The sequence below is a fragment of the Eucalyptus grandis genome, chromosome 3, assembly GCF_016545825.1.
Source record: "Eucalyptus grandis isolate ANBG69807.140 chromosome 3, ASM1654582v1, whole genome shotgun sequence".
In the NCBI taxonomy this organism is placed as follows: Eukaryota; Viridiplantae; Streptophyta; class Magnoliopsida; order Myrtales; family Myrtaceae; genus Eucalyptus; species Eucalyptus grandis.
This window is the reverse complement of record NC_052614.1, coordinates 68,454,588-68,567,539: the sequence shown is the minus strand read 5'-3', so window position 1 is coordinate 68,567,539 and position 112,952 is coordinate 68,454,588. Positions and strand designations below refer to the sequence as shown.

Below are 112,952 nucleotides of genomic sequence, written 5' to 3'. Positions count from 1 at the left end.
CTGATCACCACCAGTTCCGCCACTATTTCAAAGTCCTCGCTGCCGAAGCACACACTCTTTGTCTCATCCTCCCTTTGACGGTCCTAGGTCCCGGCGTTACTGTCCATTACGATCTCTCTCCTTTGGGTGATCATTAGTCTCGACCGGTGACGTCTCTGGCAACCTATCCCTCTCCCATGCTCTGTTTTGGTTTCAGCCGCGCATGTTTCAGTGCTCCTCCGATTCATCGATCTTGTCTCTGACAATGTTTAAATGAACACCTCACTTTATACTGCTCACCAATTTGTTGAATTTTCTGTCCCGAGCACTCGAATTTCATGTTCAGAAGGTGTTCGATGAGTGACTTCCAGTATTGATTTGCTTTTGTTATCAGTCAATCTGAGAGCATTCTAGTGTGATTTGCATGGTTATTAGTTGATGGATCGACCCTAAGATATGATTACTGATTTGTTACTTGCTGGTCGAGAACCATCATGCATGAGGCCAGCCCAATCTCGGCCATTCTTTAATTGGTGTTAAGCTTTCATTGTCTGCTTGCTCCTGTACATTTTAAGATCTAGCCTCTTGCCTTGAGTTTATGTACACTAGATTTGTTTTGCCAGAGAGAGAAGGTGAATGCGAAGTGAAGCACTCGAGAGAGTTGGGATCGAGGCTTTCCTGGTTCGTTGTTTCGAAAGAGCATATGTCGTTAAACAACCTTGTTTGAGTTCTCTACTGTTCTTTTGGTGGGGGATGCTTTTATCTTTTGTGTGTTTAGTATTGTGATTGTGAGCCGACAGTTCTAGGCAAACAAAGGATGTTGTCTCTCGTGTTATACTGTCAATCTTTCGAGAGTCCACCATCAATGCATGTCTCGGTCAATGCCGCTTAAATTTATTCCAATGGAGTGGTCGGGATAGTATGGTGTTTGCACAATCATGTATATATACGCGGAATTTGGTTCTGTGTGGTAGCGTGTTGTTGTACCATTTGCCACACAGATCCTCATTAGTTTGATTAAAATATCCGATTTATTAAACATGGTATAGGGAAAAAATATTTAATTTAGATAGGTGGAAGGCAAATCCAATCTATTTATTGATCCTATTCGCTTGGATCTTGAAACAAGGCACCACAAATACAAAAAAAAATCCAACTCTGACTTTGCAAATTTGGATCATATTGAACTACTAAGGTCATTCTGGAATTTCTCTCAGTAATCCTCCCCCTTCGGAAGGATGAAATGCTACTAACATTGCTCAGTCCACATGGATCAAGTTCTGAAAAGGTTTACTCAAGATGAGTTTGTGAGATCTTTCGGATTGGGTCATACTTACGTACTCTTCAATAATATCTCTTCCAATTCCAAGTACCAATCCATGTAAGAATTTTCTTTAAGCAATAATTCTAAGTTATTGGACTAGAAATAGGATACAAAGTTATGGCCTTATCGATTGCGAAATGAATCGGGCAAATTATCCGTTATGATAAACACATGGGCAGAGTAAAAATCACAAAAATAGGTACAATACCAGGTATGGGTAGCAGCATGATGTTTATCTTAACATCCCTTACCTGTCATTAGTTTTCACGATCGAGACATGCATCAGTTAGCAATGCACACACAATTAACATCCGGGGACATAACCGGGCTTCATTAGGCTCAATTCATTTTGATTACGAATCATGCAATTTAAATTTGGACTGCAAGTGTTTATGATTATTTCTACACAATTCCATGATGAAATTCACAACAAAAACCGAAATTCAAAGACTCCAATTAACGTCGTAGATCAAGTCTGATGATTCGCTTTTATAAACAATTACCAGAAAGTGACGAGCAATGCAATAACACCATGACATCACATGCAAGCCCAAGGAGTAATTAATCGCACTAGTATAGAACTTCTTATGAGCAGGCCTAGCTCCAAGACCTCAAGTGAACCTAATAAATTGCAGATAATCAAGAAACTACGAGAAAGATTATTTCCCCAAATTTGCTACCAAATATTAGTTCAGATACCGAATGGAGTATAGCTCAAGTCCAACGAGGATTATATCAAGAGACGGATGGAGAATGAGTCGATGGAGATAGAGCTTGTATGTTGATGGAGCAATGAAGAAGAGCTACAGATGATAGAACCAAGATCTCCAGAAAAATGGTTTTCCAAACGAGCTAAAGAGAGGAGAGGGCTCGGCTTCGTTTTCTCAAAAATCTGGACCAGATTCATCCAAATGAGAGAAGATAGTCTCCATTCCGTTCAACAAGTCAAATGCTACTATTTGACAAACTCTAGCCAGAGACATGGAAATAGAGCATAAGAGAGGAGAATAAGGCTGAGGCGGTGCTCTTGGTGAACTGGAGGTGAGCTTCCGGTTATGAGCTGAGCAGGGATTTCGAACTGGAGGAGGAACGTCGGCGGAGGGAGGAAGAAGCCGAGCTCCTCCCGCTAGCTACAGTTTTGGCCGAATGGAATGCAGAAGGTGAGGTGCGCTGCCGAGAGAGAGAGAGAGAGAGAGAGAGAGAGAAGAGAGAGGTCTGATGGCGTTCGTTGAGGAGGAAGAGAGGAATCCGTTGGAATCTGTCAGTCAAAATTTCGAGGGAAAAATACTAAAATAGTCCTAAACCTTTTGCACTGGTACTAATTCAGTCCTAAACTTTTAATAGGACCAATTTAATCCTAAACCTTTTTATATTAGTACCAATTCAGTTCATCCGGCTAATTTGAGCTGGAAATTGCTGGCGTGCCGGCGGTCTTATGTGGCGCTACGTGGACAAATTTTATAATTTTTTAATACTTTTTTAGATTTTTAAATTATTTATTTTTTCTTATTTTTTCTCCTTTTTTTCTTTTTCTTTTATCCTTATCCCTTGGTCAGCAAGGTCACCGGCCACCAGGCTAGCTAGGGCGAGGGGCCCCGTGCCGTCGCTGGCCACTGGCGAGGGTCGCCACACCCTCATCGGCCACAAGCGAGGGCTACGACCCCCGCCCAGATCCAGGTGAGGGCCACCGCGCCCTCGCCCGTGGCTGACGAGGCCACACTCGCCCGTTGGCTAGCGAGGGCCTCTGCGCCCTCATTGGCCATAGGCAAGGGCACAACGACCCTCACCCAAATCCAGGCGAGGGCATGACGCCCTTGCCCGCCACGAGCGAGGCCGTCATGGCCCTCGCTTGGATCTAGGCGAGGGCCTGAAGCACTCGTTCATGGCGGGTGAGGGCATCACTCGCTTGGATCTGGGCGAGGGCCGCCACGCCCTCACCTGTGGCTGACGAGGGCGCAGAGGCCCTCACCGGTTGGTCGGCGAGGGTTTTGGCCCTCGCCTGGATCTAGGTGGGGGCTGACGCCCTCACTTGTGGCCGGCGAGGGCGCGGCGGCCTCACCAATGGTTGGCGAGGGGTGGGGCCCCTCGCCCACCAGCCGGTGGCCGGCAATGGTCGGCCGGCGGCAACCTTGCCGGCCAAACGATATGGAGAAAAGAAAAAAAAAGAAAAAAAGGAAAAAGGAAAAAAAAAATTAAAAATCTGAATATATATATATATATATATATAATTTATCCACGTGGCGCCACATAAGACCATCGGCGTCCACGTCAACAATTTCAGGCTTAAATTAACCGGATGGACTAAATTGATACCAATGTAAAAAAGGTTTAGAATTGAATTGGTCCAATTGAAAAGTTTAGAACTAAATTGGTACCAATACTAAAGGTTTAGGATTATTTTGGTACTTTTCCCAAATTTCGATTGACGGGCTCGAGGTTCAACATTGTAATGTTCCTAATTCATGAATTAATTTTATTTATATCTTGCATTTTGAAATGGTCGGCGAAATTCGAACGTTAGCAATGCAGAGTTAAGATAGAACTCTTCAATCGTGAAGTTCATTAATCAAAACACTCCAGCCCTTAAGAAAGGTTTAGTGGGGTTTAAATAGATTCAACTTAGAGCAACCTTTCGAGCTCAGGCAAATTACAAGATCCGCAACCTTTACTGTTCCAAGACAAGGACTAATAATTTCTAGACAAGATATAAATAACAGCATTGACTCCTGACCTAAATGACTTTAAAAACGAAGTACAATGCATAGGACTCAACGAACACATAAAAACATTCGGACTCAATCGTGGATTTTGTTACCACCTCTCGGTGTTTTGGGACTTACTTCATCTAGAAAACTCCAAATTGTTTAAATTCGACTTATTTAAAAATAGATACATAAAGCTTTCAAACCAAATATTACCATATTGGAAATGAAATATTCATCAAAATGTGGAAGAAAGTGATCATCAAAATTTTGGGAAAAATGATACCACAAGCGTCAACTTTCGTACGGCTTTAATTTGAGCGCCATAATTTTTATTTTATTTTTTATCATTTGAGTAACATAACTTTCGTATGTCCCTTGCTTGAGTGTCATAACTTTTTTCTTTTTCGAATCAATTGTGTGTCATATAACTTTTCAATTAATCACTTGAGTATCATAATTTTTAAAAACATTTACCATAAGTGCCATGTGAGGTTGGAATTCTGATGCTTGTGTCACGATTCGTGATTCACCCGTACTCGTGAACCCTTGGGAGTAAAGTTTGGGGTTTTTGAGTGAAAAGTGAGGATGCAGAGAGGAAGAACACAATTGGTCTGTGGGAGGGGCGCCAGAATGGTTAGTGTTAAGTGTTCTGGGATAGAAGAATTTACTTAGGAACTCTAAAGGCGGGGTTGACCTATCGTGTACAAACTGGTCGGGAACTGATACCGCTCTCCTAATGAGGCTATAGGAGGCCGAAACCAGTTGTCGAGCCTAAAGAGGGCTACTATCTCGCTCGATTGACTAGACACCTAAGCAAAATTGGGTGTGGTATGATCTCATATAAAAGAGAAATTTTCCGTATTGCTCACTAGAACAACTATAGAAGGAAGGCTGATCTAGCAAATTCCGATCGTCAGGCGCCGCACTGGTTATTTCATGGCCAAGGAACTATCAACCCGTGACAAATGGTATCAGAGCGGGAATCCCTCTAATAGGTGGGTGATTCGGGAAAAAGCCTGCGGTCTTTTTAGTCCTATGAGGGCGGAGAGTGATTGCCTGGGTTGGAGAGGGCTTGGACAACATGTGACTCTGGTCTAGCTTCTAGGATGGCAATAAGGGCATAGGAAGGAACAAAATTGCTCGCTAAATGGAGATAATGCTCCTGAATCAATGGGCGAATCTTAAGAAGAGGTCTACGATCACGTTTCCCCAACAGGGACCCTCTGTTGGCTTGCAGAGATCAGGTGGAGCTTAGTAGGCGAAAGAAGGTGTTGTTACTAGGGTGCAGTTGGCTAGGGGTGCCACACTTGTCTAAGCACAAGTGACTGGAGATTCGCGAACCGCTTTGATCGGGAGAAGCAAGCAATGGAGTAGAGTGACTTGTTTTGTTGGGCGAGTGTTGCCATTTGTGTAAGTCCAATGGAGTGGCATTGATGGTTAGGGAAACGTAGGGAAGCGACAGAACAACTTGCAATGCGGAATTGAGTTGGGGAATTTGTCACGGTCTATGATTCTCCTGTCCCTATGAATCCTTGGGAGTGAAACTTGGGGTTATCTAGTTAAGAGTGAGAACGCAGAGAGAATGAACACAACCGATCTGTGGGAATGTCGTTAGGACAGTTGGTGCTAGGAGTACTAGGATAAAAGGATTATATTACTTAGAAGCTCTAAAGGCGGGGTTGGCCTCTTGTGCACAAATTTGTCAAAAGCTGATGCCACTCTCTTGATGAGGCCATGAGAGGCCGAAACCAATTGTTGAGCCTAAAGAGGGCTGCTATCTCGCTCGATGGACTAGACGCCTAAGCAAAGCTGGGCGTGGTACAATCTCGTATAAAAAAGCTATTTACCGTATTGTTCACTGGAATAACTATAGAAGGAAGGCTAACCTGGCGAATTTCAATCACTAGGCTCCACACGGGTTATTCTGTGACCAAGGAACTATCGACCTATGACACTTAGGTGAACCTTTTATAAACGTTATGGCATTCAAATGATCGATTAAAATTTATTACACTCAAGTAAGTATTTTTTAAAGGTAATAGCCCTCAATTAATAAAAAAGAAGAAGTTATGATCCTCATGTGAGCACTATACAAAAATTATGACATTTATAATATCATTATCCAAAAATTTTTGCCAATAGAGTAGAACTTATCCTCCAAACAATTTTGCATTAAATGTTGGACAAGGCTTAATTCTCTTGAGATAATTTGTCATCAAGCAATGAGCTAAAAAGATGGAACTCAAGTTGCAAAGCAGTTGTCCAGCAGTCCATGCTTTTATCGTCAATTGAGCAATTCCCACCACTTAATCCTTTATTTGTTAGTAGGATTTATGAGACGCTAATACCTGGTTGGTTTGATGTTACTAGTCATAGAGAGCAGAATTTGTGCGACATTTAGAAAATTGTTGAATGCTAGTATCTGTCAATTTTGAAACAAATTAAAAAAAAATCCTAATATTCACATTAGTAGCACAAGGAATCCAACGAACGCTCTAGGAGTCAACCATTCAAAAATACAGTCAAGACTCAAATGCTTAAAATCCTATTAAACAAAGGTTCTCCACTATTTCATCATATTTGTCTATCATAACATGATTAGAAGAATAATCTCTATTTAGGGAAACGATGGTATAAGCTTACGAACAAGCTCAAACAAAACGTACTGATAATATGAGTTTAGGTAGAGAAAAAGAACCACCCCAAGGAACGCTACCACATATGACCCTGCAAAACTCCATAAGAAGACTTCTCTCCAAAAGTCATCCTCCCTGGTATGATTAAAAGATTGCGGTGTCCCTTGTCTCGGATTTGGGCCATCACAACTTGTTAATGGTGGTCCACAAAGAAGAGGATCACCTTCATAACTTTCTTCACCAAAAGTTCCAAATTGATATTTTAGATCCGGTGTCCTGCCTGACAAGTTGTTCTAAGCCACTCTAAAAGTTGACAGGGTGTAGAGCTCTATTAGTTGTGGAGGGATGGGACCGTTTAAGTTGTTGTAGGACAAGTCCAAGCTCTCTACTTCCTTTAAATTGGAAAACGTTTTTGGGATTGGTCCCGTCAAATGATTGTGTGATAAGTTCAAGGCTTGAAGTTCACTCAAGTTGCTGAAATTTGAAGGAATAAAGCCTATCAAATTGTTCCACGAGAGATCCATTCCTGACATGAGTTTTAGAATGTAACCCTTATACAATTCCATCCTTCTCTTTGTCATGAATTTTACTTCTTCAAATTCAAACGCAAAAGCAATCATATCATGTGTAAGAGCTATAGGCCCAGGGTACAAGACATCACACATCATACATGACTCAACTTGATGAAATCTCAACTTGTTCAAACAAGAAGGGATTTGTCCAGAAATATTATTATGGGAGAGATCTAATATGCTCATTTTTTCCAGCAAACATAGATCCCGAGGGATTAAACCTTCAAAATTGTTTCTTTGTAGTAGAAGAAACTGCAAATTTCGAAGCGTACTAATCCAGCTGGGGATCTCACCTGATAATGCATTGTGTCTTAGATCCAATGTGACAATCCATGAAGCTCCCAGAAGAAACTTAGGAAAATGCCCCACGAGCATGTCATTTGTTAAATGCAAGAACCTCAAATATGTAACACTGGCACATAAGGGTGTACTTGGCCCAAGGTTGTTACTTGAAAGGTCTAAAAAAGAGTTCTTGTATGTTGTAGAAACTCGATGGTAAAGGACCTCTAAATAAATTACTCGACAATATTAGCACTTGCAAGCGTAAATCTCCAATCCAATGGGGAAGTGTTCCAGATAGGAAATTATTACTTACATCCAAAACTTTCAAGGAGCTATTCAATATATCAGGCGATAAGTCCCCTGTGAAACGATTGCTCACCAGATCCAAAATTCTCAAATTTTCCAAGCTAGAATTCCTCGGTAGCATTTGGCCTTGCAAAATGTTGTCTGACAGTTTCAATATAGAAAGTGCAGTGCAATTTTTAGTCGGTGTCTCTGGTATCTCTCCTATGAACCCATTATTCGACAAGTCCAATGAAGACAATTGGTTCATATTGCCCATTGAGGAAGGGATTTCACCTTTCAGATGGTTGTTTGACATGTTGAAACCTATTAGATTCCGGAAGATAAAACCAATCTGAGATGGAAGCTCTCTGTCAATGATATTAGCAGACACGTCTAACCACCACATGCTACTAGGATTCAAATTGGAAGGCAAATAAAAAGCACCTGACAAATTGTTGCCTCTGAGTTCCAACCATTCTAGGTTTACATTGTTGTCCAATAGCCATTTTGGGAAATTTCCTGTCATTCCATTGTGGTTGAGTTGAACAAATCTCAAGTTATACTGTTCTTTTAGAAAGCTAGGAATTACGCCATTTGCGTCTTTGTTGAGTACACAATTTGATAACATAAACACCTTCAACCGAAATGAAGGAAACCAAGTGGGGTCTTCTGTATTTACTTCCAAACGATTCTGATTGTCGATGTGGCTGAATGTCTCAAGTTTAGAGTTATTGGCTAGGGAAGCAAGCGAAAGTGAGCCTTCAAAAGCATTTCCAGAAAAGTTAATAAATTCAAGTGACTTGAGATTAGAGAGGATAGACAAAGGAATGGCCTCGCTAAAACCGTTATCTTCAACATTAAGCACACGAAGTGAGGTCATATTGCAAAAGCATGACGGAAGAGGACCCCAAAGTTCATTACGGCTAATATCCAGCTCTTCAAGGTTCCTCAATCTGCACAAGCCTGTTAAAGTGGACGTTGCAACTATGAGTATTATCACTGAACAAATTTTTTTGATAAGATGGAGCTTTGTAGCTAAGTCACATCAACACAATGCTTCATTTCTACTATTCTTTACACAACATTAATAGAATGAAAAAGAAGAAGAAGAAGAAGAAGAAGAAGAAGAAGAAGCTTCCTTACTTCTAGAGTTTGACAAATTTCCATTAGATGGAAAATGAAGTCCAAAGTTGATATTAATCCTACATTTAAGGCTTAATTGCATGGGCAGCCTCTAAACTTTACTTGGTGTTCATTATAGTTTCTGAAACCTTTTTGCTAAAACGATGTGATGTGATCCTCCATTAAGTGCAGCGTGAGATCACATGCTTTTGTTTTGTTTTGTTTTTTTTTTTTCCAATCTGCTCTTAACCTTTTTCATTGCATGTACTTTTTGTTTTTTCATTTTCCCTTCTTCTTCTCTACCCTTGCACTTCCATGTCCTCCGCAGCAACTCATCACCGCCACCTGCCGTCCTCCACCACCATCTGCACCATCATCCTAGCTCACTATCCATACCGCCAGCTCACTACCTCTCCATCCCCCCTAACCACCCCCTCCCCTATATGTGAGGCACGTGACCTTAGTTCTAAGGCATCGCAGCCTCGCTTTGAGGCCACACTTCAAATTTGAAGTCATAGTGGCTCACACCGAAGGTCGTGTGTGGTCTTATTGCAATGGTGATTTTGACTCTAGTGGTGCTAATAGTGACTAAGCTTAGGGGTGAGTATGGTTTTAAGGTAGAACTTGGAACTTGAGAATTGAACCGATGAGAACTTATAGATTTCAAGTTCCAATGAATGTATGGTAGGTTTCAGGTTCCAAAAAATGAGAAACTTGTTTCAACGGGTAGGTTTCAGGTTCTTAGTTAGAGGAACTTGGAACCTGGAACCTGTAACTTGTAACCTAAAATCTAAAACAAGTTTTAATGTTTTTATTGATCTATGTCTCCGTGCGATCCTCCGGTATTCCATACCTTTTGATGATGAGTGTATAATTTAAAAGCACTAGTCCGAGTTTCTATTTTATGACTAAGAATTTTACTTTATTAACATTCATATTTTTCATGTGTCTAAATGTAAGTTATGGCTAATGAATTATAATCATTCAAATAATAATATAGGTGGAACTTGAGTAAACCTAGAACCAACCCTAGAACTTGTGACACGATAGGTTTTAGGTTTTAGAGTATGCAAGTAGGTTTCGGATTCCAAAAAATGAATCGATAAACAAGTAAGAGACGGAACGTAGAATTTATATTTCCAAAGTCTGAGCAAATTTCGATCATACACTTATCTCTTGTGAACTTAGATGTTTGTGATCGTGAGAGAAATACTAAAATAGTGACTTAGTGAGATAGTGTGATCTACCAGTAAGTGTTTGCACTTAAAGTTGTAATCTTTTATTGATCACATAGTGAAATCCAACTAGAAAGCTATTAGCGTGGGAGAGTGGACGTAAGCTTGATCTAAGCTGAACTACTATAAATTTTGTGTGCAACCATATCTTCCCTTGTGCGATCCAAGTTCCAACTAGAATCTATATGAAACTTGGAACCGTTCATCTCTACTTTTATCTAGTTGAGTTCCTTGCCAATGATTCATTTTCCTTTACTGATAGTTTTAATTGTTTTGTATTCTCTTTGATGAATGACAAGTTTGTTTATTATTATTTTATTCATTTTTGTTTTGTTTAACTAAAAATGAAAAAAATTTAAAGAAAAAGAACTTGTTGGACCCCAAAACTAACCCTAGAACCAAAGTGACAAAGTAGGTTCCAAGTTCCAAAAAATGATGAACCCGTACTCAATGGTAGGTTCCAAGTTTCAAGCGAAACCTAAAACTGCTTATCCCTAACTGAGCTTCATGGTGTCATGATGGGTCTGAGTGCCACAATATGCGGAGGCAGCAATGGGTTGTGGTATCGAAGAGGCCAAATTTTTCTCGACCTTAGTTATCCTAAAATTATGGAGTTGTAACCGTGAAAGTGTCCGATGGTAATTTGGGGAGTGGACACCAATATTTAAAAGATGGCTTTATGTGTACATTACATATTTGTAATTAAATGTAATTTATTGATTACACTATTATAAATTGTTCTGTACACAAAAATTGGACATATAAGACATGGAAGAAAAGTTTAACCCAAAAATCGTAACTAAATAGACGTACAACAAAGTAATTCTAACAGCAATAGCTTCTTTGCAAATTCATTTTAATGTTTATGATAGATTATGTGGATTTCCTTATTACCATCGTATACTTTAAATGTGATTGTCATTCGACTAAATAAAAACTTGAGATCATTTTCTCCTTATCCATTAGTTATATTTGTTTTGAATTGTACCATTTAAAAAAAAAAAATTGAGTGCAACTTATGAAATAAGTTATCTTCAGATAAGTGAATTTCAAAGTAAGCGAAACTAAATAAACTGTAAATATGCATGTGTGAAATAAGTTAAATTTCCTAAATGTTTGAGAAATCAATGTTATTGTAATATTTCAACCCAGAGAATATTCAGTAAAATGAGAGATAAAATAAGCTGCTATTCAAATCATTTTAATTTAATTTTAAAAAACTAGATAAAATATGTATTTATGATTGCACTGAAATAGGTATATTTCAAAATATGAATATTACAGATTTACTCAGATATATTTCTCTTTTTTAATTTAAATTTTAGATTATATGAATAAGTTATATTATAGATATTTTATCTTTATCTACAATGTGCATACTTATCCTAAAGAGTTAAAATTTCAAATTAAAAAATCGATAATTTAGAACTTAATAGCCAAATGCATCCCATGAGGCAAAGTTTTGCCGCAATTTATGCCACATGGCAATTACATATATGAGTTAAGTTACACATGTGGAGTAAACTTTCAGACGGTTAAATTACACATTTCAAGGTACATTTTCTTTATTCCCTTTTTTTTTTCAAAGTTACAATCAAGGGGTAATAGAAGTGGAAAAAGATAAGTGTCGGAAAATTTTTCAAGGTACTTTCTCTTTTACTTATATTTAACTCAAAAAAGATTAAAGCTTGTTGATGATAAATCAATAAGCCAATGCTTCTAAGTTGAAGTGAAGTACCACATGATGAGTGTAGGAGCGAACATAGCTCCAACTTTAATCATGTATATAAAATTGATAGATAAGTGAAAGCCTACTTATTAATTGAAAATTATCCAAATAAGAGATAATATCTTCAGTGAAAAACCAAAAAGATAAAAACTTATTTACTAAGTATTAATCATGTGATGAAATAATCTAAGTTTGAAATGATAAATAGAATATATTTAAACAATATACGTTCTAGGATTAATTTCAAATTGAATAAATTTCATGAATAATTATTAGAAATTTTCTTTTTTGATAGACAATTTATATGGCCGCTTGAGCGGCTATGGTGGTGATTTTGGATTTTTATTTTTATTTTATTTTGCAATTTTTGTCCTTTTTCAATTTTTTTTGCCATTTAAAAAAATCCATTTTTTTCTTTATATGGAGCTTAGTGGGCACTACATTAGTACTATGTGTGTTAAGAAAGTTATAAAATGAAACCATGTGAGCTTGTCCAATTAGCCAAATCACATTACATCAATTTGACAAGTTTTAGAATTTGATTACATTATTTAAAAATTTTAAAACTTGATTGTGCTTTCATTGTAAATTTTAAAATTTATGGTGCACTTATCCCTTTTGAGAAAGGCCCCTCTATCGCCGCCTAATCCTATTACCCTCGCTCCAGGAGCTAGTAGTCACTTATGAAATAACGTCTTGTTATCATATTTTACATGCAGCAAATTCTCTCTCACAAAGTTTATTACTTTACAGCAACACTATTATTAAGAAAAACATAATATGAGTCTCATAAGTTAATTACCATTCGATTGCAATAGTTTATTGACTCTCTGTGAACTCACAACTTAAGTATATTGACTCGCATATTGCACTTTCATTTATACAGATAATTTAATCAAGAAGTATTACCATAGACAACAGATGATGTGAGTCTTTTTTTTTCTTTGCTTTGTGAAAAGTAATTTGTTTTTTACTATACTGTCAAAATCTAAAATATAACTTATTTTAAAAACAATATAAAAATGTCTCCACAGTTGTGTATGTTGTGGGTGTTTCGAAATTGAAAAAAAAAAAAAGGTCAAAGTGAAGATATGCAACATTTTGAATAAGCAAAAAGAATAAAGTATAAATCAATCTAAACATGTACGTTCATTAAGGTTGCTTTGTTTGAGCTTTAGTGTCATTTAATTTCCTAGGCTTCATGGCTTAGTTGAATATATTGACACTTGCAATCCCTGAAGTTTGTCGACCATTGTAGTTTAATATGTAAAATTTAAATATTGTTTGATTTTGATTTCTAATTAACTTTTGCATATAATGTGGTTATGATTCCTATACAATATTTGAACTCCTCTAATATGTTGTAATTTCGGACTATTTAATCTTCTTAGGTATGGCTCCTTGAATCTGTTATCACACTATTATTCAGATTGGCCCGTAAAAAATGTTGCACAAAACTAAAAGCATGGGGACCAAACTTCAATATTCAAAGATCAGGGATAAAGTTGAAAAAAAAAAACATACATTTGAGTATCACCAACATCATAACACATTAAAGCATGACATTGATTTATTTATGGTCAAACAACTGTATGTGCTTCTATGATAAGTTATTAATAATATTAAATGAAGACCTTTCCACAAAAGTACCTTCCAATAACTTCGAATATGCATCTAGTCCACAATGACTGATGTTTAGGGCCTTTGGAGATGTTATCCTCGTAATGTCCACAAGGGCATCATTCACCAAAAAATTATACGAAAGATCTAGCTCCTCGAGATTCATACTTGTGATTGACAAAAAATTCTCAACATCAAACTTTACATAACAAAGCAAGGTCTTTCATTTTATATGTACCTTCAAGCTGACTAGAAGCCAAATTTTGGGCCTCCACTGATGTTTGCTTGTATAATGAGGGGACTCGTTGTAGATCATTGTCAGATAGATCTAGCCTTTTCAATTTCTTCAAGTGTAGCGTTCCGTTTAAATCTGGTTATAGAAAAATTCATGCATGCATTATGGTTAATAAATTATCTATTGATATTGGATATCTTATATAATGAGAATAACTATATGCTCATGATGAAGAGAATTGATAGACATAAACTAGTTAGTCCGACATATTCAAGCATCAAAAAGTCCGTGTCACATGACTTTGTAAACCAACTTCACAAACAAGTAGCTCGTGCCTTTAATAGTATTTATTATATTTAGTTAACTAGTAAATTAATGCTAGAAATTTCTGACATGATATCTAGTCTTCAATGACCATCCTACATGACACGACCAGCGATCCAACATGTGCAATTCTTGATGAAATGACATCATTTTGAATGTTTTTCTGATTTTTCTGTTTTTGGCCTGTTCTTGTATTCCTTTGTTCTTTTCTTTCCTTTTATGCGCTAATGTTCATCTTCTTCCTTAGAGATCTCATATTCATCGTTCATGGTGGCAGACTGTTTCGGCTGGGGAAAAATGGGCTTGGCTGGGGTTGTTGGCATCCAAGGGCTCCAATCTTTGGGCTATTTAAAATTAGCGACATTCTTATCATTTTCGGCACTTCTTGTTCTCAACTTGTGGCAATGAGAAAAATGTGAAAGCAATTAAAGATCCATCTAAAATTTAGAACAAGCAAAAGAAAAATAAGAAAACCAAAGCTCTCATAAGGGTGCATTTGTGAGTCAAGAAAGTCATGTACCAAACTTTCACCACTCGCTAAACAAAGGAATTCAACAAAAGAAGAAGAAACAATGAAGAACAATGTTGAAGGACAAGGCGCTTGCATTAGCTGAAGGGGTAAGGAAAAGATAAACTTTTCAGGCGCCAAAAAAGTCGGAGCAAAAATAGCAATATTCTTCAAAGCAGAGAGGGAGGAGTTTCGCGTTCTCAAGCTAAAGGGTCGAAGAAAATACAAAATTTGGGAATGGAGAGAGACAGAGCGTCTGAGACACAGAGCGTACAAAAATTGGGACCCATTTTAATTATTTGAGTATGGATATAATCTGAAAGCGAGGGAGGTCACCAGGGATAACATGATCCAAACACTAATGTAGAGGGTGCAAAACAAAAGAGAGAGTGGAAAAAGCATTGATCTCACCTGAGAGAAAATTGTGATGTAAATTCAACAATTGAAGTTCTTCCAGAGGAAGGAATAAAGAAGCGTGAATAGATAAAGGCCTAGCTGGTTTCCTATCGTTATAGAGCCCTTCCACTTTCCAACCGCTAAGATTTAGTTGTATCACCCGCGAAGTGGTGTTATCACACTTCACGCCTGTCCAGCCGCAACAATCACCATGGCCGTTACTCCAATCATAAAAAGAATACCCATATCCGGTTTGGATGGCCGCCTTAATCTTGAAAAGTGCATTCCTCTCTTCTCCCAAGCACCCCCCAATGCTTCTTCCACTTCCCATCAAAACCAGCAACACCCAAGTCCACGTACACAGTAAAAGGCACTTCATGTTTATAATGTTGTCTGTTTCTTCTGCTTCACCGTGTGCAAACATACGAGGGTCATCTCCTTAATTTATACGTGCAGAGTCTTTTCCTTTTGAATGATGATCACGGTTGGGCCAACTCCACGAAACACGTTATTGTCGTCGTTGACTTGACCTAGGACTTGTCCAAAAGAGAAAGGTCAAGATTATAAAATGATAAATAAACATTACTAGAAAATCAATGAAAAAAAGTGCATAGGAATTACTTCGCAGAAAAGGAGATGAAAAGGAAACAAATAAATTGGTATTTGTTTGGACTCATTGAAGGAAAAATAAGGCAATTATGATCAATTTGATAAAGCGACCAAGACAACACTGGTCAAAATTAAGTATATTTTATAATTAACTTGAAGTATTAATGAATGCAAAATTGATAAACAGGCCATTAAAAAAAAACATAGTCTTAAGTTCGTTCAACTCACGGATACCTTACTAGTATTAAGTGAAAATATTTGTACCCATCGTGCCAAGACAGAAGCAAAACCATCGATACCAACCACACCCACGTCCACAAACACAATAAAAGACACTTCATATTTTTGTGTTGTATTGTGTGTAATATGTCTCACTGCTTCACGTTGTGCAGACTTACCAGGGTCATGTACTCTTTATTTATATATGCAGAGTTTACTTTCAAGTGACCATCACGGTTGGGCCAACTTCACGAAACAATTATGGGTGAAGTCTAGTCTGCTGGAGCCAATTCTAGGGAACCCATAAACATCGCCGTTGACTTGACCCAAGACTTCTCTAAAATAAAATACCCAATATTATAAAATTAACATCGCAAAAAATGATAAAAAATTATTATTAGCAATCAACCAAAGAAAATATAATCAGCGATAGCACCATTATAAAAAGAAAAATATGCGGGCAGATATAGCTTCACAAAAAAGGATGAGATTAATAACTAAGACTTGATTTTGTTAATTTTCAATACAGGTATTTTCTTTGGCAAGAAATATCAATTAAAGGGGTATTTCGATCAATTTGATAAAGTGATCAAGACAACACCAATCAATATTCTAAATAACTTATTATTAATTTGACGTATCAATGACTACAAAATCCGTGAACTCCCAATATTTAGAATAATGCGAAAAATATAGTCTTAAATTCGTGCAGCAATGCACAGATATAATGCTAGTATTGAATACATATCTTTTTAACCGTTGCGCCATGACAGAAGAAAACCCATTTGGGTTGTTTAAGGCGGATTTCACCTTGAGCAGGGCATTCCTCTCTAGTCTTTGCTTCCAAGCACCCTATCAGCTTCCATTTCCCCCCAATATCGACACCACCCAAACTCCACATGCACTTATTTAAAAAAGAAAAAAGAAAAAAAGAAAATCCTCATGCACAGGTACAATACAAATGAAGTTGTTCATATAGTAGATTGAATACAAACCATTGACAAATAGTGAATTTCACGAAATTTAATTATTCAAATTTAGTTTAATATATGCACTAGGTTTACGAAATACTTTTTCATGGTCGTGGCTTATACGTTTCTGCCGAGGACCTTTTCAACTCAAAGATGCGACACGTCTTATCTTTTCCGTGTGGTCCTTAGAGCTTCCCGTGACCCATAAATTTTCCAAGGAAAAGTATGCAAACCATTTTAATTCTATTGACGATGAAGGACATGAAAAAGATAGAGAAGAAGGCAGGCACCAAAATTGATTTTTCAATCACTGAAATTAAACTAATCAAGTTCTTTGCGGAAATTAACTGTTCAACAGTAGCGTAATTGTAAAAGTACAATTGGTGAAAAATTTCTTCTTTTCTAATTCAATCTTAATATTTTCAATTGAAATAAAGTAATTTTAAACCTTTGAGAAAAAATACAATCAAATCCCCCGGCCACAATTCTCCAGTGACGGTACGGTCTAATTATCGCCGGCTGGTTTAGGTGTCACAGCCGGTGATTTGATGTAGACAATTCTAAACAGGAGGACGCTGTTCTTTTTTCTTTTGGTTTTTTTTTTTTTTGCATTTTTAATTTAATCTATTATCGTCCCCTTTCACTATGGATGCGGCATGTAATCTACAAGTACATGCACTTAAAAATTGTTCAATGCGGTGATATTCCTCAAGGCAAGGAAGTCTATGTTCATACCGATTAATTTTTTAAAATTAACTGATCAACCCACATGCCATCACTCCCCAGTTACATGCAATGAAACAAATACAACGAGAATAGCATTTTACTTTTTTCTTTTCTTTTTTCTCTTTTCTTTTTCAATCAATTAATTTCTCAAAAATCGATGAAAAGAGTAGAATCTCTTGGCAATTTATCTTGACGCGGACTCATGTGGTGCAATGTACTAACTACTTCTGTGTATACTTGTCGCTCGGAAGTTGTTATATGCATATATGCGAAACAATTATTACCCGTCAGGCAGGCTTTTTCATTAAAAGAAGAATCATATATGTTTGTAGATAAAATTCCAACTATATTTCAAGTGTTGCACTGCAATTTTGAGTAATCGATTTAGTAGAGGCTAGTAAGAAAAGTATGCGTGGCTTAAGTCCACAATACTAGTTTGGTTCCTCATGTCAATACGTGTGGATAGTCTCATATTTGGGCCACATGTAAGGATTTTATCTCGTTTCTTACTTTGATCGCAATATAAGCAGATCTTGTTGCCGGAGTTTACATTAGATAAGCAGACTTTCTATCATAAAGAACATCGATTACTTCGTGAATCATTTGTTTCTCAAAAGTGAAAAGTAATACAAATGAGCAAACTGCTGGTGAAGTCCAAAGGCGTTATCTATGTTAAATATCAACATCATTTAACTTGCTTTTTTTTTTCCTGTATGTATTTTGTGTTAATGCGGTAGTGCTTTAGTGAGTACTAAGGCATAATTAATCACTCGTGAGCAAATGTTATTTTCAGCCATGGCATCAGGAAGGGGCAAACAGGTCGCAACCAAAAGATGCGACCCAACTTTTTCTTCCGTGTGGTTCTTAAAGCTTGCCGTGACCCAGAAGTTGTCCAAGAAATAGGATGCAAATCATTTCAATTATGTCGAGGAAGAAGGACATGAAAATGATAGACAAGAAGGCAGGCACCATAGTTGTTTCGATTAATTAGATAAAAAGCTCAATTACTTACTTAACATTGATATTCCTACGAAAACATATTTTGATCAATTAATTTATGTAATATGTGAAGAGGCCATTTGCTAATTCATATATAAATATATATGTTGAATAATAACTAATTATTTAATTATATATGTTCACCAATAAAAAATGCAATCTTTTAATATTGAAGATGAAGAAACATGGTCTAATGCATCGATTAAAAGGTTTGCAATATGTATTATCTTCTATATCTGCAAAAAAAAGGTTTGCAATATATTAAGTTTGGAACATATAGTCTCTATAATTATATATAAGAGAGTTTATATATTATTAGGCTGATACTGAGCTTTTCTAAAATAATTTAAATATTAATAGATGTCTATATAGAAGGTTGTCATGTGTTAATGATGTGCAATTGCTTTTAGAGTAGTTTCTTTGGTACAAATTTAGATTTTCGTAATTTAGTAATTCATCCATTGAATGAATTGGGCATTACTGTCCTTTTGAGAGTCACCGAATGATTCTTCCCCTCTTTGGCGGTCATTCTATGACTTGATGGAAAGAAAAACGAGAGATATGGTTGGAAGTTTCTTTCCATCCTTTTTCTTTCATTTTTTTTTTTTTTTGGGGGGGTGGGGGTTTGTAAATTCACTTCTCATTTCCTTGAAGGTCTAAATTGAGTTGATGGGAAGAGAGATATGATGAAGTTCTTGTTCCTTCCACTTGTTGTAAAGATGCGACCCATCTTTTTCTTCCTTATGGTTCTTAAAGCTTGCCGTGGCCCAGAAGTTTTCCAAGGAAAAGTACGCAAATCATTTCAATCATGCCGGGAGTGAACGACATGAAAATAACAGACAAGAAGGCAGGCACCATATTAGTTTCGATCACTAAAATGGAACCAATCAAGTTCTGGAAATTGAATGTTGAATAACAACCGTGGATGCCAAAACGTACTTGAAAATCTACTATTTTTATTGAGTGGTCTTTGAATCACATGTTCTCAACGGGGAAATTCCAATCTGCCGGACCACTGGCCACGAAAACTGTAAATATCACCATTGACCTGACTCAGAACTTTTCTAATATAGAAAAATCAAGATTATACAATTAATATTGCAAAAAGTGATAAAAAAAATGATTAATAATCACTGATTTCACCATTACAAAAAAGAAAAGTACGGTTGCAGATATCGCTTTGCAAAAATAGATGAGAAAAATAACTAAAACTTGATTTTGTTAATTTTCAGTACAGGTATTTTTTTGGCAAGAAATATCAATTAAAGGGATATTTGTTTGGACTCATTGAAAGGAAAATAAGAGCCAACACAACGATCATCACTCTTCTAGCTTAATCAGTACAAACCATTTCAGACTATACGTGTCAATCGGAAGTTCTTATATGCAATGTAAGCGACATAGTTATTATCTATTTAGGTGGGCTTATTAAAAGAAGAATCATATATTTGTAAATAGCATTCTAACTATTTTTCAAATATTCACCTGCAATTTTGAGTAATGGGTCTATTAGTGGTTAAGTAAGATAAATATGAGTGATTTAGATGCACAATACTAGTTTGTGGAACGTATAATCTCTATAATCACATATATAAGAGATTTTATACATCATTAAGCCAATACCGAGTTTTCCAAAATAATTTGAATACTGATAGATGTCTATGTAGGAAGGTTGTCATGCATTAATGATGTGCAATTACTTTCAGAGCAATTTCTGTTTTATAAAATGGTTTTCGTAATTTAGTAATTCATCCATTAATTTAATTGGTATTAACATTACTGTCCTTTCAAGAGTCACCGAATGATTCTTCCCTTTTTGGCAGTCATCCTATGAGTGTATGGAAATAGAGCGGCAGGAATTTTCCTTCCTTCCTTATTTTTTGGGGCCAATTCACGTCTAATTTCCTTCAAGTTCTAAACTGAGTTGATGGAAAGAGAGACACGATGGAGTGCTTGTTCCTTCCAATTTTTGTAAAGATGTGACATATCTTAAGTTTTGCCATGACCCCGAAGTTTTTCCTAGAAAAAGTATGCAAATCATTTCAATTATGTTGACAATGGAGGACATGAAGATGACAGAGATGAAGGCAAGGACCACAGTCGATTCAATCACTATTATAGGACCAATCAAATTCTTTGTGGAAATTAAATGTCCAATAATCACCGTGGAAAAGTACTTACTGCATTGTATTCAAATCACATGCTCTCAATGGATGTAATTTGTTACATTGTGCAAGTCATATGTGGACTCACCCAATTTTATTTTTTTGGCCAAAGGACTCACTCGATTTATTAGTAAAAAATATTGTTTTGCATATTGTAGGTTAATGTGCAAAAAAATGTTGGTGAAAAATTGCATTTTCAGTTCTAAACCTATTATATAAATTTGAATTCAATCTTAATATTTTCAATCGAATTCAATGTAATTTAAACCTTTGAGTGAAAATGTAATCATGTTCTCTAGAGCAACTCTTGCTTGAAGATGCCAACATAGCAATTCGATCATCATTGGCCCAACCATCATGAGTGCCAATGCTGGATTTGCTATGGACAATTTTAAACAAAAGGAAAACATTATTATTTTTCTTCTTTTTCAAGTTTTTATTTTAGTCTATCGGCCTTTCACTATGGACGCGGCATGTGCTCTACAAGTATATACTCTTCACATATGTTCAATGCGGTGATATTCCTCCGGTAAGGAAGTCTATGTTCAGTGGATGCACCAATTAAAGTTTTCAAAATTGAGTGATCGACCAACATACGATCGTTCCCCAGTTTCATGAAATGCAACAATTACAATGTAAATAATATTTGAATTATGATTTGTTTTTCTCTTTTCCTTTTCCATTCAAAAACCGTTGCGATGAAACAAGTACAATCCAAATAACATCTTGACAGCGGACTTGACAGCGTATATGATAAGGGCTCATGTGATCATAGTTCACAACCTAAATATATCACAGAAAATTATCACTCTTGTAGCTCCATTATTATTATCAAGGTTAATATCACCAAAAATTTCAAACTAATATATTTGTGTCACATTTATCCTAAATTAATTTTCATGTCATAGAAAATCTCAAACTAGTAAACTCATGCTACATACACTCCAAAAATCCCAAATTGATCACGATTTGTGGTAAATACAGTATGAGTGTACCATTTTGAGGTAAATGTGATATGAGTGTAACAATCTAGGGTTTTTGATGATGCAAATATTAATTTAGGGTGAATATGGCACAAGTATAACAGTTTGAAATTTTTTGTTATACGAAAATTAGTTTAGGCTAAATGTGGCATGGATACTATTAGCCCTTAATACTAACCATTTGTAATTGTACTTGTCAGAAGTTGTTATATGCAATGTAAGCAACGTAGTTTTTATCTGGGGTTCTTCATTAAAAGAAGAATAAGATATGTTTGTAGATGAAATTCTAAGTATTTTTTTCCCCAACTTTACACTGCAATCTTGAGTGATGGGTCTAGCAGTAATTAAGTAGCAAATATATGTGTGATTTAGGTACATTATACTGGCCCGATTCCCTATGTCAGCACATGTAAACAATCTAATGTTCAGGTCACGTGTAAGGATTTTTTAGCTTGTTTTTTCCTAGTTGACAAGATTAGTAGAGTTTTTTTGCCAGAGTTTACTTTAGATAAGTGAATTATCGAACTTTAAAGAAATCGATGTCTTCATGACCCATCTATTTCTCCGAAGTGAGAAGTATGAGCAAACAATTGGGGAAGTCCTAAGGCATGAAAGGCGAGACTTAGTGAAGCATCGTCACTCCTTTCTTTTTTTCTTTTCATTTTTAAATATCGACATTATATAATACACATGTATTATGTTTAATGTGATAGTGTTTAAGTGAATACTAACACATAATTAATTGCTCATGAACACGTCATTTCCAACCATGGAGTCGGGAAGGGGACTACAAGGGCTTTCACCCCACCTTTGGGCCCTCGCTGCTCTAAACTTTCCTCTTCAGTTTGAAACAAAAAGAAAATCTAATGCTCATATTCAAATTTATAGGATAATAGAAAATTTGGATGAACGGAGTTTTGTGGCTGGGAGTCATGTCGTCCCAAAACTCAGTTCACTTCCATTTCCTTTCGTTCTACTTACAAAACATCAACTTTTACATTAGTTAAATAAAAAATCTGAATTACTTATTTAAGATTGATATTCCTAAAAACGTATTTTACAAGTGAGATTCAACTTATAGTAAAGACTCCATGTTTCTTTATCTTCAATATTAAAAGAAACTATATTACAAAGCCAACAATCCACCCGAGGTGAACTCAGGGGATACACAGATTTTTTATTAGTGTTAATAGGAATCTTTTTAAACAACTTCCAATTTAGCTTCCACTTTCCTCCGACTTCAACATTGCCCGAGTCCACACGCACATGTTCAGTACTAACGGAGGACACTTGATTTTCTGGTGGGGACCTTTTCAAGTCAATGATGTCACACATCTTTTCCTCCCACGCGGTCATTCAATCTTGTCATGACCCAAAAAATTTTCAAGAAAAGTATGCAAACCATTCTTCAAGTTAGTTGAGAATTTAAGACTTGATGTGATAGAGAAGAAGGCAAGCACCATAGCTGATTCAATCACCGTGACGCAAAATCAATCAAGTTTTTCATGAAAATTGAATGTTGAATAACGATGGACACAAGAGCATATTTGGAAATCTATTTAGTTTTTTTTTTTTGTCGGTTCTATTCTATTCCTATTCTAACTCTCACTCTCAGACTTTTGCCCGCCTCCTTACAGGGCGTGGGAGTCGAAAATCACACTTAAAACTAATTCATTCCCACCCTAACCCCCCCTAAGAAGGTGGGGATTCGAACTCCCCACCTCCCCCTTCCATGTTGGAAGGGTGGCTACTGGGGTTAAGGGTGAGTATGGTCCGGGTTGGGCCGATCCACCCCTAAACCTTTTGACCAAGCCGTATAGTGTTGGTCCTCAATTTTTTTGACCGAGGACCGACCCTATTGAGCTTGGGACCAAGGACCGGATTGACCTAATGGGTTTGGTTTGGTTTCAGGGTCAACCCGGACCAACTGATAATTTTTTATTTCATTTTTTGTACTCCTTAAAAAAGTGATTAAGGACCGGACTGACCCAATAAATTCCATTTGGTTTCAAGGTCAACCTAGGATTAATCAATAATTTTTTATTCCATTTTTTTTACTCCTTGAAAGGGCAATTGAGGACTGTATTGATCCAATAGATTTGATAATGACTAAGGTCAGCTAAGAAAGGCAAGCGGTGAGGGTCAAGTAGGGTGAGCGTCGAACAGAATGAGCATTGAATGTTGAGTGGGGAGCAACAAGCCAAGTAAGCATCGAGTGGCGAGCGGCACGAGTGACCCAAAGCAAGCGAGGCGAGTGGCGAGCAGAGAAGTTGTTTTTTTCGATGTTAGCAAATTGAAGACTAAGATGACAAAGAAGACAAAAGGGAACGAATATTAGAAGAGGATGCCATAAGGTGCATTTTTGGACGTTGTGATGACTCCTCACAAAAACATTTTCATTCTTCGTAAATTATGACTATTGATGCCGTAAAAGATATTAAAAACCTAAGTTATTAAAGAATAATGTAAAATTACTTGAACTCCTCACTAAAGAGCTGTTCAATATTGTTGACCCGTTTATTTTAAGATTTTCTCTACATAAAAAAATTATATTTTATTTATGAAAAATGCTCTCATGACATTTTTTTTTTCTATTACTTTATTAAGGAAATTTGGCGTCCACCAAGCACCACATCAAGAAAAAAATTTAAAAATTTAAAAAGAAAAAGGAGTGCTACTCTAATTTCGTGGCGTCCACCACGGCAAGGCAAAACCTTGCCTCGCGAGTTTCATCAAGCTTGGCCATGACCACCAACAGGCTTTTTCAAGATTTTGGCCATGGCTGCTCTAATTTCGTCGACCTTGCAGCCATTGCCACTTCAGCTTCGAGGCTTCATTGAGCTTGCTAGCCACGGGTAGTAGCTGCTTGAGTTTTGTCCTAAAGAGAAAGGTGAATATTATAAGACAAATATTATAAATTGATAATAAAAAAATTAGTATTAGCAAATGGACCGAAAAAAATATAAGTTATCAGTCTGAAGTTATAAAGGGGAAAAAAAAAACAGTTCCAGGTATCATCTCTCAAGAAAATGAGATAAATAACTAAGATTTGATGTTATTAAGTTTTAGTATAGGTGTTGTCTTGCCAAGAAATATCACATAAATTGGTATTTGTGTGGACTCATTGAAGAAACACGACAACTTCGTTCAATTTGATAATGTTGATCCACACAATACCAATCAACATTCAATATATCTTATATTTCACTTAAAATACCAATGAATAAAGAATCGGTTAACTATCACTATTTACAATAATATAAAAAAAACATAGACTTTAACTTGTGCGATACACAGATAGTTTGTTAGTGTTATAAGAATCTTTTTAAACGACTTTTGCTTCAACTTCCACTTCCCTCCAACATCGACACCGCCCAAGTCCACACTCACATGTTTGGTACTAATGGAGGACACTTTAATTTCCTGCCAAGAACCTCGTCAAGTCAAAGACGCGACATATCTTATCCTCCCACGCGGTCACTAAATCTTGTCATGACGCAGAAATTTTCCAAGTATGCAAACCATTCAAGTTAGCCGAGAATTAAGGACATGGAAATGATAGAGAAGAAGGCGGGCACCATGCTTCATTCGACCACTTTTACCTAAAACCAATCAAGTTCTTTGTGGAAATTGAATGTCCAATAATAACGGCGGATGCAATAGCACATGTGAAAATCTATGTAGTTTATTGCGTGGGGCGCGGATCACTTGTGCTCAGTGGATGTGATATGTTACATTGTGCGGGTCCTATATTGAACCATTTGTTTCATCAATTGGAAGGCATTGATTTTGTATGTTATGGATCCATGTGCAAAAGTTATTGGAAATCTAATCCACAAATAGAAGTAAGTACACTAAGAGTCTTAAACTCAATGTAAAAGTGCAATTGAGTTTTTAAAAATTTCAAAAAAATGCAATCAAATCTTAAAATTTGTCGCATTGGTGTAATCAAATCCCTCAGTTCAATCCATCTCATTTCACTAACGAAAAATACCGACTTTGACTTTTTTTCTATTATTTTTCTAAGAAAACGTGACATCCATCAAATGCCACATTAGGAAAAAAATTAAAAACTTTAAAAAGAAAAAGGGATAACAAGATTTAAAAAGAATAATAAAATAGGATAAAGGAAAAAAGTACAAGCATTGAAACAAATGAAAAAGCCACATATATACATATACATATATATATATATATATATATATATATATATATATGCTTTAACTTGTGTGATTCACGGATATTTTGGTAGTGTTATAAGAATCTTTTTAAACAACTTCCACTTCCCTCCAACATCGACATTGCCCTAGTCCACACGCACATGTTCAATACTAATGGAGGACACTTAATTTTCTGCTGGGGACCTCTTCAAGTCAAAGACACGACACATCTTTTACTCCCACGCAGTCATTAAATCTTGTCATGACCCAGAAATTTTCCAAGTATGCAAACCATTCTTCAAGTTAGTTGAGAATTGAAGACATGGAAATGATGGAGAGAAAGGCGGGCACCACAGCTGATTCAACAACTTTGACATAAAACCAATCAAGTTCTTTGTGGAAATTGAATGTTCAATAATAATGGAGGACGCAAGAGCGTATGTGGAAATCTATTTTGTTTATTGCGTGGTCCGCGGATCACTTGCACTCAATGAATGTGATATGTTACATTATGTAGTTACTTGTTTTATCAGTCTTTCTTTTTTTTGTTAGTATTTTTATCAGTTGAAAGCATTGATTTTACATGTTCCAAATTCATGTGAAAAGTAATTGGAAATCTAATTTATAAATAGGAATAAGTGCACTAAGAGTCTTGAATTTATTGCAAAAGTACAATTAAGTTTTATACTTTCAAAAAATGCAATCAAGTCTTAAAATTTGTTAAATTGGTGTAGTTAAATCCCTTAGTTAACTCTATCTCATTTCACTAGTGAAAAATACCGATGTGATTTTTTTCAATTACTTTCCTAAGAAAATGCAGTGTCCACCGTGCACCACATCATGAAAAAAAAAATGAATTTTAAAAAGAAAAAGAATAACAAGATTATTTTAAAAAGAAGAAAAATAGGATAAAGGAAAAAATACGAGCATTAAAATAAATAAAAAAAGCTAGAAACTTTTGTGGAAGAGAGAGAGAGAGAGAGAGAGAGAGAGAGAGAGAGGCAAGACCTTGCCTCACGAGTTTCTTCAAGCTTGACCATGACCACCATCTTCCAGGCTTCTCGAGATTTGGGCCATTGCTGCTCTTAAGTTCGTCAGCTTGCATCCATTGCCACTTCATCTTCCAGGCTTCTTTAAGCTCATAGCCCACAATTTGAGCTTGCGGCCATGGCTGCTCGAGATTGGTCTAGCTTCTGGCCATGGACCGTAGCTGTGCTCGAATTTCGTTAAGCTCAGCCATGAGCACTCTAGCTTCCAAAATTCTTCAAGCTTGCAGTCACAGCCAATCCAATTTCATCGAGCTTAACCATGGCTGGGAAAGCTTCATCTAGCTCGATTATTGAGATAATTTTTAAAGCTAAACTGAAGATGAAGAACTTAATATTAATTATACGTTGGTTTGATTTTTTTAGCTAAACGTAATTCATGTATTCCCTCCAATTTTCAGGAAAAACAAAACATGATACTATTACTATGCCATTCTAATTCTCTGTCTTTCAATGCTTTCACTGCTTCTCGTGTTTGATTGAAGCACGCTCGATTATTACAAGAGTCATAAGTTCTCTTTTTGCTTTTTGAATTATCAAAATCAAGAAGTTGGGTAAAGTGTTGGGACCTTTTGATTGGCTGTGGAATTACTTCCTCCTCTGTCTCTTGTCGTTGTTGTTCTTCTTTTTGTCAATAAAAATACGAATTAAATTCAACCATCATTTAAATTATTTATGCAATTGTATTCTATTATTAATTTTCATTCTTTAAATTTTCGTATTAGGGAATGTAACAGTGATCTTATCACGTCAAGTCTTTAAGAGAGTTTCTTTCTATTTATTTTATCCAATCATCTCATTATGTGAATATGAAAAATAACTGATGAGAAAGAGTTTGGCAATGATATGCAAAATAAAAATGAAAGCTTTATGAATATTAATTGTCTTAAATAGTTGTTGATGTTCAACTTTTATTTGTATTTTTCTTCACAATCAATTCATAAATTTGCTCGACAATGTGAAAAAGAAGTAGGTTTTCTAGAAAATTCTCTCTTCGAGAAAGCTAATATGTACAGTGGAAAATTTAAAAAGAAAAATTTAGTGCTTTTTAAATATGCTTCGTAATATCCACTTAAAATTTTTAAGAAAACATATACGTGATATTCTTAATTTTGGCAACTTGTTCCAACATAGAAATAGAAAAAATAAAGAAAAAGGAGGAAAGTGAATAACTTTAGGTCCACCACTTTATACTTTAGTGAGATGACTAAGGGCAATTTTATCTCTTTTTTAAGGCATGTGAAAAGTTGAGAGGACATGATACCTCCATAATAACTTTTAGGGTTAATACCTTGAAAAATCCAAAATTGGTAAACATGTAATAAATTTATCTTGAATTAATTTTATGACCATAAAAAACTTTAAACTTGTATATCTTTCACAAATTTATCTCAAACAGGTACACTTTTGACAAATTTACCCATTATTTATTACCAAATTGCTAAGTTTGATGATACGTAATAGTTGATTAATGTACCGGTTTGAGATTTTACTCTTTTTTTTTTTTTTTTTTTTGGTAAAGGTAAGAATAAATAGATAGCTTTAACCAAATATACAAAAGAACGGCAAGAAAAACTTGCACTCAAGAAGACAAAAAGTTAGGATGAGTGAAAGGGAGCCAAAGTAAAATACAAGGAATAGAAAGAACAACAACAACCACAACAAACTACAACTAGCACACCAACCAGCAGAACCAACTAGAGCCAACTCCCGAACCTCGACCAACCTTCCACGAAGCGGGACAAAGAATGGAAAGAAAAGGCACAAGTGAGAAGCACGGAGAAGGCAAAACCAACAATGACAGCACTACTAAGCATGAGGAGAAGGACCAAAGAAGATGGAAGGGTCAAAGCCCCAACTTCTCTGAAGTCTCCTGTTTCTGGGTATGTCTGGGACGCTGCTGAAGGTAAGCACCTTATCCTTTATAACCTTAATGAATGATATATTTATCATAAATGTACCATTCTTGGATTTTTGGTAGTCGGACAAATTAGTTTTGAGTAAATTTGTCATATATATATATATATATATATATATATATATATATCAATTTGAAATTTTTTATTATCAAAAATTAGTTTTTAGTAAATTTGTCATATGTATACTGATTTTGGGTTCTTCAAAGTATTAACTCTAAATTTTATTGAATCTGAATTATTTAAATTAGAAAAAAAATCCAATAGCGGCTATTGCTTTGATGTGCCATGGATTCTGATTTAAGTGGGGTTATGAAGCCTATGATGACCTCAAATGAAGAAGCCACAGCCGTTATTTTTTACCCAAAAAACTTCACTTCTTTCCTGGGCTTAGGGCTGTTTTCAGAACACTCCTCAAAGCCCATTAGCTGTAGATTTAATTATTTATGCACTCTATGTTAAGGCTCAAACCCCCTCTTGGACTTGCTATGGTTCTGTGAGTACTTATTCCTTAAGCTTTTCTTACAACAAACACTTGAGAGAATTTTAAAATAGGGCCTGGACATGGAACGCCTATGGCACGTAAACATTCTTAGAGGTGTTAATTTTGCCATTAACATGTTCAGTTCACAAAAAAAATGGCATAATCCTAGAGTATATAATAATAATATCCTACACAACATATTAATCTGAAAACTTATTTTTACAAATTCAAGTTTCCATCTTTTGTAAATAATTATGCTAATAAGCAATAAAAGAATATAAAAAACAAAAGCTCTGCAAAACTTATTTTTAATATATAATCATTCAAATGGTTATTTGATATATAATATAAACTAGTACTTGCATAATGCTAAAAATCTCTCTTGCAAGTACCAACTTCACTTCTTCCCATTCATCCACCCAAGCAATACGAAAATACCCATCATTATATTCAAAATGTCATAGTGAATTTGATACTATAGAATTATGGTAGTCAATCTTCTTCTGTCTTAAATTACAGTATCAAATGCACTTTTGAACATCCCATGACTTCCGAATGTCAACTTTGTCGAACAACATGGGATTTTTTTTTTTTTGAACTTCAAAAAAACAAATTTGTTTCGTTTTAGAAGAACCATATAATAAAAAAAGAAAGGAAATAATAAAAAAAGGCTCCAATTCGGTCGTAATTGAAAGGGCCTTGTCTAATTTGCACAGCCCAGACCTGATCCATAATAACGGCCTAGGCCATACGTATGCTTCTCATGGTGATTTCCCTCTCCATAGCCCTCAGGCCATCGGTAGCCACCGTCACTCGTCCATCACGGGTCACCGACGCACGCTGTCGTCGCAGAGAGCACATACCCCAATAACATATTAGGGGCACAAGGGGAGCTCGGGAGGAAAAGTTCTCTCTCATAAAGTCGGTTTTCGGAGGATTCTCCATATTCATTCCCTCCAGTCATGTCAATTACAACCATCGGTAGCTCCCTCATCGCCACCAGTTCCACCATCGTGAAGAGGCTCTGTTCGCCCTCAATTCAGGCCGAAGTACACGATCTTCGTCTCTTCCTCCCTTTGACGGTTCTAGGTCTCGGCATTACTGTCCATTACGATCTTTGTCCTTCGGGCGATCATCAATCTCAACCAGCGACGGCTCTGGCAATGTATCCCTCTCCTATGCTCTGTTTTGGCTTAGCCGAGCATATTTCAGTGCATGCCTGTCCTCCGATTCGTCGATTTTGTCTCTGATAATGTTTGAAATGAACACCTCACTCTACACTCCTCATCGATGATTTGTTAAGTGTTCTGTCCCGAGCACTTCAAATTTCATGTTCATCAGGTGTTCGATGTTTTGCTCAAGTGACTTCCAGTATCGATTTGCTTCTATTATTAGTCAATCTGAGAGTATTCCAGTGCGATTTGCATGGTTATTAATTGACGCTTCGACCCTAAGGTATGATTACTGATTTGTTACTTGCTGGTCGAGAACCGTCATGCATGAGGCCAGTCCAATCTCGGTCATTTTGTAATTGGCGTCAAAGCTTTGATTGTCTGGTTGCTTCTGTACATGTTGAGATCTTGGCTCTTGCCTTGAGTTTTTGTACACCGGATTTTTTTTCTGAGAGAGAAGGCAAATGCGAATCGGATTATTCAAGAGAATTCGAATTTGGCTTTTTTGGTTCGTTGTTCCAAAAGAGCATATGTCGATGATTAACCAGCCTTCTTTGACTTCCTTACTTTGAAATTCTAGTGTGTCTGAAAGAGGAAGGATCTGTCTGAACAGGAATTGATTAGGATATGAGGGATTTGTCAGCTTTTCTGATTGTGCGGATGGAGTTGAATGATGTTGGAACTAGAATGTTTTGGATATTATGGGAATGGAAATATGCTGGAGGTGTCGAAGACTACTCTGTTGCATCTCTTCTTCGTGGCTGTTTGGTGGACAAATCTTGCTTGATTGGTCTTTTCGATGTGTGAACTTGGGCTAAAAGCTGGCCAAAAAAAAAAAAAAAAAAAAAACTTGGGCTAAAAGATTCGACTGATTAATGTCTGTGAGTGCTTGTTTTGATGTTTTGGCCTGACGACATTGCTTGCTCGACTTCAAATGCACAATTGAATTTAGTCTTACTCAATCAATGCTACGGTGGTGCTGAATTCTCTCCCGTTTTAAAAAAATTAATATTAAATATAAAAGGATAAGAAAATGGGTATTTATATTTAGGGACTATAATTATGCAGGCCTTCTTTTTTTTTTTTTTTTTTTTTTTTGAGTTTTACTTGGTGATTGTTTTTTAATAAGTAGTTTTCTTTAGCTAAAAATAGATTTTGACTCGGTCTTTGAAACTAGATTAAAACTTCATGTTCTTCTGTTGTTGTATCGAAATAGTAAGTGCCAAAAAAATGAATTACTTGAATTTATGGCATTAATTGCAGGCATGTCAAATTAAACTCGGAAAATTTATTTCGTTGGAGTATACAAGGGTCTTGCTTGCCATTTTCATTGCTGCTAAATTTTAGGAGCCGTAGCTTGACAGTCAAATGGATAGCAAAGTTCATCTATGATTGGATAGCATGATGGGTCAAAGCATTAATAGAAATTACCTTTCTTTTTTAATAGAAATTAAATGAAATGAAAGGTTTCTTTCGACAAAAATAAAATAGAAATTAAAGATCTAATCCATCGGAAAACCTTCGTCTCTGTTTCTAGTAGTACAACATGGATTCAGTCCAATGTAAACAAATACTCGTTTTTCAACATAAGTAGCTCCGTCTATCTTAAGAAAGAAAAAGTTCACAAACTAATATAGATGCTCTGAAAGTTGATTGCTGCTAAGATTTTCTGAATGAAATTAAAGTGGTAAATGGATTTTATAATGAAGAGTCGCATATTAGGTGTCAAATTGAATTCGAAATATGTCAACTTAACCAAGCGAGATAGTTGTTCAATTAAGGCTTTGCCCATTCACTTTTACCATTTTGGCCTACTCTTTTCCTTTGGCAAACATGATTGAACCATTTTCTAAAAATTATGATCCAAAGATTTCATAGTTTTTGTCTATTTATTAATGTAGTCTGGATAAAGGGCTAGTTATTTGGTTTCGTAAAAATAAAGTAGAACTCCCGTATAAGTTCAGGACGAGCTGGAGTAGTTAATGGAAAGTGATTTACGAAATTTGATGCGTGGGAAGAGGCTTTGGACTTAGTTTGTTCTACGCTCTCTACTAGCACACAAAGACCTATTTATATAGGCCACAGGCCACTTCCACCGTTATGGTGCATCCGAATGTCTTTGCTTCATAAGGGATCTTTTCTTTTTCTTTGGCTCTGGGCCACACACTTTTTTTTTTGTTTTTGGTCAAAAGCGATATTTGCATTCATGAAATACGATAACTACAAGAGTTCGATGGGTGGTATTCAGCACATATAATTTCCGATAGTGCAAGAGGAGGTGCGAATCGCCAATTGGGAGGAAGGGATTGTGTTCTGTGGAGCTTCGCAATGAGATCTGCCGCGTTGTTGGCGTCCCGCATACAGTAGGTAAGCGACGTCCCTTTGGCTGTGAGGAGAAGACTTCTGCATTTGTCTACTATGGGCTTCACATTCGATGGAGGTTCGGCCCAACCCATTATACTTTCTTGTGCTGTTAAACTATCAGTTTCACATTCCACTTCAACTGGATGTACTTGCACGAACTCTTCTGTGCCCACGTTCAGTTGCTGTCTTGACTTCAAAAACTCCAACCCACTCAATATAGCTAGGGTTTCGATCTGTATGGGGGAGGATGCTCGTACCTTTTGCGCGAAGCCATCAATGAAGTTCCCCTCTTCATCCCGCAAGACCCCCGCTACCGATCCTGCCGATTCGCCGTTCACCCAGGAGCCGTCGACGTTTAATTTCATCTTCCCATCCTTCGGCGGTCTCCACTTTCTTTGTAAGATCTGGTTTTTGGCTTCTCCATCCTTTGTTTTTTGTTGCCATCTACTGAAGTTCTGGAGAAATGCTTGCGCGAGGTCCACTATGGTGTTCGGATTCGGCTTCTGTGTGGGCCACACACTTCACCAACCACAAATAGACTAAATTCTTACGGACATTGCTAGAGGGTCCTAGATTTTTTTAATAAAAAAATTGATTGGATTTTGACTGATTTATTGATTATAAAGATAGGAGGTTTATTAAAATGTAGGTATCGATTGATTCGATGACATAATTTTATTTAGACATTTCGTGATTTTCATTAAGGTAGCTGTTCAAAATCTTAATCGTCACCGTCAATTAGCAAATCTATCTTATTAAAAAAAAATTAGCTTAGCTGACATTATCCTGAAATGTATAAGTAAATAGATTTTGTCTAGATAATAAGAATTAAGAATCTCAATTTCTTTTTGGTTAAATCTAGTGAAAAACATTTCGATTTAGCATGACACTTTCGAATTTTTTATTATCTGATTTCTTAATAAATTCCCAATAAAACTTGCAAAAATCCTTTTTTCACAAAACAAAAAAAATCTTAAGTCTTAATCTTGAAAAAGATATATCAAGAGATGCAAAGGGGACGCTGATATTGGGCCAAACGAGGCCTCCGCGATTTCTTCATCTACTTCTCCGATCGGCCTACCAACAAAAGCAAAAGGCCTCCTCCTCTGAGTTCTCCACAGAAAGGGAAAAGGCCACATCGAGATAGAGCGAAGGAGGAGAGGAAGAAGACCAACAAATTCTGCAGAAATCGATGAGGAAGCGACCAGCGAAAGAGCAGTAGGAGGAGATGGAGAAGGGGAAAAGGAGGGATGGCAATGGGGGAATACGATGGGCCATTGATTCTCACCGACACTTTTACTTCTAATGCCACTCGCACTGCTTGAACATCCAGCTGCTGCGGATGGACGACGTCGGCATCACGGTACGCGCTGGCGTCGTTCCGGCAGCTGCCGGAGCACGTGAAGGACAACAAGTTCATCCTCGGCCACTACCAGCGCCAGTTGGCCGCTCGCCGAGGCCGCCCTCAGCTTCCTCCGTCGGCCCAACGAGACGCTCAACGTCGGGACGTACGGATGAATGATGTGTTTTTAGTTCGACTTGTTTTTTTCATGCGAGGCCATCTTTGTTCATATTTTCTTCTCGAGTTCATTTTTATCTTCTTTTCTTTTTTGGTGATTTGTGACGATCTCCTTTGCGTCCTGTGTGTGATGGCGAGCAGGCATTTGATTGGGATTGACGGTGGCCAATTTTGTGGGGGTGCCTCAGGTGGCAGAACTTCTCGGCCTATTCTCAAGGTGCGTTTTGTGTCATTCAATCCTATACTTGCGTGGACATTTTAGTGAGTCTAGACGATATCAAATGGAACGCACAATTTCTGTCGGAGTGGGAATCAAAGCTATACATTTATAGTGAGGAATTTGTCAGTAGCAGCTTGATCTGTGTTGATTGTCATAGCTCGATTTCACCGTCTCAAGTGTAATCTGAGATGAGGCTTGTAGGTGCAAGCTATAGCTCACTAAAGAGCTTGCTGAATTGCTCATTTGGTGAGGATGTTTGAATTACCCTGTTTTGATCAAATCCTTCATAACCAGCTTAAAATCGTCAAATTTCACAGTCACATTCGCTTAGATATTAACTACCTGTTTATTGGCAGGAAGGCGCTCTTGGTATGTACAAGTCAACGTAGTATTGTGATATTCGTGGCTTGTTACCATACTGAGCAACCAGCCATTTCCATGAGCCGGCCTTTCTTGCAACTGGCCACCAAAATTGCCATTAACCTTCATTTTCTTCTGGTGCTGTATCGAAATTGCAGGTGCCATAGATGAATAACTCAAGTTTGTGAAATTAAGTGCAGGCACATAAAATTAATCTCCGAAAGTTTGTTTCACAGGAATATGCAAGGGTCGTGCTTGCCAATCACTGCTAAATTTCAGGAGTAGTAGCCTGACAATCAACACAGTCTTTGTTCAAACAGCAAGTACAAAATTAAGATGGATAGCAAGGGTCATCTGTGATTAGTTACCATGATGGAATCAAAGTATTAATAGAAATTTCTGTTCTTTTCAAACAGAAATTAAAGATCCAATCCATTTGAAAATCTCTCTGTTCCTGTTAATACAACATGGATTCAGTCCACCGTCAATGGATAATCATTTTCCATGCAAGTAGCACAGTGCGTGTCAAGAAAAAGTTCACACATGGTGGACCTTGTAATAAACTATTGCAGAATGCTCCGGAAGTTGACTGCTGCTGAGATTATCTGAACTTAATTATAGTGGTAAATGGCTTTTATAGTGAAGAGTAGTTTACTGATTGTCAAATTGAATTTGAAAGTATCAGCTTAAGCAAGCTAGATAGTTATTCAGTTAGTGCGCTGCCCATTCACTTTCACCATTTTGGCCTCATCTCTCCCTCTAGCAGATTCATAGATTATGCAATGCTTGATGTGCAAATCCACTTGTGCAGGTCAAGCCCTACTAGTGCAGGACCAATATCTCTTACTCAAAGGAATTGCTTTTGGTGAGTGGCACGCCAACAATGTTTCATTTGACTTACGAAAAGAATGCTGTCTTTTGAAGTCTACAGATGCATCTAACACAATGTAGTTTTCAGGGTACAAATTCTTTGGTGAACTTGAATCAGATATCAGATGAAGAAATGAAGATCGGTTCACTCCAATCAGCTGCAACACCGTGGCCGTTCTTCGTCTTCTTAGGCAGATCCATGTTCTGCCTCCTCTCGAGCAGCATTTGCCACCTTTTCTCATGCCACTCACACTACTTGAACATCCAACTGCTACGGATGGACTATGTTGGCATCATGGTCATGATCATCATCTCATTCTTCCCCCCAATCTACTGTATTTTCCAGTGCGAGCCCCATTGGCAACTGATTTTCCTTGGCGGAATAACGGCAATGGGGTTGCGTTGTTGGTGTGTGTACGCCCCAAATCAAGAAGCATTTATAAAAGATGCCTCCATTTATAAAAAAGTGGAATGCTCATTGTATTTGTTATATTTTTTGCATTTTCCATGGATGATTTGATTTAGAATATGATCATATGTGGGTAATAATATTTTCTGCTTTCATCTTATTTTGAGCTGTTTGTAAGATTGTTGCTCCATAATTTTAGTTCTTCTATTATTAATTTTCCTTTTTCGCTAAAGAGGACTGCTGCTACCACGACGACCATGAGAATAGTCTGTTAACCGCTATATTGTCCTCGGTACGAAAGCAAAAAGCTAGAGTAGGAGGATAATAAATTATTTTGTACTTTTTGTGTGAAATTTTAAGAAGTTACGCCATGGACCAATACAATATATAGATATACTAGGAGTCTACCTAATAGGGTTTCGGAAAAAGCAACTGATGTAAACAGATAGAATTTGCAGATGGAACTTCCTTTAGCTCATTTGTAGTCTCTGCATCAATGAGAGCTCTGCGATAAGAAAAAATGTTTGAAAGAAACGTGAGCTGTCAAGGACTTGGAAGTCCAAGAAGGAGCTGTTGTTCGTAAGAAAAGAAAGATAATCTGATTTGCACCTTCAGCGAAGCTTCATTCTGGCAATCATGCTGCTTAAATCTTAAAGAAAGAATTAGCTACGTTTGGCAAAAACAGTTAACAGGTGATCTGGCTTCGCAAAATCAGCCACTTCAATGGTACTTCGGTGTTCCATATGACATTATAGAAATTGAAAGGCTTTGAGGATGAATTGGTCATCTTGCAAAAGATTTATGATTTTTCGAACAATTTTTCTTAATATTTTAATTAAAAAATATTTTCTTTATTTCATAATGAAACCTATGTCCCAATAAAAAAAGTTGTGCACTTCCCTCCATCTAATTTAAGAGTTTTAATGGAACATTTTGAATGGTTGAAATAGAGCAACATTAACAAAATCATTTAAAGAAAATTCTCAACAAACGTCGCTTTGAACACTATCTTATCCATTAATTGACGTATGATTTATAATTATGGATGATAATCCACCACGTGATTTCTCTTATTTCATAAAAAATAAAAATAAAAAGTCATCTCACGTTACATAATCACCTCCATTCTTTCACCAAAATATATTCACTTTAGGTGCAATTTTTTTCTTAAGCAATCACGTCACAAAGCTTGACGACCCTCGTCCCATATTTTATTGACATGGCAGTAACTGGAATTCACATTGAACAAATATATATTGCGCGACGTTCTCACTGTGCCCCACTCCTATTGTCCCCCACCATTTCATTCATCCACATGGATTTCGTTACTTCCTCTGTGTTTCCCTTTCGTTCAAGCAATCCACCATTAGCGTCCTAATTAAATCAACGAGACCGTTCTGTCTGCTAAAAAGGACAAGAGAATAGACCGCAGACCTCCTCTCTCCCTTCCCTCCACGCCAAACCCTCCCCTCCACGCCAAACCAAACTCCTCCTCCTTCTCATCCTTCTTTAAATGCTTCCACCCCTACTTGGGTCGATTCTGCAGTCGCTCTTTCTCTCTGAAGCACGCTCAAGAAACCCTTCCTTCTTGCTCGTTTCTTGATCCTTGCTTCGTGGGGTTGTCGCCCGTCGCTTCTATATCGTCGTTGGGGCGGCGGTTCATGGCAGACAATGAGTGCTGGCGAAGGAGAGACGGTCTGGAGGAGGAAGCCAGGAGAGAAGCTGGGGATCGGAAGAGGCTCGACGCCATGTGCTGCTCTTCTTCTAATGATGGTGGTGGCTGTGCGGCCGCCAAGAAGAGAGGGAAGGCTCGTGAGAGCCCAAAGAAGGCGAGGCGGTATGCGCTGGTGTCGTTCCGGGAGCTGCCGGAGTACATGAAGGACAACGACTTCATCCTTGGCCACTACCGTGCCAACTGGCTGCTTGCCGAGGCCGCCCGCAGGCTGCGGGCCGCAGCTTGTTCCATTGGCACAATGAGACGCTCAACGTCTGGACGTAAGGATGAATGATGTGTTTTTAGTTCGACTTGTTTTTTTCATGCGAGGCCATCTTTGTTCATTTTTATCTTCTTTTCTTTTTTGGTGATTTGTGGCGATCTCCTTTGCGTCCTATGTGTGATGGCGAGCAGGCATTTGATTGGGATTGACGGTGGCCAATTTTGTGGAGGTGCCTCAGGTGGCGGAACTTCTCGGCCTATTCTCAAGGTGCATTTCGTGTCATTCAGTCCTATACTTGCGTGGACATTTTAGTGAGTCTCGATGATATTGAATGGAACACATAATTTCTGTCGGTGTGGGAATCATAGCTGTACATATATAGTGGGGAATTTGTCAATAGCAGCTCGATCTGTATTTGAATGTCATAGCTCGATTTCACCGTCTCAAGTGTAATCTGAGATGAGGCTTGTAGTTGCAAGTTATAGCTCACTAGAGAGGTTGCTGAATTGCTCATTTCGTGAGGATGTTTGAATTACCCTGTTTTGATCAAATCCTCCATAACCAGCTTTAAATGGTCAAATTTCAGTCACATTCGCTTAGATATTAACTACCTGTTTATTGGCAGAAAGTTGCTCTTGGTATGTACAAGTCAATGTAGTATTGTGATATTCGTGGCTCGTTACCATACTGAGCAACCAGCCATTTTCATGAGCCGGCCTTTCTTGCAACTGGCCACCAAAATTGCCATTAACCTTCATTTTCTTCTGGTGCTGTATCGAAATTGCAGGTGCCATAGATGAATAACAAAAGTTTGTGAAATTAAGTTCAGGCACATAAAATTAAACTCCGAAAGTTTCTTTCACAGGAATATGCAAGGGTCGTGTTCGCCATTCACTGCTAAATTTCAGGAGTAGTAGCCTGACAGTCAAGAGAGTCTTTGTTCAAACAGCAAGTGCAAAATTAAGATGGATAGCGAGGGTCATCTGTGATTAGTTACCATGATGGAACCAAAGTATTAATAGAAATTTCTATTCTTTTCAAACAGAAATCAAAGATCCAATCCATTTGAAAATCTCTGTGTTCCTGTTAATACAACATGGATTCAGTCCACCGTCAATTAATAATCATTTTCTGTGCAAGTAGCACAGTGCGTGTCAAGAAAAAGTTCACACATGGTGGACCTTGTAATAATTCTGGAAGTTGACTGCTGCTGAGATTATCTGAACTTAATTATAGTGGTAAATAGCTTTTATAGTGAAGAGTCGTTTACTGATTGTCAAATTGAATTTGAAAGTATCAGCTTAAGCAAGCTAGATAGTTATTCAGTTAGTGCTCTGCCCATTCACTTTCACCATTTTGGCCTCATCTCTCCCTCTGAACCATTTTCTATAAAGATTCTGAAGATTAGATTATGCTTTCCATGATTGAATGGCTTGATATGCAAATCCACTTGTGCAGGTCAAACTCTTACCAGTGCAGGAACCAATATCTCTTATTCAAAGGAATTGCTTTTGGTGAGTGGGATGCCAACAATGTTTCATTTGACTTACGAAAAGAATGCTGTCTTTTGAAGTCTACAGATGCATCTAACACAATGTAGTTTTCAGGGTACAAATTCTTTGGTGAACTTGAATAGGATATCAGATGAAGAAATGAAGATCGGTTCACTCCAATCAGCTGCGACACGGTGGCCGTTCTTCGTCTTCTTAGGCCGATCCATGTTCTGCCTCCTCTCGAGTAGCATTTGCCACCTTTTCTCATGCCACGCACACAACTTGAACATCCAACTGCTACGGATGGACTATGTTGGCATCATGGTCATGATCATCACCTCATTCTTCCCCCCAATCTGCTGTATTTTTGAGTGCGAGCACCATTGGCAACTGATCTACCCTGGCGGAATAACGGTGATGGGGATGTTCACCGTCGTGACACTGCTTGTCCCTTCTCTTTCTTCTGGGAAATTCTGGGTATTTTGGGCAATGATCTTCTCGTCCATGGGGTTTTTCAGTATCGTACCTGCGATCCATGCCTGTACTGTGAATTGGAGCAATCCCCAACACCCAATCATGCTTGCTTATGAGTCAGCTATGGCACTATCTTACATTACAGGTACTTTGTTTTATGTTAGCAGGATTCCTGAGAGGCTAAAACCAGGTTGGTTCGACCTTGCTAGTCACAGCATATTTCACATCTTCGTGATCATGGGCGTGTTAGCTCATTATGGCGCTACTTTGTTGCTCTTACAGTGGCAAGATAAGAGTCGGGTGCGATAGAACTGTATAACAATACTAAAATTTGTCAAAATTCAATTCATTTTGATTGAAGAGAGTGTGAGCTATTTGCTGGGGTTTTCATGACGTTACGTTGTTGGTGTGTGTACGCCCCAAATCAAGAAGCCTCAAGAAGAGATGGCGCTCCATGACAGAGGAGATGCCTCCATTTATAAAGAAGTGGAATGCTCATTGTATTTGTTATATACTTCTCATTATCCGTGGATAATTTGATTTTACAATGTGATCATATGCGGGTAATAATCTTTTCTGGTTTCATGTTAGTTTGAGTTGTTTGCAAGATTGGTGCTCCATAATTTTATTTCTTCTACTATTACTTGTCCTTTTTCCCTGAAGAGTACTGCTACCGCTGCCGCCGCCACCACCATGATAATAGTTTTTTTAACCGGTGTATCATCCTCTGTACACAAGAAAAAAAGCTAGAGCAGGAGGATGGTGAATTATTTTGTACTTTTTGTGTGGTGACTGTTAAGAAGATAAATTATGAACCAATACAACATATATAAGTACTAAGAGTCTGCCTAACAGGGTTCAGGAAAGAGCAACAGATGTACATAGATAGAATCTGCAGGCTTGGAACTTTTTTTTTTTTTTTTTTTTTGGTAAAGGTAAGTAATATATTGATTTTGCAAGAAAAAATACAAGAGGGAGGCCTGGCACTAACAAAAATAGACACTCAAGAAGACAAAAGTCTAGAACGAGTGTAAGGGTGTCATGGTTACCAAAAAAAAGGAACAACAACAACAAAAGGAAACAAAAGACAACAAAAACTAGAAAACCTCCATCAATCAAAAATAGAAGGATGGATGTTCCAGCTTTGTTGCAGGCTTGGAACTTGCTCCAGCCCATTTGCAATTTTTTCATCTATCAAAGCTTTGCGACAGAAAAAAAAAAAGTGTCTTCAAGAAGCATGAGCTGTGAAGAATTTCGAAGTCCAAGAAGGAGCCGCTGTTAGTAAAAAAAGAAACTCAGATGATCTAATTTGCACTTTTAGTGAAGCTTCATTCCGGCAGTCATGCTGCTAAATCTCAAAAAAGAATCAACTACCTTTTGGAAAGGATAGTTAACAACCAATCTGGCTTTGCAAAATCAGCCATACAACATTTCATCGAAGTTAAAGTCCAAAAACGTTGAAACACATTATCAAATTGTTTTACAAGCCATTTTAACCAAGCTCAAAGGGTCATGAAACGGAGGCAGTAAGTTCTACTTGTGTATCGTAGAAATTCCCAAAGAAAATCAAAGATGCACTTGTCAATATGAGATAACAAGTCACATCCATACTTTTTCTTTTTTTTAAGGTTATTGTATCTATCACCATAATAATCTTTCCCTTCAATTCACAACCAAAAGAAAATCCAATGGTACTCATGTCCAAATTTACAGGAAAAGATGGAAAATACGATGATCCGATGGTTCAACATGCATAGTGGAGAATCAAGATGTGTAAAATTTGCAAGCACGAGCTATGCTCCGGAAACAATGAGATATGCTTTCAAACAAAACAAATGCTAAGTTGAGATAGTAGGAGTTTAAGTAGACAAAAATGGCAATGGAGAAAAACGATGACCCCAACGAATGCCACCATGTATGATCATGCGAAACTCAAGAAGGCATCTTTCAAGGACTCATCATCACCATCTTTGTCAACAGTTGACGGTGTTCTTGGATCATGATTTAAGCTATTACAACTTATTAATGATGATCCACGGGGGAGAGTTGTTGCCTTTGTAACTTGCTTTGTCAAAAATTCCAAATTGATTCTCTATCTCGTGTGTTGCCTATCGAAAGTGTGTATAGCTATGTTAACTGTGGAGGAACCGGACAAGATAACTTGTTATTGAAAAGGTCCAAGCTCTCTATATTACTTTAATCCGAGAATGTTTTTAGAATCAATCCTGTCAAACAAATACACGATAGAATTAAGAGAGATCATTCACCCAAATAATCGATATTTAGAATCAGAGAGCTGCTGTCAATTGAATTTTGATTAACAATTCAATTTTTTTCTTTAAAAAAATACGGATATAAAAAAGAATAAAAGTAGATAATAATAAAAATAATAAGACAGCCCAAAATCGGATAGCTATAATCGCGTGCACTAGAGAATCGGAGAGAATGAAGTAGAATCGATTCTTGCTCATAAATGTCACACCATTTCTTCTAGAACGCCGACGTGGAATGATTTTCACCAGAAATTTGGCGTTGCTGTATATACACATTTTCAAAAGAATTTGTGAGGGGGCTCACACAGAAGGCAAAGTAAAGAGAGAGCAAGAGAAAAACGCCTCTGCTCTTGTTGATGTCCACGGTTGGAGCAGAATTTTCTGCACGAGTGGAGTCGAGTGTCCGAAATCGTAACGTGTTCGCTTTGATCTTTGCTTTGCTCTTCGTTTTTCCTTCTCCTCGCCTCTGTTCCAGTTGTTTTCATGTACTGCATCGGCATAAAAATCCCTTTCTCATGGGAATTTTCTATGAGGAAAATGAGCGAGAGTCACTGATGTGCAAATTATCGTGTCTCTAGTAATGTACTTAATGCATGGTTTGCAATATTGAGATTCTGTCCTCAGGGATGGCCGAAAGTGGCAGTTGATTGGTGAACGTCAGAAGTGGTCTGAGATGGAGTCTCGTTTGAATCCTTAACGTGATAATTTAGATGAATCCGGGGGTGACGGACATTAATAAGTGAGAAAGTGCGGATGTTCAGGCAAAGAAATAGAAATAAAAAAAGATAATGAAAACGGGTATAAAAAGAAGAAGAAGAAGGGCATTAAAAGATGGGCTTCAATGCTGTCGTGCTCAAAATCGGTTTAATGGGGATTGGGCTGAACCCGTTTCATATAGATTTGGATTCGATTGATCTCTAGGGAAAATTGCGCTAAATTCTATGAGCTGAGCCAAAATTTTCTTCGAAGCATCTCAATACAATAAGCCCAATAATCTGTCCATGGCCTGGACCCATGGGATTGCAATCCGCTGCCCATACTCGGATCGGGTCCAAGGGCCCAACCCGAGTTCCTGTTTTCAGAAAATAAATACAAATTCAAAAAAAAAAATTGAAAATTTATTAGAGAAATAGGCCTTGATTAGGTTGTTAGATTTTGTTATTAGAATTAGTTTAGTTTCATTTAGACATTACACGCATGGTTTAGGATAATTCATGATTTTCTCTAGTATAGGTGAGGGAAAATTAGTTTTATGAGGAAATCAAATTTGATTTGAAACAAGCTCATGGGGTTGCTATCCTATGGCTTAATAACAAAGCCGTTTTATATTATTTTCATATGTTGTGATTTGCATGCTTTAGCTGAATGGTTAGGTTACCTCTTTTTAAGGATTATAATAAAAATTAATAAAAACATCATATGGACATTTAGGACACAAATAATAACCATTCTATTATTGGAAACAATTTTTGTTTACAAATAGTTTTTTTTTTTAATTTCTATTCCCTAAACGAGTTTCTGAGTAAAAATACGAATTTGATAATGACACAATTTTTTTGTTCTCCTAATAAAATTCATTTGATAGACCTCCTTAAATATCTTCCTTGTGGGCAGTGGCAGTGGACAGTCGATGGTGGACAGTGGTAGGAGGCAGTGGGCAGGTGGGTGAGGAAAAGAATTTTTATTTCTCATTTGTTTTCCAAAAATAGAAAAATAGAAAACTTCTACTTGTTATTTATGTTCCAAACCTATTTTTGGGCTAAAAATTTGTCCTTGAAATAAAAAAATGAAATTGTTTTACCAAACGATTTTTTTTTTCAAAACCTATTCCCAAGAAAAAAGAAAATAGAAATACAGAGAAATAGAATTGTTATCATTTGCGCTCCAAGTAGGTGAGAATCTTAGAATTCATAATTTTGTATAAGACTGCATTGACACCTTATATGACAAATAATCAAGCTTAGGTACCAAAATAACACATAGCTATAGTATAAATGAAAATCCAATGTTGCACAAAGTAAGGGTTTGGGAGAACCTAAGCCGATTAAGGACTGTGGCTCAATAACTAGGGCATTTCCTCCGATTCATTGTCTTTGCTAATCTCACAAGTATCATTGCTATTGTCACAATCTCAAAGGATCATCGGTATTATCAAAGCCTTCTCATATTATGTGCTTTTCATCTTATATGGGCAATTGCTCTTGCCAACAATCAGCTGTCCTGATGATGATCAGTTGCTCTTGATAATAATCAAATCTTCTATCTTCTAGTCTTCCAAGTATATTGACTATTTTGACTCTATGAAGTTGTTCACCTTGATAGTTTTTCCACGTTTTACCAAACATCCTCATTCTAGGCTTGTTTACAGGTGCGGTCTTTTCAAGCTTCAACAAACATCACAGTTTTATCATAACAACAACTTGAGTCCGTCCGGTGATGATGAGTCAAGTCGGTGGACATCAGCTCGGCTACTGAATATGGTCACGATCTCAGCATCAGCACGGCAGATGCATGACGACTGGCGGCAAGAACATGTAAGGCGACCGTGTTAACTGGTGAATGATGCGCTGAGTGTGCGGCTGAAACGGAGAACACAATCCCGCGCTTGAACGAGAGGGGGTGTTCATGGCCACAAAAATCAACGATGAGCGGCAACAGGCATTGCCGCTATCCGGCCTTATTCGATAGCATGCCTGATGTGAGATGTCGTGAGATGATGGTGATCTTTCATGATGGTAAAAATCTAGGGGGGTTAGTCACCAATCCAAAAGGAAATTGCCGAGACAAAAAAGGAGAATACGGCCATCTCTCTGCCCTCTCTTGGCCTCTCTGTGTATTATGCGTGTCCCTCGTGTCCTCTGCCAAGCGTTTTCTTTCCTTTTTAGGGGGTGAAGAATCATGAAAATCCTATCTTGACTTTCCTTCTTAGTCCCATGGAATCGGTCCACCAATATCCTCTGGTGATCTCTAGCACTTTATGGCCGAAATTTGCTGAAGAGAGGCATGGAAGGATTTCCTTGCTTTGATTGGTCACTTTCCCTTTTGTGGAGGTCGTGAACCTCAAGTATAAAGAAAGGATACTTCTGATTTCCTTCCATATTTCTTGTTCTCATGTGCACAATCCATCCGTCCCTTTTCTCATATTAAAGACGAGATTCATAGTCCCTCATTAGACCGAGCATATTCCGAACATATTTGCACAATTGTGCGCCATTTAGCATGTGCTGACCAAAAGTACTTTCCTACTCCTTGATTCGAATTCAAGCATGATAAGGCTAACTAAGATTAAATTTATTTGATGTGGACATGCTTTATAATTTCTAAATGCCCAAATGCGACGAAAAATTATGCAAAATTTTGTTTAGTGGTCAGGACTTGCAATAGCCAATATCAACATCATTGAACACCATATGACAGCACTAGCAAAGAACACTCCATGTCTTAATGTTTAACTGTTGCATTGTGTCGTTGTCTGATTCGGTATGTGTAATATATGTAGCTTAGCATTATGTGCTTCTTTTCTTCCAAGGCTATCAATTTAGCTTGACCCAGATTTCTTCCAGATAAAAGATGTGATTTGGTGGACCCTTGACATATATTCTATTTTGAACAAGATATTAAGGTGATGGGAAAAGAAACTCCGGCACAATCATTGATCCTATCGCATCCGCTCTTAAAATTCAGTAGTGGAATTGAGCTTATCCTCCGAGCAATATTGCATTCAGTGTTGGATAAGCAGTGCATGCCTTTCTTGTCAAATTGGAGCAATCCCTAACACCCAATCATTTATGTTAGTAGGATCTTGCCTTGAGACGCTAAAACGGTCGGTTTGATATTACTGGCCATAGCCATAAGATATTTCAGAAGTTGGGTAACATTTACTAGAATTTATTAATGTTGGATTCATTTTGGTTGTGAACTAAACTAGCCACTCTCAATTCACAACAAAATCAAATCTACTAATATTTAGATTATCAGGACAAGGAATACAATACGAAGACTCCAAGAGTCAGGAGTTCAAAAGGCATAATAAAGACTTAAATGCTTACACTACTATTAAGTAAATGTTCTCCATTGTTTCATTGTCCTTTCCATCTCAAAATGCTTAGAAGAAATATCTCTACTGAGGAAATAATGGGATAAGATTAGGGACAAGCTTGAATAACTGGTACCAATAGTATGAGTTTAGGTAGAGAAAAAGAACCACCCCAATGAATGCCACGACATATGATCCTACAAAACTCCACAAAAATGCTTCTCTCCAAGAGTCATCCTCCTTGGTATGATACAAAGATGGTGGTGTCCCTGGTTCTTGATTTGAGTCATCACAACTTTTTAATGGTGGTCCGCAAAGAAGAGGGTTACCTTCATAACTTGCTTCACCAAAAGTTCCAAATTGACATTTTGGGTCTGGTGTCCTACCCGACAAATTGTTGTGAGCCACACTAAAATCTGACAACGCATAAAGCTCTGTTAATTGTGGAGGCATGGGACCGATTAAGCTGTTGTAGGATAGGTCCAAGCTCTCTATGCTCTTTAAATTCGAATATGTCTGTGGGATCGATCCTATGAAATGATTGTGTGACAAATTCAATGCTCGAAGTTCAATGAAGTAGCCGAACTCTGGAGGAAGAAAGCCTATCAAATTGTTTTGCGAGAGATCTATTCCCGACATGAGTCGTAGAATTTTGCCCTTATAAGATTCCAATCTCCTCTTTGTCATGAAGTCTGCTTCTACTAATTCATCCGCAGAAGCATATAAGCTAATTTCAATGCTCCTTCTTATTAAAGGGACGTTGCTCTTATAATCGCCTGGATCATTCACGACCATCCAAGTTCTTAAGTAAGTAAAATTTGATGCAACAACCCAATGGTTTCCAAATGTCAAATCTTTCAAACAAGAAGGAATTTTTCCAGAAATATTATTACTGGAGAGATCCAACATGCTTATATTTTTCAACAAACATAGACCCGAAGGGATTGAACCTTCAAAATTGTTTCCTTGCAAAAGAAGAACCTTCAAGTTCCAAAGTGAGCTGATCCAGTTGGGAACCTCACCTGACAATGCATTGTGTCTAAGATCCAATATAACAATTGATGAAGCTCTAGAAAGGAACACAGGAAAATGCCCGGCAAACTTGTCATTTGTTAAATGCAAGAACCTCATCGGTAATGTAAAATTGGCACAGGGAGGTATGCTTGGCCCAAGGTTGTTATATGAAAGGTCTAAATGATCGAGTTTTTGTAACTTGCAAAGGCTCAATGGTAAAGAACCTCTCAATAAATTGTTTGACATCATGAGCACTTGCAAGTTTTGAATATCTCCAATCCACTTGGGAAGTGCTCCAGTTAGGAAATTATCACTAGCATCAAAAATCAGCAAGGATGAGCTATTCAATATACCGAGTGATATGTTCCTTGTGAAATTATTCCTATCCAGATACAAAGATGCCAAACTTGACAAGTTGGTGTACCTCGGTAGCATTTCGCCTTGCAAATTGTTGCCTGATAGTTTTAATATAGAAAGTAACTGACAATTTTTAGCTAGTGTCTCTGGTATCCCTCCCACAAAACCATTATTCGACAAGTCTAATGCTTCTAGTGATTTTATATTGCCGATTGAGGGAGGGATTCTACCTTTCAATAAGTTGTTTGACAAATTTAAATATTTCAAATTTGGGAGGATAGAACCAATCCCAGATGGAAGCTCTCCTTCAATAGCATTAGCAGACACATCAAACCACCACATCTTGTCAAGAGTCAAATTGGAAGCCATGTCAAAAGCACCCGACAAATTGCTGCCAATGAGGTCGAATTGTTCTAGTTTTACATTCTTGTCCAATAGCCAACTTGGGAAATTTCCTGTCATTTTATTATGGCTAAGTTGAACAATTCTCAAGTCATATTGTTCTTTCAAAAAGTTGGGAATTACGCCATTTGCATCTTTGTTGAGCACACAATTTGATAGACTGAATACCTTCAGTTGAAATGAAGCAAACCAAGTGGTGTCTTCTGTATTTACTTCCATATGGTTACGGTTGTCGAGGAGACGGAATACCTCGAGGTTAGAATTATTAGCCAAGGAAGCAAGTGAAAGTGAGCCTTCAAAAGCATTTCCAGAAAGCTCAATATATTCAAGTGACTTGAGATTAGAGATGAGACATGAAGGAATGGCCCCACTAAAATTGTTATTGTGGACATCAAGTGTACGGAGTGAGGTCATATTGCAAAAGCATGAAGGAAGAGGACCCGAAAATCCATTACCACTAATATCCAAATCTTCAAGGTTCCTCAATCTGCACAAGCCTATTGAAGTTGACAATACAACTATGAGCATCATCGGTAAATTGTACTTGTATGATTAAAACACTCAGAGATCATGGTTTGTGCCTATAATGGAGGATAGCAAAAATTGTGCAATTTATCCAATATTCACAGAAAAATTGAAAAGATGGAGCTTTGTAGTTGAGTCACATCACCACAATGTTTCATTTCCACTATTCTTTGCTTTACATTAATTAGAACAAAAAAGGAGAAGCTTAATTACTTCCAGAGTTTGACAAATTTCGAATTGGATTGGAAAAAAATGTAAAGTAGATGTTATCCCTAGATTTAAAGGCGTAATTATATGGGCAGCCCCTAAAACGGTTGTGCAATCTTGCACTTTTCAAAAAACGATTCAAAATATTGTATAGACTTGCGATTCACTTTTTTTTTCTTTTTTATATTGTGCTTACTTTTTTCTTCTTTCCATTTTCTTTTCTTCTTCTTCTTCTTCCTTGCACTTCCATGTCATCCGCAGCAACTCACCAAGGCAACCCGCCGTCCTCCGCCACTCTCCGCACCATTGTCCCAGCTCGCTGTCCATCACCGCCACCTCACTGCCTGTCCATCCCCATCCCCACCCCCACCCCTTCCTCCTCTTCTCCGCGCCTTAGATTTGAGGCGCGTGACCTCAGTTCTGAGGCATTGCAACCTCTAATTTGAGGCCATACTTCAAATATGAGGTCGTCGTGCCTTGAACCAAATGGCGTGCGGGGTCTTCTGGCTGTGGGGATGTCGACTCTGGTGGTGGTAATGGTGACCGAGCTTCATGGTACTATGATGGGTTTGAGCTGCAGTGGACGGAGGCAGCAATGGACAGTGGTGCTAAAGATGCCGAGTTTTTTCAAGATCGAATGAGTTTTTCATATTATGATAAGTTTTTTCAATTCTACACATTGATTTCTTTAATGGGAAAAATAATTTTTCAAATAAATTAATCTATCCATTATAAGATGTGTTTTACTTTGTTAGATTTTATTCATCTTAGTTTGCTGATATAAATTTTCAATTTCTTATAAAATCAATTTTCATGTTAATATCTTAATCTAAGTGAAATGTGTTTACTTTATGAAATAAGCAAAAATTGAAGTGATAATAAGTGAGATGTATTATTAGCTTTTTAAATTTCCCTTCTATGTTACCTAGTCTGCAAGCACGCATATGGCGTGCAAGACTTTTGACTTAGTGTGATCAACCGTATGTTGTTTCTTAACACTTTCAGTTTAACGAGAAATGCAAGGAAACCGTTTCCTCTGTCTTCTATTTTTTCTCAACTCCAGTTATCCCAAAACTATGGGGTTGTAACCAATAAAGGTGCACAACCTATATATATTTAAGTGTAATTACATATCATTTAGAAAAAGAAAATTGTACGTTAATATGATCCATGTCATTTAATTACATATTTGAAAATTTTCTCTACCAATTTTTTTCAAATTTAGATTCAATAACACATAAAAGTTTGAGAATGATAAAGCAACTAGTTACGTGGTCCATGCTTTGCATGGGCATGTATTGTTGGTAAAGATATTTTTACATGTGTTTATCCTTTACATTATTAATGCAAGTAACTTTTGAATATATATTATTTGCGGTTGTTACTGATTGGATATGAAATACACAAAATAAAAAATATTCGTTATCCGTCCAAAAAAAGATATTCGTTAAATCGGACAAACAAAACGTGGGAGAAAAGTTTAAACTAAAAACTTTATCTAAACAGTACAATAGAGCAATAAGATAAGAGTAATACCATTATCTTCTTCACATATTCGATTTATTTTTTTATTATATTTATGTGGATTTTTCCTTATTAGCATCGTCGTCTTTAAACACAATTTTCATTCACCATTCAAAACATGATTTTCATTTAACTAAGCCAAAACTCAAGATCATTTTCTGATTATCCATGAGTTAAATTTTATTTGAATTGTACATTGAAACAAAAATTGACTAATACTTACGAAATTCTCTCTCTCTCTCTCTCTCTCTCTCTCTCTCTCTCTCTCTCTCTCTCTCTCTCTCTCTCTCTCTCTCTCTCGGAAATCAATTTCAAATTAAGTGGACTTTGGATCAATATTTTTTTCATTTTTGTTTCCTGTTAAATGGACTTACTTTAAATGAGATAAACTGTTTCAGATAAGTGAATTTTAGAGGAAGCGAAACTAAATAAAGTGTAAATATTCGTGTGTGTGAAGTAAGTTAATTTTTTCTGATGTTTAAGGAATTAATTATAAACTTAGAGAATATTAAGCAAAATAAGAAATAAAATAAGCTGCGATTCGAATTATATTAATTTAATTTTAAAAACTAGATATATTATATATTTATGACTGCCCTGAAATAGGTCATTTTTCAAAATATGAATATTAGTCATGTAATAAAATATATTCCTCTTTTTAACTTAAATTTTAGATTACATGAATAAATTACCTAGTTCAAGATATTTTATGTTTGTTCACTTTTTTCAATCTTAAAATCAATGAATGATAAATGTTGAAGGAGATAATCTTGGAATAATATAAGTCAATTGAAGATATTTCATCTTTATTTGTGATTTTCATGTTACGTCTAAAGAGACAAAGTTTCAAGAATAACAAATCGATATTTTAGAACTTATTAGCCGAATGCATCCCATGTGGCAAATTTTCTCCGCAATTTATGCACATGGCAAATTACATATTTGAGTGAAGTGGCACGTGTGGAGCAATCTCACATCAAATGGTTATATTTTATAATTTGAGATTTATCTTTATTTACTTTTTTTCAAAATTAAAATGAACGAAAGATAAAAGTCAAAAAAGATCAACTGGAAAAGTTTTTCGAGGTACTTTCTCTTTATACGTAATCTTAAAATTTAAATTCAATAAAGATAGAAGCTTGTATTAATAAGACAATGCTTATAAGCGAAAGTAAATTGCCACATGATGAGTATATGAACGAACATATCTCTGACTTTAACTATATATGAAATTGGTAGATAAGTGAAAGCTCACTTTAAATGAAAATCATTCAAATAAGAGATAAAATATTCAATGACAACCCAAAAGGGTAAAATTATTTACTAAGTACTTTTTAATTAAGTGATGAAATAGGCTAAATTTCAAATGATAAATAGAATATATATTTAAATAGTATATATTTTAAAGTTAATTTCAAATTTAATAAGTTTTATGATTGACTACAATTAGAAATTGTTCTCTTGATAAACTATTTATTAGTTGCTTTCAAAGTTAGTTACGTCATATAAGATTATTCTTTCGCTTTATCCATTATTTGAAATTCAAATTAAGTGGAGAGAGAATTTTGGGTGATAAATCAATAAGCTAATACATACGTTTTTTTTTTTTTTGGTCACATTTAGATCACATGGTAAAAACCATGCAATATGCTTTGCCAGGTCACAAACATAAAGTGAAGTGTCACGTGAAATATGCTTTCTCTTTATTCATTATTTTAAAGAGAAATGACGAACAATTAGCTAAAACCTTATTTGTCCAATATAGGCCATTTTGCATATGTATGTTATGTATCTTCTCACGTAGCTATCACAAAGGCAAGGTGAAGGGCTACGTGACGAGCATGAGAGAACATTCTCTCATTTCTGGTTTTAACCGTACATAAGGGATATATAAACGATTTGTAGATGCATGTTTGTAAAAATGTGTTTATTTGTTTTTTAAGTGGTGCTAATTGGTAAAGGCTATCTATGGGCTTATTAAAATGTAGCGCCTGAACGTATTGTTTGTTGACATCCAATCTTGAATATCTTTTTCAGTTCCCGTTTATTTAACCATATCAAGAAAAATTTAATAAAAGCGTGAAATGTCATTATTTTCTCAAATAAGAGCCTAAAATAAATATTATTTCAAATAAATGGCTAAAGTAAACTTTGCTTCAAATAAGAGGCCGAAGTGTCATATTAGTCTTGAAAAAGGGTTTGACTTTACCAGCTAATTGAGGCCATTTCTGTCATTTACTTCTTTTTTAAATTTCCTTTTTTTAAACTTTTTTCTGTTTTAATAAAAACCCAAAAATTTTAAAAAATTAAAAATAAAATAAAATATTATTTAAAAAAATAAACAGGCGGGAGGGCTAATTGCAGCCCACTTGCCTATGGCCGTCAGGGTCGTTGGCACTTTGGTGAGGGCTAAAGATCCTTGCCCAAACTGAGGCAAGGGGCTGGCCATAGGAGGAGAGGGCTACCAAACCTCCAATTTTAAGTTAGCTTTTTCTCCCTTTTTTCGGTTTGTCTTTTTGGAAAAAAAAAAAGGAAAGAAAATTTTAAAAAATAAATGATGGAAATACCCTTGATCAGCTGATGAGGCCAAACCATTTTTTGAGACTAACAAGGCACTTCGATTCTTATTTGAAATGAAATCAACTTCATGCTCCTATTTGAGAAAATGATAGCACTTCATGCCGTAATTTGAAATAATGTTCACTTTACACTCTGGAATTTTCCCATCATAATCTATTCAAATATAGAGATTATAAAAATAAAATAAAATAAGATTTTAGCATCAGCCATCAATATAGCTAGTTCGGATTAATACTTTGCTTTTAATAGCATAATCACTATTAATCAAATGCAACCGTTCCCCTTTGTCATCAATATCAAGGGTTGCTTGATAGTCAAATTAGAAAATTTTGAATACTGACACGATTATTGTACTTACATTTGTATATGTAAGTTAATCATTAAGTATTACCATAAACAATAGATGATGTGCGTCGTTTTTAACTTTGTGAAATGTACAAAACAATTTGTTTTTTACTATACTCTCAAAATCTTAAGTATAACCTAATTTAAAAATAATACAACAAATTATGTCTCCACAGTTGTACATGTTTCGGGTGTTTCCAACGAAAAAAAAGGGCCAAAGTGAAAGATCCCCAAGATTTAGAATAAGCAAAAAGGATAAAGTAAAAATCAATCTTAAAATGCATGTCTAGTAAGGTTTCTTTATTTAACTTCAAGTTCCATTTGTTTCGCAAAAAATGAATAATTTAAAAAATATATATTTTTAAAAATAATTGATTGTGTCGCTCGAAATAATTAATTAATGAAAAATGCTTTTATTATCAATAACAATTTATAGTTGAATATTTTCATGAATGATGAAAATATTTTTCGTTCATTCATTTTTGTAAGCAATACATATAATCATTTTTAGGAAAATATTTTTCAAATTAGTCATTTTATGTGAAATAAATTTAGCTTTGGTGTCGTTTAATTTCTTAGGCTTCCTGGCTTAGTTGAATTTAGTGACACTTGCGATACCTGACTTTTGACCACTATCGTGGTTTAATATGTGAACCTTAAATATTGTTTCATTCTAATCCCGATTAACTTTTGCATTTAATTCGGTTATGATTCATGTACAATATTTGAACTCTAGCATATTGTCATATCGGACGTTTTTATCTTCTTAGCAATGATTCCTTGAATCTGTTGTGTTAACACACTATTCTTTAGATTGGCCCGTAAAAGAAGTCGCACAAAACTAAAAGCATGGAGACTAAACTTCAATCTTCAAAGATCAGGTATTAAGTCAAAAGAAAATATCAAACTTTTAAGGATCACCAACATAATGATCCCTCAATTAAGACATGAAAGCATGACATTGGTTTAATTATGGTCAAACAACTGTATATGCTTCTATGATAAGTTATTAGTAATGATAAACGAAAGCATTTTTACAGAATTAAGGCATGGTCTTTTACTTTACATGTACCTTCAAGCAGGTTGGAAGACAGCTTATGGGCCTCCGCAGAAGTTTGCTTATCATTGAGAGATGGAATTAGCCTCGTCAATTTGTTCGAAACCCAGAAATCTGATTATGAAAAGATCCATGCATACCCAATAATCAATTAACTATCCACAAATATCATATGTATAAGTATCATCAATTTATCGAGAATAACTATATGCTCATGACGAAGATAATTTATTTATAGGTAGATACCAGTTGGCCCAACATGTCTGAGCATAAAAAAGTCTCTGTGGCATGAATTTGTAAACCAATTTCATTAACAAGTTACTTATAGCTTTACCAGTGTCTATCATATGTACTAACAGAGCTGAGAATATATTCCAACGTTTGCTCTCATGCGACATTTGACTCTACGTCTATGACAGCCATGTGGCCAGATATATGGCATAATTTTGCCACGCAGTCCGTATTCGACCAACAAAAATTAAGGAAGTTAAACAAAATATAAATTCCTATCGCTTGGAAGATTACGATGAAACTTTTAAACTGCCAATATGTCTTTAAAATTATAAATTATTAAAAATCATGACTTCATTTAAAATGTAACATATTTATATTCTATTTAGAATTGAAAACAATAATTTGAACAATGTATTTATATGTTCACATAGTTTGACTAAATTTAAAGATGGAAGCTTTTAGTATAGGGTGCATGTGTTTCTATGGCTTAAATGGCTAGGGTTCCGGCGAGACCTTCCAGGGAAATATGCTGTTGCAGAGATAAAGCGACTTAGTGATCTCAGTTTTCTGAGAAAGAAGATGAACAATAGCGCGCAAAAGTAAAGAAAATAAAAGAAAAAAGAAAAGAAAAGTAAAGTAAAAAAAAGAGAGAAAACCGTAAAAAAGCGAACTGAAAAGGAAACAAAAAATTCAAAAAAAGCCAAAGAGCTGGGGTTACCTGAATGGCAAGCGATTGAAGTGAAACTAGATATCATCTTCGAAGCCGGGCCGCAACGCCTCCTCGGGGTCATTGTACACTGACCGTAACAGTTTTCTGACAAACTTCCTCCCTCACCGGGCGTCCACCCCACTGTTATGCAAAAGGATGTCATTTTATCAATAGCCGTGCAAGTCAAATTACCAGTTGTGTATTATAGGATAGCCAATAATGATTGAAGTGCATAATGACTATATTATAATTTCGTGCGAAAATTTATGATTGTATTGATAAAATTGAAAGCTTTATATTTAAATTGACATTTGTGTAATAGATTTAAAATTAAATTGATAATTTTCCTGGCTAAAGGAGAAGGGGAAAAGTGGAAAGAGGGAAAATGAAAAAAGAAAAATGAAGAAAAGCCAAAGGAAAAGAAAATACCATCATATGGTCCTTGAGATGAGGTATTAAAATTTGAAGAGAGTAAATTTACAATTATCCTTAAGATTTTTGTTTGTAAAATAGACGGAGAATGTTTGGATGATTTGAGTAGGGGTTTTTATTTGAGCCGAATCCATCTTCTGCTATACTGTTTGATCATTTTATTCCGATATGTCCCATCTGTATACGGATTATATCCAAATTAAAAAATGTGGGGCCTCATTTTGTGTCCCGGTGGTGCATGATGATTTCTCGAATTGTTTCCACTTCCTACCCTCGCCGCTGCGGCCCTTCTATTTTTCTCACACTTTCCTTTTTTCTTTTGCGTTGTACCGTCACCACCAGCAATTATGCTGGAAAAGTAAGAGAAACCGACGGAGTATACTCGACGTAAGCGAAGCAAGATGGAGAAAAAAGAGGGAATTCGGAAGCCGAAGAAACGGAGAAATTCCATCTTGAGAATGAATGAAGAGATCATGGAGCTCTCCACAGATGTCAGTGAATTCCAGAGGAGTTTAGATAAGATTTAATAGCAAACGCGGACGGTGAAAGAGACGGACGGTGATGGAGACCTTGCTCTAGATCAACACCCTCGCCTCCAACTTTTCTGCTGGCGCCATCGTGGTTTGTTCTTGGTGTCTCAGAGCACGAAGTCCGCTAGCACATTCTATAACCTCACATTCCAGATCTGAGGTCGATGAGCTCTAGATCTGACATCTGAGGCTCAACTCGACCTAGGATTTGGATGGATCCAAGGTCGAAAGGGACCAGCAAAAGCCGCAATTGGGTTTTTCAGGTCAATGGCCGCCGTTGAGCCCCGACGGGGGAGTTGCCACAACGGGGAGAAAGTGGAAGAGACGTGGGGGTTGGCTGGCTCTTGGGTAGCCTTGTCGAACTCAAGGCCCAAGTGCTGGGTCGCTGTCGACGTCCTATGGCTCAAACGAAGGTGGGGCTACGTCGACAAAGTGAGGCAGGGCAAGCAACGGCGGGCAGCGATGACGACACGTGACCTAGTCGTGATGAAAATTTGGGAAGCCGATTGGGAAACAGAGCTTGTTTACTCTTTTAGGAGTACTTCATCCCCTATGATTCGCTTCAGTTTTTCCCAAATTGGATACATTCAAGGGAAGAGCAGCGAAGCGAGTGGAAAAATTGGGCCACACTTCAATCATTTGAGTGCGGATATAATCTGTAAACAAGTAGGACTCACTAGAGATAATATGATCCAAACACTATTATAGGGGGTGTATTAGCCAAAAAGAGTGGAAAAGACGTGGCCCAATCTGATTTGTAATAGAATCTCTTACTGTTCTTTCTTGATGTATGCAAGTCAAATCAATCAAATCACGTAAATCTAATCGATATGTAATCTATTTTGTTCTTCTATTTATGTTTATTTGTGTTCAATCGCCTTATTTGCACAACACTAAATGTGACATTCCCCATCTAAATGGACTAAAAAAAAATGTTAGAATTTGGTAAATTGCTGCTTACCAAGCTAATTCTATTTTTGTTCTTCGTACTTATCATTGTAATGGAGATGAGTCTCGTAATTAATTTATGATATCTGCAATCAACTACTTTAAGAATTGCATCATTAGTGCGATAACATGTTCGCTATCAATTCACTATTTACGATTTATAGCACCGCAATATGACATTTTTTCATTGTTCAAAAAGTAAACGATTACTTAGAAACACAATTGAAATAAGAAATATGAAACAAATAAGAGAGAGAGAGAGAGAGAGAGAGAGAGAGAGAGATTCACCTGAGAGAAAATTTCTACTTAAATCCAACACTTGAAGTTCCTCCAGAGGAAGGAATAAAGAGGCATCAATATCCCAAGGTCTAGACTCTCCTGTCTCCCCGCACCACACTTCCAATTCCGAATGACATGCATCACCCAGATATAGTCCAATCACACGCGAAGTGGTGTAATTGCACTCAACGCCTTTCCAACGGCAACAGTCACTACTGTTGTAACGCCACAACAGAAAAGAAGACCCATTGAGGGGGTAGATGGCAGCCTCAATGTTAAGCAGTGCATTCCTCTCTTCTTCCAAGCACCCCATGCTTCTTCCACTTCCCATTAAAACAAGCAATGCCCAAGTCCACAAACCCAATAAAAGACACTTCATGTTTTTAACGTTGTTTTGTGCGTTTATCTGTTTCCTATGCTTCACCGTGTGCAAACTTACGAGGGTCATCTCCTCAATTTATATGTGCAGTCTTTCCCTTAGGAGTGATGATCACGGTTGGGCCAACACCACGAAATAATCGTGGGCAAAGTCAAGTCTGCTGGGCCCAACTCCTCAAAACACGTGATCATCGCTATTGACTTGAACCAAGACTTCTCCAAAAGAGAGATGAAGATTATAAAATGACAAAAAATTATTATTAGCAAATCAAAAAAGAAAAAAAGTTACGATTTGATTTCACCAAAGCTACAAAAGAAAAATGTATGCCCTAATATTGCTTCACAAAACATAAATTGAGATAGATGGTGGTGTTAATTTTCAGTAAGTGTTATTTTTCTAAGAACTATCGAATAAATGGGTACTTATTTCATTATTTGGACTTATTGAAGGAACAAAAAGAAGCAATTTCCATCAAATTTAATGAAGCGGTTAAGACAGTGCAGATAAATGTTCAATGTATCTCATAATTAATTGTAGTATCAGTAAACCCAAAATAAATTAATTATCATTGTATAGACTAATATAAAAGAACATAGTCTTAAATTTCCGCATCGCTCAAATACTTGTTAGTATTTGATGAAAATCTTTTTAAACACTATACCACGACAGAAGGCGGATTTAATCTTGAGCAAGGCATCTTTCTTCCAAACACACCGTCAATTTCCACTTCCCTCCAATATGCTTCTTTTTCCTTACATTTTTTTTTTTTTTTTTTTGTAAGTCCACATCTAATTTCCTTCATGGGTTAAAATTGTTGGTAAATACAATTCGATAAATTGTTTTTAATCATCTTGAAGACAACGGTTGAAGTCGATGACTTTCTAAGGTGAAGAATCTACAACTCCCACGTATCTCGATCTTAACTCATCGACCCCTCATCTCCTCTCATCTAAGCTTCCTTTGTGTTTGTAATGATTTATTGGATTTGATCAGCCTCTTCTCTCTACTCAGTCTCTCTCCTCCACGCAAACATGAAAATCATCCCAAAAATGATTGAGCTTCTCCCCACGAGGCAACAGATGGGATATGTGGAAATGTTGGTTTCGCACTCATGTGCATGAAGCTTCAAAACTTAACTAATCATTTTTACTGTTACAAGTTATTATTTTTGCACAAATTCTTACGAATTATTGATTTTCCATGAAATCACCATACAAATAGTAAGCTCCAAAACTCAACCTCTTTCAATAGTTTCTTTTTCTCATTTTGGCAATTGAAGACCTTTACCCTTTCCATGTGGTCGAACCTACCAAAGGCTATGTCTCTCCTAAGTCTGAGTGACATCCATGTTCTCTCAACTTCAATAATTTTATATGTATTACTATCAATTAGTTAACTGATTTTCTAAAGATTACTAAAAATAGCATACGGTACCAACTATTTGTCTAGTTATATGATTTATTTTTAGTTTATCAGCTCAAATTTCATTTGAGGCATTTTTAGGGTATAGAATCGGAAACTTTTTGTATTTAATAGGCATTTTGAATGTTTAAATGCTTGCTTCATTAGGGGTGCTTAGTACCTTGGAACCGAACTAGGGATTGGACTGAAAGAATTGGTTCCCCATATTCAGAACTGAGGGCCATACTGAAGGAGGCTAGAATCGGATGGAACCGGACCGATCAATCCGATTCAATTCCTAGGCAGTCCAATGGATCGCATGTGCTTCAAACACATGTTCCTACGTGCAAAAAAAATCAAACTGTACTTATGTGAGCATCGATCACAGTTCATATATTTCACGCTCAATCTTGGCCAAAAGGCCATGAACAACATGTCTAAAGGAGATGCTTGCCTTAGGTTTTGTATGGGCAATCTCTCTTGTACTCTCTGAGTATTTGCTCGATATGGTACTCTTGGAGGCTTGGAGGACCTTGTCTCTTGCAAATGAGAAGAGAGAGAGAGAGATGAGAGTGTGGCTCTTGGAGCCATAGTCCTAGGTGGAAGAAGAAACTTACAAGTAGGCTTTCTCTTTAAGTAGTGAGGAACAATGAAATGGTTTTAGTGGTCTTTTGACCACATGTGAGGTTGATGCCTCAATAGTACTGAGAAAGGCCTTGAATTGAGGCACTTTTTCATTCCATGAAATTTTTAGTTTAAATTAGATCTTTATATGTATATAAGAAATAAAATTAAACACTCAAAAATTAATAATTGGTCTGGTTCGATCCAGTGGGTCGATTGTATTCTTGAGACCGGGAATGGGACCCAAAATCATTAGGTCCAATTTAGTGAAACTAAGAACTAAATCCAACTGGTCGATTCAGTGTGGTTAGGGTGGTTTTTTATGTCGATTCAGTGCAGTCGGGGTTGTTTTTTTTAGTCAGGGTTGTTTTTTTTATCACCCCTATGTTTCATCATATAGGGACTCATGTATAATTTGAGCAAATCATTTTGGTCACTCGCTCTAAAAGCTATGAAATACTTTGCTTTTTGGATAGGGATGCCCATTATAGCTTGACCCGGATTTCGCCCGAGCCGTCTTGGTTGTTCACCATAAAAGCTTAGAAATGATTTACCTTTATGACAAGGATGTCCATTATAGAAAGTAGGTGGCAAGATCCTAATTTATGTTTCTTTAATCCAAAAGTAATATGAGGACAATGGAAAAGAGTGTTGGCCTAGTCCCCCAATTCTCTTTCCATCTCGATCAAATCTTGGATGAGATTTTTACTTTTTGCATAGGGATGCTTATTATAGCTTGACCCGGATTTCTTCCAAATCGTCTTGGCTGTTTACCATAAAAGCTTAGAAATACTTTACCTTTATGACAAGGATGTCCATTATAGAAAATAAGTGGCAAGACACTGATGAAATTTATGTTTCTTTAATCCAAAAGTATTATGAGGATCATGGAAAAGAGTGTCGGCGGAGTCCCCCATTTCTCTTTCCATCTCAATCAAATCTTGGATGAGATTTTGCTGCTTTACTCCCCGTCCCACGTGTTCCTCCCTCGCTCCCTCTGAGCTAGCCGCCCCCCCCAAAAAAAAAAAACACTTGATTAATTATTTCTTTTTCGTAAAGCATTTGGCCAATACTCCAAAATTGGTCAAGCAAGGGTGACCAGACCCTTGTCCTCCGCGGATTTGAAAAATGGATTGAAATTTATCAAAGTCTAAAATAACTTTATCTAGTTATTAACCATAGAAAAAAATTGCTCCAATCATTTGAGAAGTTTCATTCAAAATGCCATAAATTAACTTAACATGTATAATTGGATTTTCATAATTGAGTAATTCATCCATTAATAGTCACTGAATTAGAAGTTTATTCCCTTCCATTTTTTTTTTCTTTTTGAGCTGAGTTGATGAAAATAGAGATATGATGAAGCTCTTTTTCCTCACATTTTTTTTCTTTTCGTAAATCCACTCCCAATTTCCTTCAAGGTCTGTATTTGTTTGTAATTACCCTGTGTTAAATCGTACTTAATCATCCTAAAGACAGCGGTTGATATAGATGACTTTCTAATGTAAAGAATTTATAATTTCCATGTATCTCCATGTTAACTCACTGTTTACCCCTCCTCTACTCTCAGCTTCCCATGTCTGTAATATTATTAAATTTGTTCAACCTCTTCTCTCAACTTGCTCTCTCTCACGCACATATACATGAAAATCATCCCAAAACTTGACATCTTTCATTGTATTTTTCCTATTCATTTTTTTCTCATTTGTTCCCAAATCCGGACGGCAGGATCTGGACCAGGGAGCACTAGATTGGTCCTACGTGGAAATTGGCTTTGTAGTGATTACATGGCCTTTCAAAGATTTGGGTAAAGATTATTGTTGATGATGAACATTCTAACCAATACAAAGAACTATTTTTAGAAAAAATGTTTACAACCTCTTCACTGTCACTGTTAGCTTCGTTTTCTCTTTTGCACCATCGTGGACCTTTAACCTTTAAATGTGGTCTATCCTACTGAAGGCGAAGGACAAGTAACATCCATGTTCTCTCAATTTCATAGACTAAACAATTATCATTATCAATAGGTTAACTAATTTTTTAAAGATTAATAAATATAGTACATAGTACGAACTACTTTTCCATGTATATGATTGATCCATCTCTATATTTGGTAGAATTTCTTTTGAGGCGATTTGGGGTATAAAATTGGAAACTTTGTGTATTTAACTGACAAGAGATTTAATATTTATTATATTTAGACTACTTATGCATAGACTCGAGAACTAAATTAGTAGTTTGGAATTTCTTTTATAAGTGATTAATTATAAAGAGAATGAAAAGTCAAAGTGAGTTTTCGTAAAATTGACTGTCACGTTATTTTAGAATTATGAGCTACAATAGCATAATAGAACAAGGAAAGACAGCAATCAAAGAATATACAGAAGCATAGGTGCGTATCCCCTGAATATATTGGTGCCTTATGATTTTGTTTTATTAAAGTACGAAAGTGTGTTATATGGTAGTCAATGAATTGTCAATATTATTCAGAAATTCAAAAGTCATTGTACCGGTAAAATAATTGTGAAAAAGGCAAAAAAAAAAAAAAGGACAAAATACCATATTAAAGATGGAAGGTCCCCGGCAGTCTTAGACCATGTTGCTTCTTTCTTTTCTGCATTAAATAGGTCAATTAATTGTATGAAAAACATAATTTGATATTTGGATGTAGAATTTAGCTATATAATTATACTTATCATTAATGGCCAAAACTATAGTGTACGTGATTAAGATAATATTTTCCAAAGTAAATAAAACAACGGGTTAATTCAAGGAATGTGTAAAGTCCATTATCAAAAAAAAAGAAAATGTTTCCTTCAGAAGAAATATATAATAAAAAAAGAAAGGAAAAAAAAAAAGACTCCAATTCGGTCATAATTGAAAGGACCTTATCCAGTTCACACAGCCCAGACCAGATCCACAATAACAGCCCGGGCCATAGTAAGCCCATCATGAGAGGAAGCCTCGGCCCAGAGATCAAACCCATTAAACCCACAGGCCCATTAAGCCTGTCCGACTCTCTCGGGGTTGCGTAGCTTCTCATGGCGATCCGCTCTCCATCGCCCCCAGGCCACCGCTAGCCATCGCCGATCGTCCACCGCCGGCCCGTCGACAAACGCAGTCATCGCAGAGAGCTCGTCCGCAAAGAGCAGAGCGGGGGGCACAGGGGGAGCTCAGGGAGAAAATTCTCTATCAGAGAATCGGTTTCCGGAGGATTCTCCATCTTTATTTCCTCTCAGTCGCGTCAATTACAACTATTGAGAGCCGCCCGATCGCCACCAGTTCTGTGGATGTGAAGAGCCTATGTTCGCCCCTATTTCAGATTCATCGCTGCCGAAGTACACAATCTAGGTCTATTCCTCCCTTTGACAGTTCTAGGTCCCGGCGTTACCGTCCATTATGATCTCTCTCCTTTAGGCGATCATCAATCTCGACCAGTGATGTCTCTGGCAACGTATCCCTCTTCTATTGCCTGTTTTCATCGATTCGTCTACGATAATGTTTAAAATGAACACCTCATTTTCTTCTCCTCATCGATGACTTGTTGAATATTCTGTCCAGAGCACTTCGAATTTCATGTTCTTCAGGTGTTTGATGTTTTGCCCAAGTGACTTCCAGTATCAATTTGCTTCTGTTATTGGTCAATCTGAGAGAATTCTAGTGCGATTTGCATGGTTATTAATTGAGGTATGGACCCTAATCGATTTGCATTTGAGAGAGTTCGGATTCAGCTTTTTGGGTTTGTTATTCCAAAAGAGCATGTCTTTGATTAACCAGCCCTGTTTGAGTTCTCTACTATTTTTATGGTGGGGGATGCTTTCATCTTGTGTGTATTTAACATTGTGATTGTGAGGCAACAGTTCTAGGCAAACAAATGATTTTGTCTCTCGTGTCATACTGTCGATTTTTCGGGAGTTCCACCATTTGCTTAAATTTATTCCAATCGAGCAGTCGAGATAGTATCATGTTTGCACAATCATGTATATATACAAGGAATTTGATTTTGCATGATAGCGTATTGGTATACCATGTGCCACATTTCTCTTTATTCTGATTAAGATATCTGATTTAGATAGATTGAAGACAAATACAGTTCTTTGTTGATCCGGTTTGCTGGAATCTCGAAACAAGGCACCACAAATACATCTCTTTGAAAGATGTAACACTACTAACATTGCTCCACCCACATGGATCAAGTTCTGAAAAGGTTTTACTCAAGTCCAGTTCATGAAATTTTTTCGGGTCAAACTTACGTACTCTTCAATAATATCTCTTCCAAGTACCAATCCATATGTGAAAATTTTCTTTAAGCAATGATTTTATGTTATTCAAATAGAAATAGGATACGGAGTTATGTCCCCAGTCAATTGCGAAGTGAATTGAGCATATCATCCATTATGACAAACACAAAACAGTGTCATTTTGGCTTGGCTAACATGTCACGTCATTGCTATTAGAATGCCAAATAAACTTCTTTAACGGACGCATATATATACCTCTCAAGCAAAACTTCATGCTGTTTCTGGGGTCTTTAGAAAAATGATGTTATTTTGTTCAAGGTTATAAGTTCATGAATATTTTTGCCCGATAACAAAAGTTTGTGCTTTTGTTTGGGTTGCTTTACAATGGTCTGTTGTTATTGACCAAACGGTTTGGGATCTCAAACTCAGGAATTGCATGAAATGGCACAACTGTCCTTGCTCTTAGCTGGTTGGCCGTTCTTCTCTGAGGCCTTTGAGATGTCGCGTCAGTTCGTATTCAAGTTTTTGAACAAGTAGCAACGTTTTTGAGTTGGCTTGCATAAGATCTGGGTGGAATGGATGACAAAACAATGAAGACTCTGGGATTCTTTTTGATTCCTTGAAAAGGGTGGTCAAACCAACTATCGCTATTATCAATAACAAACAAATCTTTTTGCTGGTGCTTCTATGGTGCTGCATCCTCAAGACATGGAATGCTGTCAAGTTACTAGGAACAAAGGACAATTATTGTCAAACATGTCTTCATCAAAAATCCCATCAGGTTATAAGTCAAACATGCTTCGGTTATGCTTAATAAGAAATGATTATACAGGACAAAGAAAGTGGGAAAACTCGAGATTTGTTAAAGGGGTCTTTGGGGAGACTTCTATTTGAAGGATGCTATAATTGAAAGGTCTTTGAAGGTAGGTAGTGAGAGTGGTCCATGACTTCTAACGAAAGTAAGTGATTTCAAGCGATGCCCTTCTCTTATGGAGCCGTTGATATTGTTAAAGCCGGAAAGTTTGTAAGTTTTCAAGATAGGAATGCACTAATTCAATGGTAAGGTAGCTCGGAGTAATTGACTTTCTGACTGAGAACCTCGGACTATAGGTGTGGTTAATTGTGTCAAATACAATCACTAACGTATGAGGACAACTACTGAAAGAAAGATCAAATCTATCACAAAAATAACACGAAAGACAAGATGCAGCAATTCTCCATGACTCGTACTGATTGTTACCGAATGATCCGAAGACTACAAGGTGAATGATGAGATTAAACAGTAGAAAGGTCCGCCGCTTGAATGGAAGAAGGTTCTGTCAAGCGAGCTGAGACTCCTCTGGTTCAAAACTCGAGAATTCCAATGATATGCTTCAATTGCTTCTTGTTTCAGCATCAACATTGTCTGAAGCCAATAGTCACCTCAAACACTGAGGATGCATCTGTCTCGTTTCGGCAAACAATAAAGTCAGATGCAAGAAACCAGACAATCTCTTGGTGCCAGAGCATGAGAAGATAAAATGTCTCAGTTGTCAAACTGTCTTAAAAGGAGTAGGGTAGTATTAGCATATGAGCACTCACTGTAGTTAGGAAAAAAGTACGCACATTCAGCATCCTATACTCGTCTTCATAAACTTCATAATTACAGTCTTAAGATACTTTACAGTGCTTGTTATCGACCTACTTCAAAACAAACAACGCGATTATAAATGCGACAGCAAAAGAGGCTATTAACTCATTCGACCAAACAAAATTTGGGAATGGACAAAAGTGCCTAACGAGCAAAAGTTAGAGCTCCAAAGACTGCTTTGGGGAGCTTACGGGCCCTCATTTCTCATGGGTATTAGTACTCTGCCAGTCCAGGAATTTGTATCCTTGATGTGAGGGTGGCATGTAGCTTTGCGTTGCCTGAGGATCGTCAGGAGTATATATGTAGCATTTTCCATATCCGATTTCCTTCATCAGCTTGGCAGTCGCATTTCTCAGATGCAGCGGGACTACCTCATTTTGCCCAACAGATTCTCTCACTACCTTCTGTGCAGCTCCTGTCTAATGTGGGAGCATCCAACATAGCTCCATCAATCAACTCAGAACCATCGATACTTATCCAAGCCAAGGAAGAAATTGGGCATTATGTGCTTCGATGGATCATTATGAATGAATCATGTCAATTACTTATCGATACTTTGTGGTATGTCAATAACTATCGATGGGAGGCCATTTTAGATGTCTTGCATGACCAATTGATGAAGTTCCAGGAGGATTATTTTCTGGTCAAAGGAGGAGCTCAAATTTTGGAAGGCTAAAGGTTCAAGAATGCGGAAGGCCAAATGTTCAAGAATGCAAGTTCCCATACTAATAAATGCATTTTTTAAGTACCTAGGTCATTAAAGTCTATTTTTTTTATTTTATTTTATTTCCTAAGTCTAAAATCTCGTATAAACAGGGGAAAGACGATGTTGGTTTGGCCAACCTACTGGCTCTTAATCAGGCCGTTTCTTGTTACCAAGCTTGCCATTTCATAGGGATGCGAGAATGGAACGTGGTTCTTGCACAGTGCGTTGCCTACTTGGCTTTGCTCCAAAATCGTGGTTCTTGCATAGTGCGTCGCCTACTTGGCTTTGCTCCAAAATCAATTGCCATTTATCTAGTGATAGTGATGCGTGATGGGGCGAGTGATTCCAGGACGGAAATTTTTTTCTTTAGGGATTTTTCTGGTTAAGTGTATAGAGTTGTTATACGAGAATAAACAAAGGGTATTAAGGAAAGATGGAAAGATCTCCTCTCAAGGTATAAAAGCAACACCACCAACCAAAGAAGAGGATCGAGATCTACGAAGTTCACCACCAAGGCCTAAAGCTTCCACCAACCAAGGATAAATGACTTCGGGATAGGAGAAGCTTACCACCAAGGCCAAAAGATTCCACCACCCAAGAATAAAGGGTTTCTTGGCTCACCACCAAGGAGTGATCTACGCTCAAAGGATAAAGAGATCGAAAGGAGTTATCCACTCTCCGAAGAAGTTCACTCAAGCAAAGGAATTCTCACAATTTTTATTCATCAAATTCGTAACCTGATCAATCGCCGCGCAACGTAAAGAGGCTGCTCGCCTCTTTCCAGCATTCTAACCAACCAGTAAATGGCAGCATCCGCATCACTTCCCCTCATAGAAATGTTGTCATTCTAGCTGATTTTTGCCAGGAACGGCCAACGTGGCAATCTAGTAATTGTTGGTTGTCCCATGTGGTGCCGCACCACTGGTGCATCTTAGGCGAAGCGAAGTCTTAACAGTTTGTTGAACGGGAACGGACGATCCATCTATTTGAGGTGCACACTCTTGTTCGCTAGTTCTCCCAATGCCTAACCGATTGTGACGTTGAGGGATTCAATTAATTTATGAAATTTTTTTTATCTAATTAGAGACACCATTAACCTATTAGGGGCTGCTTAAGAGCCAACTCCTAAATGCAATATTTCAAACACATGACAAGTGATCCAAGATGCCTTAACATATAAAACAAGTATGAAAATGTGCAATCAATGGTTGTACTTAACAAACTATGTCATTGGGAAAACACAAGCGCACAAAAATTAACATATGGATCGAGTAAAAATCACAAAAATAGGCACAATCTTAGGTATGGGTAGCAGCATGATGTTTATTACCTTAAATCCCTCACCTTTCATTAGTTTTCACAATCAAAATATGTATCAAACCAACCAATGCACACACAAGTAACATCTGGGGACATAATCGGGCTATATTAGGCTCAATCCATTTTGATTGGGTATCAAGCAATTTAAATTTGGACAGCGGCACGAGGATGCCAGATAATGTTTTCAGACTGGCCTGGACAGTGATCGAAACTTGGCATCATCGGATCATGTGAACAGGGGAGAACAGAGGCAAAACCAGCCTTCGGAATGAATAAGACGCGCCAAACCAAGAAAAACTGGCGTCCTTGGACGGGAGATAGAGCTTGTTTGTTGATGGAGCAATGGAGATGAGCCACGGACGATAGAGTCAACATCTCCACAAAAAAATGGATTTCAAATGAGCTAAAGAGAGGAGAGGGGCTCGGCTTCATTTTCTCGAAAATCTGGACCGGCTTCATCCAAACAAGAGAAGATAGTCTCGATTCCGTTCGACAAGGAGAACTTTGCGATTTGACAAATTCTGGCCAGCTGACATGGCAGAAGAGAGGAGAGCAAGGCTGAGGCAGCGCTCTCGATGAACTGGAGGTGAGCTTCCGATTATGAGCTAAACGGCGATCTCGAACTGGAGGAGGAACGGCGACGGACGGAGGCCGAAGCTGAGAGGAAGAAGCCGAGCTCCTCCTGCTGGCTATAGTTTTGGGCGAATGGAATGCAGGAGGTGAGAGATGCGCTGCACAGAGAGAGAGAGAGAGAGAGAGAAGAGAGCCGGATGGTGTTCATTGAGGAGGAAGAGAGGAATCTGAAGAGAGCCGGATGGTGTTCGTTGAGGAGGAAGAGAGGAATGTGTTGGAATCTGTCAGTCAAAATTTCGATTAATGGGCTCGAGGTCTCGATATTGTAATGTTCCTAATTCATGAATTAATTCTATTTATATCATGCATTTAAAAATGGTCGACGAAATTCGAACGTCTACAATGCGGAGTTAAGATAAAACTCTTCAATTATGAAGTTCATTAATCAAAACACTCCATCCCTCAAGAAAGGTTTAGAGGGGTTTAAATAGATGCAACTTAGAACAACTCTCTGAGCCTAGGCAAATTCCCAGATCCCAGACATTGAATGTTCCAAGACAATGACTAATAATCTCTAGATCAAATGTAGACTTTTTTTCCGATCATTTGTGTGCCATATAACTTTTTAATTGATCACTTAAGTGTCATGACATTTTAAAAATATTCACCACAAGTGTTATACGCCATTAAACATGGTATAGGGGTAAAATATTTAATTTAGATGGGTTGAAGACAAATATAATCAATTTGTTGATTTGGTTTGCTAGGGTCTCGAAACAAGGCACCACAAATACGGAAAACCAAGTCGCTGACTTTGCAAATTTGGATTGTATTCAACTACTAAAGGTCATTTTGGAATTTTTTCTCAGTAATCCCCTTCAAAGATTTAATGCTACTAACATTGCTCAGACCAAATGGATCAAGTTTTGAAAAGGTTTACTTAAGTCGAGTTTGTGAAATTTTTCGGATTGGGTTATACTAACCTACTCTTCAAGAATATCTCTAATAACAATCCATATGTGAGAATTTTCTTTAAGCAATGATTTTATGTTATTGGAATAGAAATAAAATACAGAGTTATGGGCCTTATCGATTGTGAAGTGAATTGGGCAAATCATCCGTTATAGTAAACACGTGGTTCGAGTGAAAATCACAAAAATAGGCACAATACCAGGTATGGGTAGCAGCATGATGTTTACCTTAATATCCCTCTCCTTTCATTAGTTTTTACAATCAAAACACATATCAAACCAATCATGCACACACAATTAACATCCCAGGACATAATCGGGCTTCATTGGGCTCAATCCATTTTGTTTACTAATAATGCAATTTAAATTTGGACAGCAAGTGTTTATGATTATTTCTGCACAATTCCATGATGAAATTCACAACAAAAATGGGCATTCAAAGTCTTTAATTACCATCTTATATCAAGTCTAATGATTCACTTTCATAAACTATTACCAAAAAGTAGGGTTGTCAAATAAGTGGATCGAGTCGGTTTGGATCGGATTGAAAATGATCCGACCTATATTGATCAATTTAATCCAATTTTGACCTATTTTCATGTAATGTAAATTTATCGACTTGTAATAGACTCGTTTACCAAATCATATTAATAGTTAATGTACTTTGGGAGAACCCATTTAACCCACTTTAAGCCTTTTATATGTATTTATTACTTAGATAAAAATTTCACATCAAATTAAAAAAAAGTGAATCAAACAATAAAAAATTAATAAATAAATAAATAATGTGAAAAACCTAAAACCTAACCCCCAAATCCCTAATCGGCAGAACTAAGCCCAAGGTCTCGTAAGCAAAAGCCTCATTCCCAGCTCGCAACCCCCTTCTCCCGAACCTCTCCTGCGGAGAAAATATTCAGTGGTTCGTGAGCTCCACGTCATCTGCTGACGTGGCGAGAGCGTACCACCCAGATATCGACACGCGTCCTGTGAGGGACCCGCCGGAAAATGGAGAGGGTGGTTCTCTCGGCTGGCTTGGCTCGGCTCGCTGGCAGAAGAAAGGACAGACAGCTCAGTGGGTCAATAAATGCGTAACACTCCCGCTCAAATAATCTCTCTCCTCACTTGAATTGAATTTGCTGGGTTTTTTCGCTCTCTCTCCTCTCCCCTCGCAAACAGATAACAATCGACACCTCCTCTGTTTCTTCTCCGCGCATCCCACCCCTTCCACTTCCGCCTCCGTCTCCGGCTCCGGCTCCGCCTCCCCCAAAAGCCTCGCCGCCATCTGCCTCTGGCACGTCGCCTCGTCCAAGAGCGCCGCCAGTCGCAGCTGGTCCCAACCCTCCACCTCCGATCGTTTCCAACGCGGAGATCGAGCACAAGTTTTGTGCTCGCATTGGTCTCTCGGCAACTTCTGACCTCCGTCCGATTGCGTCCTCTGACGAACTCGTCATCAGCTTCGACTCCGTGCATTGCGTTTGTCAAGCCGCCGTTCCCCGCCGTCGCCCGGCGCTCGCTCGCTCGCTGGTCCTGTCGCTTCCTCCGTCTCTGTTTCGGCGCTCGCTCTTTGCTCCGTTGCTCGCTCCATCTCTGCTCCGGCGCCGCTTTCCTTCGCGCATTAATCTGCTTGGGCGGCCGAGATTTGGGGATCCCATTTCTGCAACCACCTGCAGAGCAGCGTCGACGCCCTCCAGACTCTAGGATCTTCAAGATGATATGCTCGTTCCAATTATCCCAGACTCTAAGATCTTCATGCTAAAGCCGTATATCTGTGGTTACTCATGTTCGCCGTGATGTTCTCCTGTATGTTTCCCTACCTATGACAGTTAGATGAATATACGCCATGATCAACATGAGAACGCAAAAGTAATGGATGATGGGAATGCTTCTGTGCACTGAAGGAGCTTCTTGCCTTGATCAATCGCAAGATGTTCTGCTTGTTTTGTGGTCCTGTTTGAGTATTGCATACTCAGGAGCTCCAATTGCATGTCCCCATCCTCTGTTGCAAACATGGCCGATGGATTGCAGCATCCGTCGGTGATTCAGAAAATTCACGGGCAGTCTCACTTTATATCTCTTCTTTCGCGTGCCATCTGCGTGAGAAATTACGGACCGCACGATTTTGCAAGCATTGTAGGCTTGTAGCCATGGAGCGTTGCGGAGTTCTCTATCTCCAGCATTCCGGGGGCAGTGGTCTGGCTCTTCTGTCCTCTCTCCCATTTGGGTTCAAGCTCCGGCTTCCTTATGGAAGCGGTTTCTGCAGCTGTTTCCAAGTTGAGGAAGCATGTGGACTTGGCGGAGACAGTAATTCCGCAACATGAGCTCAGGAGGCTTAGGAAAATTGCTCTCAGGATGGTGGAGAGGATGGAAGTTGGGGATGCAGGAATTACCCAGGCTTTGGTGGATTCTATACATGAGAAGTGGAGAGAGGATGAAGTGGTGAAGTTGAAATTTGAAGGTCCCCAGTCACTTAACATGAAAAGAACCCATGAAACTTTGGAGGTTAGTGCTGGTCTCTTCTTTTGCTTATGGATAAGTAAGTAAATGAAGGTTGAATCTTGATAAGCCTGGAACTTTCATGAGTTTGCTGATTGCTTGCGTGCATTTAAGTGCCGTATTTGACATCTGGAATGGATATAAAATCATGACTTCAAAAGATGTAATCACTTGAATAAATCTCCGTTGGCGTTGGAGACTTGAGAGTCTTTATTTTAATCATGAATCATTGATGCACTGAGATAATGAGCCTCTAATACACTTGCCTTGTCAGAGTAGGACTGGAGGCTTTGTTATATGGAGATCTGGAAGTTCAGTGGTGTTGTACCGAGGATGGCGTATACGCTTTCTTGTGTCCAATCATACAATGAAAAATACAGACCAGTGTGAATTCTCTGAAAAATGAGGACACAGCCAGTAATGTTTTTCATAGCAAAGGAGGCCGGATTTTATGTGGTTCTGCAGAATATATGAAGGATCTGTCTAAGGAAAACGCATGGATATGAATGATCCTAACAGTTTATTAGATGAGTTGGGTCCACGGTTCAAGGATTGGTCAGGCTGTGAGCCAGTTTCAGTTGATGCTGACTTGCTCCCTTCAGAGGTTCCTGGATATAAACCTCCAGTTAAGCTTCTTCCTTATGGGGTTAGACATTGTCTGAGAAACAAAGAGATGACCAGGTTTCGTAGACTTGCAAGAACAATGCCTTCACATTTTGCCCTGGGTATGTGTGCATCAATGGCAATAAAGTTTGTGCTTTTCTGCCATTGCTGGTTAATGGCTGACAAACTGGTTTGATTATACTATGTCTCAAAATTGTTCTAAACTAATCCTACTTTTTTTGTAGGAAGAAACAGAAAGCTGCAAGGTCTTGCTGAGGCCATGGTAAAGTTGTGGGAGAGCAGTGCTATTGCAAAAATAGCAATTAAACGCGGCGTGCTAAATACTTGCAATGATAGAATGGCTGAGGAACTGAAGGTTGGACAATCTACATATGTTGACTTTTAGCATATATGTATGAGCTAATTATTGTTGAAAATGGGTGTTCTGTTGCTTTCATCGAGCACAGAACCTTTCAGAGTCTGTACTTTATTTGATTTGCCTGACAGAAAGAATTACCTACTATTTGCCATAGAGTGGTAGTTTGACTAAATCATTATCCTTCAAGCCCACAGTACAATGCTGAATTTTCTATTTCATCTCTGACCATGGAATTTATAATTGTTATCATAATGGTAAAAATCAGCCAAGGTTAGTGTGTCACCATTCTGGGACATACTTGTGTAGTGTTGTGAAGGATTGGTTATGCAAGTTCTTATCTCTCCGAGCATTTTGTTCCAATCTTAATGTTCTGGCATTATGATAATATCAACTTCTGTTTAGTGTTGCAAGTTCCGTCCTTTTTCTTTAGGTAAGGAAAATTCGGTGCTCTTGTTATTGATTTGTGTCATTTTGAATGCAGAATTTAACTGGGGGAACACTACTTTCTAGGAACAAAGATTATATTGTGTTTTACAGGGGCAATGACTTCTTGCCTCCTGTGGTGGTAGAAGCATTGAAAGAGAGAGAAAACTAACAGATATGCAGGCAAATGAGGAAGATCAAGCACGTCAGAGGGCCTCAGCTGCAATTGAATCAAAATTAAAAGCTTCTAAAAGCCCACTTGTTGCTGGCACTCTTACTGAAACTCTGGCTGCCACCTCTCGGTGGGGAATGAAATAAGTAGCAAAGATGTTGAGCATATGCGTAGAGATGAATCACTCAATAAGCACGCTGCACTCTTGAAATATCTTGAGAAGAAACTTGCTCTTGTAAGTTACGAGATTGAACAAACTTATGCTATAAAATTCTGCTCCATTTCCTTAATTATTTATCACATTTTCCATTTATTTTTTCCTCTTCTTTCCAGGCTAAAGGGAAGGTCAAAAGGGCTGAGAAAGCTCTAGCAAAAGTGCAGGAGAATCTTAGACCAGCAGACCTTCCAGTTGATCTGGAAACCATAAGTGATGAGGAGAGATCTTTACTACGTAAGATTGGTCTGAGTATGAAGCCCTTCCTGCTTATCAGTAAGAATAGCTGGTTTGCCTCTTGATTGAACAATGTAAAAAGTCAGCTTTCATGACTAGCTTTTCATCTTCTGTTTGGTTTAATCCAGGAAGGCGTGGCATTTTTTATGGTACCGTAGAGAACATGCACTTGCATTGGAAGTATCGCGAGTTGGTGAAACTAATAGTGAGGGGAAAAAGTTTTGCACAAGTGAAGCATCTTGTAGTTTCTTTAGAGGCTGAAAGTGGTGGAGTGCTGGTATCCTTAGATAAGACTATGAAAAGCTATGCTATCATCGTTTATCGTGGGAAGAATTATCAAAGGCCTCATGCAGTGAGACCCAGAAATTTGCTGACTAGAAGGCAGGCATTGGCTCGCTCTATTGAACTTCAGAGACGTGAGGTGAAACTGATTGAAAAACTATTCTTAATCCCTTATCCTTAAGCTCGTCACAATGCTTATCCTATTCTATGTTATTAAATTTTCTTTTACTGCAGGCACTTAAGCATCATATTTCAGACTTGAAGGAGCGGATTGAGCTACTAAATTACGAACTTGTACGAGCTCTTGCCTTTTAGAAATTTGATGAGACAAAAAACTAGCATTTATTTCAGTAATGCATTCTCTTCCTCCCTCACAGGAAGATATGAGAGTAAACAACCAAATTGATGAAGAAAAACTTTCTAGATCATTTAATGCTGGAGCGACAATAGATGACACATCTGAGGTATCTGTCTCTCATCCTTTGGAGTACATTTGCTCCTCTACATGTAGAATCAGCATGTATCTCGAGGCAATTAACCTTAAAAGGCTTACTTTTGTATTAACTTGTAGAATGTTGCTATCTGAACTTAGATTGAGTTTTCTTTTCTTTGGTAGCAATACTCTCTAAAGGTGATGTCCTAATGCATGGTTCAGTTGTTTGGCTTTACTTCTATCTGGATGACATTTGGTGGAAGTTTGCAAGATCTTTCTGTTGCAGCAATCCTTAGTAATTTCTAGCATAACCTTCGTATGATTGATACCTTTTCTATAATTCGAAATCAGGATGAAGGAGAGGAGGCATATCTTAAAGTTTATGACAGTGGTGTGGAGGACACTTGAAGGAATTAAGAAGCTTGTTCCAAAAAAATTGGTAATTTTTACTGCTAGTTATACCTTCCCCTCTTTGCAAATTGTCTGAGGAAGACTAGCTCAGAAGAAGTTGAGCATATTATTGAATCAGAAATATGTCTCAAACATATTTGGTCACCTTTTTTATCTTTTTGGCTGTCGAATATAGTTGGTCAGTTCATCACTGAGGTTCTGATGGAATGTCGCCTTGGCACATACATAGCTTCCTTGCTTGATTAGGCAAGCAACATATTATATGCACTCGTCTTCACTTACTTACATAGCTTCCTTGCTTGATTAGGCAAGCAACATATCATATGCGCTCATCTTCACTTAGGTTCATTATGCTATGGAACATTAAGTCACTAGTTCCTGCATCATCGATCAAGAGTCGGGCAATATGTTGCTTTCACACGGGTATTTGGTTTAGTCGTGCCTTTGCTACAGTGATCATTGATGTTTGCAAATGAGTTAGCTTCTTTATTTTTCTTCTAATTCCATCATCCTCGCAGATTGTCCAGGCACCCCTGCTTGTGGTCGGAAGCAGATTTCTTGGATGTTGTGAAACATTTTTGACCTGAGAGGAGTCTTTCTAATCACATGTAAGAAGAAAATTGAAATGCAAGGTGGGTGTGTCTTGTAGGGGTGAGACGAGGATTTCCTTATTGATGGTTAAGATGTGTTGTTCATTGTTCCTCATTTCCAGGACCTAGTCCCATGTGTGTTAATCTCATTTGAAGATGAGCACATACTTATGTGGAGAGGAAGAGAGGAAGTCTTCCTTTCCAACTCCCGAAGTTTATTACAAGGATTATCCATCTAGTGTTGATCGTGCATGTGAAGGATCTCCTCTTCCAGTAATCTCAGAACAGGATGAAAAACAGGAAGTTCCTGGCAAAACCAGTCCTCCTTCTGTTCAAGAAAACGAGGTATATGGAGTTACTGATGCAGATTCAATTTTGAGGGAGGTTGATGGAAATAAAATCACTGTAGGCGGCAAAAGCAGTGAAGCAGAAGAATCAGAAGATGCAAAGAGCATCAATGCAGCTGCTGCTATGCACGATGTTGTTGCGGAAGAATCCGAGACCATGGTGGAAACAGAGAAACTGCACGATGTTAAGGCAGGCTGTCGAGAACGGCAGTGCACTTATCTTGATTAGTAATTCATTGGATGTTGACACTGCTTACCAAAGGGCGGTTGCTTTTGCAAAGACTGCTCCACCTGGCCCCATTTTCAGGCACCCACCTAGGAGAGCTGTGTCCAAGAAGATTGTGAAGGAAGAAGATGGAAATGTAGATGCCGAAGGCGAACCTTCTTCTACACTTACGGAGAGAGGAAACAAGTAGAGAGATACAAAAATTCAAAGGAAAAAAGAGTTGGATGAACACCGCTTGTATGTATCACCACTAGGAAGCTTGAGGGTTGATGAACTCGCCAAGTTGTTGGCATGAGTTTTAATGCTTGTTGACATTTCATGGGGATGCATGTATCAGCTTCTCCACAAAATTTTGTCAATGCGATTGATGTTAATCTGTTGATTGATGTTAATCTGTTGATTCTTGACGCCATGGTCTCTTTTCTCAAAAGCAATTTGTTACTTCGCTCTTTTCCGTTTACCCTTTCACTAGCGAATTGAAATATAACGCACTTTTCTTTTCAAGTGAACACTTGATCAAATGAGACGTTTAACTTTCCTGCCTAATTAGCTTTACACTCATTATGAGACGTTTAACTTTCCTGCCTCATTAGCTTTACACTCATCATCATCAAGGAGTATGGAGGACAGTGTGGCTTAAGGAGAGATTGCACAATGCTTTGCCAGAGGTGATGGCAATGCGTGAAGCGAAAGGGGCGACTAATGAGTATCGGTGCCGATCCTGATTCTTAAAATCTCTTTTTCTAGTCAAAAGATTTACGAGGAGAATGTAGATTGAAGCATTCCAGTCTGTACTCAATCTAAATAACGGATTTTCATGACTCCAGTGATCACTTCATGGAACTAAGCATATAAAATTTGCATGCACCAAAAAAAAAAAAAAATTTACACGCACCTAGTTTAAAATAAACTTGGCATCCAAACCTGATACCTCATTTTTTTTTTTTATTTCTTATCCAACAACCATTTTTGAAATAAACTTCAGCAACTCTTTTTTTTTTCTTTAAAACTTTCGAAAATAAATTCATATGTGCTTCCGTACTCAAAGCACTCAAAATTAAATGCTAAGGTCCTATAAAAGATTTATATGCTGACATCATCTGACCTCAATAGGTTAGATCTTCTGGTTCTTGTAATACTGATTTTAGCATCCGCTGGACAAAGGTTAACTAGCAGGTGGTCATTCTTTTTCTGCCTCCTTAATGTTTCCTCCTAAAATATGTTCTTTGCCTGCTCCATGATACATAAGACTGCTGTGATGGGAGTGACGAATACGGTGACAAAGTGAAGTGCCTGAATACATGTCGGGTTTGCAGTCACATTAAAGCAATAAAATCAAAAGAGTTGAGAAAAAGTACTTCTGCATCTATATAACCATTAGCCACCTTGCTTTCAGCATCAACAATAGGTTCAGATATACAATTGACTCTTTCTCATTTGCCGGTGTTAAAAACTCATCTTTCTCTTCCACAGCGTGCTATACAGAACAACAAATGTCCAGATTCTTGGAATCATGTTGACTACAGAGAATCAATTGCGTGTACTGCATGATTAAACTTTTGATGACTTGCCGTAATTCCCTTATCTTGGACTCCAGTTGATAGATGATCATGTTCTGCTGCCAAATCTTCTTCCAAATCCTATCGAAAGTGGACACATGTAAAGAACTGGGAGGAAGTTTATTGCATAGGAAGTTAACATACTAATATGCATCCAGAACTTTGTAAGCATGGCTTACTATTAGGGAAAAAAAGAAAAAGAAAGGCTTGAGCTTCCCTCATCCTCTCTGCAGACAAAGAAGGCGTGTCTGAATTCTTCATCTGCTTCAACTTCAATTCTTCCTGGTATTGCTTCATGCGCTTCTCTTGCTTCATTTTGCCAGGCCCTTTTCCATGAAATTTACGGGAAAGCAATCGGAAAGCTTCCTTTGGGGTTAACTGTTGCAAAACATTCAAAACAAGAAGATTGGCATAAAAACATCAAAGTAATGAATTGGCGTTTCTTTGTCAGACGCAAAAGAAATTATAATGGACAATTTAGTATTACAAGGCTTTATGATTAATATCTTTTTTCCGTTGAAAACTTACTATTTGGCCAAATTCATCTGTCCTTTCAATGCGGATCTCTTTCTGTCCATCATCTGCAATGCCTACGAGCTTGCTTTTCTTCTTATCCATGTTTCTACCACCCCACTCAACAGTTCCTTTAAGTGTTCCCCATTCCTTAAGAGCTGATAGTTTCCATCTTAGACAAGCTTGTTCTAGTAAGATACCTGGCCTCATTGAGTACAGCCAGAACCCCTTTTTGACGAGCAAATACTTCTGCTGCTGCCTTTTTCCCAGCTTCGACACCTAAGAATTTCAGTCGCACATCGGGGCCAAGAAAAAAGACAGCCAGTTGGATGAATTGATTTGATTTCTTGACTCAGAGAGGCCACACATATTCTCAACAGCAACAAGCCCAAAACATATAGCAATCATCTAATTTAAATAAGAATTATAAGGTAAACTATTTACCAGGTTGATGATAGGCATGAATATTAACTAATGAGGCGTATATCTCAATTGCTCGCTCATACAATGCTATAAGAGCCCCCACTGATCTAGGGGTCACTTCTTCAACAGTGACTGTTATAGACTCACGATCATTGGCATATAGAGCATAGCCCGTTCCCTACAGAAGTTCACCATATCTAAAAGGGATCAATTGCAGAAAACAACCGAGTGACTATAAGTAAATCATCCACTGAACTCATGTCTCCTTTCCAAGAGAAGTGTGAGATCTTAAACTTCAGAAACAATAGACATAAGAACTTCGACTATTGCTAGAATCTTCTTAAAGGTAAATATTAGTAGCTCTTATTGTAAACTAACTTGAAGCATTCCAAACAGATAGTCACCACAGGTAACACTAGGTTCAAGCTCCCAATCATGACCAGGTGGTCTCTCACAAAGCACTTCAATGAATGTTACGGAGAAGTTGTGCACACCCTCTCTCAGCTGTTGTTTGTAGCTATATGGAAATTAGACAATAACATGCATCAGGAATAATCACGTCACCAGCATGTAAAAGTAATAGTGGCATTACTTTATCAAAAATAACTTACGCATGCTGATCTGGGCTTCCTTTATTCCCATAAACAGTAAGCCCTTGATTGACCTGTGAAATGAACAATTTGAGATTTAACATTTTGGAAACTAGAGATGGAGATGGAACTCCTTACTTTCACCAAAAATTAAACACATACCCGATTGCCATCCAAATCAAATTGTTGCAGATACCAACTGAATAACAGAAGGCTGTCTTTGTAAGGAAGAATTACCATGTCCTGACAGCAGCAATTTAAATAGTGAAACAATTGTCAATGACTGCAAACTGAAAGGGAAAAAAACAACAATTCAGAAGACACTCTCATTCAAATATAACACCTTAGATCCTACACCATCAGAAGCCCAATACCAACATAAAGCAAGCAATGCAGCAGGGTTGTTCTTCACCTGGAAAAGAAAAAAGTAGGACTACAAAAGGCAAGAACCATCCTTTGATCAGTGTCAGTAGAGAAGCCACTCAGACAGCTACGGAAAACTACCAATAGTTCTTATGTTGTAACTTCTTCTTCTTTTGTGTGTGTTTTCGTTTTTTTTTTTTTTTTTTTCGTTTTTGTTTTTTGCACTGAAGGGGGTGATAGCGACTGCACATCAGGTATTATGGCTTTTGGTCACTCAAAGTTATTATATGCTTCATTTTAGAAGTAAAATTATCCAAGAATCCAAACATCTATGATTTAAGGTTCAGCATTCAGTACTATTAAATTCTCAAAATGAGCCAGTCACTTTCAAGTTGGAAGTTATGTCTTCTACCAACTTCATTTCTTTAAAGTCAAAGCTAAAGCCAAAAACTCAAACCCATTAGCCTAGAGAATTCTTCATGGTCGTACTTCAGTTTTGCTCTTCCTCCGAACTCAGTAGGAAGGTTCTCCTCATCAAAGAATGATCTCATGAGCTCGACACTGTCGTTGTTCTTCAGGTACACAAACTTAACCTTTTGAAAAGTCTTAGCATCCAAGAAGTACTTCACAACCTGCGCCAAAAAATGTGAAGCGTCAGTCTTGGATCAGGAGAATTCTCGTAACTTGGATTTAAAAAGAGGAGGAAATACATCCTCTCATATTAACAGCACAACGAAGTGAGAGAATAAGGAGTCTCGGGATATTAGCCTTCAAAATGATGGATTTAAAGCATTTCTACAACTGTAACAGCATCTCATGCACAGATAAATGATGTACCAAGCCAAAGATGAAACAAGAGCCAAGAGCAATGCAAAAAGAGACGGGCATGGCATGAGAGAGCAGGCAAACTTTAAAATGGGACTAATCTATGTTGTTCTATTCTTTGCTGGCCGCTGGACTACGAGATAAGTTGAATATGGCCTCTTGGTGGTGCACCAAAAAAGTAGTGTCTGCTAGTGTATCTCTACCAGGAATTGGACCAACTAATGACTGCCTCAAGAGTGTTTGATAGAATATTGAATTCATATCAACACAGTTGTTTGACACTTGGCACAAGAGAATTGGCACCAAGCGAGCAAGCCACGGCCGTGCCATAGAATCTTAGGAGCTCGTTCCCATCAGCCAAACAGCAGGGGTGCTTCTTGGATAACTTGCTGGCTCTGATCTTGACCATCTCTCAATATTCTTTGAACCGGGCGAGGGTCCTTTGCATGTTGTGGACTTTCAAGACCCTCTCAATCTGTTCACAACTGCTGTGCTCAGACTTCAACCAGCTCGTTTGGCAGATTATTTCCACTATCCTTTTGGATGAATCTCCATCACTTAGTTCAGTTACTGGAAAAAGAAAAAGTTGCAATGACATTAATCAAATTGACAGTTCAGTCTAAGAATTTCCATCCTCAGATAAGCTAAAAACCAGAAGTTCAATCCCCAGTTCGTTCAGGCTACTCCAAAATTAAACAAACGATTTTATATTTATCTAGACCAGAGAATGAGAAACTGCTAAGGCAATGCAGAAACAGATATGATCATGTGGTTCAAGGTAAGATGTTATTTTACCAGCATGTTTGGAGAGATGATGAGCTTCAACAGCATCCAACTTCTTGAATTGCTCCCCGCACTTGTGGCAGATGAGAACCGAAGATCCTGAATGAGCATCAGGGCCCACCATAGTCCTGGACTTTGGGAAACCACTGCTTCTGGAACCACCAGACGTGGCCGAACTCCCTTCAATCTTCCTTGAGGGAGTACTCATCGACCTTGGGAAACTGTAACTGCTTGGAACCATGTACTGGCCTCGAGGACCAGGCGTTCCGGGATGAAGTGTCCCGACGAAAGTCGACGAAGTCGAATCACTCCCGCTGTAATTCCTGCCGACTTTGCCTCCGATGCCCATGATCTGCAAAAAGGGGTACAGATAAGGGGGTGTATTGACGGTAAAGTATTATCTGCAAAAAGGGCCACTTCATGGTTTCTCATGGCCAGAAAAACTACTGACTTAGGTCAACCACATGGTCAGCCATGGAAATCAGATAAATATGAGCAATCGATCAAGGAGATACACTCTGCGAAATGTCCAGTCCTTACAAGCGCTGCAATTTTGAAATCTTAATTACCTTAGATTCAAACTGCAGCGAGTCATCTTCCTCACTGTGGTGAGAGTTACTCCATCGACGAAACATGGTGCCTGAAGCCACAAAAATTGAAGCAATTAATAATATATCTTTAAAGAACTATTGATGGCCTACTATAGAAGTAACAATTCACACCATATAAGAACATGTACAGATATTCAAAAGACTAGGAATGAGAGCATATTTCCTATAGGTAAAACAGACGGGAAAATAAATTACAGAGGCAAATGGAGCCTTCGCTCTCTAGTTTTTAACAGAACAAAAAGGAAGGGCAAGTGAACTAAGCCCTTAATTTTAAGGAAAGAACAACCTAATAATTGAGCAATGTAGATGTATTGCAATTCAACCACATTGATGCTATAGTACAAAAAGTAAAGCCATTATATAGGATAGGCGGCACTGCAACATCAATCATCAATAGTGTCACTGTGCTTGAAGCTGTAAGACAATTGCAGCTCTCCCGAAGGAAACATGCTCTCAAATTCTTAATTTGCGAGATATTCATGAACTAGAACCAATGTACACATTGCATACGCGTATCCAGACAGATTAAAAAAAAGAAATTTCCCAAGAAAGCACTAGAAATGCTACAAGAAAAATACCAAATTTGTCTCCATCGCCGTACTATCGGAAGCTTCTGTTCTATCAGCATTCTGGTTCTCCACATCAATCACGACTCCATCGGAATCATCGTCCTCAGAATCATCAGCCACAATTTCCCAATCAGCGCTACGCACGCTCTCCGCCAAAGGAGCGTCCTCTTCGCCCTCTCCATTAACCACAATCGACGGCGGCCTATCCAGCGAAGCCTTCTTGACCTGCGGCCTCCTGCTCCTAGAACTAGTAGTCATCCACACACGAAACAAAAAGAAAAAAAAAAATGAGAATCCCGAACACGCACCATGGAAACCGAGGAAAACAGCCAGCTAGCGGAGCACCTGAGGCCGCGCTGCCGCATCTTGAAGGAGGCGGGGAGAAGCCGGCGGCGAGGGGCCGGGGAAGCGAAGGTCCGCGGTTCGTCGATTGCTCGCGGTCTTCTCGTCCGTGCGGTGGTTCGTCGGTCGGAAAGAGGGAATGCAGAGAGAGAGAGAGAAGGGGTCGCGGTCCTCTCGCCGGTCCGGTGCGGTGGTTCGTCGGTTGCTGGCCGTGGTTCGCCGGTCGGAAAGAAGGAGGGCACAGAGAGACTGGGAGTCGCGTCCTGTTCGTCGGAGAGAGAGGGAGGGTAGAGTGAGAGGCGCGAAGAAAGAGAAGAAGAAGAAGAAACCCTCGCTCGGTCCGAAATTTTTTAAAATGGCGCCTGATTTTCTCCTCAGTCTGACCAGATTGTGGGTCCCACGCCGAGCCGAACCGAGCCGAGCCAAGCGAGTCTTTTCATTTTCCAGCGGATCCCCCAGGACAGGTGTCGAAAGCTGAGTGGAATGTGCGCGCCATGTCAGCGGATGACGTGGCGTGCACGAACCACTGAATATTTTCTCCATTTTATGACTTATTTTTCAATTGGTCATTTTGCCAACTCTACCAAAAAGTGACGAGCAATGCGATAACACCATGACATCACATGCAAGCCCACGTAGTAATTAATCGCACTAGTATAGAACTTCTTATGAGCAAGCTAACTCCCATACCTTGAGCGAACCTAACAAATTGTAGACAATCAAAAAACTACGAGAAAGACTATTTCTCCAAATTTGCTGCCAAATATCAGTTTAGATACTGAATGGAGTGTACCTCAAGGCCAGTGAGGATTATCAGCTTGTGCCCACACAAAAAAGAAGCAGAGCACTTTACCAAAAAAAAAAAGAAGCAGAGCAAAATAAAACATCAAGAGATGGATGGAGAATGAATAAAAAATGATTCTAAAGTTTAATCGAACAAGAGTAACCCAGTTGTTAATCGTCTAATTTCACCAGGAGCTGATTGTTCTTGGATGAGAAGCCTCATGTGAGAATGTGCCCAGCATCCATAAGCGCTTCAAGATACAGGCACGGACATTCCAGCAAGCCATGTATGAAGTGGACGAAGTTAGGCTCTTGCTCGCACGAGACAGCACTGGGCTAGAGATGTTGTCATTGGGTTTGCAATGGAAGATGGCTCTGATTTTGGACTTCGAAGGCGATGGATCAGCAACTATTAATTCAGCAATCTAAACAGGTCTGACTTAAGTAAACAGGAAGCAATTCCGGTGGGATAGTGTTTTCACACTGGTGTGGACAATGATTAAAACTCAGCATCGTTGGGTCGTTTTGGTTTGACAAAATGATCCGTGGACAAGGGAGAACAGAGGCAAAACCAGCCCCTGGAATAAATGAGATGCACCAAACCAAGAAAAACTGGTGTCCTTGGACGGGAAATAGAGCCTATATGTTGATGGAGCAATGAAGAGGAGCTACAGACGATAGAACCAAGATCTCCAGAAAAATGGATTCTCAAACGAGCTGAAGAGAGGAGTGGGGCTCGGCTTCGTTTTCTCGAAAATCTGGACCAGCTTCATCCAAATTAGAAAAGATAGTCTCGAATCCGCTCGACAAGGGGAACATTACGATTTGACAAACTCTGGCTAGCGACATGGAAACAGAGCATAAGAGAGGATAGTAAGGCTGAGGCGGCGCTCTCGATGAACTGGAGGTGAGCTTCCAGTTATGAGCTGAGTAGTGACCTCAAACTGGAGGGAGGAACAGCGGTGGAGTGAGGAAGAAGCCGAGCTCCTCCTGTTGGCCACAGTTTTGGCCAAATGGAATGCAGGAGGAGAGAGAGAGAGAGAGAGAGAGATGGACCTCCATCGTCGGTGGCTCCATAAAGAAGAGAGCCACCAGATCGAGTCTTCGTCTTCTTCTATCGGTTCGTGGATGAATGGCCAGATGCCGATGAGGTAGAGACGATGAAGTCGATGGGAGCGGAGCCGCTACGCGAGAGCTCCAATTGGAAGGAGATGGAGATGACAACGATGGAAATGGGAGAAATCGGGGGAGCTCTTGAATTCAATCCGATAGAGAGACCAAATCCCCTATATCCGATCCTCTATTGCCCGTTTGTTTTACCTTTTTATGGAGATGCTTGTCCCCGAAGAGATGACGATCCCGATGAAGAACTTCCGAGAGCATTTTTTTCAATAGAGCAACAAGAGAGCTCCTCTATCATTGAAAATCAAATTGGGACGTTCGCATTGACGGGCAATGAGGCTTCTGTTGGTCAATATTTTGATTGACGGGCTCAAGGTCTCAGATATTATAATGCTTCTAGTTCATTAATTAATTTTCTTTATATCAAAGGACATTCATTTTTAAGAAAAATTGAAACTTACGGTGAAATAGTAAGAACTTGTTTAATTTTGAGCAAAATTTTAGAGTTAATAGGCTTTCACTTTTTTTTTAAAAGGAAAATCACCCAAGAAGACTATTTTCATTTTTTTTTTTTTTGAGGAATTCTAATTTTTTATTTTTTTATAATTTTGGATTTTTTTAGGAATTTTCGAATTTTCCATATATATTTTAAAATTTTTGTGAAACTTTTTTACTAAAAAGCCCAGAAAATAGAGACTCGGACCGGGCTTTAGGCGCCGTTTAGGCTTTGACACTAAATCCATTTTCAATAACTCAAGCCCGATCTAAAAGAAAGTTAAGCCCAAATCATCAATAGCCCACCAAAGTTTCTATTAGAACAGACGAAACCCAAACAGACCATCACCAGAGTTGTGCCCCACTCTCTTCGCTTCAACTCAAACCCAAACAACTTACTAATCTTATAACGGAACTAAGCCCAGACTCACTCAAAATACCCTTACGTCTTTTTTGCTATTTTAGTCCAAATTAGCCCATTTACCCTCTTATTTTTTAATTCTCCTCTCTATTCTCTAAAGCCTTCTCACGTCTTCTTCCCACTTGGCTTACCCCGAGACAAACTCAGCACACACCAAAAACGCATGACCGAAATCTACTACCCGAGGATTACAACAATCAACGGTCCTCACGCTAACACATCATAATCTTTACTAAACACCCGCACCACCAGCTGTGATTGCCACCGTGGGCGAATACCATCAACATTGCTGCTTGTTGGACGCTGTCCTTTTACTGCAACTTGACGAAACGAACAAAAACCGGAGGACATTGACAAAAGAGAAACATGTGTAAATAGACTCAATACGTTTCATGAGTGATCAGCAATGTTATTTCGACTCCAGCATAGCTCTCACATGGCATTCGAACATAAGACTCAAGAAAACAATGAACCCAGAAACGGAATGAACCATATGCTAACTTGGTTCGGACATTTCAACGAGCACATCATGAGTAGCAAGTGGGGAAGAAAACATTGACCAGTTCGGAGCTCGAGCGCACACCTAAACTCAAAAGAAATCAACAAGCAACGTTCTCATTAAACAAAAACCAACTCATTCAGGTCTGGCACGAGCAAGAGATAAAGAAATGGAGTCAACACTCACCTCACTCGAGAGAGGATAGATCAAGTAGGGTAAAGAGGTTTGCAGAATTAGGTTCAACCGTGGGGGTCCCTACCTGGCTCGGAGACGGCGACTAGAAGCGCATGGATTCTCGCCTTGCCAGCTGCCCCGACTAAACATCCTTCCTTAGAGTTGCACACGATGTCCTCACTTTGTCCTGTTTCCTCTCAGTGTTGTGCTTCCTCCGTGCTCTTTTGTCGCACATGTGGAGAGAGGGGGAAGGAGGAAAAGACAAGGGTTGGCCCAAGCGAAGAGGAGGAAGGGAAAGGAAAAAGGAGGACGGGCCGGTCTCGCTTTTTTTGTTTTCCTTTTTCCTTTAAAATAAAAATAATAGTTTTAATTAATTTTTTTAGTACTAGTAATGCAAATGTTCCTAATGTTTGTATGTGATACAATTTAATGAATATTAAATTCTGAAACAAATCAATATCCTAATATTCACATTAGTAGGACAAGGAATATAATAGGAACACCGTGGGGGTCAACCATTCAAATGCAGTCAAGATTCAAATGCTCATAATCCTATAAAACAAAAGTTCTCCATTGTTTCATCGTATTTTTCCATCATAAAATGCTTAGAAGAATATTCTCAACTTAGGGAAACGACGGTATAAGTTTACGAACAAGCTTGACTAGAACAAACTGGTAATGCGAGTTTACATAGAGAAAAAGAACCACCCCAAAGAACGCTACCACATATGATCCTGCAAAGCTCCACAAGAAGGCTTCTCTCCAAGAGTCATCCTCCCTAGTATGATTAACAAATGGCAGTGTATTTGGTCCATCACATCTTGTTAATGGTAGTCCACAAAGAAGAGGGTTACCTTCATAACATTCTTCACCAAAAGTTCCAAATTGATTTTTTTGGTCTGGTGTCTTTCCAGACAAGTTGTTGTAAGCCACTCTAAAATTTGACAAGGTGTAGATCTCTATTAGTTGTGGAGGGATGGGACCACTTAAGTTGTTGTAGGACAGGTCCAAGCTCTCTATGTTATTTAAATTGGAAAACGTTTTTGGGATTGATCCCGTCAAATGATTGTGTGACAAGTTCAATGCTCGAAGTTCACTCAAGTAGCCGACCACTGGAGGAATAAAGCCTCTCAAATTGTTCCGCGAGAGATCCATTCCCGACATGAGTTCTAGAATGTTACCTTTATACGATTCCAACCTCCTCTTTGTCATGAACTCTACTTTTTCTAATATCATGAAAACATTCCCTATTATAGGGTTCACGCTGAAGACACCACATAAGTCTATAGTTGGCTCATCGTTTCCAAATCTCACATCTTTCAAACAAGAAGGGATTTGTCCAGAAAGATTATTATTGGAGAGATCCAATATGCTCATATTTTTCAACAGACATAGATCCCGAGGGATTAAACCTTCAAAATTATTTCCTTGTAGCAAAAGAAACTTTAGGTTCCGAAGTGAACCGATCCAGTTGGGGACCTCACCTGACAATGCATTGTGTCTTAAATCCAATGTGACAATCGATGAACCTCCAAGAAGAAACTCAGGAAAATGCCCAACAAGCATGTCATTTGCTAAATGCAAGAACCTCATATATGTAACATTGGCACAAGGGGGTATACTCGGCCCAAGCTTATTACTTGAAAGGTCTAAAACATAGAGAAACTTTATGTTGCAGAAACTCAATGGTACAGGACCTTCCAATAAATTACTCGACAGCATGAGCACTAGCAAGTTTTCAAAAACTGCAATCGAATTGGGAAGCGTTCCAGATAGAAAATTATTACTTACATCCAAAGCTTCCAATAAGGAGCTATTCAATATTCCGGGTGATATGTCCCCTGTGAAATTATTGCTAGCTAGATCCAAAATTCTCAAATTCATCAAATTAAAATTCCTCGGTAGCATTTGGCCTTGCAAATTGTTGCCTGACAATTTCAACGTACGAAGGCCCGTACAATTTTTAGCTAGTGTCTCCGGTATCTCTCCCGTGAATCCATTATTCGACAAGTCCAATGCAAGCAATTGGCTCATATTGCCCATTGAGGGAGGTATTCTACCTTTCAGTAAGTTGTTCGACATGTTGAAAATGTTCAATTTTGGGAGGATAGTACCAATCCAAGAGGGAAGCTCTCCATCAATAATATTAGCAGACACATCTAAGCACCACATGCTAACAAGATTCAAATTGGAAGGCAAATAAAAAGCACCTGACAAATGGTTGCCATTGAGTTCCAACGATCTTAGGTTAACATTGTTGTCCAATAGCCAAATTGGGAAATTTCCTATCATTCCATTGTCGTTGAGTTCAAGCGTTCTCAAGGCATACTGCTCTTTCAAAAAGCTGGGAATTATGCCATTTGCGTCTTTGTTGAGCACACAGTTTGATAATATAAACTCCTTTAGTTGAAATGAAGGAAACCAAGTGGGTTCTTCTGTATTGACTTCCAGACGATGCCGGTTGTCGTGTAGGTACAATTCCTCAAGGTTTGAATTATTGGCTAGGGAAGCAAGCGAAAGTGAGCCTTCAAAAGCATTCCAAGAGAAGTCAATAGATTCAAGTGACTTGAGATTAGAGAGCAAACATGAAGGAATGTCCCCGCTAAAATTGTTATTTCCGACAATAAGCACACGGAGTGAGGTCATATTGCAAAAGCATGACGGAAGAGGACCCCATAATCCATTTCCATCAATATTCAGCTCTTCAAGATTCCTCAATCCGCACAAGCCTGAAGTAGACGTTGCAACTATGAGTATCATCACTAAATAGAAAATTTTGATAAGATGGAGCTCTATAGTTGAATCACATTAGCACAATGCTTCATTTCCCCTATTCTTTACACTACATTAATAGAACGAAAAAAGAAGAAACTTAATTACTTTTGGAGTTTGACAAATTTTAATCAGATTGGAAATCAAGTCTAAAGTTGATATTAATACTAGATTTAAGGATTAATTTCATTGTAGTTTTTGAAACTTTATTGCTAAAAGGATTCGATGTGATCCTCCATTAAGTGCAGTGTGAGATCATGTGCTTTTCTTGTTCCTTTTATTCATTATTATTATTATTATTATTATTATTATTATTATTATTATTATTATTATTATTATTATTATTATTATTTGTGCGTATGCTCTCAACATTTTTAATGGTGCTAACTTTCTCCTTTTTATTTTCCCTTCTTCTTCTCCACCCTTCCACTTCCATGTCCTCTGCAGCAACTCACCATCGCCACCCCCTCTCCTCCACTACCATTTGCACCATCATCCCAGCTCGCTATGCATACTGCCAGCTCACTTTCCCGTCATGAGGCCATACTTCATATCTGAAGTCATAATGGCTTATGTCGAAGGTCGTGCACGGTTCTTGCTGTAGTGATTTTGACTTTGGTGGTGGTAATTAGCGACTGAGCTTTATGGTGTCATGATGGGACTAAGCGTCGCAGTGGGTGGAGGCAGCAATGGGCAATGGTAATGAAGATGTCAAGTTCTTCTCAACCTTAATTATACTAAAATCATGGGGTTGTAACTATGAAAGTGTACGATAGTAATTTAGGCAGTGAACATCAATATTTAAAAGATAGCTTTATACGTATATTATAGATTTGTAACCTCGATTACACTATTATAAATTGTTTTGTACAAAAAAATTGGGCATATAAGACACGGAAGAAAATTTTAATCTAAAAAATGTAATTAAATAGATGTACAAAAAAATAATTAGATAAGAGTAATAGCTTCTTCACAAATTCGATTTAATTATAATTTTTATGATAGATTGTGTGGATTTCCTAATTAACATCTTATTCTTTAAATGTGATTGTCATTCAACTCAAAACTTGAGATCATTTTCTCCTTATCCATTAAATAAATTTTATTTGAATTGAACCATTAAAACAAAATTTCAGTAGAACTTATGAAATAAGCTATATTTTAGATAAGTGAATTTCAGAGGAAGCAAAACTAAATAAATTGCAAATATGTATGTGTGAAATAAGTCAAATTTCCTAAACGTCTAAGAAATCAATGTTATTGTAATATTTAAAATAATAGAATATTAAGTAAAATAAGAGATAAAGTAAGCTGCCATTCAAATCATTTTATTTTAATTTTAGAAAACTAGATAAAATTTGTATTTATGACTACACTGAAAAAGGCATGTTTACAAAATGAATATCAAATAAGACATATTTCCTTTTTAATTTAAATTTTAGATTATATGAATAAGTTATTTCAATATATTTTATCTTCATCTACAATGTGCATATTTATCCTAAGGAGTTAAAATTTTGAGAATAATAAAACGATCATGTCACGACCTCCTTGTGCCCTCCCGCGGGGCATGAAGGCTAATGGCTTGCTAAATCTAAGCTTAGCCTAAGTTCTCTCAAATCCACCAATTCGCAACTTTTAATTCGATTTTTCAAACTATAAGTCATTTTCAAGGAGCAGTTGTTATTAAAGAAATTAAGATCGAAAATTTGATTACACTAGTTAATCAACTAATGCCCTTTTGATATTTAATGTTGTTTAAATCTTGAAGTATCTTGAAGTTTGATTTTTTTGAAGGATTTTCATGCATTTTTTTTTGGATAAAATTATTGAGAAACTTTTTTTAAATCTTTTTTCTAATTTTTGGAAAAAATAAATCATTTTCCGAATTTTTTTATTTTAAATATTTTAAAATATGTTTAAATATATTAAAATAATAATATTATATTATAATATAAACAACCAAACCTGGATATCCAAACTCGACTCAGGCCAAGGCCGACTAGGGCCCCGACCGGACTGGGCTTATTTATTAAGCCTGGTCTCGTGATCCCCCCGGTCCGTGCATGGACTAAAAAAGAAAACCCTCATGCCTAGACCAGTTGAACCCGCGACCTGAGAATGATCCGAACCCGACCTGACTCGAGCTCCCCCTTGCATCTATGTTGTCTTATTCCTTGGACCTCACCGAGAGCTCCTACTCCTCGATGTTTTGCCAGAACAGCCCGCCCCCCACTCGTAAACCATGCTCCAGAGACGCTCACACGCGTCGACCTCGACCAAGAAAGGGAGGCAGTGATGGCCAAGGATAAGACAACATGATGAACCAACAATCTTAGAGACGAGCACTCTCAGCACAAGCTTAGATTTGGTTTAGACATTCCGTCGAGCAGGAGGTGTGCGCAACTGGAACGGGGGGACTCTCGGCTCGAATGGGATCGGAACCGGCGCCGGCGCTTTCAACACAAACTAGAACACGCGTGACGGCGTGATGAGGGATGGCCAGTGGCCGGAGCTCTTGTGAGCTAGACGGCCACGGTCTCCGATGCAACACACCCAAAGAAGGGCAAGGAACATGGTCAGGGAAGGCTCACTGGTTTGGCTCGCAGGAGCGTCCGCTGGGCAAGGTTGCCGAACGGAGCTCGCACATGGCCGAGGTGTCGGCTGAAGCCCTCTCGATCGGATCTCCTCCGATTTCACTCTTGGCCAACTTCTCTCTCTGCCTCAGCCTCTCCGATTCCCCTTTCTTCGACCATTGCCCTCGGTTCCCCTCATAGATGCCCTTTTTTTTTGGATTTCCCTCCTCCTCCTCCTTCAATCGAGCTTGTGGCCCCCTATTTATAGGCAAGGAGCCCGGTCAACAGAGGTGCTTTGACCGCTGGTCCTTGGCACATAGACCGGGCCCTCTCTTGGCCGAGCCGACTTTCCCTCACCATCCACTCTGCAGCAGGCCTAGCTTTGCGCCTCCTCTCTCCTGCACCGTCTCCTACCTACTCCACCCTTAGTTGCTTCTGCTCAGCAATGTCCTCGGTGGCGTGTAGCGGGGGAGGAAGAGAGAAGGGAGAGAGAGTGGGTTGGGCCGAGGGGAATCTAGGGTAAGCCAGGCCCGGGCTCGTGCCCCTGGTTGGGGGGACTAAAGGGGGCTGGGGCGAAAACCCAGCCCCTAAGCTCCTTTTTTGCCCTTTTTTAAAAATAATATTTTTTTTATTTTTTATTTATCCAAAATAAGGTAAAATAAGGGAAAATAAAATAAAAATAAAGTTCAGTATATGCAAATAATATTAATACCTAGGTGATGTGCGAAATCCTTCTTTGTTAAGGTTGAATTGGCTCCTAATATCTATACAATTTAATATTAAATATTTAGTCAAAATTTAGGTATAAACAATCATTTATAACTTAATAGCCAAATGCATCCAAAGTTTTGCTGCAATTTATGCGACATGGCAATCACATATATTAGTTAAGTAGCACATGTGGCGTAAACTTACATTAGACGGTTAAATTATATATTTCAAGATACATTATCTTTACTCACTTTTTTAAAAAAATTTTCAAGTTTGCAATTAATGAGTAATAATGTCAAAAAAGATAAATGTCAGAAAAAAAATTTCTAGGTACTTTGTCTTTTTACTTATAGTTAACTCAATAAAGATTAAAGCTTGTTGATGAGAAATGAATAAGCCAATGCTTCTACATTGAAGCGAAGTACCACATGGTGAGTATAGGAGCAAACATAGCTTCGACTTTAATATATATAAAATTGATAGATAATATCCAAATAAGAGATAATATTTTCAATGACAAACCAAAAAGATAAAAAATTATTTACTAAGTAAAGTTTAATCATGTGATGAAATAAGCTAAATTTGAAATGATAAATAGAATATATTTAAAAAATATATATTTTAGGATTAATTTCAAAATGAATAAATTTCATGATTAACTAGTATTAGAAATTTTTTTCTTGATAGACAATTTATATGGCTGCCTTGAGCGGCCATGGTGGTGGTTTTATATATATATTATTTTGCAATTCTCATCATTTTTCCTTTTTTAAAATTTGTTTCCCTTTTTAAAAAAAAATTAAAAATCAGTTTTTTTCTTTATGTGGAGCTTACTGGGCTCTATCCACCATTTTTTCAATTCCCGTCGTTCGCCCATTAATTACTCCTATTTTCTTTTTTAAATAAAAATAAAGAAAAAGAAAGAAATTCGATTTTCTCCCCTATTTACTATGGCGACGAAGAATCAAATTATCACTATATTTCTTCCTTTTTCTACTTCTTCTTCCAAGCGCAGGATAACTCCAAGGGGTTGCGGGTTTTTTTTCTACCAATTGGGGCTCTCCCTTCACCACCCCCATACATCAGTACCATGCATGTTAAGAAAGTAATAAAAACCAATATTTCAGCTTGTCTAGTTAGCCAAATCACATTGTATCAATTTGACAAATTTTAGAACTTGATTTCATTATTTAAAATTTTAAAACTCGATTGCACTTTCGTGATAAATTATAAGATTTATGGTGCACTTTTCCCTTTCGAGAAAGGCCCTTCTATTGTTGCCTAACCCTATTGCCTTAATTCTAGGAGCTAGTAGCCACTTATAGTCTTGTTATCATATTTTGCATGCAATAGATTCTCTCTCACAAAGTTTATTACTTTGCAGCAACACTATTATTAAGAATAACTTAGTTTGAGTCTCATAAGTTAATTACCATTCCATAACAATAGTTCTTCACTCTCTCTCAACTCACAACTTAAGGTTATTGACTCGCTTATTGTACTTTCATTTCTACAGGTAATTTAATCAAGAAGTATTACCATAGACAAAAGATGATGTGTGTTCCTTTTTTTTTTTTTTTTTTTTTTGCTTCGTGAAAAGTACAAAACAATTTTTTTTTTACTATATTGTCGAAATATAAAATATAACTTAATTTAAAAATAAACAGAAAACTATGTCTCCACAGTTGTGTATGCTGTGGGTGTTTTGAAATTGAAAAAAAAAAGTCAAAGTGAAAGATTTGCAACCTTTAATATAAGCAAAAAGAGTAAAGTAAAAATCAATCTAAACATGTATGTCCATTAAGGTTGCTTTGTTTGAGCTTTAGTGTGATTTAATTTCTTAGGCTTCATGGCTCTATTGAATTTATTGACACTTGCAATCCCTAAAGTTTGACCACCATTGTGGTTTAATATGCAAACTTTAAATATTGTTTGATTTTGATTTCTGATTAACTTTTGCATTTAATTTGGTTATGATTCCTATATAATAGTTGAACTCCCTTGGTATATTGTCGTTTTAGTATTTAATCTTCTTAGCTATGGCTTTGTGAATCAGTTATGTTGCTACACCATTATTCAGATTGGCCCATGGAAAAAGTTGCACAAAACTACAAGTAAGGGGACTAAATTTCAATCTTCAAAGATCAGAGAAAGGTTGAAAAAAAAAAATCGAACTTTTAAGGATCACCGACATCATAACACATTAAAACATGACATTGATTTACTTATGGTCAAACAATTGTACGTGCTTCTATGATAAGTTATTAATAATGATAAACGAAAGCCTTTTCACAGAAGTACCTTCCAATAACTTCGAAGAGGCATTCAATTCACAGTGACTGATGTTTAAGGTCTTAAGAGACGTTATCCTCGCAATGTTCGTGAGAGCATCATTCGCCAAATTGTTCCACCAAAGATCCAGCACCTCAAGGCTCTTCAATTTCTTTAGATATAGCGTTCCGTTTAAATCTGATTGTAGAAAGATTCATACATGCATTATGGTTAATTAATTATTTATAGATATCATAGATCTAACTATCTTTAATATATCGAGAATAACTATATGCTCATGATGAGGAGAATTTATTCATAGGCAGAAACCAAGTGGTCCAATGTATCGAAGCATAAAAAAAAAGTCTATTGCGTGGCTTTGTAAGCCAATTTCATAAGTGAGTAGCTTGTGCCTTTAACAGTATTTATTTTATTTAGTTAACTTGCAAAGTTGAGATAGCTGTGTGCTCCCCACCCAACAATTCTTTATTTTACATCTGTAATTATCACGTGGCAACATACATGGCATAGCATGAGGGTCCATGGTGAGTTTGTGTGTGAGAGAAGAAGTGGGAGAGCGAATAGAGACTAAAGGGGAATGAGTACCAAATTAATTTTAAACATATTTGTACGAATATTAATTAGTCCTAGACCATTCAAATTTGCAAATAGTCTGAAACATTTGTATGAAATTCCAACGTAATATTTTCTGGCAAATTGCTACTAGAAATTGCTAGCGTGATCTCCAATTATCAACTGTCATCTTAAGCGGCACGGCTGGTGATTTGACACATACAATTTTTAATAAAACACCTTTGGTTTGTATATTTTTCTGATTTTCCTATTTTTGCTCTATTTTTTCTTCCTTTTTTCTTTTCTTTCCTTTTATGTGCTAGTGTTCATCTTCTTCCTTAGAAAGCTCCTATTCATTGATCACGGTGGCAGAATGTTTCGGCTGGGGAAAAATAGCTTGGCTGGGGTTGCTGGGATCCAAGTACTCTGATTTTGGAGATCCTTAAAATCAGCGACATTCTTATCATTTTCGGCACTTCTTGTTCTCAATTTGTGGCAATGAGAAAAACGTGAAAGCAAGTAAAGATCCATCTAAATTTTAGAACAAGAAAGAAAAAAACAAAACTCTCTGAAGGGTGCATTTGTGAGTCAAGAAATGCATGTACCAAACTTTCACCACTCGCTAAAACAAAGAAATTCGAAAAATGTAGAGGAAACAATGAACAACAATGATGAAGGACGACAAGATGCTCGCATTAGCTAAAGGGGGAAAGAAAAAGATAAACTTTCTAGGCGCTAAATCGGAGCTAAAAATAGCTGGATTCTTCATAGCACAAAGTGAGGAGTTGTGAAACAATAGTTTCGTGCTCTTAAGCAAAAGGGTCAAAGAAAACGCTAAGCATAGATTTTGAGACGACCGATCTAGGAGTCACCTAGAATAGAGCGCAACATTTCGTGGGACATTGAATGAGCAGAAACTCAATAATAATTGCCAGTAAAATAAATAAATAAATAAATGATTCTTTGCTATTAGTCGGGATAGCTAGGGTTCCAACAAGATCTTCTGGGGAAATGTAGTGTTATGGAGACAGAGCGAGTTGGTCGTCTCAACTCTCTAAGGAAGAAGATGAACAGTAGAGCAGAAAAGTAAAGAAGTAAAAAACAGAAAATTTTAAAAAGTATGCAAAATAACATCATTTCATCAAGAATTGTGTAAGTCAAATCACTAGCCATGTCACCTAGGATGACCGATAATAACTGGACCGCCACGTTAGCAATTTCCAATGGCAATTGGTAGAAAAAACTTCATTGAAATTTCACGGAAATGTGTATGAATACATCGACAAAATTGAAAAGTTTAGATTTAAATTGGCATTCATCTAATGAGCTCAAAATCGAATTGGTAATTTTACTGACTAAAGGAGAAGGGGAAAAGTGAAAAGAATGAAAAAGAAAAAGAAAATAAAGAAAAGCAAAAGGAAAAGAAGATGGGAAATCAATTTTGTTATGATTCTGCGCTGAGGTATCAAACTTTCAAAAGAGTAGATTTACAATTATCCTTTAAGGAAAAATCCCCCTGATGACATCCTGTGGACCAATCATCTTGTGGTGGCATCCAAAGACAATAAGGTCATCTAAGTGGTGGCGTACAAGATGACCTAGAAATTGGCTATAGGACGATAACAACTCCATCTGGAGAATGAATAAAGAGATGATGGAGCTTTATAGAGGCATCGGTGAATTTCAAAATAGTTTAGATAGATTTAACGATAGACACATACTGTTATAGAGACCTTTGCCCTAGGTCAACACCCTTGCCTCCGACTTCGCTATCATCATCATGGTTTATCCTCGGTGTCTTCGAACTCAAAGTAAGCTAGCATAATCAAGCCTCACATTCTAGATCTGAGGTCGACCAGGCTATAGATCTGACGCCTAAGCCTATCAATCCAAGGTCAAAATGGGCCAGCAACAACCGCAATTGGGTCTTTTTGGTTAGCGACCGCCATTGAGGGCTGGTGCATGCATTGCCGCAATGGCGAGATAGTCGAAGAGAGAAGGCGGGGGATGGGCGGCCTTGTTGAGCTTAGAGGTCAAATGTTGGGTCGCCGATGACATCGTATGGCTCGAGCGGAGGTAGGGCTGTGTCGATAAAGTGTGGCGGGGTAAGCAACGACAGACAACGATGACAACACGTGTTCCTAGTGGTGATGAAAATTTGGGAAGAGAGAGCTTGTTTGCTTATTTGGGAGTACTTCATCCCCTATGCTTCGGTCTTGTTTTCGGCTTCTCAAATTTGGATACTTAGAAGGGAAGCGGTGAAACGAAGAGAGAGTCTAAGGCACCAAGAGAGTAGAAAAATTGGACCGCACTTTATTGTGTAGGCCAACCCTCTATATCGAAGCCCACTCAAATATCAACACGTGACTCCAGTTGGGTTCCACTTTCTCTCTCTTCTCTTATCCTCCTAAGTCCTCTCTCTTTATTAATTCAATTATATGTTGTTTTTTACGCCTCCTTTCTTCATTCTCCCTTTCACTCAGCATTAGACGATTCTGCCTCCGCCCCAACCCCCACGTCTTTCTCTACTGCCGCCTCCATGCCACGAGAACTTGTCCACTAGGGGTCAACAATGGCAGTTGATCTCCCAAAATCCAGATGTGGCTACTATATACCCTGTTCAACCTAGAATCAATTGAGATCCAAGGTCTAGGGCTCACTTGAGCTTAGATCCAAAATCTGAGGTTCGAGGGCGCTAGCTGAGCTCGAGGTAGACGACGGTAAGGACGAGCTGCAGATGGGCAGAAGTGAGGATGATCGGCTTTGGTGGTGGAAGGGAGCGAGGTGGTGATAAACAGACAACTGGAGAGGAGAGAGAGTGTCGTAGGTAGAGGCAGCGGTTTTGAGTTCGAGATGCAACCTATGGGGGCTCTTGGGAGCGAAGAGTATCTCGAAAAATATTAGGCTTCAATCTTTCTCTGGAAAGGCACAAAAGAGAGGAGAAAAGAGTGTCGTACAGTTGAAGAGATTGATACTATAGGAGCGTCACTAAAGAGGGAGAGAAAGTGGATCCTAGACACCACATTTGATCATTGAGTGGGCTGGCTCCGTAGTGACGTGGACGAGCTCGCCCACACAATATTTTCTCCTTTGAGTGTGAGTATAATCTGTAAATAAATAGGTCATATTGATCCATGGATAATCTATTTTACATTTTTATTTATGGCTATTTGTATAAGATCCCCTTACTTACTCAAGCGTTTGTTTTGAGAAAAACTCTATGGTAAAACAAAATGCTTTTTTGTCCAAGAAAAACATTTTCCAAAAAAATATTTAAGTTTTCTTTATTTGGTAACATGTGACCGAAAACGTTTTTTTTTTTTTTTTTTTTTGCATTTGAATTGCATTTGAAAATTTTTTAATCTCATGACTTCATTTTAAGCAATTCTTTTGAATTTTTAAATAATCTTTTCATTTCCTTCTCCCTCTATTGATCCCAGAGCCTCGGCAATCGGACATAGGCACAAGCTGGTGAGGCTCCACCTCGATGACCTCTATTAAAGACTGGCGAGCTTGAGCTCGCCCAATCCCAACGAGGTCGACCTTCGCCGGTTGTCGGCACTAGAGTAGAGTAAAAGAAAAAGAAAAAAAAACTATCGAACAATTTGAGAGAAGTAATTCCATAAAGTGTTTTCATCTTTTGAGATTTGGGAATTCACTTTCTTAAATTTATACATAAATATTTTTATTGATCGGTTTGGAAAATTAATTTTTGGAAAATACTGTCCCCGAAACACACGTACCTAAATGTGACTTTCCTTATCTAAAAGGTTGACCTAGAGAGCACTAATAACAGGTTTTCTAATTTTCTTGCATGTCTAGATGCATGATGGGTAAAGTGTCTTGGGATTTTGGAACAATTTGCCTTCTCCGACCACGCATGAGTCCATGCATTCATATAAATATAGATGTCGGAAGATGTAACCAAAATAGAAAATAAGAAATACAAATAATTATAAGATAAAATAAGAAAAGGGAAAATAAATAATGTGTTATCTCTTTTTGTATTTTTATGTAAATATAATTTGAAGTATTTATAATTTGAAATAAATCAAATGTAAATGTGGGAAAGAAAAAAAATTGTTTAGTAAAAGTATCAGTGCCCTCAATCCCTCAAAATCCCTTTATATGAGGAATATAAAGGACGGATAGTTATACATAATTCCTCTTGATATGTTCTAATCTTTTTTATTTTGCTCCGTTTCTTTCTCTCTATCCAACCATTACACTACCTTTAAGATCCTTTCTCTTCCCTCTAAATTAATCCTCTCTACCAATCTACTTTTCGTGATTTTTAATTTCAAATTTTCTTATAACTTTTGTAAATCTTATGGTTCTCACAATTTGATTTTCATTTATTTTAAACACTCAAAACCTTTCCAAAAATGTAAACGTTGATATGTAGAATGATAAACTTGATTTTATTTTTCTTATTTTGAATCTAAAGAGATAGACATGAATAAAACTATTAAGTAGATTTTGGTCCACTTCCAAACAAGTGCAAAATTGTTGGGGTGAAAAATTCAAACCATTGTACCTTTATTTTTTTTTTAAAAAAAAGGGGTCCCAATTCGGTAAATCATTACTTACTGAGCTGATTCTATTTTTGTTCTTCGTAGTTATCATCATCATGGCGATGAGTCTTGTAATTAATTTATGATATGTGCAATCAACTACTTTAAGAACTGCATCATTGTGCAATCATATGTTTGTTATTAATTCATCCAATTCACTTTTATACTTTATAGCACCACAGTATGACATTTTTTCATTGTTCAAAAAGTAAACAATTGCTTAGAAACATAATTGAAATAAGAAAAATGAAACAAATAACTGTGAGAGAGAGAGAGAGAGAGAGAGAGAGAGAGATTTACCTGAGAGAAAATTAGCACTTAAATCCAACACTTGAAGTTCCTCTAGAGGAAGGAATAAGGTGGTGTCAATAACCCAAGGCTTTTCTCCTTCCATCCAATCACGTGCCCCGGATAGATCTAGCTGAGTTATCCGTGAAGTAGTGTCATTGCACGTCAAGCCATACCAGCCACAACAGTCATCATGGCTATTGCGCCATGACCAAGTAGAAGACCGATTGATGGCAGCCTCAATGTTAAGCACTGCATTCCTCTCTTCTTCCAAGCAACCCATGCTTCTTCCACTTTCCATCAAAACCAACAACACCCAAGTCCACATACATAATGAAAGACACTTCATGTTTATAATGGTGTTTTGTGCGTTATATGTCTCTTCTGCTTCACCATGTGTAAACTTTATTTATATGTGCAAAGTCTTTCCCCTTTGAGTGATCATCATGGTTGGGCCAATTCCACGAAACAATCATGGGCAAAGTCAAGTCTGCAGGGGCCAATTCCTACGAACGTGTTTTTATCGTTGTTGACTTGACCTAGAACTTCTCCAAAAGAGAAAGTTGAAGATTATAAAATGATAAAAAATATATATATTGGCAAATAATAAAAAAATGTGCCCATAATTATTTGGCAAAAAAAAAAAATGTGCCCAGGAATTACTTCACAAAAAAAGAAAAAGAAAAGAAAAGAGAGAGATAAATAACTAAGTTTTGATATTGTTAATTTTTAGTGTCAGTGTTGTTTTGCAAAGAAATATCAAATAAATTGGTATTTGTTTGGACTCTTTAAAGGCAAAATAAGGCAATTTGATTGATTAAATAAAGCAATCAAGACAATACATGTCAACATCCGATATATCTTAAAATCAACTTGAAGTATTGATGAATGCAAAATTGCTTAACATTCTATAAAATACTTAGTCTTTTAAGTTCGTACAACACATTAAATAAAAGTATCTTTTAACTATCGTGCCTAGGAAAGGAGCAGGCCAGAGGTTGCTTGGGCGAATGGCTCGGTTTCGTTGATGAGTATGTTATTTTTTATGTTGAAATTGTTTCAATTTTTTTCTATTAGGTGCAGATTGATTGCGGTTTTTCAATTAAAGTTGTCGCAACAGCACGATTTTTTTCACATCTAACCTGAGTGTTACTAAAAATTGCCCTTAAATGCATCATCTTGTAGGGAGAATAATTTGAGCCAATCATCACTTGCAACAAAAGCTGAAATGGTTGCTTTAAATAGGAATGCCCATTATAGCTTGACATTTCTCCCACACGATAAAACCGGGTATTCTACCTGACACATGTCCATTACAAAAAGTAACCTTGACCAAATTTATGTTTCTTTGAGATGGAAAAGAGAGTTGGCCCATTCACCTCAATTTCTCTTTCCATCTTGTCTTGAACCCTACATTTCAAAAATTCATAATAACTCCTTTTCTCATAAAGCATTTTTGTAAAATCAACCTTCCATTATGATTATTGCTTAACATATTGAATGTTATTGTAATAATTGAATCTATTAAAATTACCAATTAAAGATGTTGCATAATTTTATTATTTTTTCTCAACCAAATATAACTAAATAGAACAGATAAAACAATAATGCAACATATTAAAACCTGTAAATTGATCAATTATGTTATATTTTTTCACCAAACCTATATAATGTTGAATGTTTAAATGCCTACTTCATCTTGTAAGGATTCGCGTATAATTTGAGCAAATCATTTTGGTCACTTGTTACAAAAGCTATGAAATGCTTTGCTTTTGGATAGGGATGTCCATTATAGCTTGACCCGGATTTCTCTCAAGTCGTCTAAAGCTAGGCAAAACTTTGCCTTTTTGACATGGATGTCCATTACAGAAAGTAAGTGGCAAGACCTTGACTTAATTTATATTTCTTTGATCCAAAAGCAATATAAGGACGATGGAAAAGAGAGTTGACCCAATCACTCAATTTCTCTTTCCATCTTGATGTAATCTTGAATGAGATTTTGCTTCTTTACCCCGACAAAATGCTAGACTAATTACTTCTTTTTCCATAAAGCATTTGGCCAATACTCTGAAAAATTGGTCAAGCAAGGGCGACTAGACCCTCGTCCTTATGCGGGTTTGAAAAATGGATTGGAATTTTCTAAAGTCCGGAGTAACTTATTTAGTAATGTTAATCACCAGATCAAAATGCCCTAGTCGTTTGAGAAATTTCGTTCAGAATATCATAAACTAACTTCACATATAAAATTAGATTTTCATAATTGAGCAATTCATCCATTAATAGTCGCTAAATTGGAAGTGCCTTTCCTTCCATTTTATTTTTGAATTGAGTTGATGAACCCCTCCTCTCGACTTCTCTCAGCTTCCTTTGTATTTGTGCAAATCCTTGACACGAAAACTTCCAAACTTGACTTCTTTCATGGTATTATTCCTAATCATTTTCTCTCATTTGTTCCCAAATCCCATATGACAATTTCTGAACCAAGGTGCACTAGATTGGTCCTATGTGGAAATTTGCTTTGTAGTGATTTCATGGCCTATCAAATTCCATTTTCTTATGAAAATATATAGCTAGATATACGATGAGAAAACCATATTTTATACATATAACTATTGCAAAGTGTCATGTTAATAGAGTGAATGCAGTTACTAAACTTGAAATATACTTTATACCATGCTTTCATCGACACTGGCTGACCTCCATTCTCATCTGCGTATGTCTGTATGCCCTTTACGTTTCGTTACATTTATTTTCGCTAATGACATCTTGGGTCCCCAAGGCTGAAATCAAAATTAGAAAAATAAACCGAAGGACGGGCCCCATCTAACTCATGCCTGAGAAATGCAGGGGTCAATTCGGTTGGGCCGATTCGGGTTTTCGAGCCCCTGATGGCTCATGAATTTTGTTGACCTTTTATTATTTTTTATTTCTCATCTTCGGTATCCCAAGTGCTGGAGAGGTGGAGTTCTTTTATTTATTTTTTATTTTTCTTTTTGATCTTTGATGTTGAATGGGCTAGGCTTGTCCGTGAAAGCTGTCCAAAATGAACCGAGCGAGGCCCTATCAATGAGTTTGAGCCGTCACCGACCTTTGTTCCCACCGTTTAGTGGCCGCGCGTCCTATTAATGAGGTGGAGCCGACGCCAACGTTTGTTAGCAGCTTTTCGTCGCACGCACGCGCGGCCACAAAACGGGGACGCTCATACGTAAATCCTTAGTTTTTTTTTTTTTTTTTTTTGGTCAGTCCTACTCTATTTCTACTCTACACTCACTCTTGGGAGACTTTTGCCTTGCCTTTGCAGGGTGTGCGAGTCGAAACCCACTCATGAAACGGGGACGCCTCTCACATCCCCCTTTCATGTTGGAAGGGTGGCCACTAAAGTGAATCCCTTAGTTAAAAATCACCAATTTGATGAAAACATTTGATTTCTATATGCATATATTTCGCGAAAAATCAACTATTTGAAATATATCTCTGAAAATATTCACTTCTATTGCTAGTAAAAATTAATTAATGAGAAATATTTTATCATTAAAAAAATATTCGGGCAAATATTATTGTTGACGATGAAAATACTAATTGATATAAATAACTATTTTTAGAAAAATGTTCACAAATCATTAGTTTATTTGTGAAAAAAAAATCAATAATAAGCTTTGGAACTCAACCTTTTTACCGTTATTGCAAGCTTCATTTTCTTGTTTTTAGCATCGAGTGCCTTTACCTTTTATTAGCGGTCTATCCTACTAAAGCTAAGTCCGAGTAACATCCATGTTCTCTCAATTTCCTAAATTGTTCATTTATCATTATCAATAGGTTAACTAATTTTTTAAAGATTAATAAATATAGTATACAGTACCAACTGCATTTCCAGCTGCATGATTGATCTATCTTTATATTTGCCAAAATTTCTTTTCAAGCGGTTTAAGGGTATACAATTGGAAACTTTGTGTATTTAACAAGCAAGAGATTTAATATTTGTTATGTGTAGACTAATTATGCATAGACTCGAGAACTAAATTTTATGAGTGATTATTTATAAAGGGAATAACAAAAGTTAAAGTGAGTTTTCGTAAAATTGACCATCACGTTAGTTTAGAATTATGAGCAATATAATAGCGTAATAGAACAAGGAAAAGCAGCATTCAAAGAATATATAGAGGCATAGGTGCGTACTCCCCTGAATATATATAGGTGCCTTATGATTTTGTTTTACTAAAGCACGATTTGTCACTATTATTAAGAAAATCAAAATTCACTGTACCGGGAAAATAATCGTGAAAAAGGCAAAAAAAGAAAAAGAAAACATAAGACAAAATACCACGTAATTGTAAACGAGAGAACTGAAATGAAGATGCAAGGTCCCCCGCAGTCTTGGGCCATGCTGAATTTATTTTTGCATTAGATAGGTCAATTGGTTGTATATTATGGCAAGAAAAATATAATTTGATATTTTAATATAGAATTTAGCTTTCTATTTATAATGGTTGTTAATGGGCAAAACGGTAGGGTAAATGATTAATATAATTTGTCCAATGTTATTAAAAAAAAAAAAAAATGTGCAAAGTCCACGAGCAGAGCAGTGTGGTAATGCATTAACAGGGGAATGTGCAAAGTCCACGAGCAGAGCGCATAAAGTTTCTATCTTATGTACATAATTATACTAATAAGCATTAACAGAATACAAAAAAAATCAAAGCTCCGCCGAACTTATTTTTATTAAATAATCATTCAAATAGTTAAGTAACAAATATATACGTGGTTTAGATGCGCGATACTAGTTTGAGAAGCGTATAATATAAGAAATTTTATACGTCATTAGGCCTATACTGAGTTTTTCTAAAATAATTTGAATACTAATAGATGTCTATATAGAAGGATGTCATGTATCACTAATGTCTTTACTATAAATTAGTTTTCGTAATTTAATAATTCATCCATTAATTTAAAGGTTGCACTTTTTCCATTTGAGGTCTACCACTTCTTGTACAACTCTACAAAAGTGATCTTTCTTTATTATTCGGTCAATTCTTTTTTATTTTGATTATTCTTTTTTTCCTTGCGAGTCTCACTTTCCTTTTTCTTCTTTCTTTTCATGCCTTAGACGTCTCAATTCTCCACTCATGCAAATTGTCTCTATTTTCTCATTTGCTGGCCATTCTCTTCTTTTTGTGCCTCCCCCTCCCACATCTTCTTCTTCCACAAGGCAATCTATTTTCTTTGACGACAATCAAGGCCAAATTCTTTCTCTTTCTCAATATTGTAGGTGCTGGGTTTAAAGCTAGAGTAGAGGCTGAAGGAAGCCTCTTGTACCTAAAATTAGGCTATAGTCAGGAGGTAAAGATTGTTCCTCCCACAGTGCGTGTCTTTTGCATACCGGAATCGACAAGCAAAGGGTACATCAATTGGCTGCTGCAGTTTGTAGTTTCCAACCTCCTAAGACGTCAAAGGCGTGGAAAAAGAAGAAGAAGAAGGACAGAAGGGCCTGCAAGAAAACAAAAAGAAATAAATTAAAAAGTATTGATCAAATAATAAAAAAGATCACTTTTGTAGAGTTATATAAGAATTGTGTGTCCCACAAGGGATGTTATGGTCAAATCATAAAAAATGGAGTGTCTAAATCAAATGAAGAGTGAAAAAAGTGCTGCCCTAATTTAATTGGGTATTAGTATTACTGCCCTTTTAAGAGTCGCCAAATGATTCTTCCCTCTTTGGCGGTCATTCTGTGAGTTGATGGAAAAAGAGTGGCAGGAAGTATCCTTCCTTCCTTATTTTTGGGGCAAATTCACATCTAATTTCCTTTAAGGTCCAAATTGAGTTGCTGGGAAGAGAGATACGGTGGAGTTCTTTTTCCTTCTGCTTTTTGCAAAGATGCGACATATCTCCTCATCCCTGGTGGGCCTTAAGTTTTGCCGTGACCCAGAAGTTTTCCCTAGAAAAAGTATGCAAACCATTTCGATTTTGTTGACAATGAAGGACATGAAAATGATGGAGATGAAGGCGTCACCGCAGTTGATTCAGTCACTATAATAGAGCCAATCAAATTCTTTGTGGAAATTAAATGTTCAATAATCATTGTGGAAATGTACTTACTGCACCGTATTCAAATCACATGCTCCCGATGGATGTGATTTTTTACTTTGTGGAGTTCATATGTGGACTTACCTGATTGTTTTTTTTTTTTTGGCCAAAGGACTCACTGGATTTATTTGTAAAAAAATATCATTTTACATATTCCAGGTCCACGTGAAAAAATTGTTTGGTTACAAATTGCATTTTCAATCTAAACATATCATATAAATGAATTTAATGTTAATCTTTCAATTGAATTCAATGTGGTTTAAACATTTGAGTGAAAATGTAATCAAGTTTTCTATAGCATATCTTGCCTAAAATGTCAACATAGTGGTCCGGTCATCATGGACCTAACCATCTTAAGTTTGAATGCTAGCTTTGATATGGACAATTTTAAACGAAAGGATTCCATTCATTTTTCTTCTTTTTCATGTTTTTATTTTAGTCTGTCAGTGTTCCCTTTTGCTATGGACACGGCATGTGATCTAAAAGTATATTATACTCTTCAAATATGTTCAATGCGGTGATATCCCTCAAGCGACGAAGTCTATGTCCAGTGGAGGCACCAATTAAAATTTTCAAAATTGACTGATCGACCAAGACACTACATCCCCAATTACATGCAATGAAACAATTACAACCAAAATAACATGTGAATTATGATTTGTATTTCTCTTTTCCCTTTTCCATCCAAAATCCTATGCAATGAAACAAGTAAAATGTTAATAACATCTTGACAGCGGACATGATAAGGGTTCATGTCATCCGAGTTCACAACCTGATTGAGTTGAACCCCATCACGGCCAAAGCAACGATTATCACTCTTGTAACTTCATTATTATTATTGTTAACATTAATATCATAAAAATTTCAAATTAATACATCCCTGTCAAATTTAACCTAAATTAATTTTTGTGTCACAAAAAATCCCAAGCTAGTAAACTGATGCTACACACACTGCAAAAATCCCAAGTTCACCACAATTGGAGGTAAATAGAGCATGAGTGTATCATTTCGGGTAAATGTGATACAAATGTACCAATTTATGATTTTTTGTGATGCAAATATTAATTTAGGGTAAATATGACACAAATATAACAGTTTGACATTTTTTGTTATAAGAAAATCAGTTTAGCTAATTGTGGCACGGATATTATTAGCCCTTATTACTAAACACTTCTAAGTGTACTTGTCAGAAGTAGTTATATTCAATGTAAGCAACGTAGTTATTATCTGGGCTTCTTCACTGAAAGAAGAATAATAAATGCCTTTAAATGAAATTCTAATTATTTTACCAATTTTATGTTGCAATTTTGAGTAATGGGGATAGCAGTAATTAACAAATATATGTGTGATTTAGGTACACTATACCAGCTTGATTCCCCTTGTCAGCACGTGTAAACAATCTCATGTTTAGATCACGTGTAAGGATTTTAGCTCGTTTTCACTTTGTAGACAAGATTAGCAGATTTTTTGCCGGAGTTCACTTTAGGTAAGTTACTATATGATCTATCTATTTCTAAAAGTGAGAAGTAATGCAAAATTGCAAATAAGCAACCAATTGGGGAAGTCCTAAGGCATGAAAGGCTGCACTTAGCAAAGCATCATCACTTTTTATCTTGATTTTTTTAATGCAACGTATGATTAATCGCTTGTGAACACATGTTATTTGTAGCCATGGAGTCGGGAAGGGGAAAACAGGGGCTGTCACCCCGCTTTGGTCCCTGCTGCTCTAAACTTTCCTCTTCAGTTCCCAACAAAAAGAAAATGTAATGCCCTTATTCAAATCTATAGAATAATGGAAAATTTGGATAAACAGAGTTTTGTGGCTGGGAGTCACGTTGTCCCAAAACTCAATTCTCTTCCATTTCCTTTCGTTCTACTTACAAATCATCAACTTTTACACTAGTTAAATAAAAAATCTCAATTACCTATTTAAGATTGATGTTCCTAAAAATGTATTTTACAAGTGAGATTTATGTTAGAGTAAAGACGCCATGTTTCTTCATCTTCGATATTAAAAGACACTATATTATGAAGCCGCAATGGTGCGACTCAGGGGAGTTTGACCACCAACTTCCAGGCTTTTTCAAGATTTTGGTCATTGCTGCTCTAATTTCGTCAAGCTTGCAACCATTAGCACTTCAGCTTCCAGGCTTCACTGAGCTTCCTGGCCATGAGCCGTAGCTGCTCGAGTTTTGTCCTAAAGAGAAAGGTGAATATTATAAGACGAATATTATAAATTGATAAAAAAAATTAGTATTAGCAAATGGACCAAAAAAAAAAAAAAAGTTATCAGTGATTCACCGAAGTTATAAAGGAGAAAGAAACCATTCCAAATATTGTTTCTCAAGAAAAATAAGATAAATAACTAAGATTTGATGACATTAAATTTCAGTATGGATGTTGTTTTGCCAAGAAATATCACATAAACTGGTATTTGTGTGGACTCATTGAAGAAACAATTTGACAACTTTGTTCAATTTGATAATCCCAATCCCCACGGTACCAATCAGCATTCAATATATCTTGTATTTCACTTAAAGTATCGATGAATTAAAAATCAGTTAACTATCACGATTTAGAATAATATAAAAAAGTATAGGCTTTAATTCGTGAAATACACAGATATCTTTTTAGTGTTACGAAAATCTTTTTGCACAACTTCCACTTCCCTCCAACACCGACATTGCCCAAGTCCATACGCATGTTTAGTACTAATGGAGGGCACTTTAATTTTCTAACGGGGACCTCTTCAAGTCATGGACCTGACACATCTTATACTCCCACGCGGTCATTAAATCTTGTTGTGACCCAGAAATTTTCCAAGTATGCAAACCATTCTTCAAGTTAGCTGAGAATTGAGGACATGGAAATGATAGAGAAGAAGGCACCTGATACAACCACTTCGACATAAAACCAATCAAGTTCTTTATGGAAATCAAATGTTCAATAATAACGGTGGATGCAAGAGCGCATGTGGAAATCTATGTAGTTTATTGTGTAGGGGGCAGATCACTTGCGCTCAATGGATGTGATGTGTTATATTGTGTGGGTCCTATATTGAATTATTTGTTTCATTAGTTGGAAGGCATTGATTTTTTATGTTATGGATCCATGTGCAAAAGTTATTGGAAATCTAATCCACAAATAGGAATAAGAAAGTCTAAAACTTATTGCAAAAGTGCAATTGAGTCTTTAAACTTTTCAAAAAACTACAATCAAGTCTTAAATTTGTTACATTGGTGTAATCAAATCCCTCAGTTCAGGCCATCTCATTTCACTAACGAAAATGCCGACTTAACTTTTTTTATTATTTCCCTAAGAAAACGTGATGTCCATCGAGCGCCACATCAAGGGAAAAAAATTGAAATTTTAAAAAGAAAAAGCGATAACAAGATTTTAAAAAATAAAAAAAAAAATAGGATGAAGGAAAAAACTGTTAAAACAAATAAAAAAGCTAATATATATATATATATATATATATATATATATATATATATTGTTAGTGTTGAAAGAATCTTTTTAAACAACTTTCACTTCCCTCCAACATCGACATTGCCCCAGTCCACACGCACATGTTCAGAGGACACTTAATTTTCTTCAAGTCAATGACGCAACACATCTTTTACTCCCGAGCGGTCATTAAATCTTGTCATGACCCGGAAGTTTTCCAAGTATGCAAACCATTCTGCAAGTTAGTTGAGTATTGAAGACATGGGAATGATGGAGAGGAAGGCGGGACCACAACTGATTCAACCACTTTGACATAAAACCAATCGAGTTCTTCATGGAAATTGAATGTTCAATAATAATGGTGGAGGCAAGAGCGTATGTGGAAATCTATGTAGTTTATTGCATGGGGCGCGGATCACTAGCGCTCAATGGATGTGATCTATTATATTGTGTGGGTCCTATATTGAATCATTTGTTTCATCAATTGGAAGGCATTGATTTTTTATGTTATAAATCCACATACAAAAGTTATTGGAAATCTAATCCACAAATAGGAATAATTGCACTAAGAGTCTTAAACTTATTGCAAAAGTGTAATTGAGTCTTTAAACTTTTTTAAAAAATGCAATCAAGTCTTAAATTTGTTGTATTGGTGTAATCAAATCCCTCACTTCAGTCCATCTCATTTCACTAACAAAAAATGCTGACTTAACTTTTTTTCTATTATTTCCCTAAGAAAACGTGATGTCCATCAATCGCCACATCGGGAAAAAACATTGAATTTTTAAAAAGAAAAAGAGATAACAAGATTCTTTAAAAAAAAATAGGATAAAGGAAAAAGTAAAAGCATTAAAACAAATAAAAAAGCTAAAAAAATATATAGGCTTCAACTCGTGCAATTCACGGAAATTTTGTTAGTGTTATAAGAATCTTTTTAAACAACTTCCACTTCCCTCCAACATCAACACTGCCCCATTCCATCCGCACATGTTCAGTACTAATGGAGGACACCTAATTTTCTACTAGAGACCTCCTCAAGTCAAAGACACGACACGTCTTTTACTCCCACGCGATCATTAAATCTTGTTATGACCCAGAAATTTTCCAAGTATGCAAACCATTCTTCAAGTTAGTTGAGAATTGAAGACATGGAAATGATAGAGAGGAAGGCAGGCACCATAGCTGATTCAACCACTTTGACATAAAACCAATTGAGTTCTTCATGGAAATTAAATGTTCAATAATAATGGTGGATGAAAGAGTGCATGTGGAAATCTTTGTAGTTTATTGCGTAGGGCATGGTTCACTTGTGCTCAATGGATGTGATATGTTATATTGTGTGGGTCCTATATTGAATCATTTGTTTCGTAAGTTGAAAGGCATTTATTTTTTATGTTATGGATCCATGTGCAAAAGTCATTAGAAATCTAATCCACAAATAGAAATAAGTGCACTAAGAGTCTTAAACTTGTTGCAAAAGTGCAATTAATTCTTTAAACTTTTCAAAAAAAATGCAATCAGATCTTAAATTTGTTGCATTGGTGTAATCAAATCCCTCACTTTAGTCCATCTCATTTCACTAATGAAAAATGCCGACTGAACTTTCTTTCTATTGTTTCCCTAAGAAAATGTGATGTCAAGCGCTTCATCAGGAAAAAAAAATTGAAATTTTAAAAAGAAAAAGGGATGACAATATTTCGAAAAAAAAATAAAAATAGGATAAAGGAAAAAAGTACAAGCATTAAAAAAAATAAAAAAGCTAAAAATATATATATAGGCTTCAACTCGTGTGATTCACGGAAATTTTGTCAGTGTTATAAAAATCTTTTTAAACAACTTCCACTCCCCTCTAACATCGACACTGCCCCAGTCCACACACACATGTTCAGTACTAACGGAGGACACTTAATTTTCTGCTAGGGACCTCTTCAAGTCAAAGATGGGACACATCTTTTACTCCTGCGCGGTCAATAAATCTTGTCATGACCCAAAAATTTTCCAAGTATGCAAACCATTCTTCAAGTTAGTTGACAATTGAAGACATGGAAATGATGGAGAGGAAGGCGGGCACCACAGCTGATTCAACCACTTTGACATAAAACCAATCGAGTTCTTCATGGAAATTGAATGTTTTGTAATAATGATGGACGCAAGAGTGTACGTGAAAATCTATTTAGTTTATTGCGTGGTCTGCAAATCACTTGCACTCAATGGATGTGATATGTTACATTATGTTCACTTGTTTTATTAGTGGAAAGGCATTGATTTTACATGTTCCGAATTCAAGTGAAAAGTAATTGGAAATCTAATCCATAAATAGGAGTAAGTGAACTAAGAGTTTTAAATTTGTTGCGAAAGTGTAATTAAGTCCTACAATTTCAAAAAATGCAATCAAGTCTTAAAATTTGTTAAATTGGTGTAGCCAAATCCCGTAGTTAACTCTATCTCGCTTCACTAGCGAAAAATGCCGATGTGATTTTTTTCTATTACTTTTTTCTATTATTTTTTAAAAAAGAAAAATAGGATATAGGAAAAAATGCAAGCATTAAAACAAATAAAAAAGCTAGAAAATTTTGTGGAAAAAAAAAAAAGAGAGGCAAAACCTTGTCTCACGAGTTTCTTCAAGCTTGACCATGACCACCAACTTCCAGGCTTCTCAAGATTTAGGCCATTGCTGCTCTAAGTTCGTCAGCTTGCATCCATTGCCACTTCAGCTTCCAGGCTTCTTTAAGCTCATAGGCTCATAGCCCACAATTCGAGCTCGCGCCCATGGCTGCTCAAGATTGGTCTAGCTTCTGGCCTGTGCTCAAATTCCGTTAAGCTCAGCCATGAGCTCTCTAACTTCCAAAATTCTTCAAGCTCGCAGTCACAGCCAATCCAGTTTCGTCGAGCTTACCATGGATGGGAAAGCTTCATCCAGCTCGATTATTGAAATAATTTTTTAAGCTAAACTGAAGATGAAGAACTTAATATTAATTCTACGTTGGTTTGATTTTTTTAGCAAAACGTAATTCATGTATTCCCTCCAATTTTCAGGAAAAACAAAACATGAAACTATTACTATGCCATTCTAATTCTCTGCCTTTCAATGCTTTCACTGCTTCTCGTGTTTGATTGAAGCACGCTCAATTATTACAAGAGTCGTAAGTTCTTTTTTTGCTTTTTGAATTATCAAAATCAAGAAGTTGGGTAAAGTGTTGGGAACTTTTGATTGGCTGTGGAATTACTTCCTCCTCTGTCTTCTTGTCGTTGTTGTTCTTCTTTTTGTCAATAAAAAAATGAATTAAATTCAACCATCATTTTAATTATGAGTTATTACCCTAAAAAAACCCCAAACTTGTATACTTGTGACAAATTTACCCCAAACTATTTTTTTGATCACCAAAAACCCCAAACTGGTATACCTTTGACAAATTTACCCCAAACTGG

At 37.3% G+C, this 112,952-nt stretch overlaps 8 protein-coding genes and 1 non-coding gene across 11 annotated transcripts; 4 read left to right on the top strand and 5 right to left on the bottom strand.

Annotated features, from left to right (window-relative positions):
* Positions 1-33,434: 33,434 nt before the first annotated feature.
* LOC104440522 lies at positions 33,435-36,126 on the top strand. Of its 3 annotated transcripts, none has more exons than XR_005550029.1 (3): positions 33,435-34,502; positions 35,677-35,730; positions 35,824-36,126. It is a non-coding gene; the product is annotated as an uncharacterized LOC104440522 (transcript). The 3 variants fall into 3 exon arrangements; XR_005550030.1 differs by having other exon boundaries at positions 34,862-35,730; XR_005550031.1 differs by having other exon boundaries at positions 33,435-35,023; positions 35,102-35,730.
* Positions 36,127-37,805: 1,679 nt separating this feature from the next.
* LOC120286435 (heptahelical transmembrane protein 1-like) lies at positions 37,806-40,638 on the top strand. Its single transcript, XM_039309959.1, has 3 exons — positions 37,806-38,139; positions 39,540-39,595; positions 39,689-40,638. Exons 1-3 carry the CDS (start codon positions 37,806-37,808, stop codon positions 40,355-40,357), a joined length of 1,059 nt encoding a protein of 352 aa, XP_039165893.1. The 3' UTR covers positions 40,358-40,638.
* Positions 40,639-46,355: 5,717 nt separating this feature from the next.
* LOC104430488 (receptor-like protein 15) lies at positions 46,356-58,001 on the bottom strand. Its single transcript, XM_039308358.1, has 4 exons — positions 57,510-58,001; positions 55,321-55,452; positions 54,384-54,482; positions 46,356-48,627 (listed from the first exon to the last, which is right to left on the bottom strand). The coding sequence occupies exons 1-4, from the start codon at positions 57,946-57,948 to the stop codon at positions 46,442-46,444; spliced, it is 2,856 nt and encodes a 951-aa protein (XP_039164292.1). The 5' UTR covers positions 57,949-58,001; the 3' UTR covers positions 46,356-46,441.
* A 12,257-nt stretch (positions 58,002-70,258) lies between these two features.
* On the bottom strand, positions 70,259-70,796 carry LOC120292080 (calpain small subunit 1-like). Its single transcript, XM_039309958.1, has 2 exons — positions 70,527-70,796; positions 70,259-70,390 (listed from the first exon to the last, which is right to left on the bottom strand). The coding sequence occupies exons 1-2, from the start codon at positions 70,794-70,796 to the stop codon at positions 70,259-70,261; spliced, it is 402 nt and encodes a 133-aa protein (XP_039165892.1).
* On the top strand, positions 70,786-72,244 carry LOC120292079 (CRM-domain containing factor CFM3A, chloroplastic/mitochondrial-like). Its single transcript, XM_039309957.1, has 2 exons — positions 70,786-71,844; positions 72,113-72,244. The coding sequence occupies exons 1-2, from the start codon at positions 71,587-71,589 to the stop codon at positions 72,242-72,244; spliced, it is 390 nt and encodes a 129-aa protein (XP_039165891.1). The 5' UTR covers positions 70,786-71,586.
* Positions 72,215-75,764, top strand: LOC104456903 (CRM-domain containing factor CFM3, chloroplastic/mitochondrial). The gene is given in 11 exon segments (XM_039308329.1): positions 72,215-72,563; positions 72,687-72,817; positions 73,302-73,407; positions 73,410-73,556; positions 73,559-73,650; positions 73,749-73,905; positions 73,995-74,287; positions 74,383-74,442; positions 74,526-74,612; positions 74,933-75,020; positions 75,511-75,764. Coding segments are annotated over 10 exon segments (1,359 nt in total). The 5' UTR covers positions 72,215-72,334; the 3' UTR covers positions 74,990-75,020; positions 75,511-75,764.
* Positions 75,765-77,499: 1,735 nt separating this feature from the next.
* Positions 77,500-84,949, bottom strand: LOC104447774 (glucose-6-phosphate isomerase). Its single transcript, XM_039310474.1, has 14 exons — positions 84,837-84,949; positions 82,737-82,996; positions 82,401-82,638; positions 81,781-81,851; positions 81,224-81,563; positions 80,632-80,998; positions 80,061-80,235; positions 79,584-79,652; positions 79,403-79,483; positions 79,262-79,314; positions 79,029-79,167; positions 78,243-78,506; positions 77,926-78,092; positions 77,500-77,618 (listed from the first exon to the last, which is right to left on the bottom strand). Exons 9-14 carry the CDS (start codon positions 79,478-79,480, stop codon positions 77,522-77,524), a joined length of 798 nt encoding a protein of 265 aa, XP_039166408.1. The 5' UTR covers positions 79,481-79,483; positions 79,584-79,652; positions 80,061-80,235; positions 80,632-80,998; positions 81,224-81,563; positions 81,781-81,851; positions 82,401-82,638; positions 82,737-82,996; positions 84,837-84,949; the 3' UTR covers positions 77,500-77,521.
* On the bottom strand, positions 80,041-82,649 carry LOC120285961. The gene is made up of 5 exons (XM_039309956.1): positions 82,424-82,649; positions 81,781-81,851; positions 81,224-81,563; positions 80,895-80,998; positions 80,041-80,235 (listed from the first exon to the last, which is right to left on the bottom strand). The coding sequence occupies exons 1-5, from the start codon at positions 82,647-82,649 to the stop codon at positions 80,041-80,043; spliced, it is 936 nt and encodes a 311-aa protein (XP_039165890.1).
* A 1,902-nt stretch (positions 84,950-86,851) lies between the features above and the next one.
* On the bottom strand, positions 86,852-88,987 carry LOC104451099 (receptor-like protein 13). The gene has a single exon (XM_039309955.1). The coding sequence runs from the start codon at positions 88,985-88,987 to the stop codon at positions 86,852-86,854; it is 2,136 nt and encodes a 711-aa protein (XP_039165889.1).
* Between the last annotated feature and the right edge of the window lie 23,965 nt (positions 88,988-112,952).

What these genes read in the sequence shown, in the direction of transcription:
- LOC120286435 (XM_039309959.1), top strand. Translation starts at nt 37,806, where the DNA reads ATGGCAGACAATGAGTGCTGGCGAAGGAGAGACGGTCTGGAGGAGGAA. An exon ending in GAGACGCTCAACGTCTGGAC is followed by an intron (nt 38,140 to 39,539) that starts GTAAGGATGAAT and finishes CCACTTGTGCAG; the next exon opens with GTCAAACTCTTACCAGTGCA. An exon ending in ATTCAAAGGAATTGCTTTTG is followed by an intron (nt 39,596 to 39,688) that starts GTGAGTGGGATG and finishes TGTAGTTTTCAG; the next exon opens with GGTACAAATTCTTTGGTGAA.
- LOC104430488 (XM_039308358.1), bottom strand. Translation starts at nt 57,948, where the DNA reads ATGACCCTCGTAAGTTTGCACACGGTGAAGCATAGGAAACAGATAAAC. An exon ending in TTCAATCGCTTGCCATTCAG is followed by an intron (nt 54,483 to 55,320) that starts GTAACCCCAGCT and finishes TTTCATAATCAG; the next exon opens with ATTTCTGGGTTTCGAACAAA. An exon ending in GTCTTCCAACCTGCTTGAAG is followed by an intron (nt 48,628 to 54,383) that starts GTACATGTAAAG and finishes CAACTTCAATAG; the next exon opens with GCTTGTGCAGATTGAGGAAC.
- LOC120292080 (XM_039309958.1), bottom strand. Translation starts at nt 70,796, where the DNA reads ATGACGAGTTCGTCAGAGGACGCAATCGGACGGAGGTCAGAAGTTGCC. An exon ending in AAACAGAGGAGGTGTCGATT is followed by an intron (nt 70,391 to 70,526) that starts GTTATCTGTTTG and finishes TTCTTCTGCCAG; the next exon opens with CGAGCCGAGCCAAGCCAGCC.
- LOC120292079 (XM_039309957.1), top strand. Translation starts at nt 71,587, where the DNA reads ATGGAAGCGGTTTCTGCAGCTGTTTCCAAGTTGAGGAAGCATGTGGAC. An exon ending in GAACCCATGAAACTTTGGAG is followed by an intron (nt 71,845 to 72,112) that starts GTTAGTGCTGGT and finishes TTGCCTTGTCAG; the next exon opens with AGTAGGACTGGAGGCTTTGT.
- LOC104447774 (XM_039310474.1), bottom strand. Translation starts at nt 79,480, where the DNA reads ATGGTAATTCTTCCTTACAAAGACAGCCTTCTGTTATTCAGTTGGTAT. An exon ending in TTGATTTGGATGGCAATCGG is followed by an intron (nt 79,315 to 79,402) that starts GTATGTGTTTAA and finishes TTCATTTCACAG; the next exon opens with GTCAATCAAGGGCTTACTGT. An exon ending in ATCTGTTTGGAATGCTTCAA is followed by an intron (nt 78,507 to 79,028) that starts GTTAGTTTACAA and finishes TGAAATTCTTAG; the next exon opens with GTGTCGAAGCTGGGAAAAAG.
- LOC120285961 (XM_039309956.1), bottom strand. Translation starts at nt 82,649, where the DNA reads ATGACTACTAGTTCTAGGAGCAGGAGGCCGCAGGTCAAGAAGGCTTCG. An exon ending in TAGAACAGAAGCTTCCGATA is followed by an intron (nt 81,852 to 82,423) that starts GTACGGCGATGG and finishes TTGTGGCTTCAG; the next exon opens with GCACCATGTTTCGTCGATGG. An exon ending in TCATCTCTCCAAACATGCTG is followed by an intron (nt 80,999 to 81,223) that starts GTAAAATAACAT and finishes TTCTTTTTCCAG; the next exon opens with TAACTGAACTAAGTGATGGA.
- LOC104451099 (XM_039309955.1), bottom strand. Translation starts at nt 88,987, where the DNA reads ATGATACTCATAGTTGCAACGTCTACTTCAGGCTTGTGCGGATTGAGG.